The sequence below is a fragment of the Sorex fumeus genome, unplaced genomic scaffold (assembly GCF_029834395.1).
Source record: "Sorex fumeus unplaced genomic scaffold, SorFum_2.1 ptg000043l, whole genome shotgun sequence".
NCBI lineage: Eukaryota > Metazoa > Chordata > Mammalia > Eulipotyphla > Soricidae > Sorex > Sorex fumeus.
Window position 1 is genome coordinate 49,267,150 of NW_026606100.1, and position 143,196 is coordinate 49,410,345.

At 48.7% G+C, this 143,196-nt stretch overlaps 2 protein-coding genes across 2 annotated transcripts; one reads left to right on the top strand and one right to left on the bottom strand.

Moving 5' to 3' along the window:
• Positions 1 to 61,067: 61,067 nt before the first annotated feature.
• Positions 61,068 to 61,635, bottom strand: LOC130029747 (trafficking protein particle complex subunit 2-like). The gene has a single exon (XM_056120780.1). It carries the CDS (start codon positions 61,581 to 61,583, stop codon positions 61,161 to 61,163), a length of 423 nt encoding a protein of 140 aa, XP_055976755.1. The 5' UTR covers positions 61,584 to 61,635; the 3' UTR covers positions 61,068 to 61,160.
• A 4,382-nt stretch (positions 61,636 to 66,017) lies between these two features.
• On the top strand, positions 66,018 to 115,815 carry WDR11 (WD repeat domain 11). The gene is made up of 29 exons (XM_056120400.1): positions 66,018 to 66,199; positions 67,438 to 67,549; positions 75,303 to 75,456; positions 76,728 to 76,901; positions 80,648 to 80,834; positions 84,538 to 84,703; positions 85,123 to 85,237; positions 86,205 to 86,400; positions 87,905 to 88,008; positions 91,274 to 91,450; positions 93,438 to 93,522; positions 94,860 to 94,966; positions 97,572 to 97,647; positions 100,886 to 100,994; positions 103,257 to 103,381; positions 103,793 to 103,940; positions 105,188 to 105,294; positions 105,627 to 105,741; positions 105,946 to 106,117; positions 108,834 to 108,942; positions 110,129 to 110,191; positions 111,050 to 111,115; positions 111,845 to 112,022; positions 112,417 to 112,512; positions 112,810 to 112,975; positions 113,334 to 113,431; positions 114,006 to 114,151; positions 114,331 to 114,410; positions 115,176 to 115,815. Exons 1-29 carry the CDS (start codon positions 66,114 to 66,116, stop codon positions 115,325 to 115,327), a joined length of 3,669 nt encoding a protein of 1,222 aa, XP_055976375.1. The 5' UTR covers positions 66,018 to 66,113; the 3' UTR covers positions 115,328 to 115,815.
• Positions 115,816 to 143,196: the final 27,381 nt, after the last annotated feature.

Sequence of the window (143,196 nt, forward strand, 5' to 3'; positions counted from 1 at the left end):
CATGGGCTTAATTGCCCGAAAGACTGTCTTGTGGTTAGTTGACAAACTCAGAGCCCAAAGACCACGCAAGCCTTGTCTCTGCACCTCCCCATGAGACTCTAGCCTCAGCACATAGCCAGGAGACCCTCTTCTCTTCAGCCGTATCCTGCCTTCCCGTCATCACCAATGGTGTCTTCTCCCCTGGCTCTGCCTACTGTGTCCCAAGTACTAGGCATATCCCAGAATAGAAGCACATACTTCCAAACAGAATCCTCGGCTGCTTCTGACTTCCAGATGGGAGTTTTTAGAGGACAAGGAAACCTGCCTGCATCGTGCTAATGCACATTCACGCCACCTGCCCCAGCTCCCCAAATTTTCCCTTTTCCTATTAATCTTGCCAAACACAGAAGGAGCTGTGCCAAGACTGAAGAGAGTAGGTGGAAAATGTGCAGTGAGGGAAGTGAAGTTGTTTGCCACCGATATCAATCAGAATCTAGGAATGAAGTAAAGTTACAGAATTAATTGAAATAGTCCTCCACCCGAGGGAGAGCTTTGGAGTCTTCTCTGAAGCGCATTAGGCAGGGTGGAGGGGGAGATGTTCTGATTTAGTCCTTACGTTATAATGAAAGCAATTGTTCTACATATGTCATTATTTTTCCATTATCTTGATGCCTCTCTTAATGAAGATTCTCACAGCCCATTCACACAGCTGGAGTGGCAGAGCAGTTAGATTCTCTCCTCCACCCTGTGGATAAAGACTCGGCTTCAGTGCAGATGGACAGATGATCTTCCTCATGCCACCAAGCATCTTGGTAGTGCTTACTTTTGATCAACTGCAGATGTTGGCCTACAGGTACGAAGCCATTTCAACCTCATCCCATATCTCTGGGGTGAAGTTGGTTCCAAAGGTGTTTGCTATGCCTACAGTGACTGACAAAGAACTCTTAGACAGAGGGGTCACTCAGGGGTGCTTGGACAGGGCTCAACCTACTTCATCAAAGTTACCCAAATATTGATGGAGACAGATCATCCCACTTGATCATTGTTTGACCTGTATGTTTTAGAATGGCCAAGTTGGCTGCCTTGCTCCTCTCCCTGACTTCTGAGAGCAGGAAGGGCAAGACTCAGCCAAGTCTTCTGAGAAAAGAAGGGAGCCACGAGACCTACTTCCCCCAAGGTAAGGGAGGGAAGGATGGAACTGGCCAAAGGGTCTTGAGAAGCAGCTAGAGAGAAACAGTGCAGATGGGGGCGGGGGGACAGGATCCTGTGGGTGAAGAAGAATGTATGACATTGTAGGGTGAGACTGCTGAGGACTAGGGTGGTAGATAAGAAAGAAAAACTAAGTGAAGCTACAGAAAGTCTTGGGGCCTTTACCCTTTGGAGCCAGAGAAAATTAAACCCCTGCATGGATTTTGGATCTTGAGCTTTGCAACTTGCAGGAAGCAAAGTCATGGGTTTTGCTTTATGAGTAGAGTGTCTGGGCTGACTGTTTGGTGTTGGTCTACCATAGGCTCTCAGAGGATGGAGACTCCTCTAAGCCACCAGGAAATCCAGGGAAGCTTTCAAATGCCCTGCAGTCCAGCCTCTCCCAGCAGTACAGCTGGTCGAGTTTCTGTTCTTTTGTAATGATCTGTTAAGAGTATCATGGTCAGAGCACACAGCCGTACAGAGAGAAGAAGGACCACATGGAGGGCTGGCTCCACAGCTCCCGGAGAAGACACCAAGTTCAAAATAGAGCCGAGATCACCGGGAAGTCCCAGATGGGGTAGGTGCCGCATCCCGCCTCCCCCAGATGGAACCCCGGTGACCAGAAGCCTCCACAAGCATAGCTCGAGTATGCGGGAACTAGGACTTTTCCTCCAAACCGCGTGGCCACTTATGCGGCCGCACGACATCTCTGTATATACAAAGTGATCCATGGGAAGTAAATCACCCAACGTTTCTCCCTGAAAATCAGAGTTAAGTTTGGAGCACGGCCACAGCCCCAGAAGCACATGGACTTAATGCAGAACCCTAGCTTGGAGCAGAAAAGTGAATGGACTATGCGTTAATCCAGGCCATCATGTCTGCCCAGAGGGGAAAAGGTGTTGCCCCATTCACCCTCTCCTCTCTGGAAAGAAAGATGGCGGCCGCATGGGAGCCTTGTGGACAGCAGGTATGAGCCGGGGGTGCGGGGGCGACTAAAACCTCATGGGAAGGGGTCGTTCTGGTCCGTCCTTCACGCCCTTCCGAGGCCACCAGTTGCCGCCCCACAAGTGGCTCTCCAGCACGGCCACAGCCCCAGAAGCACAAGGACTTAATGCAGAACCCAGCAGCTTGGAGCAGAAAAGTGAACGGACTATGCGTTAATCCAGGCCATCATGTCTGTCCGGAGGGGAAAGGGTGTTGCCCCATTCACCCTCCCCTCTCTGGAAAGAAAGATGGCGGCCACATGGGCGGCTCACACCTTGTGGAGAGCAGGTGTGAGCCGGGGGTGTGGGGGCGACTAAAACCTCATGGGAAAGGGGGCGTTCCAGTCCGTCCTTCACGCCCTACCGAGGCCACCAGTTGCCCCCCACGAGCGGCTCTCCAGCACGGCCACGACTCCAGAGCACAGAAACCAATCTCTTAATTATCTGACTCGCAGTAGAAATACTTCCAGGGTTAATTAGCAAAATAGCAGAAATCCAAAACCAACATTTAATTCTTGAACCCAGCTGTAGAAAGCAAATCACTTCACAATGCTTTCTCAGCATGTCTGATTTGGGGGGAGGGGGTAAACTCTAAATAATAGTGGTGCATCTTTTATTGAAACAATGAATCTAATCAAAGCAGATAGAGTGCCAACTAGAATTCATCTGCCTCGCAGGCATTGGGAGGGGTGGGGGGTGGTGTTTTATTGGGGTTCTTTGTGGTAAAAAATAAGTATTGGTAAAGGGAAAGGTGTTTGATATTTGCACGACTGAGACCTAAACCTGAAAGCTTTGTAACTTTTCCCACAGTGATTCAATAAATAAAAGGTAAAGGTAAAGGCCCTCCCGTTGATCGTCGATTTGCTCGAGCGGGCCCAGTAACGTCTCCATTGGAGACTTTGTTGTTACTGTGCCTGGCATATCGAATACTCTCGGTAGCTTGCCGGGCTCTCCGAGAGGGGCGGAGGAATCGAACTCGGGTCGGCCATGTTGGCCGCGTGTAAGGCGAACGCCCTACCCACTGTGCTATCGCTCCAGCGATTTATTCAATAAATAAATAAATTATTTTAAAAAAAGAAAAAAAAAGAGTATCATGGTCAGATTGCTCTTGCCATGGCATCTCAGAGTCAGGTACTCACCTCTGTGGACCTCCTACTTCCTGAGCCTTGGGTCTCTCCTCTCTCCTAGCGCTAGTGAGGACACTCAGGGCACAGTGGATGTGACTGTGTTCCAGAAAGAACAGATCCCAGGGAATAAGAGAGCCTGAGGCCCTTGTCTACAGTCATCAATTATCCATCCAGTCAGTTCAGTGGTGAAAATGGAGACCCAAGAGGAAACAAGTGATCTGATAGGGTTGGGGTTTAAAAGTCAGTTCTTTTGGATGCTGTGGTTTGCAACAGAGGCATTGAGTGACAATCATGTACAAGCAGGGTGGTATGGGGGGGGGGAAGGGGGGTGGGAGGGATACTGAGATCCGTGGTGGTGGAGAACGGGCACTGTTGGAGGGATAGGTACTCGATCATTGTATAACTGAAACCCAAGCACAAAAATTTGTAAGTCTACAACTGTACCTCATGGTGTTTCACTAATAACAATATAAAAAAAAAGTCAGTTCTGCTGATGTGCTGGCCCAATTCTCTTTAATCGACTTAGGGAATGCATTTTCCAAATGTAGATAGAGAACCTTGGAAACTTCCTACTCTTGCAGTCAAAATCCTTCCATGCATCATCCTTCTTGATGACTACTTTATATCCCCCTGTATTTTATGAATTTGGTTTCCTGGTGAGTAACTGTCATAAGAATTCATAGTCTAAAAAATGTATCAGTAAAAATAGAAGAAGAAGAAAAAGAATTGCAAGGGAAATATCCCAACATAATTACTTAGCAGTGGAGGAATTACAGATGACTTTTCCTTTTTTTCTTTCTTCATACCCAAATTCTCTGGGATGCAGTAGCCCTGTCTTAGAAATTATGAACTACTGTGGCAAAACACAGCTCAGGACAATATACTTACTAGCTTTGTGTATGCTTTTAAGTCTGCCATAGCAACTTCCTCTGCAGCACAGCAATTTCTTCATCTTCAAAGCAAGGCAATTCAGACAGATGCTCCATGGACTTTTCCTGGAACTACCCTCTTCTAGTACGTAAAATTCATGTCAAAGCCCTGAGACTTCATCCCTTCATAAAAGCCATTCCTTTCACAGATGGGTGATTTTCCATGGAAAGGTCACACATTTTCTTAACAACTCCATGCATCTTGTCTCAGTAATAATCAACAAAAGAATGACAGGTGTATGTTTTGGGCTTGAAGAAGACTGGGTAATAGAAGAAAAATTATGGCTTTGCATAGGTGTTATTTTACAGCACATTTATGCCTGGTTTACGGGTAGAAATTGGCACTTTTCAGATGCATTGGCGTCCTTTGAGTCCATCTGCTTTCTAGGTCAGAGATCTGCTGTCTTTTATCAAATACCCAACCAACTTCTCCTTATTCCCAGCCAGCAGCCATCTTTGACTCTGGCTGTGTGACCATTATGTAGATGGAGACACCATATACAGGCACCAAAGTGGGTTTGCAATTTGCACAATTCATAAATATGAAATTACCTTTCACATGCAACAGATTAAAAAATAAATATGAACTGGGGAAAAAGCCTCAAGAATCATGCCATCCCACAGAGAAAACTCAGGGAATTGAGCAGAATACCTCCATTATCTAAAGAGCCACATTCCTGGCCAGCTCCATTTCTATTACCATCACCCAGGAAGAGGCCAGTGCCCATTAATGCAGTGTCCAGAGATTAGACAATAATAACAAGACAGAAATTCACCAAAGGAAGGACCTGGCGTCTTCTTTTAAAATTTAATCTACATAAATAGAACATTCACTTCACACTTGAAGAATTTAAGGGAAATCTGTATTAATCCTTAGAGTGTAGGACTTTTGGTGGGTGGTATGATATATAGTAATTGGAAATGGACAAACTCTGAGTACTTGTCCCCTTTGCTTTCCATGAATTTGTCTGTAAAATGGGCATGTGTTCTGTTCTTTCTTCTTCCATGGATGATTTTTAAATAATTCTATGGGCTGGTTTAGAAAATAGCCAAAGTATTTTCTACATTCTAGGTTATTCTCTACTTCCTTTGAAACATTTGTGGCATCTGGTATGCATGATATCATCAAATCTCCATCCTAAACTGGGCTCCTCGCCTGACAAAGCTACAAGTCCACACCCTAGGGTTCCTCCCCATGGCAATTACTAATGCACTAAAGCATTTAAATTAATAGCAAATCCCAAGTTCTAATCCTCTGATTGAATAAAGGGATAAAGGCATTGGTAATCTACCACCCAGTTATCCTGTTGATAATGTTATTGCTTCTTTGAAAATGAGGCTAATTCTTGAATGTGAATATAACCCGTATTTGGCAGAGAATTTCCCTGCTTGCAGCAATAGCACCACGCTGCATAATTTAATATGCATGGCGCCTATTGGGAGACTGGGGAGAAGGAAATATTGGCTGTTGCGATAGGAGTATTGCAGGGGGCATAAAAATAGTATTGCAATCAAAGCCTAATAAATGACAGTGTCCAATCCCAAGGCTATTATTTTGTCTCCCGCACTCTCCCCGCCCTCCCCCGCCCCCCGCCCCAATCTGGGTCTTCTCTTAGTGGAGCCTAATCCACAAACAGTGAAGCTGAAAATTCCAGAAACTCCCTTCCCAGCTGCTCTTGTTCTACAGGCAGCCGAGGACCAAGCATGATCCTGAGCTATTAGAGGAAATATTTGCAGAGCCTTCTTAGGGGGACTGTCCAGTCTGCAAGACCTTCTGAGAGGGACTGGTCACCCTGAAAGGTGCCTGGGAAAGTGCTCTTGAGTTGTCAGCTCCAAGAAATCATAGAGCCTCTGATTCAGTGTCCAGATGGCTGTGGGTACTGAGCCAGCCCCGTCACCTTCACCCCCCCTCCTCCCCAGTCCACTCCTATTTAGTGTATAAAACAACAGACTCGCCGCTTTGAGGACTGTTCATCATCAGGTTCCAGGAAATCTCTTTCCTGTGATCTGAGGCCACCCTTAAATACTCCTCCTCCTTCTCTAATCTTACTTTTTTCTCTGTCATTTGCCACCTCAGCACACACTTGTGACCAGCCAAGAAGAAGAATCCCTTCCCCAATCACTTCTTCCACCTGAAGATTCCAATAGGTCTCCAGGAAGGGCAAAGGTGGGGATCCTGACCAAGAAAAGGAAGGTCCAGGTCTTCTGGGTGGTTTGTGGCCTTTTACAGCAGTCCTGGAAGCTTGAATTGCTGTGGGCAGCCAAGCCTTGCCTCTGGCAGGAATTGCCCTGAGCTGTGAGCCACAGCAGGGCCCTGCTCTGCTCCTACCTCTCAGGAGATGCTGGCACAGACCCTCAGAGGACCAACTTGGGGAAACAATGCTAGTTCTGTGCCCTGCACTCACTGTCTCCTTCTCCTAATTCACCCTCACATCTGCGTTGGTAAAGGATTTATTTCAGTTTTATTGGCTGTAGAAGGGTTATTTTCTATCGCTGAAAGATCTGAAGGGAGCAAAGACTACAAATCCTGAGCTGATCCAACCCTAGTATCGAACTTCAGGTCCAGCCTACCAGGTGAACATCCACCAGCAGCAAGTGGGCCACCAATGGGTTATTCTCACCTTGAAGGGAAAACTCTTTGAACTATGATCTCTGAGCTTGATGCTCAGATTGTGAATATTAGCGGTCACAAACTTCTAAAGCACTTGGAAGCCTGGCAGACATCTAGTAAATTACAGTTTCTTCAATTCTTTGTGCTTATGAGTATCTACACAGCCCAACATGAAATGGAAATGGGGCCAAAACGGGTCAAATTATATCACGAGCCAAGTCAGTTTCATTAACTTGTCCATCAGTGTTGCTTAGATCAAAGCCTGGCTAAGTTTCCACAGAGCAGTGCCCATATAAGTCAACAACAAGGATGCTAAGAGCCAACATCATTGAATGTGTCAGACACTGATAATTGGTGACTTGTAATCCTCCTGACACTGTGGCAGCTGGTACTTACTCTCTGTGTGACTTCGGGCTTGTTTCTTAATCCTTCCACAGTGGTAAAGGATAAACCAGGGTTCGAACTCCGTTTATCTGACTCCAGGACCTGGGCTTGAGCCCAGACTTCTGTCCTGTTAGTGTTGAGCTGTCCCTGGGAAGCCCTGCTTTCCCGACTCCATGCCCATTCACTCCGTCTCCTGACAAGTGACCTTTAGGAATGACTGGCTGAGACGTTTTGTTGTTTTCCAAGCAAGAAGAGAGACCAAGTACAGACCCATTAAAAGACAGCAAGTTCCTGGGAGCTGAGGTGCCCCGGGGTGCCTGAAAGGAGTGACATATCAAGGCTTCTACCTGGCCTCCTGAGTCTGGCCCCAAGTACCCCACTACTACTCATCTTGGTCCCCTGGCCTCTCGGTGAAGTCAGGTTTGGATTATGTTTGCCAAATAAGATGGGGCCATTTCTCATTAAATTGTCACTGTCACTGTCACTGTCCTCCCGTTGTTCATCGATTTGCTTGAGCAGGCAACAGTAAAGTCTCCATTGGAGACTTTGTTGTTACTGTGTCTGGCATATCAAATACGTCACGGGGAGCTTGCCAGGCTCTACCATGCGGGCGAGATACTCTCGGTAGCTTGCCGGGCTCTCCGAGAGGCGCGGAGGAATCGAACTCGGGTCGGCCATGTTGGCTGCGTGCAAGGCAAACGCCTTACCACTGTGCTATCGCTCCAGCTGAGCATAACGTGATTTACATATAACATAATGAGATGATAGGGCATATCACTGTTCTTGTGAACACAGCAATTTTTCATGGCCATCCTACCACTGGGGAAATTTATGCTCTAAGGTTGAATCTATTGCAAATCAGTTAAGCCACATAAATTAAGTCTATATTGTGAAGGGGTTTTTGTTGTTGCTGTTGTTGTTGCTATTACTCCTCATGATTAGCCATTAATTATGGAATTGAATTCTGGTTAATGGAACATTTAAAATCCAAAGTAGAGACCATCAAAGAAAGGAAGATAAGGTGCTTGATGAAAATAAAGTAAAAGTAAAGTAAAGGCCCTCCCGTTGATCGTCGATTTGCTCGAGCGGGCCCAGTAACGTCTCCATTGGAGACTTTGTTGTTACTGTGTCTGGCATATCGAATACTCTCGGTAGCTTGCTGGGCTCTCCAAGAGGGGCGGAGGAATCGAACTCGGGTCGGCCATGTTGGCCGCTTGTAAGGCGAACGCCCTACCCGCTGTGCTATCACTCCAGCCTATAGTCAATGGAAAATCATTTGCATAAATAAGGCAAAATATTCAAATCCTTAATAGTAGGTACTATTTGGGTTTGCTTAGGTTTAGTTTTTGAAGTTAGCCAAAGGAGACCAGAGAATTTCCAAAATAGCCTTGGAATAAACTTAATCTCTAGATTTTCTAGATCTTAACTTTTTTCTTTTCTTTTCTTTCTTTTTTTTTTTTTTTTTTTTTTTTTGCTTTTTGGGTCACACTCGGCGATGCACAGGCATTACTCCTGGCTCTGCACTCAGGAATTACTCCTGGCAGTGCTCAGAGGACCATACGGGATACTGGGAATCCAACCCGGGTCGGCTTCGTGCAAAGCAAATGCCCGACCCGCTGTGCTATCACTCCAGCCCCAATCTTAATTACTCTTAAGAGCTGTGTGTGTGTGCTCCTGTGTGTGTGTGTGTGCTCATGTGTGTGTGATGATGATGTGTGTTTGTGTTTGTCTGTTGAGGAAACTAAAGTGAATATTCCTTGCTGCTGATATAGTGAAAAATAAGATACATTTAATTTCTTCTGTTTACTGAAGATGTCTATGTAAAATAAACATAGGTCCAAGTACTTAGTTTTTTTTAAAATTTTTAAAATTTTTTTTAAATTTTACTGAATCACCATGAGATATTTACAAGCTTTCATGTTTGGGTTACAATCACACAATGATCAAACACCCATCCCTCCACCAGTGCACATTCCTTACCACCAATATCCCTGGTATACCCCCCCTCTTCCACCCTCCCCCATCTCCATGGCAAATGTGATTCCCCACAATCTCTCTCTACTTTTGGACATTATGGTTTGCAATATAGACACTGAGAGGCCATCATGTTTGGTCCTTTACTTTCTACACACATCTCCCATCTCGACTGATTCTTCCAGCCATCATTTTCTTAGTGATCCCTTCTCTATTCTAGCTGCCTTCTCCCCTTTGCTCATGAGGCAGGCTTCCAGCTATGGAGCAATCTACCTGTACTATGTATCTACTATCTTCAGCTGTCAGCCTCATGTTATTTTGTTTTATACTCCACAAATGAGTGCAGTCCTTCTATGTTTGTCCCTCTCTTTCTGATTCATTTCACTTAGCATGATACTCTCCATATCTATCCATTTATAAGCAAAGTTCATGACTTCATCTCTCCTGACAGCTGCATAGTATTCCATGCAAGTTTAGAAAAAAAAATAAAAGAAACTGCAGACCAAACCTTGATCAGTCAGTAAGTTAACTAAGAATAGGCATCTTTTTAGCAATTAAGCATGATGAGCCAAAATTTATTTATAAAATTTCTGAAGTTGTCAGCAATATAAAAGAAAAAAAAGATTGAGGAGAAAGTAAGGTAAAGAAAAGGCATGTTAAAAACACATGAGCACCTAAAGCCATAAAAAATGCTTTTTTTTTTGCCTTGCCTCTGGGTTGAATACCATCAGCATGACTTTGTTTTATTTAAAACAAAAGATAGGAAAACTCCACTTATTAAGTGAGGGAATGATCAGCTCTAAATCACTAGCAATTATCAGGAGCGCTGTATTTCATTACGTGAGACCAGCTCTGATTCATTTTTCAGCCCATCCATTAGTGAGAGTTATGGCTGGGCATATTAGTGACTGTGTTCGACAAATGATTCATAGTTAAAAACTCATTTCTGCTCTTCGGAAGTACTTTGGAAGTGATGGTTTCATTCGTGCTGAGAGCGAGGATGCTTCAGCCTCTTTGAATGCCTGAGAGAGAGACACATGAGGCCAGGCTGGCACAGCAGACCAGGCCTTCTGTGTGTGGTGGGCACGTGGGTGCTCTCCTCCACGCAGACCAGTCCTGGGTCCCTCTGCTCTGCATGAACTGACTGGGAGTAGAGACCAGGACTGTATCTTTCTCGAATGACCATGACCCTCCAACTGTGTCCGTTGAAGACCCAGTTCCCGGTTCCCAGTCTCATGGCACTTGACTGCATTTGGGGTCTTGAAGGAGGTAATTACAAGAAGGGAGAGTACATAGAGTAAGGCATTTGCTTTGCACGTAGTCAGCCTCACTTCCATTCCCAGAAACAGATGGTCTCCTTGAGCACAGCCAAGAGTGATCCCTGAGCACAGAGACGAGTTTCTGAGTACTGCCAGTAGTGACCCAAACCTGTACCCTCTGCTCCAACCCTCCCCCCCACCCCCAAACACTTACACATAGAGAGAAAAAGTAATTCAGTTAAAATAAGGTAATATAGGAGGCTCTAATCCTGTCTGGGTTTTGGGTTTGGTCTGGTTTTGTTTGGGATCCATATCTACTGGTGCCCAAGGCTTCCTCCTGGCTCAGCGAGCACTCCTGGTGGGGCTCAGGGAACTATATGGGGTTGCCAGGGTTAGAACCTGGCAAGACAAACATCCTACCCATTGTACTATGTAAGACAAGTATATTACCCATTGTACTATGCTCCAGCACCCAAATCCAATCTGATTTGCTATACTTAAAAGAAGAGGTAAGTCCTTGATTTGCACACATGCCCAGGAAAGACCCTGCAACAAGGGCCAGGTGGCTGTTTGCAATTCTCAGGAGAAAACAAACCTGCCACATGGAAGTCCATCTTAGACTTCCAGTCTCCAGAACTACAAGAAAATCCATGGGCACAGTTCTGTGGATTCTTGTGTCTCAACAGAAAAACAACTCATGGGGAAAAGCCCCCACCCACTTGCCTGGCCTCACCCCACCACCATGGCAAGGAGTTCTTGGGAAGTGATAAAACCAACTAGTCCTACAGTTGCTAGGACCCACCTTGTGGACACAGGAACTAAGGCCTTATCAGACCTTTTCCTGGCTCCAGAACAAACTCAGAGAAGGTTGGATCTACCTCCAAGAGAAGCTCCAGCAGGAATAAAGGCCAGGAAGCGTATGTCAAAGAAGAACACCAACTGCTCCTGACTCTTTTCCTTGGAAACCACCCTTGGGGCATGCTGGGAGGAACCCTATAAAAGCCAACTTGAATAAAGGAAGCATGCCCAAGTGCTGCCTGTGCCCCTGTGTTGCTGCTGAGCACATGTGGTGCCTGGGCACATGTTGCCTGCATCTCCTCTCTGTAGACATTTACTTTCATACCTCTGTGTACTGGGGCTCTCTCTCCACTCTGGGAAAGCCTATGTTCTTTCTTGAGCTCCTTATACACACACTCTCTCCCTCCCCACTTCCTCCAAACTTCCAAATAAGACCTGATAGAGTTCACAGTTAGTCTCCTGCTGAAATTCTTAACTGAGAGAGAAAGGCATATAGAACCCAAAAGACATGAGTAATCTAAGACTGGCTTCCCTTTCCCGCAAAGAGCATGGCTCACCACAGACTCTTCTCAGTCCTGGATTTCCCCAGCTGTTCCCCAGTTGGCAGAGGTAGCTAGAGAGAAAGCAACAGATTCCCTTCTCAAGACAGTCACCTCTCTCCACTCCACTTCATGTAAGTCCCCTGGGGATCCCCACTGGCATCACTGCCGTGAGCCAACACCAGAGTAAGATTCCCTTTGAATGATGATACACGTCTCAGTGAGACAAAGACCTCAAAGCTGGATCAACTCCAATGAGGCACACCCACATGAGAGCACAAGAAAACCAGAACTATAGCATCTGACCTCACCTGGGGAGGTCTTAAGAGGGCAGGAAAGCTGGAGTGATAGCACAGCCGGTAGGGCATTTGCCTTGCAGGTGGCTGACCCAGGTTCAATTCCCAGTATCCCATATGGTCCCGTGAGCACCGCCAGGAGTAATTCCTGAGTGCAGAGCCAAGAGTAACCCTTGTGTATCGCCAGGTGTGACCCAAAAAGCCAAAGAGAGAGAGAGAGATAGGGGAGAGAGAGAGAGAGAGAGAGAGAGAGAGAGGAGAGAACAGGAAAACAAAAATGATGCTCAGAACTCAGGGAGTGTCTAACATTTCAGAACACTTATTTTTAGCTTATAGGCTGAATGCTATGATATACATTGTATTTTCTTTCAATGCTAATGATAGCGAGCAGTGGACACTTTCACTGATTGCACCTTCTTAACCCATCTGTACCATCCCCCTCCATGACTTTTCTTTAGGTATTTCCTCAGTTTGAGCCAATACTAAGATTGGAGCAGACTTTGGGGTTCCGGAGCGATAGCACAGAGGTAGGGCGTTCGCCTTACAAGCGGCCAACATGGCCGACCCAAGTTCGATTCCTCCGCCCCTCTCGGAGCTCCCGGCAAGCTACCGAGAGTATCTCGCCCGCACAGCAGAGTCTGGCAAGCTCCCCGTGATGTATTCGATATGCCAAACACAGTAACAACAAAGTCTCCAATGGAGACGTTACTGGGCCCGCTCAAGCAAATCAACGATCAACGGGAGGGCCTTTACCTTTTACCTTTTATTATAATCTCAAGATATCCTTCAGCAAAAATCATCACAAAACGTGGGGGGAAATAGAGTTGTGTTACTAGTAAGACTTTGCCATGATGGGTGCAGAATTGAAAATTATTCTGGGGATTTGCAAGTCAGACCTCTCTTAACAATCCACTGTCTTTCTCATTGGTATTCTCTCTTTCCCTCATTTCCTCCTTCTCTCCATTGAAAGAATGAATTATATGTCCTGTGGGCCTACATAATTTGAGAAAGAAAATTAAATCTAATGTATTCCCAAACCACCACACTCATGTTTATTTACTCAATGCTTAGAGCTTGCTCTTCATATGCTTATTGATTATAACTTCTCCCAGGCAGAAACGGGTAGAAATATTACTGAGAATGAAGGGAAGAAGCAGCCTTTTACCCAGCAGGAAATGCAATAGCTTTAGATACACTTATTGCTCCATTCACCTGTAATATGCCCTTAGTTCTACAAGGACTGAGATAGAATCTAAGTGCTCTTGTCCAACTAGTGGGGTTCCTTGCCAGTGGCTAGTAATTGTTCAGAACTAACCTCATGTCACCATCTGTGCTTATCTCTTTGACTTTTGACCCATCACATCCCCAGCCTTCTGATCTAGTCTTTGTTTCTAAGTAGGACTCTGGACCCCAATAGTACTGCACAGAGACCAAGTGCCCAGAATGTGCCCTTCAATCTCCCCACTCCTCAGATTTGTAGACTGATCATTAACTTACGAGCCAGAAACTCGATGATTTGAAAGTGGGTGATGGTCTGAAATCAAGAGTCAGACTTGAACAAATGAATTTAGAAAGGTGCCATCTCACTGAAGGTGAGTTACCCTCACCCCATTTTCCATACTTCCAGGAACCCCAGCAGCCACACCCACATCCCACTGCCACCACCATGGAAGCTAATCTACCAGTCTTGTTCCAGAGACTCATAAATAAATCTCGAAATAGATCAACTAGCTACAAAATTTCTCATATACTCATTCTCAGCTGAGACTTCTGGGGAGTTCTTGGGAGGGGGTGGACCAGCTCCCACCCTACCAAAGCCCCAGCAACCGCTCCCGTACCCCAAAGCCATCACCATGCCTCTGTTAGGACTGCCCAGTTACTAGAACCCCAATAGGTCCAATCTGGATTTCCTGGAGTGACATCATCAAATTCTACAACTCTGGCATCCCAGTAGGAGCCGCCAGGTTGGATGGGCTATAACATAGAAGCCAAACTAATCTTGATTAACGAAAAATTAACACAGAAACTGTAACTTGCCACAACAGCTTAGTAAACCTCAGACAAGGACTTAATGTCCCCAGTAGCCTCTACTGGGACATTCATGTTCAGCAGTAAGATCTCTGGGACTGTCCCAAACATGCATTTCCCCTTTTTGATCCCATTCCTAAATACATCTCTGAATTTGACAGCAAAGCCAGAGTCTCCCTGAGCTCCTGCGTCTTGGCAACTCTAATATGCTTCCTTAGCATATGGGGGTCACATACAAAAATTTAAAAGTCCTTCTCCTCACTGCAAGCCACTGACTGCTCCATCCAAGAAGAGATGTACGTGAAAGGAAAGATTTGCTCATAGCTGAGAGGTGACTTTCCTTAGGAAGTAGATGATAATCCTCGACTCTGTGAAAGTATGTGTATACATGTCCTAAGAGCCATATTAGGAGTTCAAGGAAAGCAAACAGCAAGTGTGAGTTTGAAGACGAGTCATCTTTTACATTGACTCCTGTGCTGTCCGGGATGACAGTCATTCATCCATTGGCCAATTCAGCATTAGAAATGTAGTAGAACCAAGTATGCAGGACAAGAAATGGGAATATGCACTGCTTTTTAAGTATTTTTGTATTTTAAAAAAGCTACGGAACATGTTCCAATAATATCTGTTTTGTTTTGTTGGAGGGGACATCTAGCTGTGCTCAGGGCTTACTCCTGGCTTAGTGCTCAGGAATCACTTTCAGAAGGCTCAGAGGACCCTATGGGGTGCTGAGGATTGAACTTGGGTCAACCCCACGCAAGGCAAGCGCCCTACCTGCTGTACTATTGCTCCGGTCCCCAATAACTTCTTATAATGGTCATATTTCAAAGTGATAATATTTTAGGTTTATTAGATTATATATAAATGTGTGACAAAATTAATTTCAACTGCTCTTTTAAATATACTTAAAATGTAAAACTTTGGTTGCATTCCATTTCTGTTGGACGACACCAGGGCCTGAACACTCCACTCGTACAGGACACGGTTCCTCAGTTTGAACAGCAGGAATTTCCTCTGTGCCCTTCATCAAATGAAGCTCTTTCTTTATGTGCACAATTTCACTTAATCCTTGCAATCATTCTCTTAGGGCATCTGTTGACCATGCTTTGTAAAGGAGAAAACTGAAGAGCAGAGAAGCCACATAGTTTACCCAAGGTCACACAGATAGTCAGGATGAAGATCAATCTTTTGGCTCAACAGTCTGTACTGTTCTTTCAACTAACAGAAAGTCAGAATGTCCTCATCTCTCAGGAGTTAGTGGGATAGTTCATCTGTTAGCTGAATGCATTAATGCCTTTTTATTTTCTCCTCACCCAAAACATAAAGCAACGTTGTAAGAATAATATAAGAAACTCTCATAAATTTTGCCCAGATACATAAACCATCTATCAGGGGTTAAGGAGGAGAGAGGACTAGAGAGAAGAAAAGACTTTTTACTGAACTGTAAAATCTAGAGATGTTTCCCACAAATATTTTCCTGCATGATTCCTAAGAATAATAGTAAACTCATTTCTCCACAGTCCAGTGATCACGATCAGGAAATTCAGCAATGACCCTGTGTCAGAATCTAACCAGAGTCCTGGGAACCTGCTTTTTATATCTCCTTCTTTTGGGTCAGGATCCAGTTCAAGGTCATTCCTTCTGTCTAATTGTCACCTTTAAGATACATTCACTCCTTAGTGCTCTCTCCTGGTTGACGATGACTTCCTTGGAGAATGCAGGTATGTTATCTTAGCAAATGTTCCTCAGCATCTTTGTCTGGAATCCTCTTGGGATTATATTTGTTCTGCATTTTCAACAGGAATACATACAGTAATGATAAGTAAGAAACTGAATGTAATAAGAATTATGAAATTATAAGGTGAACTAAGAAAATGTAATGGGGGACTGGGCAACAAAAACCTGAACCTTAGGTTAAACAAGAGAAGGGAAGAAGAAGTATTGCTTTTATGACTCCAATTAACTGGGTTAAGGGTCCTCCAGGCCACCAGATTTACAGGAGTGTTCTGGACCTGACAAATTTATGGGTATGCGCAGAGACAGCTCTTGAAGGTGGCACCAAAGGGGCAGGATATATTGCCACTGACTGTTTTCCTTTTGGCGCCTGAAGTCCATACCGTATGGAACAGATGCTTTGATTGTTTGATCTTTTACTAATTATCTCTGTATCTTGTCTCACTGATAAGAAAGTGTGTAGATTGTAGCCCACTTTTAGAGGATAAAAGAGAGACCCTCTCAGCAAACAGGGCTCCAAGTCTCTTTCTCTTCTGACTTGGGGTCCTCAGCAATGAGCTTCTAGTAAAAAGTAAAAAGTAAAGGCCCTCCAGTTGATCATCGATTTGCTCGAGCGGGCCCAGTAACATCTCCATTGGAGACTTTGTTGTTCCTGTGTCTGGCATATCGAATACGTCACGGGGAGCTTGCCAGGCTCTGCCGTGCGGGCAAGATCCTCTCGGTAGCTTGCCGGGCTCTCCGAGAGGGGCAGAGGAATCGAACTCGGGTCGGCCATGTTGGCTGCGTGCAAGGCAAACACCCTACCGCTGTGCTATCGCTCCACTAACCTACCCTGAGCTGTCTCTTTCTCTCTGTTCATTCATGGCTTGCGCCAGCACAACACATACAGCAGATAAATTTGTATATCTCAATTTACTGCTCCTGCTTGGAAATAATCCCTGAACTTTGGCAAAAAAAAAGAAAAAGAAGTTTTTTTTTGTTTTGTTTTGTTTTTAGTGAAACACCATGAGGTACAGTTATAGACTTACAAATTTTTGTGCTTGGGTTTCAGTTATACAATGATAAAAAAGAATTTTATATGTCTTTTTTTTTTTTTGCTCTTTGGGTCACACCCGGCGATGCTCAGGTGTTACTCCTGGCTCATGCACTCAGGAATCACTCCTGGTGGTGCTCGGGGGACCATATGGGATGCTGGGAATCAAACCTGTATTGGCCATGTTGGCTGCTTGCAAGGCAAACGCCCTACCCGCTGTGCTATCGCTCCAGCCCCTATATAAGTCTTTTCAAAAGAACATTTTGATACTTCAAATGGACCCTGATCATCACGATGAAAAATAAGAGTAAACCTAGAGCAAAGTAAAAGTCCAGATGATGTTTATATACAGAGTACACCATCATCATAACTCATTACTCTGATTTCATGTTTTACTGACCGTGTAGGGCCCTCGCCAGGGCCCCTTGGAGGGGAGCGGGTTGAGCTTTCCTCCCCGCCCTGACCAGGGCCCCGGCAGCCGAAGACCTCCAGGACCAGCCACCACCATGCTGAGACCACTCTCCGCACACCTGAAGGTACTGGCAGAGGGACAAAGCCACGTGAGTCCGGGGGCCGAGATCTCGAAGCCTACTCGGATTGGAGTCGAGCATCCTCCACCCAGATCCTCCAAATTCCAGTAGGCGGGGGTCACACCCACCACCTGGCCCCCTGGCGCCGTGTAATCCCATCAGCGGCCAAGACTCAGAGACTATAAAAACCAGCTCCTGGAACCGCGCGGCCTCATTTGCGCGACATCTTATTATGACATCTCATTCCTACTTTGACAAACTGGCAGTCTACCGAATGTAGCCTGCCCATACGGCAGAGTCTGGCAAACTCCCAGTGGCGTACCCAATATGCCAAATACCAGTAACAATGATGGGTCTCATTCTCCTAAAGAGCCTTGAATATAATCTCAGGGCTAGGATGAAGGAGACGTTACTGGGGCCTGCTCGAGGCAATCGACGAATAACAGGGTGATCTGTGATCTGTGATCTGTGTAGGTAACACATATAATTCAGTCTAGCAATTTGAAAACTTAGAATGCACGTATTGGTAATTAGTGGCAAATAGAATGGGCATGTCAGTTCACTGAGCAGCTAAAGATTGTTTAATTCCAAGGCACCTATTGATTCTTGGGGAATAATTGCTTTGTTCTTTATTCTTTTTCTTTTTCTCAGTTCTCAGGGTAAGTACTCAGCATCTCATGCTGCCATGCACACATTCACTGAAAGACAGCAAGACAATGCTTTTATTCCAAGTTGCAGCCAAGAGCCATAATCTCCTATTATTCAAGTGACATTATTATTGAGATTTGGGATGCCAGCAAAATGAACTGTCTCAGTCTCGTATTTCTCAGTTAAGAAATAGCCATCAAAAGGATCCTACTAAGCTGAGCCACTGACAAATTAGGGGAAATTCTATTTTTAATCCATCACTTGCCTCAAGTTGTGAAAGCTAGTATTGGGTCCTCTGGTAACCCAGACATAATACCGCTTAGAAATTCATCCTTCCTCAGAAGCATCTAGCAATATTTATGAATTTTATTCTTAAGTAAGAAAAATATTTCTTCAAAAATAAATATAAAAATGCTCTATAAAGATCCAGCTTAGATAAAAGAAAAAAATAGAATGGAAAAAAGATACATCTTGAAAAAATTGCACATAAAAATGTTTTCATGGCCTCATTTGTACCAAAATCATTTCAAGACAGACTATTAAAGAGCTGAATAGAAACAAATCATAGAAATAACAAGGTCAATTTATCAGGATACCTTACAACTCAAAATGAATATTGTCTTCAAAATCAATATAAAACACATGTAGAAATCAAACATGAGTGACAAAAAAAGTAACAGTATTAGAGAAACTGGTATCATCGGGATTTTAATGCCTCTTTCTCAATAATGAACAGAAGAAAGAGATTTAAAACTCAAATATGGCATTGAATATTTGACCAACACCATCAATAAACTCAACTTATTTGGCCTTTACTAAACAATGTTAGGATAGCATTCCCATTGCAAGAATAGATGAAAGATTCACAAAAAATCATTATGCTAGGTCATAAAGTATGTATTAATAAATTAATAAATTTCTAACTATCAAATACTTAAAAACATTTATTTTTGAGAGGTCACAGAGCTAGCTCAGAGGAGAGAAACACAGGACTTGCATGTGTGAGATGGAATCTATCTCCAGCACCACAAAGCTTTCTCCAGGCCCACCCACTAAGCTCTATTAGGTGTAGTCCTGGTGGAGCTTTAGCACCCAAGGGCCCGAGCAGCCCCACACTTTGGGGATAGCACAGCGGGGAGGATGCTTGCCTTGCTTGAGGCTGACCCAGGTTCAATCCCCGGCACCATATGTGCCCCCTGAGCTCATCCAGGAGTGATGTCAGCATCAGATAAAGGAGTAAGCCCTGAGATACCTGGATGTGGCCCAAAAAACAAACAAAAGAAAAATAAGAAAGAAAAAAGAGGTCAGCTGGACTATCACCAGAAGTGATTGCAGAATCCCTGAGTACCACTTTAGAAACCTTCCCCAGTACTTTGTTTTGTTTTGTTTTGCATTGTCTTCTTGGGAATAGGCTTTTGTTCACTTGCAAATAAGCAAAATTTATAGTCTTTATCATTCAATTAAGTTATAATTCTCTTTTAAATTAATTTTTATTAAAAGCACCAGGGTTTACCAAAGTTGCTCATTATATAGTTGTTTCAAGCATTTAGTGTTCCAACACCCCCCAGTGTGACCTTCCCTCCACCAATATCCCCAGTTTCCCTCTCAATCCCAACCTGCCTTCTTAGGCACATAACAAATTTATTTAAGAAATGGCAAATAGAAAGATCATAAAATAAATCAATAAGAGCCAATTTGTGGGCTGGAGCAATAGCACAGTGGGTAGGGCGTTTGCCTTGCACGCAGCTGACCTAGGTTCGATTCCCAGCATCCCATATGGTCCCCTGAAGCACCACCAGGAGTAAGTCCTGAGTGCATGAACCAGGAGTAACTCCTGTGCATCGCCGGGTGTGACCCAAAAAGCAAAAAAAAAAAAAAAAAAAAAAAGCCAATTTGTGATTACTATATGGTTTTGACCTATGTAAATAAAAAAAAGTTAAAACCATTTAATACAGCACAGAACCCAGGTAATGCAGAACTTTGTGACCTTGGACTCTGGGCTCAATGGGATCCAGGAGCAGAGATCGTCTGACTGTTTCTCCGGCAACCCAAGGGTTACCACCATTAGTCACCTCCTGCCGGTGCCAGATAATCTCATCATTAGGCACCATCCGGATCACACGGCTGCTTCTCCGGAAACGGAGCATAACATGAGGCCCCCATAACAATGCCACCAGACTCCGCGCCAGGCTGCTTCACTTGGGGCACCCGAGAGGGGAGCAGGTGAGAGCCCTCCCCGCCTCAAGGGACCCAGCCCCAGCAGCTGACCTCCAGAACCCAACTGCCGCCATATTCAAGGCCATTCCCCACACACTTGGGCCGAGCCTCACATATGAGTGAACATATTCCTGGACCGCAGGAACGCATCATATAAGACACTCCCTCCCCATTCTCCATAATTACCATACCGTATTTGATGGGGTTCAGAAGTAGGCAGCAAATCATAGAGGGAAATATATATATGTATATATATATACATACAAACATATTTTCAGATATATATACCAAAGCTCACATCACCCAAACTTTAACAACATGTTAGTGATATCCTATAGAATATCTTAATGGCTCCTGCCAAAATAGAACAATCTTCAGCCTGTTTCCTACATGAACACTTTTTTGTAAGCCTGTTCAGCAGTTCTTTATAACAAACAAGACAAAATATATTCTTTTGGTTGTATTTTGGGAGAGGGATTGGAGCTTGGGGCCAAATTTGGTGGTGGGAAGGTGTAATGGTGGTGGGATTGTGTTTGAATATTAAATGTAATCAAATATTGTGAACTAGCTTATAAAAGTAAAAAATTTTAAATAAAAAAATTTTTAAATACATTTAATACAATATTTTTAAAAAACCCTGTTCTCAATAACATATATAAGTTTCCAACTCTGGAATCTAAAGTATATTACATTAAATTTTATTTCATACTTGGGCTGGAGCGATAGCACAGCGGGTAGGGCGTTCGCCTTACAAGCGGCCAACATGGCCGACCCGAGTTTGATTCCTCCGCCCCTCTCAGAGAGCCCGGCAAGCTACCGAGAGTATTCGATATGCCAGACACAGTAACAACAAAGTCTCCAATGGAGACGTTACTGGGCCCGCTCGAGCAAATCGACGATCAACGGGAGGGCCTTTACCTTTACCTTTACCTTTACTTGGAGATCATTATGGTTATAAATCATGTCTCACCTGCCATTAATAACATATTTAAAGCAATTATGTATTAATATATTTTGGAATTTACATGGAGTAGGTAAAGCCTAGATATGTAAGTGATTCCCATACATTTTATACAAATACTGTGGTTTACAAAGCTGTTCATGATGCTTTTGTTGCAGACATTCAATATTCCAACACCAATCCCACCAAGTTGTCTCCAGTTTTCTCAAGCATCCCTTAAGCATCCTCCATAGCAGGCCCACAATAATTTATTTTATGTTGCTTGTTATCAATAATTTTGCTAACAAAATGATCAAAAAAATGTTTGCTTAGAAGAAAATTAGTGTAAATTGTTGTTTCTCACACTGGAGACTTTAAGTTCCCACATGAGAGATTATCTCAGCCATTCTCGGTATCCAGAGAAACTTCTCTAGCTGTTGATCTCTTTTGAGATTTATTAAAGAGTCGCTGGAGCAATGCCAGTGGACGAGCTTACACGGCGGCGGCACCAGAAGTGGTTCCCCTTCCCCGATACTTTGAATCACTTAATTCAGAACTAAGTCTGAAATCAATATCAGATATTTAAAAATGAAAAAACACATGTTTCCAAATTATGTACAGGTCCAGGAAAGAATTATAAGTAATAAAACACTTTGCATCGAAAAAGATAATAAGAACACATTGGATTTGTCAAGTTAATTGAATAAAGGGAAATTCTATCATCCTATCACTCTGTTTATGTACATCAAATTATCCCATGCATTCTTTAATGTTTACAAACATGCAATTGCATTTGCTAATTATATTTCTATAATAGGTGTGTGATGGGGGTACAAAGGTCATAAGATCTGAGAGAGCCTGAGTGCACTACAACACTAATGAAAGAGATTTTGCAGATTTCAATCTCAGGTCTTTGGGTAAATAGAAAATAGAAGTGAATTAAACCCAAAATACAGAGAACAAAGGAAAAAACAAAGATCATAAATGGAAGAAATAGAAGTCAGTCGCAAAGAAGATGATAAGACAATAGCCAATATTTTTAAAAATAATTTTGAAAATAACATTAATAATCTCTTTGTAAGACTGACATTTTTCTTAATCAATCGAGGCTTTATCTGAGAATTTGAACCCTGAAAGTGATAGAGAATCTGAAATTTATTATAGGACTTGGTATATTGTACACTTGAGAATGTCACTTAGTCTGTGGGAAATAATGGAGCCATCAGCCAAAAAGGAGATGGGGGACAGAACATACTCACCCCGTGCCAGGCTGTCTTCACCTGAGCAATTTGGCTCGGAGGGGGTGGGGGCAGGTTGAGTTTCCCTCCCTGTTCCAGCAAAATCCTGGCAGCCAAAAACTTCCATAACCCAACCACACAGCCATGCCCAAGGTTGCTCTCCACAGGATCACATGAGCCTCATGTTTGAGGGAACCTGCAGAAGAACCCAGGTATGTGGGACCCATGACTGAGATCCCCAAGCTGGCTTGGAATGGGACTGGGCCTCCTCCCCCCAGATGCCCCGTTTTCCAGTAACTTGGTAGTCACACCCACAAACTGCCTTTGGTGCCATATAATCTCCTCAACAACCAAGATCCAGAGATTATGAAATAAAGCTCCCAGAAGAGAATGACATAGAAAGTCCTGGGCACACGGCCGCACTTGTGGCATACTCTAGCCCACTGATGTAACAAAATTAGCACACATTTGTTTGGGTTTAACATACATGCTTGTAATCTCTTATCACGATCACGATCACGACCACCCTGTTGTTCGTCGATTGCCTCGAGCAGGTGCCAGTAACGTCTTCTTCGTCCTAGCCCTGAGATTTTTTTTTTTTTAAGTGCCATATTCAAGGCTTTTTCAGGGTTAGGAGAATGAGACCCATCATTGTTACTGGTATTTGGCATATTGGGTATACCACGGGGAGTTTGCCAGACTCTGCCATGTGGGCATGTTACATTTGGTAGCCTGCCAGTTTGACCGAATTAGGAATGAAATGATAAGATGTCGCGCGGCCGTGAATGCGGCCGCGCGCTTCCAGGAACTGAGTGTGATGATCTCTGGATCCTGGCCGTTGTTGGAGTTACACGGCAGTTGGTGGGTGTAACTGTCTAGTTACTGGCAGGTCCAGTCCCAAACTGTACAGGCTTGGAGATCTCAGCCCCGGGTCCCACACACCTGGGTTCCTCTGTCAGTTCTTTTATGCGTGAGGCTCATCCAAGTGTGTGGAGAGTGCTCTCAGCAAGGCCTTGGCTGGGCCTCGGTGGTCTTCAGCTGTTGGGCCCTGGTGGAGACAGTCAGGCATAGGGTAGGAGACTCTGTCTTGTTCTCTCCCAGGAGCTGAGTGTGATGATCTCTGGATCCTGGCCGTTATACTAGGGCTTAAATGGCTCCAGGATGAAATACAACCATCTTCACACACTTTTCTCTTATGGTGGTGGGAAGGTGCACCATGGTGGGATTGGTGTTTGAATATTAAATGTAATGAACTATTGTGAACAACTTTATAAAAATAAAATAAAAAGTTTTTTCATTCATTCATCATCCTGTTATTCGTCGATTGCCTCGAGCAGGCCCCAGTAACGTCTCTTTCATCTTAACCCTGAGATTATATTCAGGGCTCTTTAGGAGAATGAGACCCATCATTGTTACTAGTATTTGGCATATTTGGTACGCCACGGGGAGTTTGCCAGACTCTGCCCTGTGGGCAGGCTACATTCGATAGCCTGCAAGTTTGTCCAAAGTAGGAATGAGATAATAAGATGTCATAAAAAGATGTCCTGATAAGATGTCACGCAGCTGCAAATGCGGCCGCGCGGTTCCGGGAGCTGGATTTTATGGTCTCTGAGTCTTGGCCGCTGATGGGATTACACGGCGCCAGGGGGCCAGGTGGTGGGTGTGACCCCCGCCTACCGGAATTTGGAGGATCTGGGTGGAGGATGCTCAACTTCAATCCGAGTAGGCTTGGAGATCTCGGCCCCGGAACCTGTGTGGCTTTGTCCCTCTGCCAGTACCTTCATGTGTGCGGAGAGTGGTCTCGGCATGGTGGTGGCTGCCCTGGAGGTCTTCCGCTGCCAGAGCCCTGGTGTGGGGCGGGGAGGAAAGCTCAACCCACTCCCCTCCAAGGGACCCCGGCGAGGAACAGCCAGGCGCAGGGGCAGGAGACTGCACTGGTCTCGTTCGGGAGCTGGATTTTATAGTCTCTGAGTCTTGGCCGCTGATGGGATTACACGGCGCCAGGGGGCCAGGTGGTGGGTGTGACCCCCACCTACTGGAATTTGGAGGATCTGGGTGGAGGATGCTCAACTCCAATCCGAGTAGGATTTTTTAATTTAAAAAAATTAAAAAATAAAAAAACACTTGGGGGAAAAAAAGGGAGATGGGGATGTGAAGAGGGAGGAGCTGGGACAAAGGAGGAGGAACCCAGGAATGTGGAGCAAAACCTGGAATCTGCATGAGACCTCCCCCTCCACTAAGCCTATCTGCACCAGCTCCAGGGAGCCCACTGCTCTGGTCATCTTATTGCCCATTAGTTGAAGAAGCTAAAGATGAACCTGGAAGATCTGGAGGACCTGGAGGACTGACTGTAGCTCCCTTCTGTACAGGGAGTCCACTGTGTAGGAGCAGGAGTAGAACTTCCCCTTTCACTGTGTCTACTTCCTGTCTCCCTTGCAAATCTCCTGTAGATTTTTCTTGGTGCCAGCCCTTACTCAGAACCTATCAGAGAAGAAAACTCCAGGAACTGTAGCTTGGTTTGGGTGTACTGGCACAGGACTTGCCCGCTTTGCTGGAGAAAACAAAGAAAAATAAACACAAATATCCAGTATCAGGATTGAAAGTGGAGCTAACCCTGCAGATTTTATGGACATTGGACAAAAACAAGCTTGTTCACTGCTTGTCCTCAGAACTTCCTAGCTGTGTGTGTGCTCCCACAGGGGATGGAGGGTTTCCTTTAAAACAAAGACGGCATCAAGTTATCCATCCATCATTTCCTGGGGGAGTAAAATGTTTCCAGGTGTAAAAGCAATGCTTATACAGTAAATCAATTAGTGCATCAGGATTCACTGTGCGGGAAGAATTCTTCCACACAGCAGAACCAGCATACAGATGGACGTGTTTCATGGGAAAATCATCATTCCTTTGGCCTGCTCAAGGACAAGAAAATTGAAGGTTGAAGTCATTAGCCACTGCACATTAAAGATGGTGAGAAATGGATCTAGCATTTCCAAGATGAAATTGTTATGCCCTTCATGCTTTCAAGCTGCATGTTGCACAGCTATAAAACTCTTTTTGCCCCAGAGTGGGCATCTCTGCACACGGACCAGCTCTTGTGTTTCCCTCTAAAGCCTGCTCATTGCCGTTAGTGGCCAGAAATGCGCACATGCCACATTCCTTACCGCGGAGCACTTTTTGCAAACAATGATCACCAGAAAGGCCTTAAGTTGCTTCTGCATTCTCTGCCCACCTTGAGAAAGCAGAGCCTGTGGAGAGCCTGTGGAGAGCCCCGGCAGGGACCCCTGGTAACAGTATTTACAAAATAGTACCTGTGTGAAACCCAAACCCAGAAGTCAAAGATTCCATCTAGGGCCTTCTACTGGAAACTCTCATTACCCCTTTGCTGCCCCAGAGGAAATGCATCTGGTAGATTAACACAGGAACGTGGTAATATTTTCTCAAGGACTATGCATTTAAAAAAAAAAGAAGAAGAAAGAAAAAAAAAGACTCCTGGAGAAATGAGCCACAGTAAGGATTTTCATGGAAGGATTTCAAGTACCAAGGATGCCAGACTGGGATTCACTTGAGAGGGATTAGGGAAGAATTTACAGAATGGCTGAATTCTTATTCTTATTTTCTCTGTAGGCATCCTTCCCTTCTTGACTTTCATCCCAGTTTAGAGAATCCTGGGGGTGGGAGGAGCAAATTTCTCATAGACAAGTGAGATACAGCTCTTCTGGCTGGGAGCATGAGTGCCCTAGCTCCTGGGCTGACACTTGGTTTTCTTCTTCATTTCTGGCCCCAGATAGAGCCGAGCTGCTAGGGGTCAGTTCACCGTGCCCGTTTGTCCCATTTTGCACGTTGACTTTGACATGGCACTGAGCAAAGATGAGCACTCTACCTTCACAGAGAGTCCTCATCCAGAAAGGATGTTGATTGGGGCCCAGACATGGCATGTGACTGCAAGACGGGTGCTGCACCCAGTGATGTTGGTGGGCCCCGCGGGTGACTTATGTGAAGCAGGGAGGAGAAAGACGGTCACTTTCTCCCCATCTGCCTCTGCCACCCGGGACCCAGGGTTACTGGGTTCTTGTCTCGCCTCACAGAAAAGAATTTCAGGAGTAGACAAGCAGTGAAGTCAATAAATTTTATTTGGCGGGTTTTTGAAGGTGTGGAGAGGGAGATAGTGGGAGACAGAGAGAGAGAGAGAGAGAGAGAGAGAGAGAGAGAGAGAGAGAGAATAATGTGCTCAAGAGAGAACGGGGGTTTCTCCAAGGGCGGAGAGAGAGCCCCTATATACCCACTCTTAGACATGAAAGCATGAAAGTACACATCTCAAGAAGGGAGATACGGGTGACACATATGCTCGGGTACCACATATGCTTGGCCACATGGGCTCAAGCAGCACGTGGGCTCCGGCAGCACATATACACCCTTCCTTTGTTCAAAGTGGGTTTTATAGGGTATCTTCTCGGGATGTCTTGGTCTGGAACGTTCTGAAGTCTTCTCCGGGCTGATTCAGTAAAGTTAATCAGATTAAGCGAGAGGTCCAAGGGTATTCGTGGAATTTCCTTCATGGGTAGCGTTCCAGTCTCCTCAGGGTCCCTTGCTGGTGCCAGGTGAGGGTGTTATCAGGCCTTAGTTCTTGTTTTTCTGCCAGGTTGGCCAGAGCAACTTCAGAGCTATTACTTCCCAGGAAATTTACTGCCATCACCTGGGGAGGGGGCTTTCCCTATCTGCCTGCCTGCCTGCCTGCATCACTAGAATTCATTATACTTTGAAAGCCTGGCAACTTGATTTGACATTGCAGCTTTCTTCAATTAAACCCACATTTTTTAAAAGTCTTATTTCATGTCATCCTAATTGCTTTCAACACTCTTGCCAATTGCCACTAGTACACTGCTCGATTAAAAAAAAAAAGCCATTCAACTAGGAGAAAATTAAAAATGTAAATGCATCTTCCCTCCTTGAGCCGATTCTAAACAGATGGGTGGCAGAGCAGAGGGAGAAATAAAAATCCAGCGAGGCCACACCAAACTTGGGTTTGTGACCTGCGCTGGCCAGCTGGGCCACAACCCGAGCCTTGCCCAGTATAGGCGGCAGGAACAGAGCCGGGCTTTCACTCCAGGCTTCAAGTCTCTGAAGGATCTGCCAGGAGTCCACGAGAACATGTCCCAGCCACCCCGCGGTGGCACAGCCACCAACCACACTCAAAACTCAGGAATCTGGTCAATGGTTGGATCTTATCACAAGTGTGTGTGGGGCTGAGGGTAGGTAAGATAGAGAAGAGACCAGTATGACAACAATAGCTGGGAATGATCACGCTGGATAAGAATTGAGTGTTAAAAGTAGGTAAAGGGATATTCTTGATAACCTTTCAGTATCAATATTGCAAACCATGAAACCACAATGGGCTGAAGCGATAGCACAACGGTAGGGCATTTGCCTTGCGCGCAGCCAGCCTGGCTGAGCCAGGTTAGATTCCTCTGCCCCTCTTGGAGAGCCTGGCCAGCTACCGAGAGTATCTCACCCACGCGGCAAAGCCTGGTAAGCTACCCGTGACGTATTCAATATGCCAAACACAGTAACAACAAGTCTCAGAATGAAGATGTTGGGTCTGGAGCAATAGCACAGTGGGGAGGGCGTTTGCCTTGCACGCGGCCCACCTGGGTTCGATTCCCAGCATCCCATATGGTCCCCCGAGCACCACCAGGAGTGATTCCTGAGTGCAAAGCCAGGAGTAACCTCTGAACATCACTGGGTGTGACCCAAAAAAGCCAAAAATAAAATGGAGATGTTACTGGTCCCGCTCGAGCAAATCGATGAAAAACAGGAGGACAGTGTTCCAGTGCTGTGAAACCACAATACCCAAAAGGAGAGAGTAAGAGAGTGTGAGGTAGGGAAGAGGGGAGAGAGAGAGAGAGAGAGAGAGAGAGAGAGAGAGAGAGAGAGAGAAGAGGGAGAGTGAGAGGGGAGGAGAGAGGAAGAAGAAAGAGGGAGGGGCGAGAGAGAGAGAGAGAGAGAGAGAGAGGAGATAAGAAAAGACCTGCCATAGAGGCAGGCAGGGGGTGGGGGTAGGGATGATGGGAGGGAAACTGGGAACACTAGTGCTGAGAAATGTGCACTGGTGGAGGGATGGGTGTTGGAACACTGTATGACTGAATCCAATCATGAACAGCTTTGTAAGGGTCGATCTCACAGTGATTAAAAAAAAAAACCTAACTCAGGAATCCTGGTGTCTTTTGAAGGACCAGTTAAAATCACGAACTGATATCGGGTGGGCAAATTATTCCCTGATTTTATTTCAATGAAGACAGGAAGCTACTGGGCTGACCATCCCTCCCACAATCTTTCAAAAGACTGAAAAGTGGTGCAGCAGGGAGATGCCTTCCGAAGGAAACTAAGTTAAAACTGTTGCCAGGAAAGGCCTTGGAGAGATGCTGTATTTTTTTTTTTTTTTTTTTTTTTTTTACGCTTGTATTTCTGACCAAGATCTGAGCCCCTTCTAGAGGCTCGAAGGACCTGGGCAGACGGGATGTGCTTGGGACATCCTGCCACCTGCTGGAGCTAGGAGGAGTTGCATGCCTACTGTGTGCCACACTGAGTCCCCCAACCTCCTTCCCCTACCCCCTTCCCTCTTCCCGCCCCCCCCCCCCCCAGGGGTTGGCTTTAAACCAGAAAGGAATTTGAAATGGCATGTCCATTTGATGCTGCTGGAATCCTAGAGGGAAGGTGTTCCTGGCTACTTGGTGGGCCACCGGGTGGACAGTGCAAAACCTTCCAGGTCCCTACCCCAACTCAATCTGGGATTTCAGGGTTTCCTTCATCATTGCAGTCCTGGCCTCCTGCCTGGTATGGAAAGAAATGAAAAACTGCCAGCATGCTAGAGAGGCTTGGTTGATAAATCATTCTCTTGGGGACTGAGTGCCTCAGAGAGAAAACTTTCTTACAAATTTATTTTTATTAAAGCAACATGATGTATAAAGTTGTTCATAATAATTATTTCAAGCTCACAATGTTCCAACAATCCCACCACCAGTGTGATCGTCCCTCCACCAACGTCCCCAGGTTCCCTCCCACCCTCCAGCCTGCCCCCACTTTGGCAGACACATAACAAAGTTATTTCATATTGCTTGTTTATTTATTTTTAATTTTTAAAATTTTTATAAAAGTAGTTCACAATGGGCTGGAGCAATAGCACAGCGGGTAGGGCATTTGCCTTGCATTCAACCAACTCGGCTGACCCAGATTCCATTCCCAACAAGCTGCAGAAGGTATCTCGCCCTCATGGCAAAGCCTGGCAAGCTACCCGTGACGTATTCAATATGCCAAACACAGTAACAAGCGTCACTATGGAGACGTTACTGGGCCCACTCGAGCAAATCAATGAACAACAGGAGGACAGTGACAGTTCATAATAGTACGATCATGATCACGACCATTCTGTTGTTCGTCGATTGCCTCGAGCAGGCCCCAGTAACGTCTCCTTCATCCTAGCCCTGAGATTTTTTTTTTAAAGTGCCATATTCAAGGCTCTTTCAGGGTTAGGAGAATGAGACCCATCATTGTTACTGGTATTTGGCATGTTGGGTATGCCATGGGGAGTTTGCCAGACTTTGCCGTGTGGGCAGGTTACATTCGGTAGCCTGCCAGTTTGTCCAAAGTAGGAATGAGATGATAAGATGTTGCGCGGCCGCAAGTGTGGCCACGCGCTTCTGGGAGCTGAGTGTGATAATCTCTGGATCCTGGCCATTGTTGGGGTTACACAGCAGTTGGTGGGTGTAACTGTCTAGCTACTGGCAGGTCTAGTCCCAAACCGTGCAGGCTTGGCGATCTCAGCCCCGGGTCCCACACACCTGGGTTCCTCTGCCAGTTCTTTTATGCGTGAGGCTCATCCAAGTGTGTGGAGAGTGGTCCCAGCATGGCTTTGGCTGGGGCCCGGAGGCCTTCAGCTGTTGGGCCCTGGTGGGGACAGTCAGGCACAGGGTAGGAGACTCTGCCTTGTTCTCTCCCGGGAGCTGAGTTCATTACAGATAATATTCAAACACCAATCCCACCACTAAGCACCTTCCCACCACAGTAAGAGGTGTGTGAGGGCTGTTATATTTCATTCTGGAGCCATTTAAGCCCAAATATAGAGAATACAAGCAAGTATGTTAGAAACCAAACAAATGTGAGATTCTTTTGATAAGTAAGTGAGATGGAGTATAAGAGGTTGTGCGGCTGCAAATGCAGCTGCACACTCTGTAAAATTCTTCAGCACTCACTTCCGGGAGCTTTAGTTTATAGTCTCTCGGTCTTGGCTGTTGATGAGATTATATGGAACCGGAGGTGGGCGGGGGGGCAGTTCGTAGGTGTGGCTGCCAAGCTACTGGAAAACTGGGGAGTTGGGAGGAGGAGGCCCAACCCCAATTGTAGTTCTCAGTCATGTATTCCTGCATACCTGGGTTTTCCTGCTGATTCGCTCTTGGGTGAGGTTTTATCCCATCTTGGGTGAGGCTCATACCCTCTTGGGTGAGGTCGTCTGAGCATATGGAGAGTGGCCTTGGACATGGCGGTGGTTGGGTTCTGGAGGATTTTGGCTTCTGGGGTTCTGCTCAGGGAGGGGAGGGAAACTCAATCTGACCCCCTTCGAGGTACCCCAGTGAAGACAGCCTGGTGTGGAGTTAGGAGGAGATTCTGCCTATTTCATATTGTTTAGAGTGCAAACATTTTAATGAACAAAGACCTGAGAGGCAATTTAGCATGTAGTGAAAATTTCCTACTAGTATCTGCAGTTCCTTTTCAACTCTGGGGTGCTTGGAGAGAGAAGGCCCAGCTGGAGGAGGTCACCCACTTCTTGCATGTTGGTGGTTCATTTTGCTCCCACATCCAGGCTTATGTGCCCAGGGGAAACTAAGTCTGGTAACATCGTTGGGATACTTTCAGACACCCAAGCCCTTATTCCTTGCAAGATGCACAACATAGGTTCAGTTTAGCTTACTTGAGAGCAGAAATTCCTAAGACTGGGTGACACATTCCTTATATTGTTACCATAAATCAGGATTCAGAGGATGGAACCCTGGATTTTTGCTCTTCCTGTTCATTGCAGTTTTTTTCTATTCACCAAACAATAAAGGATGGTTTCATGGAAAAGCTAATAAGAATATGCATCTATTAGGTAATGCAAACTGTTTGCTTTATGGTAATGACCCAAACTATTTTCGAACAGATCCTTCAAATATATGATTCTTAGGGGAACCAGGGTGATGAAATAGGTAGGGCACTTGCCTTGCATGCAGCTATTAGGGTCCAGAGTCAACTACCCCTCATGAACAGAGAACAGAGCTGATAATACAAATCACATAGTGAGGTTTATTGTTCTAGGTATCTGGGGCCCAAGTACCAACCTGGAGCTGTGGGTTTCAACAAGGACCCCGAGCACTAGGAAAAAAAAGTTCTTATACTTTCATTTTAGCAAGTAGACATTACTCAGCAATTACCTATTATCTATAGAGTACATATTTTCTTTTTGTTGTTGCTGTTGTATTGGCCCATAAGATTCAGCCCACTTCCTGACGTTACATTCCGGAGACCTAATCTCATTCTAGGGATGTAACCTTTGACAAAAGCATCTGGTTTTTCTGCTTTTCTTGTTCCCGGAAGAGGCCTAAGTCACTCGGAGGCCCCAAAGCCTGTCTTGGCTACGTGGGTCCTAACACAACCAACTTAGATTCGATCCCCTGAATTTCATATGGTCCCTTAAGCCCAGCAGGAATGATCCCTGAACACAGAGTCAGGAGTGATCCCCGAGCACAACTGGGATGGTCCCCAAACCAAAACTTAATTAATAAGTTAATTTTTTTAATGCCACAGTTCTTAGATGTGATTCAGGCTGGATGGTGAATAGACTCTAAGGGTGAAGCAGTCCAACCTAGTCAGATATCAGAAACAAATTTTCATTTATTAAATATGAGAGCCCGGCAAGCTACCGAGAGAGAGAGTATCTCGCCCACACGGCAAAGCCTGGCAAGCTCCCCGTGACATATTCGATATGCCAAACACAGTAACAGTAAGTCTCACAATGGAAACATTACTGGACCCGCTTGAGCAAAATCGATGAACAATGGGAGGACAGTGCAATGCAGTGCTCTCTCTCTCTCTCTCTCTCTCTCTCTCTCTATATATATATATATATATATATATATATATATGGACTAGGGCATCTCTAAATATCAGCTTTAAGCTCAGAGCAGCCTTTTGAGTTAAGCAATCTCATCTGACCCATAGACAACTAGACAACTGAGGCTCACTGAAGTTCATATGAAATTTTCTATTCTTTCCAATTCCAGCCTATCTGACCTGCCAGATTTGATCTCTTCCATGTTCCAGACTTCAATTCTGTTTACACACCTGAGTTCCAGCAGACTCACTTTGCTTCCGCAGTCACACAGCTGAGTGTGGCCAGCACTGACCCCTTAGGAGCAACTGGCATTGAAATGAAATCCTCTCCCTGTAACTTCCACACCTAGCACACCTAGAGCCTTCACCTGCCTTTTGAAGTCACATGTCCATTCACATGTCCATTAGCCAATCCTGCAATGATTAGGGAGCTGACCTCCTCTTGGGATAATTCAACACTTCGGGCACACTGGGGGTCCAGTGCCTGCTCCGCCATTGATGGGGGTAGAATCACAATGGATTTCTCCAGTGTCTTATCCACAATCTCATCAGTTAGGTGGGGTGAAGATAAGACCCCCTCTTATTTCAGTATTTATGAGATCACATGCCATCATCTATCAACAGTGCTTGCACATGGAAATGATTGAAATAATCATAATCAGTAAGTAACAGCAAAGCATTCAAATCACCAACTCTTGGGAATGCCAACTGGAGCAGACTTTTTGGAAAACAATATGGATATTCCTCAAAAACACTAGAAATTGAACTTGCATATGATCCAACAATCCCATTTCTTGGAATATACCCTGAGGTCTCAAAAAACACACAGCAAAGCTGTCTGAACTCCTATATTCACAAAAGCCAGAATCTGGAAGCAATTCAGTGCCTGAGAATAGGTGACTGGATAAAGAAACGATGGTACATCTACACAATGGAATACTGCACAGCCACCGGGGAAAATGAAGTTGCGAAATTTGCTTATAAATGTATAGACATGAGAGTATCATATGAGTGGAATGAGTCAGAAGGAGAGGAACAGACATAGAATGATTGCCCTCATTTGTGGGATATTAAAAAAATAAACATCGTATGAGACTAATATCCAAAGATGGAAGACACAGGAGTACAGGGGCCAGAAGACCTGGTCCATGGTTGGAAGCTTGCCACAAGTGGCTGGGGGGAGTGAGAGGGTGGGGAAGGGGGAAGGCAGGAAGGCAGCTAAAATAGAGAAGGGACCACTATGACAATAATAGTTGGAAATGATCACTCTGGACAAGAACTAAGTGCTGAATGAAGATAAAGGGATATACATGATACACATGATAACCTTTCAGTACCTGTATTGCAAACTATAATGTCAAAAAAGAGGAAATAGAGGGAGGAAGGAAGGAAGAGAGGGAGGGAGAGAGAGAGAGGGAGAGAGAGAGAGAGAAAGAGAGAGAGAAGTGTCATGGAGGGAAGGTGGAGGAGAACTGAGTGAGTGGGACATTGGTAGTGGGAAATATACACTGGTGAAGGAACAGGTGTTGAAACATTGTTTGGCTGAAACCCAATGAACAACTCTGTAACTGTATCTCATGGTGATTCAATAAATAAATAATTAAAAACAAAATCACCAACTCATGGCTTCAGGTGACTTAACTCTGATTGTTCTTCCTCTCCATCCGTTCTTGCTGATGTACAGAGAGCAGAATCAAAACACATGCTAGGGGAAAAGGGAGCTCAGATAGAGAAGGGAGCACCAAATAAAAGGTGCTGGGAAGATCCTCCCAGGATGGGAGAAGCATGCTGAAAGTAGACTATAGACCAAACGTGACTGCCACTCAATGCCTCTTTTGCAAACCACAACACCCAAAAGGAGAGAGAGAACAAAAGGGAATGTCCTGCCACAGAGGCAGGGGGGGATTGGGGGCCATGGGGGAGTGGGAGAGATATTGGGACCCGTGGTGGTGGGAAATGGGCACTGGTGGAGGGATGGGTATTTAATCATTATATAATTGAAACCCAAACACAAAAATTTCTAAGTCTACAACTGTATTTCATGGTGTTTTACTAATAAAACAACAACAACAACAACAACAAACTCTAGGTCAGCCTTGAGCTGCTCTTGGGAGAAGTGAATTACCACCTTTATTCTGAGTGCAATGTTTGTGTGAATGTAGCCGGAGGAAGTACTAGTTTGGGGTGGAGCTACATCATGTTGACAATGTATATTGAACTTGGAGTTAATGGAAACCCCCAGGTCTTTTTCATTCTGCACCCTTTGCCCTCCCATGACCTCCTAACTCTGGAGAGCTCCAAAGTTTAAACCTAGAAGGAGGCTTGCTGGGTTGGTAATGATTGCAGCTCAGTGGTAGGTAAATGGGAGCAAGTTTTCATTCATGAATACTTTTGGGAATATCAAAAATTCTTCATGATTGAAAAAGAAATGATGAACTTCAAGATTTTCGGACCTTAACCTACCACATGCAAGGGAGTCAACTACAGTTCACTAAATGGGGGGAGAAATTGACAAATCTCATGAAGATGCAGATGCAAAACTTGAAGATCTGAGTCTCAAAACTTGCCAGTATTAGGGCATCAGATTGCAAAATTGGGGAAGTAAACTGATAAACAGTAATAATAGGTACCACTTAGCAAGCGGTAATATGCCTCCTAAGTGCTTTTTATGTATCTTTCTGCCTCTATTTTTCTGTTTTATGATATTGGAGAGTTGATACCAATATCATAAAAAAAAACACTGTCCTCCCGTTGTTCATCGATTTGCTCAAGCGGGCCAGTAACGTCTCCATTGTGAGACTTCTTGTTACTGTGTTACTGTGTTTGGCATATTGAATACTCTCAGTAGCTTGCCAGGCTCTCCGAGAGGGGCGGAGGAATTGAACCCGGCTTGACCAGGCTGGCTGCACACAAGGCAAACACTCTACTGCTGTGCTATCACTCCAGCCCACCAATATCATAAAATAGAAAAAAGGGAGGCAGGAAAAATGAAACTCCTTGCTCAAGATCAGATGGAAGAGTTAGAAGACTGAGATTAGACCAGATGCAGCTCTAGAGCTCACAAATTTAGACCATATTCTAGAACCTTTTTTCCTCTTCTCTTGCCTCTTTACCCAGAACTCCCCATTCTCCCCATTATGATGAGTGTCTCATTTTTAAGTCTACCCGCCAAAATAGCAGTATTGTCAGCTTTACAGAGTGATCATATTGTTGGCTATCAGACACGATCGCTCTGCAATCAGACACCAACCTGCTTTGTTTTCTTAATTCCCAGTTCTACAGTTTCTAAAGGGAACGTTATTAAAAGAAAACAGGTTCATAGTTAAGACATATCAAACTGTAGCTTGCATTGATTTGGGTAAGACAACCAGCTAAGCACATCCTTAATTACCTAATCCCAGGAGTCATGTTTCAATTAGCTCCGTTTCGGATTCCCTCTCTCCTGGAACACTTCTTAACTGATTTCTATTGATGACAGAAGGATCAATAGATAAATGGACTTCAGTGTAAAGAATAATGCTTCCTTCTGCTGGAAGCTTCAATACCTCAAGAGAATAAAGTCTCTTCTTTGTCCATATCATCAATAACAGTAGTTCTCCAATCAGGGGTAAGTTGGCCCTAAGGCCTAGCTGGAAATGAGTCAAGACATTTTGAGTGTCCTTGGCTAGAATGAAGGATCCCACTGGCATCTAGTGAACAAGAATGTTTCTAAGCATCCTTCTAAATTGTGAGGACTGCCTTCCATAGAGAAAGATTGGCATTAACAGGTCAGTCATGCCACGGCAGGGAGATGCCAATCTATACAATACCAGAAGATAGAAATGGTAATGGAGGAGGGTTATTGACTTCACAAGACAGAACACAACTGATAATGATAGTTCAACTTTGGGGCCTACCATAATATCAAGAATCAGTTTATATGAGTTACTATAGGTCATAATTTAAATCAAAATAGATCTTTAGTAGAGTCTTCAATAGCTATCAGAAAGCTTCCTGGCTCTTTCTTTGTACAAATGGTTGGCTAGTGAGCCTACCATGTTTCTGGGATGTGCATAGCTCTGTTTTCCAGTCTTTTGGAACACTGACAAATACAGCTATTCAGAGATTGCATGGAACATGGAGTCTTGTCATCAAATGACAGTACAGAGACTTGCCTATTAAACCCCAGAGAAACCAGGCAATACTAACTAGTAATGGACTGGTGATATAAACCTAATGCTTCTGTTTGCCCATGTTAGAAATGGAAAGTATGAAAAAAAATCTGAGAATTGAAGGGATTATGTAAAATAAAGACTGTAAGTTAGAAAATTATCTCTTATGGAAGGTTTCATAAGAGATCCATTATTACAAGTGAAATTAGACACCTCAAACAACCATAAGAAATTGCCTAATAATATTTAAATTCTTAATAACAAGCCCTAAAGTAGTTATGTCCCAGTCAATTCAACCCAAGATGTAGTCATATTCTTCTAATAAAGCACAATTATGTGAATTAAATGCTCTTAATAATATCCTAAAATTAGATTATGGTATTACACCTGGAGCTTTCTCTATTACCATCTGAATGGCTTCTCCTTTAGAAGTAGGAATGGTTGAGTGAGTTCTGAAATGAGACTAGAGAGGATGAAATAGATATGGGAAGAAGAAAAATGTATGAAACAATCTTTCAATTAAGTGAAACTAAGTGGAAGAAAAGACACTTGTAGATCAGAATTGGGACCAAGAGTAGCACCCCTGTGTCTTTCTGTCATAGACCTCTTTCCCATGTTTCCAAAGGTGAGCCATGTGACTTTACGGCAAGAACTCTGCAATTAATAAGTTACTAGAGTGTAGGACAAACAACTGAAAAATAAAAATCAGGTGCATTGAGTCATTGAAGATGCCTCTAGATTCAGTGTTATGAAGGGTTCTGCCTATATTTATTTCAAGATACATTATGAATTTGGATCTGGTATCTAGATCATTAATTTATTTTGTGAGACAGGAGGGTTTGAGTTCATTTTTAACATGACTGACCAGCTTTCCCAACACCATTGATGGAAGAGTCTTTCTTTGTTCCACCTCATAGTCTTAGCTTGTTTGTCAAAGATTAGATGTCCTTCCCCGTCATCCCATAAATGACCTTCCCCATCACCCTGTAGATGGTCATTCCCTTTCTTCCCATAGATGGCCTTCTGCATTGCAACATCTGAAATCTACTCCCTTGGGTTTTCATTCTAGCTGTGCTAGATACAAATGAAAGACTTTAAGCATTAGGTTTAAGTCCTTTATGCTTTGGTTTACTCACCTGTAGAGTGGGCTACAGATAGAGTAGAGGGTTAAGGTATTTCTTGCATGCAGTGAACCCCTTTTCAATCCCTAGCACTATGTGGTGCCCTTAACTACCACTGGAGTGACCCTAGCGCTGTAACATGTGGTCCAACATCCCTTTCCTCCTCTGCTAAGAGGGTAAAGTGAAATAGTTCAGAGGTGGCAAGTAGCCTATCACCTCAGAAACATTTGATAAATCTGAGCTTAAATTATAGGAGGACAGAGATTGTTGTTTAGAAGTTGAGATCCTAAGGATAAGAATAGAGACTTTCCACAGCACTGGGCATTGTGGGGGACAAAGCTATGACCCATCTTTCCTGCTCTTCCTCCATCCGATCTGGACACAACCTCTCCTCTCTCCTGGGACTTCTCAGTGGTTCAATGTTACTGACTCCCTCTGCCTCGCATTAGGTGCTAAGACCAGAAAAATGAGGAAGTCCTACTCTTAGAGTTGGAGTGAGCCAGGTAACTCAAGGAAGTTGAGCCAGGGAAGTTGTTTTAAGCACCCCTGGAATAACCGGAGGCCACACACAAAACCCAGGCTGGCCAACAACACTGTCCCCAACTCTCAACTCACCAGAGCTCCTTTGTGCCAGTCACACTCAGCCACACAGTGTCTACCAAAGAAAGAGAACAGCAAACATTTCCCATAGCAGATTGGCCTCCAAACGCACTGAGTATAGAATATTATAAATAAAGCTAAGTGTCTGGGTTCAGATGGACACTGGGGCAGCTGGCACCATGAGGATGGTAGGAATGGTAGGCGGTACATAGTGAATGAGGAAGGAGGAAGCGCCAGGAGCCACCAGCAATGAGCTAGGCAGGGCTGAGCCTCGAGATACCACAGCTGTGAGCCAAGATGGAGAAAAGAAAGCGTGGAATGGCAGTTGATCTGCAAATACGTGGTGTTACGACTTTCCACTAAGTTGGGATGTTATGACTTCCCACAGTGAGAAGTGTCAAAAAAGTTTTCCTGGGGCCGGAGCAATAGCTCAGCGGGTAGGGCATTTGCCTTGCATGCAGCCAACCCGCGTTCAATCTCCGGCATCCCATATGGTCCCCCAAGCACCGCCAGGAGTGATTCCTGAGTGCAAAGCCAGGAGGAACCCCTAAGCATTGCTGGGTGTGACCCAAAAAGAAAAAAAAAGTTTCCCCTCCTTTGCCCCCAAATCTTTCCCTTCCTTGGCTGGGAGTGAGCAGGTGTCAGCAAATCTTTAATAGCAAAATGCCCAAATGGCCAGAGCTACAGTACAGCAGGTAGGACATTTGCCTTGCATGCCACCAACCTGGGTTCAATCCCCGGCATCTGATATGGTCCCTGGAGCACTGCCAGGAGTAATTCCGGAGTGCGGAGGCAGGAGAAAGCCCTGAGCATTGTCAGGTGTGACCCCCAAACAGAAACAAACAGAAAGTAGGTGGAGGTAGAGGCAGGAGGCAGTGGGGGTGCTGGGAGTAGAGCCAGACAGCTCATGAGCAAGAGTTTTTTTTTGGGGGGGGGAGCAATGAAAATGCTCAGGGATTAGGAGTGATGGCTGTGCAACTCTGCTGAAGCCCACACATCTGTCCACGTTCTTGGGGGGAGCGATAGCACAGCGGTAGGGCGTTTGCCTTGCACGCAGCCAACATGGCCGACCCGAGTTCGATTCCTCCGCCCCTCTCGGAGAGCCCGGCAAGCTACCGAGAGGGTCTTGCCCGCACGGCAGAGCCTGGCAAGCTCCCCATGACGTATTCGATATGCCAGACACAGTAACAACAAAGTCTCAATGGAGACGTTACTGGGCCCGCTCGAGCAAATCGATGATCAACGGGAGGGCCTTTACCTTTACCTTACCTTACATCTCCATAAACACAATCAATAGGAAGCTCAATCAATAGAAGCCCAACAGCTGGTCAATGACGCAACATCGTAAGGAGAAACGAAGCTCTCCCCCCCCACCACACACACACACACACACACACACACACACTGTGTCCCTCTCACCTGGCTCTGCTCCTGACCTTTCTCGGAGTCTCTGTGACTCCCCCTGGAGGACCAGATTGTGAAAACCACATGCTCCGTGGTTCCTGGAGACCCCGCCAGAGCCTTGAGCTTCGTCTTGAGTTCCAGTAGCAGTTGGTGATGAAGGAAGAGCCCCTGCAGCTATTTTCAGAGCCAGTCACAAGAGCCAACAGGGTCCTTACAACCCCCCATTGAGCAGGAAGAGGGGGCTGGAGAGACACCCCACCCCGGGACCCACACCCCTGCGTGCATGCCCCAAGATGTCAGCCCAGACACCCCTGGAACATGGATGGGGAGGCTGGTGAGAGCCCCTCTCAGCGCCCCAGTCTGGGTTCTCGCACTGCCGGGGACAGGAACTACCTCTGTTGTTCCATCCTGAAACAGGATTTGGGGTCGCTGGTGTTTTAGTCACCTGCAAACCAAAGGAACTGGCTCCAGCCTGTAGACAGCGGCAGAGGCAGCTGGAAATGGAAACGTGCTCGGAGTGTTTGGGAGTCTCCCAGAAATAGTCTTGCGTCCCACTGGCATCATTGCGTCCCAGGAACTGCAGGAGAAAAGAATATGAGAGAGGCGGCAAGAGAGGACGTGAGTTTCTGTAACAGCCGGGGATTCCCTGAGCTAGGATTTAGCTAAAGCCAGAAGAAAGGACCGTGTTCGCTTACGCACGGCAGTTACTTTCATCTCTTCTAATCATATTCACGCTGAGATGACTTCTCTGCCCGTGACTTTTTTACATACCCATAGGAGAGGCTTTTATGAGAGAGGGTTTGTTTCGATGTCTCTAGGCGCTGGATCCATAACCAGAATGCTTGCTTGGAGGGGAACTAATCCCCATTAGTTCCAGATTATGGCAAAGAACACAGGCATTTGCATGCACTTCCTGAAACAGCATTTGTAAGCAGCTCATCATGGCAGGCAGGGGTGCCTGCTCTGACCCTACCTGCCACCCCACTCACCCCTCCACTCACTCCCCACCCCCTCACACCTTCTGCTCGGCTCCCCTATGCTTCCTGCCCCCAGCTCAGTCCTCCCTGCTCCCTCTGCGATCCAGCCTGCGGGAGACTCACACCCAGTCACACGGCACAACAAGTGTCAGCAAATTTCAGCATGACCCACCATGCATGCCACATTTCCACATGCTTCTTCTTCATTCCCAGAGATTTGCAGAGCCAGTCCCATTCCTCAGAGCAGAGACGCTAGGAAGCCTGGGGAATGGGTGCTGAGTCCCCCTTTTACTGACTCCCCAGATGCTGAGTACCTGGCTATTAAGTCCCTGGATGCTAAATTCCTCAGTGCTGAGTCCCTGAATGCTAAATCCCCAGGTACTGAGCCTCAGATACTGAGTTCCTGGGTGCTGAATCCCTGGGTGCTGAGTCCTGGGTGCTAAGTTCCAAACCAATGCCTCTCTCCCAACATATGAGGATTCCCCACCCCAAATCAGAGGTTTTGGGCACCCCTCGAGCCCCAATCCCCCTTCTTCTTCCTACCTTGTCCCACAGCCCCATGCTCTCCACCTCCGTCCTTCCTGCTCTGTCTATGCTTAGTATCTGCTGGCGCTTAAAGGAAGAAATGTCCTTCCAAGGATTCAGGAATGTCCCGGTGACCAGTCACCATCAGCTCTGAGACTCCCGTACTTCCTTGAGCACTGTAAACTGCCAGACCTGAGATCGTCCTTCTTGCATTGGTCCCACCGTCCCCAACCAGACTGACATTTGTGCTTCACTTAGTCACAGAAGATGAGGCAGGGTCAGGCTCACGGAGCACACTAGCCCCAGTGCAGGATTCAACTGTGTCCCCCAAATTTGTACATTGATGCCTCACTCCCAGACTTCCAATCCCACCTTTTTGGGAAGTGGAGTCACTGCAGATGGAATGAGTAGCTTGTGGCCAGCCTGGGCTGGGTCCCATCTGCTTGGCATCTGTGTGACAGGGGGACACGCTCAGGCAGGGACACACGTGGCCAAGGAAGGAGAGATGGGAGGAGGCAAGAGATGCCCAATAGCTCAGTAGCAGGCCTGCAAGACAGTCCCTCCCTGACCCTCTTTGTCCTACTGACAAAGGAACCAATCCCTCAGCCCGCTGGGCCTGGACCCCAGTGCAGGCTCAGGGAGTGGGGTGGGTGCAAAAGTGGGTTGACCTAAGGTTGGAGTCAATGAAGTACAGGGCAAAAACAAGGCTATCTGGAGGAGTTGCGGGAGTTTGATGCATGCTGGGGAGAAGGTGCCCATGTCCTGCTCCTGAGAGGCTCCCAGGATGGGCCAAGCCAGTGCTGGAGTGCTGGGCAGAGGCTCCTGCCTCCAAGCCCGGGCCATGAGCATCATGACAATGCCCCAGAGGAGCCTTCAATGAATGTGCTGGACTTTACAAAACTGTCCATTGAAGCCTGGAGACAACCCTGAGGAGAGGATAGAAGACCCTTCCCCCATGAACAAGACTGAACCTCCTCCAGCCAAGGGGGTGAGCTCAGAGAAGTCTAAGGATGTTTAGGACAATGAACTCTCAGGTGCACAGGTCTGCAAGAGACCATCATCCCCCTACACATTTGTGATTGCAACAGGACATACTTGCAGCAACTCCTGTGAACCCAGATCCAACCGGCTTCTGGTCTGGCCTGTCCCTCCTCCCAGCCTCCCTTCCTCCATTGGCTATCCAGCCTTATGGGGGACACTGCCTTGACGAGGAAGCAGGAAGAGTCACCCACCAACCCTTGGCCATACTAGAGTCTTCTGGGCCTCCTCAGCTATCCAGCAGACCCCCAAGTCCAGGGTGAGCATCTGGGTGGTCTCTAGCCTCCCATAGAACACAGTGTCCATTAGCTTAGGATTGCCTAGAGCTCACTACACAGTCACATTTGCTGTCAGCAATGTATTACAGTCGGGGAGGGAGAACCCAGGGTCTGTAGCAAGGAAAACCGCCTGACAGACCCTCTGAAATCATCATCTTCCTCTTCTGCTATGGCAAAGAGCAATGTTGCTTCCCTCCAAAGGGGGAGAGAATTTGGGTGGGTAAAATTCACACGTCCCGAAAAGAAAGATGGCAGCTGCACGGGAGCCTTGTGGACAGCAGGTATGAGCCGGGGGTTGGGGGTGACAAAAACCTCATGGGAAAGGGGGCGTTCCGGTCCATTCTTCACACCCCACCGAGGTCACCAGTTGTCCCCCACGAGCGGCTCTCCGGCACGGCCACGACTCCAGAGCACAGAAACCAATCTCTTAATTATCTGACTTTTAGTAGAAATACTTCCAGGGTTAATAAGTAAAATAGCAGAAATCCAAAACCACGTGGCCGCTACTGCGGCCTCGCGACAACATTTAATTCTTAAACCCAGGTGTAGAAAGCAAATTATTTCACAACGCTTTTTCAGCATGTCTGATTTGGGGGGGGGGGTAAAATCTAAATAATAATGGTGCATCTTTTATCGAAACAATGAATCTAGTCAAAGAAGATAGAGTGTTAACTAGAACTCATCTGCCTCACAGGAATTGGGAGGGGTGGGAGGTGGGGTTCTATTGGGGTTCGTGGTAAAAAATAAGTATTGGTAAAAGGAAATGTGTTTGATATTTACATGACTGAGACCTAACCCTGAAAGCTCTGTAACTTTTCCCACAGTGATTCAATAAATAAATTATAAAAAAAATTCACACGTCCCCCAGTTTTAGATTTCCCAGGGGCAGAAGTCTCCCCTGCCCTCAGCAACGACTTTCTCCTCCCATTCTCCGCAGTGAGATCTTCCTCCTGACTGGTCCTTCAGAAGGAAGGGGCAGTGCGTTTCTTCCTTGTAGGACTTCACCCCAACCCCTCTCTTTCAAGTGGGTGCTAGTCCCTGATCTGACTTTTCCTGGCTCGTCTACAACCTCTCTGCTGCCCAAGTCTCTGCTGTTTGTTCTGGAAAACCCATGTGCTTCTCTTGAGATTTGATTCTGAGTTCCGGAGAGAAATTTAGGAAAATAATTCCAGTCAGATTACAGCCCAGCTAGTGTCGGGGTCTAATATTTATGCTTGCTGTGTGTGTTCATTTCCAGATGAGGGGGACTCCCCTCTCTCAAGCCCACCACTACACCTCCCTCCCACCTTGTCCTGGTGAGTTGTGATCAGTGGTGAGATGGTCACAGACAATTGCTACTTCTAATTAAAGCCTGTGAGTAAATCTCTTTTCTAATCAACTGGTGTAGCCAAGGTTACTCTTATAATAAAATGACCCTTTTCTCTCTTCTCTCTAGTTTTGTTCCCTCAAGGGTAAGAAAATGGGGGTGATACACAGACAGCATCCCCACCACTTCTTGGCCACCTCACCTTATCCCCAACTTAGGACACACACCTTGGCCAATGCCCTGTTGTTCATGACAGTGGCTGACATGTTTGTCACACTCAAAGCATTTCCCAGGCTTTGCTTAAAATCTAGTTTCATCAAGGAGTGTATGCTAAGGACATCACCCCACTCTGTCCTGTTCAGTCATTGGGTTGCAATGACCTCAACGCCCAGTTCAAGATCAACCAATTTGCTTTATGGCCCAAAGTCACCAGCTCTCCTGCATCTCCCTTTAGATGTCTCCAGAATGACCAGTGCTTATTTATGCCTGACGGGGCACTGGCCAGGGAAAACAGACCACAGAAGATCCTTGGCTTGCAAGAACACTGGCTGCAGAGCAGAGACACTCTCACCCCTGCCCACCACCCAAAGATGGTGCTTACGACTCTCACATTATTTGGGGATACACAGGGACTCCAGGAAAAGCTCTTGTTAGATTTCTAGAATTACCCTCAGTCATTCACTTCCTCACCACCGAGAGCCTTTCATTCATTGTCAGCGATTTTGGAATGCTCTTGAGCAATCACCCGCTCTTGTTTTTCAGCATAAAATGATGATAAAGCAGTTTTCAGGTTTCTCCCAAACACTGAAGTGGCCATGACTGCAGTCCTTGTCATTGCAGCTAGGTTAGAGCTAGGATTCAGGCCAACCTTTCTCCTAAAGCTCAATTCCTGGTCGTCAAGGTCTCAGCATCCAGAGTCACACAGAAAGGAATGTTACCGAGTGGGAACTAGGACCAATGAGAGCTCGTCAGCCAACATGCCCACACTGCCTCCAGGAGAGAAGTGGCCGGGTTGGATGGTCCTCAAGACCAGAACCTTCCTTCCCCAGTCAGTGCTCAGCCCAGAGAGAGAAGGCAGATCCCAGGCCAGTGCGTGCCCCGTTGCACCCAGTGCTTATTTTCAGGGTCACATTCACCAGCCACAGAGATAGTCAGCTTGAGACATACAAATTGAATTTCAGACTTAACACCCCAATCCCAGCTCATCAGGCAATCCCAAAAGTGCTTGGTTTGATTCAGTGCAACTCATTTCCAAGACATGATTATAAGGTAGAAAGCCGACTATCTGTCAGTTCTGACCCAGGCGACATTATCAGAGGAATTAGCAATTTGGTAGACTGTGAAGGAAGTAAAAGCATATAATTTGGAAGACCTTTCAATAAGGCACTATATGGATAATTTACTACTTTCATCATCACAGGTAGAAATAGAATCTACGGAAATCCAAAAGTCAGTCCTACTCATTATTTGGTCTCCCCCGTGGAATTCAGAGGTAGGTTGGGTATGAGATGGGGGTGCGGCCACTGTTATTGACACTCGACCCAGCAGTGAGGAAGGTTCCATGTCTGCACCCCTGACCTCAAGCCCCTTAAGAGAGACCAGATAGAACAACTTTCCAAACCATGGTCTGTTCCAGCTCTGCTGCCATCAAAGATCCAGGCCATGTGCTGGGTTTGCTTCAGGTCTGCTCAGACAGATGTGGGGGTGGGGGCTGGAGGGGCTTTGGGTTTCAGGGCCACAGAGGAGAACAGTTTCTGTTATTGGCCAGACCTATTTCCTCACTGGGGTGGTGGAGAAAGGGAGGGAGGCACAGTAGGTCCTAGGGCAACCCGGAGAGGTGATCATAGACCTTGTGCTGGGAGGCAGGCAGGAAAACAGATTCTCCACCACTGTGCTGAACACATTCTCAGCAGCGATGTCCTCCCCAACATCTCAGGCACGGAGATTTTGGGTGAGAAATTCCCCATGACCCCCTCCTCCAATCCCTGGAAATCGTGACTCCATTTGGAGTCTATGATTGTTACCGCTTTAGATACTTCAGGTAAATGGAATCATGCAGATTTTGTGTTTCTGTGAACTCAGGAAAGTGGTCGGCTATAGGACCAATATACTATCAGTTGTGTTTCAATTCACCATAGATGGAGTGTTAGAAAAAGAAATTAATCAAATAATTGTATTTAACAAGAGCACCAACAAAAAAAAATTCTCAGGAATAACTGTAACTAAGGAGGTGAAAAACTTGCATAAAACTACAATCACTGCTGGAAGAATTTAAGGGAGACACAGTAATTGAAAAGACATCTTGTTCACGGTCTGGAAGATTGATATGGTTAAAATGCACACAAGACCCAAAGCAATCTACAAGTCCTGTGCAATCCTTATCAATTATGAATTTCTTATGAATTTTTATAGAAAAAATTCTATTTCAATTTTTTACAGAAATGGGAGAAATTCTAAAACTCAGATGGAACCACACAGGACCCTTAAGAGCAAAATCAATCTTGAGAAAACAAAGTTGGAGAAGAATGAAGAACTTTCTGACTTCAAGACTTATTAAGAATCTATAGTATGAAAACAACATAACACTGGCAAAAAGACAGATATATAGATCTTGGGGACACAAAAGACAGGTTGGAAATAAGTCCATTCATTTATGGTCAACTGAACTTCAGCAAGAATGCTAAGAGCACACAGCTGGCAAAGATCAGTCTATTCAATAAATGCTGGTAGGAAAACTAGAAATTTCCTTGTAAAAGAAATGAAATCATCTTAGCGCCATATATGAAAATCAATTCACAATGAATTAAAGATCTAAACATAAGTTTAAAGCATAAAAATCCCAAAAGTACTAAGGGGAAGATTTTTATGACATTGGTGTTATAGCACAAACTATGGCCAATAAGAGCAAAAATATATCCCACAAACGAATACAGTCATTCAATTTCTATCCCTAACAAAAGCAAAACTAGACACAGGGCACCACAACAATTAGAAAGGTTCTGTACAGTAAAGGGAGCCATCAACAAAATTAAAAGTCCACCTCTGAAATGGGGGGAAACATTTATATACTACATATCAGATAGCATTATAGCACTATCCTCCCGTTGTTCATTGATTTGCTCGAGAGGGCACCAGTAACATCTTCATTGTGAGACTTGTTACTGTTTTTGGCATATCAAATACACCACAGGGAGCTTGCCAGGCTCTGCCATGATACGGGATTTAAATATCTAGGATAAATACAAAGAACAGTGTAGGACCTATTACTTTGTATTTATCTGTATACTTTGGAAAGGTATTTTCTAAAGTATGTTTGGAAAAGTTCATGATTTGTACTTGTAAATATACTTTGTATTTATATTTTTTATTTATATGCCTTCAAAAATAAATAGGAAACTACAGCTCAGTAACCTCTTAGCCCCTAAAAACCCAATATTTTAAATGACTAGACTTAAATAGACAAGACCCAAAACAAGTCATTAGCAGTTAGTTTATGGTAAGATGGTCTACATCACTGATGATCAGGGAACTGCAAATCAAATTGCAATGAGAGAATAATTTACACCTCTTAAGCTATTTTATAATTTTTAAAAAAGCAACAGAATGTTGGGTTCTGTCTCTGAATCCATTTTGCCACTCTGTGTCTCTTAATTGGTGAATGTAGAACGTTGACATTGAGAGGCCAGCCACACGTGCTAGGGGGAAAGGAAGCTCAGATAGAGAAGAGAGCACCAAATAAAGGGTGTTGGGAGGATCCTCCCAGGGTGGGAGAAGTATGCTGAAAGTAGACTATAGATCAAACATGATTGCCACTCAATGCCTCTCTTGCAAACCACAGGACCCAAAAGGAGAGAGAGAGAACAAAAGGGAATGCCCTGCCACAGAGGCAGGGTAGGATGGGGGGATGGGGGGTCGGAGGGATGCTGGGACCCGTGGTGGTGGAGGATGGGCGCTGGTGGAGGGATGGGTACTTGATCATTGTATAACTGAAACCCAAGCACAAAAATTTGTAAGTCTATAACTGTGCCTCATTGGTGTTTCACTAATAATTAAAAAAAAGCAACAAATGTCTGTAAGCGAGGGATTCATTACAGAGGAGATGGAACTTTTCAGAAGTGACTGGCCCTTTCCTCTAGCAATTTGGACAATGTTTAGGCAGTGTCAAGAATCCAGAACAATGAAGAGTCTGGACCTGGACAATCAGTGCTGAAAGGCGAGGTTCTCTTGTGCCTCAGCTTCCCTAGGAGGTTGAGTCTGTGCCAGCAGACTCTGGAGGCTTCTGGCTGAGAGCCACAGAGCCATCCCTACTTCCTGTCAGCAATGCCTTTCAGCACAGAAGGTGCCCCCTGCCTCCTGTCAGGAAGCAGGAAGCTCTCAGCATTTCTCAAAATTTTTCCAGAAAAATATTGTTTCCCAGGTAACAACTTTTCTCTTGCTCTCTTTCAGCTAGTTCCCCACAAATTAATGATGACTATAAAAGAAGGAGCTTCTCAAGGTGAGGGAATGCGGGCTAACTCTGCCTGTGGAGATGTCTGAGGAGAAATCAAGAAAAGGGTCTACAGGACATCCTCTGAGGTACTCGGGGCTGGTCAAACAAGTTGTGCCCAAAGGAAAGGTGATAGGAACAGGTACCGCCTGCAGCGAAGCCTGAGGCCTCTGGAGTGGGCAAGGACTTTGCCATTAGCTGTCCCTGACAGCAAACAGGTTTGCTCATTGGCGCCTGACCAGGAGGCCTCCGGTCACTGCTGGCACCAATATGTCACATTCAGCTCTGATGGCCCAGTTCAGTGTCTGCCCAGAGCAGGCTTTCCCTTGGACAGAAGGTGGTCACCACCAGCATGAGGAGAAACATACTTTTGATCCTATTCTACAGGAGACAGGGGAGCACCCCAAATTTCCAGTAAAATGTTTGTCTTGTTTCATTAGTCAGAGCGTATCCTGTCACTTTGTGACCCAAATAGGTGGGTAGAGGAAAGGGCCTCACTTGGACCAATCAGGGCCAAGCTTAAAGTCTAGGGTGGCAAACTCGCCTCTCCTGAGGCAGGTAGGTCATTTGGGAGGGAAGATGCTTCAGAATTAAATTGGTCTCTTGCAGGCAAGACCTTGGGGAAATCTATGGCTGAGAGGGTATAGATTTAACTAATGTTTTGTTTTGTGTGTATGTGTGTGTGTGTGTGTGTGTGTGTGTGTGTGTGTATTGAGGGCGTATATTGGGCCATTCCTGATGGTGCTCAGGATTTTCTCCTGGCTCTGTGCTCAGGAATCATTCCTGGTGGGGCTCAGAGGACCATAGGTGGTGCCAGGGATCAAACCAGGGTCAGTCATGTGCAAAGCAAGTGGATTAACTGCCTATACTATCTCTTTGGCGTTTACCTACTACTGATGAGATTAAAGTCTAAACCGCATGTTTCCTTCTGAGGTTGCTTCTTCAAATCAAGTGCTCTTTTCAGGGACAGAGTGATAGTACAGCGGGGAGGGCTTTTGCCTTGCATGTGGCTGATCCAAGTTCAATCCCCAGCATCCCATATGGTCCCCCAAACACCGCCAGGAGTAATTCCTGAGTGCAGAGTCAGGAGTAATACCTGAGCATCGTTGGGTGGGACCCCAAAAAAAAAAAACTCTTTTCAATTCCTCAGCTCCCACCTCTGTAACTATTATGGATGGGATGTCTGGGCCCCTCTTGAGCTTAAAACCCTCAAGTCTCAATGACTCAGGTCTCAAGGCCTAAAGAAGTGAAGTCATCATGAATAGACAGTGCATTGACCAGAAGAGACGATAGAGGGGCAGCCCCTCTGTCCCTCGTACTCAGAACTACAAGCAACAAGTATTTGTTGGCAAAGCCATATAGCCCATGCTTGATAGAGCAGCATGGATTAAAACAAGATACCTCTTTTCATAATGAGCAGTGGGGGGTGGGGGGAACTTCATCAGGACAGGCAAGGTGAGCAGACTGTTCTGCTGTGCAGAGCTCACTGGTCTCCTGCTAGACATGGCCAAGTCCTGTCTGGCCACATCTGAACCAAGGATGCTGATGAGAGAGCAATGCTTCTCATTCTGTGGCCTTGCTTTAAACAAAGATCTGTGGGCCCCAATGAGGGGTTTGGACACCACATCTCCAGGAGACCCAGGATCCTGGATGCAACCTACCCAAGATGAGATTGGAGGCAGGTCAACCCTGGGTCCCCCTGGGAAGCAATAGCCAGGACCATCATAGGTATCTTCACAGGTCCTGGCTTAGACTCCGAGGTGAGAATTGTTCTGACAATGATCAACTAAAAAGTGTTCCAATCAGGGAGTGGGTTATAGGCACAGGAAGAAAAGGAAGTCAATGTAGGGTGTGGTGTCAGCTGAGCCTCAGGAATCTGACCTTTGGCTTGATTTTATGGGAGCTCTGGTCAGACAGAGAAGATTGTGTGTGAGTATGCCTGCAGTAGTAGAGAAGAAGGGGCTGGAACATTCTTGCTCCACCCAAACTGTATAACCTTTGGGCTTTGGTTCAGGGCAAATTACAGGATGTTGACTGCTGGGATTGGACACTCTTCTGTGGAGCTGTAGTCCGGGAAACAGTGGAGGTTCTGAGAGGATATGGGCAGGACCTCAACCATTATAGCACACAGCCAGCAAGCACTACTGCAGGCATACTCACAATATTTTGTTTTTACAAAGTTATTGATACTTGAATTTTAGGGATATAATATTTTAGCATCAACCCCACCACCAGGGCCAACTTCCTCCAACAGTGTTCCCATCCTCCTTCCCCAATGCAACTCCCATCCTACCCCCGTCCGTTAACTTGACAGGTACATTACAAAGTTTCAGTGGTTGCAGCTTAGATTTCATGTTTTCAGTGTTGTTGAGCCTGTGTCTTGGATATACAGCAAGCCCACTCACTCATATCACCAGTATAACTAACTGAAGCCCTAATGTCAATCACCCATTACTTCCTGTTCTCTTCTACACCCTGCCCCGGCCTTGATTTCCTTCCTTTTCTGTCCTTCTCCTCTCTAAACACTGAGGTCAAGGGTGATCGAGGCATCACCCCCCACCATTACTATAATACATATCCTTATCCAGTATTCTATGTACCACAGGTAAGTAAGATCATCCTGTATTTGTCTTCTTCTGGCTTACTTTTCCCAACACGATGTCTTCCAGTTCTAACCACATTGCAGAAATCGCATTTTGAAACCCATTTGTGTCTATCCATTAAGATCTTTGGGCAGTCGGGCAGCCCTATTTACTAAAGCTATGACATGTCAGGGGTTGGCTCTTTCTACTCAGAAGATCCATCAGTGTTCGGCATAACCCCACTGTTTTGATGTTGTCATTATTTAAGCTTCACCAGTAGAAAAACCGAGGCATAGAGCCCTCCAGAAAAGTGTGCTGAGGAGGGTGCCCACCCATTATGTGTTTTTGGCCAACACATCGTGCCTATTTTTTCTCTGACTCTATCCAATAACTATGGACGTAGGACTTAGGGAGCCTTGCAGCAAGTGTGCCTCTGGGTTAGGAGAGACAGAGAGCTGCAAGGTAAGAGCATAAGGACAGGAAGAAGTACACGTGGGGACCCAGAGGAGCAGATCACGGGAGAAACTGGTCATGCCTTACTGTCCAGCACCCAGACATTCTCTGCTGGGCATGCCAAGCATTACCATGCTCAGCCATGCACATGCTTCTTTCTGGGACCTTGAACCTGGAAAGAGTGAGGAGAGATTTCCCCACGGTAGTGGTGAGGGGAGTGTCTGGGTGGGGGCAGGGCAGTACTGCGCACAGTCCTGCCACCAGTTCAGCTTCAGTTCCCACCAGCTCTTCTTCAAACCTGGTTTTCCAGCCGGCCCACAGAGTGGAAGAGCCTCCAAACACACTTGCTAATCAGGTTTTGCTTGTAACTCAAGATAATTAATACGGACATAATTAATTAATAAGATAATTAGTACAGACAAGATCTTTGGTCATGGATTATAGATGGTGCTAGATAATGGTGTTGGTCAGTGTCCTCTAAAGCCAAGAATTCATCAGCAAAGAAAGTATTTCCAAGCACTAGTGAGTAGTAGAGACGAGAGTGCCTTTATTTCTTTGATTTATTCTTTCTTTCTTGTCTGTTCAAATATAAAACATTTGCTGGGGCATGAGTTTGCGTTTTTAGATGCTTCCCATTATACTTAGTCTTTCAAGTTAACAATACATGAGCATATATTTTATTTAAAGTACTTTGATGTTTTCTTCTCTGTACTCATTCACATTTTTAATATCCCTTGTATTTTTTCCTCAAAGATTTGCTAGAGAGTAATTTGTGGATTGCTGTCTTCAAGGAAGAATCACTTATTAATTACCCTCTCTTTTTGTCTATTTGATTTCTCTTTGCCTTCATTATACCCCTCTGCGTGGTAGGAGGGATTTATGCTTCTTTCCAAACTAAATAAAATGCTTAATGTGGCTGTTGGTTCAGTGTAATAAATGTCTGTTAAGGTTTTATTATGGGTCAGACAAAGAGTTGGGCAAAGGACATGGGATTAGCAAAGCATGACTACATATGCCCAAGAGTCTCGAGCAGAGGTTTCCAAACTAATTTGGTCTACTGCCCCGTTTCATAAAAACATTTACTCAGCAATACACCCCAGCTAATGGCTTGCCAGGCTACCTACACCCCTCTCTTCTGGGAGTTCAGCTTCTTTCCTTTATGACACATCCCACTGTGAAGTCCTCGGCATCCCAGTTTGGATGTGTGATTTTGCCTCCCTTTTTTTTTAATTTTTGGGTCACACCCGGCAATGCTCAGGGGTTACTCCTGGCTTTGCACTCAGGAATCACTCCTGGCGGTGCTCAGGGGACCATATGGGATGCTGGGAATCGAACCCAGGTCGGCCGCATGCAAGGCAAATGCCCTACCCGCTGTGCTATTGCTCCAGCTCCTGCCACCCTTTTTTATGGGGGGACACACTCTCTTCTTCTCTCTTTCTCTATCTCGCTCCCTTATTCCACATCTTCCTTCAAATTAGTACTCTTCGTCAATAAAAGTATTCTATTTCACTTGCGTAGAGAATAACTTAGTGTCCTCTGAAAAGTCCTTAAGCAAACAAATGGAAAACATCTCCCAATGGCTTGCCAGGCTACTATCACCACCCTCAACCATTCCAACACCCTGGAGGAGGGTGCAGTGTCCTGTTTGGGAAACACTAGGAAGGGGCCTATTCAAAGGTACTTTAACTTGGGACTGGAGTGATAGTTCAGCTGTAGGGTGTTTGATTTGCAAGCAGCAAACTGGGGTTAGATCCCTAGCATCCCATATAGTTCCCTGAGCACTGCCAGGAGTGATTCCTGAATGCAGAGTCAAGAGTAACCATTTACAATTTTATTTACAATTTTGGAGCGATAGCACAGCGGGTAGGGCGTTCGCCTTACAAGCGGCCGACCTGAGTTCGATTCCTCCGCCCCTCTCGGAGAGCCCGGCAAGCTACCGAGAGTATTCGATATGCCAGACACAGTAACAACAAAGTCTCCAATGGAGACGTTACTGGGCCCGCTCGAGCAAATCGACGATCAACGGGAGGGCCTTTACCTTACCTTTACCTTTAAAATTGTATTAATATTATTTGTGGGTAGGCTTTTAGCTACACCCTGCGGTGTGTCGGGGTCACTCCTGGGGGTGCTAAAAATATCACAAGCAGTACTGGGAATGGAACCTGGGTCAGCAGCATGCACGGTAAGTACTTTAGTCGGTTTCATCTCTCCATCCCTGAGAACTGAAAACCACGAGTAGTAGTCACATTTAGATGGAACTGATTCTGACTTATTCTCTTTGCATTTACCAAACTTCAAGTAATAATTTTTAAATGTACCGATTCTGTTCATGAACACACAGTATTGATATTGTAAGGCCACCTAAATAGGAGCTCTTTTATTTTTATTTTTGGGTCACACCTAGCGTTGCACTGGGGTTACTCCTGGCTCATGCACTCAGGAGTTACTCCTGGGGACCATATGGGATGCTGGGAATCAAACCCAGGTCGGCTGCGTGCAAGGTAAATGCCCTACCCGGGGCGCTATTGCTCCAGCCCCAGAAGCTCTTTTTAAAAGGAGAAAAAGAATGACACCAAACAGTGATCTTTAACTTTTGAATCTGAAGATTCTGGCAAGATCAGCTCAAGAAGACACCAAAAGTGTGTTGCGTGGAAGAGAAAGGTAGTGAGGGCAGAAGAAAGTGCCATCCAGGAAGCAGGGTGCAGTCTGGCCTAGCGGGGGCCAAGAGGTTCTCCTGGCTCCCAGTAGTTCTGTCTCTTTGCCCTGAGGCTGGTCTGCTTTCCCTGTGGAATGGACCCTGACTTGGTGCTGCAGGAACCTGTGGGACATTGAGGATGAACTAGCAGGCCAGGAGCTCGGAAATCAGGAGGCCACAATGCGAAAGGGAGCAGATCTGAGCCAGGAGGCCACCCAGAGCCCTCCCCCCAAGCCCCATGGGCTCCAAGGACATGAAAGAATGGTTCACTACCCCCAGGCACGCTCATTTTAGAAGAGAGGCTTTGTTCAGGAATGAACCATTTCCAACCGTTTAAAAATTGATGTTGTGTGATTATAGCGGTGCTGAATCACTGAGGTTCATTGAAGGCATCTACTATCTACTGTCATAGATTAATGAGCCTTAATGCAAATTCTGCAGTAGCAATAAAGCCCGACATGAACAGACTGCCCCATAAAGACTGTTCTTAGGGGCTAGATAAAAAACGAGGCGTAGGGGGGCCCCTCAATCACAGACCCCGTAAATGTCTCTGATAACGGCTCCTCTATTGGAGCTGTGGGTTCTGGCTCCTGGCCTGATCACACCCTCCACGGCCAAAGCATCCAGGGAGCACGCAGCAAGGGAAGGCAACTCTCCAAGAGAAAGACATTTTAATCTCACGGCAGTTTCACCAAATGACAGGTTATGGTGGGAGCTAAAACATTAGTTCGAGAGAGACAGAAATAGAAATTGCTTGTGACTCTCTAAGGCATCAGCTCCGAAATATTCATTTTTAGGTATGGCCCAACTTCTCAATAAAAGGCACCGCTGTACAGCTACCTTTAACAAAATATACCCTCCTACAATTATGCCAGAAACCTAGTTTCCCACCACCCTTGTCAAAAAGTTAACATTGAAACTGGTTTCTGCAGAGAATTCACTTTATAACCACTCTGTTGCCCCAAGGAAGAGTCATGGCCATTTTTCTTCCACACTTTCTCCCTGCCAGGAGAACTGGTGAGGCCCTGCCAGGTGGCCTTTCCTAACGAATGTGATGAGAGGGCCTGGCCATCCGGCTTCATCCACAAATGCGCATTTGTTCATGGGAGGAGCCAGATTCTTAGGAACGGGCTTACTTGGTGACCACAGTCTGGCAGCAGGTCTGAGAACCCAGGCAGCTGGCTCCTGCCTGGACCCGACCCTGGACCTTGAGCAGTGACCCCTGGAACGGCCAGGAGGGGGCAGAAGCCGGGTTTTCCTGAAGGCTTGCAGACCCTGAGCACGCACTTGGAGATACCCACCTGGCTAACCATTACCCATGGCTGACCATTGGACCTTGAGCTCAACAAGATGCAGAGAGACAATGACAGGGACTAGGGGTGAGGGTTCCAGACTAGAGCTCCCCTGAGAGCTTGAGGAAGAGCTCCCTCCTCCTTCCTGTGACTGGCTCATGGTCATCTGTGACCCACACAGAACTGGGTGTGGTGAGAGAGAGTCCTGCAGTCAAAGGATGAAAAGGCATCTGTGGCAAAGCATTTTATTCCACTGAAAATGTGTGTTGGGCCAGAGAGATCATACAGGAGATAAGTCACTTATCTTACATGATGCAGACCCTGTTGAGTTCCTGGCCCCGCCTCTGGTCTCCCCAGGTACTTCCGGGAGTGATCCCTGAGCACAGAGCTGGGAGTAACACCTGAGTACTGCCAACTGTGCCCCCTCCCCCACAGCCTAAATAAATAAATAAAAATTAAATTGTGTATTTCTGCACTTCAAAAAACTTCATAAAATAAAAGACAGATTAACTTAGGAAAAATGTTTGGAAGTGATTATCATATAATTCCTGAGTAGAAGAAGTGAAAAGAAAGAATGGTTACCATAGTCTGAATTATTTATAAAAACCATACATTTTACAAAGAGACATTGAATGACTTAAAAGAAGCCAATCTTTCCAGTGACCTCATGATTAAATTTTTGTATTTGTGATTTTCTGTTCAGTTCTATGTCTTCTAACAATGAGCATTTGTTTTATAATTTAGAAAGTTTGAACAGTGAAAAAAATGATAGCTACCTTCATCCTTCAAGTTGTTTTAGGGAAGTGACTTATTAGAATTACAACCAACTATAAGTATTGTAGCACTGTAGAACTGTCATCCTGTTGTTCATCAATTTTCTCGAGTGGGCACCAGTAACATCTCCATTGTGAGATTTGTTGTTACTGTTTTTGGCATATCGAATACACCACAGGGAGCTTGCCAGGCTCTGCCGTGCAGGCGGGATACTCTTGGTAGCTTGCTGGCCTCTCCAAGAGGGGTGGGGGAATCGAACCCGGGTCAGCCACGTGCAAGGCAAATACCCTACCCTCAGTGCTATTGCTCCTACAAGCATAAGGATATTTATTGTAGCTTTATCTTTGTTATGAAAATTTTAGAAATAACTAAAATGTCAGGCAGAAAAGATCTAGTTAGGGAAGTTACTATAAACTTGCTTTCTTAAGGGCCACCACGCAATCATTCACATGACAACTATGATGACTATACACATTTTATGCTGCATGCTAATCGAAGGTTTAAAGACTAACAGGAAACATGTGAAATGTGTAAAATAGATCTTCATTTGGACCAGAGCTGAGTGTGTACACATGAAAATAATTGCTTTAGCAATAAAGATGATGACATACCTTCCCCTCATAGTAAAGGAGTTCTGTTCTGTGTATTTTGGAAGACAAAAGGAGTTGTCTGGTGCCAACACTTGGCAGAGATCATGGGTCAGACCCTCAATGGGTCTAAGCTGACGTCTGGGCCTCTTGATTCAATTAGTCTATGCTGGAGCTTTGTACGGGCCGGACTGGAGTTCTGAGACCGTCAACTTGAACCATATGTCACTCTCCCGTCCTGGATAGAGACACAAGCGTAACACCAGAGAGCAAAGCAACAGGACAATAGTGGAGTTTATTTTTTAATTGCAACAACCTAAGGATTCTGAGGAAGACTGGAAAATAGTCGGCAATCCTCAAATCTGCAAGATCGTCTCAGTCTATTTCCACTCAAGTTCAAGCTCTCAGAGAATAAGCGATCAATAGAATCTGTCATCATCCTCCCCTCCCCAGCTGCCAGGCAGGCCAAATCATGATCCTGAGCCAAATACAAACCCATTAGCCTCGTCTAATTGATGAAATGCTCTTCCAGGAGCACAGCTAGGACATTGCTTATTTGGATTAATTGAATTTTGATGAAGAAATCCAATAAGAAATCCTCTAGTGTACTTTCCTTTCAAAGCCACCAGTGGTTGAATTGAACCAGCACAGCCTGGCAGAATCTAGTGGCTCCAAGAATGAGTTGCAGTGATGCATCATTCATGTGGGTGACTGGGGAGAGCAGGAGGGCTGGAAAGGGTGGCAGAGAGGTGAAGATGCTTCATGGTTCCTTCATCTTCACAGGCAGGATGTTGTTGCATTGAAGACTCTATTCTTTTTTTTTTTTATTAGTGAAACACCATGAGGTACAGTTGTAGATTTACAATTTTTTGTGCTTGGGTTTCGATTATACAATGATCAAATACCCCTCCCTCCACCAGTGCCCATTTTCCACCACCATGGATAATATCCCTCCCACCTCCATCCCCCCATCCCACCCTGCCTCTGTGGCAGGGCATTCCCTTTTGTTTTCTCTCTCCTTTTGGGTGTTGTGGTCTGCAAAAGAGGCATTGAGTGGCCATCATGTTCGGTACATAGTCTACTTTCAACATGCATCTCCCCTCCTGGGAGGATCCTCTAAACACCCTTTATTTGGTGCTCCCTTCTCTATCTGAGCTGCCCTTTCCCCTAGAATGCCCGGCTGGCCTCTACGCTATGGAATAATCCTCCTGGTGCTGATCTCAGCTATTCTTGGGTATAAATCTCATATTTTGTTACTTTATATCCCCCAGATGAATGCAATCTTTCTATGGAAGACTCAATTCTTATCCCCTAAACCTGCCTAAAATCCTAGAGAAGGATTCCAGAGTCGGAGCAAAATGAGCCATCTGTCTGTCTAGCTGCAAAGCCCTCGCTATGGCCAGCATCACCTCCCACCTCTTCTTGAGTTGAGGGTGCAAGAGAAAGCAGCCCTGGCAACACCCACTCAGAACAAACCCCTCTGAGCACAGCTGTTTTTCTCTGAAGCCCCATCCAGACTGATGAGTCTCAGTGAATTTTCTAAGATCAGGAACTCTTCCCTGAGGGTCGCCCAGGACACGGAGAGCTGTAGAGGGAGATCAGCTACGGGTGCCAATGAGCATCCCCAGCGCCAGATGTGAGAACACCCTCCTGACCACTTGCTTTCTTATCCAGCATGTCTGTATGCGCTGAGTGGAGCGGAGGTTGGGGCTTGGGCACCCGTGTCTGGGGACAGCTGGCTTTTTGGGGAGAGAGCTGAGTCGGTCACTGGGCCAACAAGAACGCACTCACTCTAGAAGGCTCCCTCCCAGCCATGTGGACATGGGCTCCCCTGTGTTGCTTCTCCACACCCCCCACCATCTAAAAAGAACCCTATCTGTTTATAAGCTGTCTGCTGAGGCTTTGTTCTCCTGGTGATTGCCATTCTATGCCACATTCTCATCATCATACTGTGTTTTCTCTTATAGGCTCACTGTTAAGAGATCAACCCGTCCCCCTTCAAGGGGCCTGGAGATGACAGCCAGGCGTGGGGGCAGGAAACCCTGCACTGTTCTCTTCCGGGAGCTGGGTTTTATAGTCTCTGGGGCTTGGCCGTTGATGGAATTACAAGGTGCTAGGGGGCAGTTGGTGAGTGTGACCCCTGCCTACTGGAAGATGGAGGATCTGGCAGAGATCTCCAAGCCTGCTTGGATTGGGGCTGAGCATCCTCCACCTAGATCCTACATCTTCCAGTAGGCAGGTGTGACACCCACCAACTGCCCCCCAGCGTCGTGTAATCCCATCAACGGCCAAGACCAGAGACTATAAAACCCAGCTCCCAGAAGCGGCGCGACATCTTATTATCTCATTCTTACTTTGGACAACCTGGCAGATTACTGAATGTAACCTGCCTACACGGCAGAGTCTGGCAAACTCCCTGTGGAGTACCCAATATGCCAAATACCAGTAACAATGATGGGTCTCATTTTCCTAACCCTGAAAGAACCTTGAGCACTTTTTAAAATCTCAGGGCTAGGACGAAGGAGATGTTACTAGTGCCTGCTCGAGGCCATCAATGAACAACAGGATGACTGTGATCGTGTTAAGAGATCTTTCTTTACATTCAAGACCGTAGAGCTCCAAGGGGTCAAAAGGTTCAGAGTCCATGCTTCTATTTCAGAATAGGGGAATTTTTTTAATTTATTGAAGCACTGTGGGAAAAGTTACAAAGCTTTCAGGTTTAAGTCCAGGTCATGCAACTATCAAACACATTTCCCTTCACCAATACTTATTTTTCACCACCAAGAACCCCAATAAACCCCCCTCCCAACCCTCCCAATGCCTGTGAGGCAGATGAACTCTAGTTAATGCTCTATCTACTTTGATTAGATTCATTGTTTCAACAAAATATATACCATTATAATTTAGAGTTTACACCCAGAAAGAGGGAACTTTTATAGTTTTTTTATCTTGCGCAAACATCTTTATTTAACAAATCAAATCAATAGCAGGGGTAAAAAATTAGGGCAGCGACTACACACAAGGATATGAAAACAAAGTTAGATTTCACAAGCTGTTCAGAGTGGAACAAAATCCTTCCAGTGTGTACATGCACAGGAGCGAAGATAATGCCCGGCGACATCACTTGCCTTTAAAAGGACATTTAGTATGTCACACTAAGTGTCCACACTTTTTACAGTACATACAACAGATGAATTGTTTTGTCCCCTGTGGTGTCTAGCTTAAAAGGCTGAGTGTAATGCTAATGTAATAATGCAAGCTGTATTTCACTGTAATTCTCAAAAGCCTTACAACTTTTTTGTTAATACAGATCTTATGAGGTTTATTTCATCTTTAGTTGACTGGCTATGGAGAAAGAATGTTAAACACATGAAAGAGCAGCCAAAGCGATCATACAGTGAAGGGGCTGTTTGCTCTCTGGTACTCCATATGGTCCTCTGAGACCGCTAGGAGTGATCCCTGAATGCAGAACCAGGTGGAAGCCCTGAGAACCACCAGGTGTAGCTCAAAAAGACAAAAGGAAAAGAAAAGAACATACTAAGATGCTTTGGTTGCAGCCTCCCATCTTACAAAAGCAGGTTCAGGATTCAAGAATGACACTGGCATCACTGTACCCAGAAGTCACCTGGCCACACAAAAAAGCTGCTTACTCTGCATTCCTAGAGACTGCTACTATGTAGGCTGCCGATATATATATTTGGGGGGGGGGGGGTGTTGGGGCACACCCAACAGTGCTCAGGGCTTACCCCTGGCTCTATATCAGGGATCACTCCTAGCGGTGCTTGGGGCACCATATGGGATGCCAAGGACCCAACCTTGGTGGGCCATGTGCAAGGCAAGCTCCCTGTGTGCTGTGCCATATTGCTCAGGCCTCTGTGATACATTTTTTAAATAGCAGCTCTATAGCTAAGCCTGTGTATCTGCCACCAAATCCATTCTCTACTGTGAAAATGTATCTGCCTGCCAAATCTTGACAATGACATTTGTTTCTGGGTCCTTACTACACCAAGCATGAACTACATGAATCTGGAGAGTCACAAACGTATGCTCATTTCTTAACATGAAAGATATTTCATGACTAACAATGAAAAGCTCTTTATAAATAACATTCATTGGCAAACGTAAAACTGTAGATAATCAAAGGAAATGAAATATACTACTTTTAACATACAAAAGAAATTTCATGAAGTTTAAACAAAACTCAGACTACAACAACAAAAAATTTCTTAGAGTGTTTAATCAAATTACTTTAGAATGTGCACACCTTTTAGGTCCACTCTATCGCCAACACTGTTTACTTCTGAATTTTTCAGAATTCAGCTTAGAAGGTGTTTCTTCCCAAGAAACTGAACTTTTCGGTCAAATGCACTTGATCGTATAGGAGAATTGGGTTCGTAAAATGGATTCATAGCAAACTTCATGTATAAGTCATAGACATCAGTAAAGAAGTTCTTTATTCCATCCTCCTGTCTTACATCATGCAGCATGATGAGTCGCATATGACCTGCAGTCACAAAGGCTGAGACAAACCACTCGTTGAACTTGTCAACACTTTTCAAGTACATGTTGTCTGACAGCCACATATTTTCATCCACCAGGTCGAGTGCAGCGTGCGCCATGAACTGGTTCAGATGGCGATGGTCATCTTTGGACTCAGCTTTTCCAGGTGGCAAAAACTCCATTTCAAAAATTGGATTATCATGATGGCCAACAATAACAAAGTAGTAGCTTCCAGACATCCTTTTTGATGTAGCGCTCCTTTCATCCGCAGCACCCGACACGACCACACAATCGGTGCCACTTTTATAGTTTTTTAAAAATAATATGTGCTTTGTGTCTAGAAATATAACTACCTATTACAACTCAACAATGAAAAAACAATCCAATCTCACAATGAGTGACGGATCTGACTAGCCATTCCTCTATAGAAGACACACAATGGCCAGTAAACATATGGAAAGATGCTCAACATCTTGAGGGAATTGGGGGGGAATCATTAACAGAATCTCCAGGGAGCCACTAGCTTTGGGGAAATGCAAATTGAAAGTACAGAGAGAGAACTCCTTCAGACTCTCTACAATAACTGATTTCTTCAAAAGGAACAAGTGTTGATGAAGGTGGAATTTGTACACACTGGTTTAGCTTCTTTGGAAAAGAAGTTCTTCCAGTTCCTAAGAAAATCAAACATAGAGTTAATAGATTCTTTGAATGTTTCCCATTATGAACCCCCTTTGACCCCAGAAATGCAACATGGCTGTGTATTACTAAAAATATCTCAGAGTCATAATGTGGTTGGTTTTGAATTATATTTTAGTTCCTGAGCATTCAGAAACCCTCTACTGTTCCTACTGCTTTCTGCAACCCCCACGTTCAGTTACACAACCCCATATGGAGTCACAACCCACAGTGTAAGAAGCTAGCAGTTCACATAAGACCTAGCAAGTCATCTCTATACATATAACCAAGAGGCATGAAAATGCAAATTCACACACACACAGAAATATATAAAACAAGGTTAGTTATTTGTAAAAGTTGGAAATCAGGAGCAACACCAATGTACATCAGCTACCAGATGGGTGAGTAAAAGGTGATGTTTGTTTTCATCCAAATACTGAAGTATTATTCAGCATCATAAAAGGAATAAAGTACTTTTATACGTTACTGCATGAATAAATAATGAAAATACTGTGCTCGGTGGGAAAAAACAGGTATAAGAGGCTATTCCATTGATATGAACTATCCAGAATAGGCTTATATGGAAACAGACAGCATGATCAGTTCCTCAGGAATGAGGAGAGGGTCAAAATATTGGAGGCTAATAATGAATGACAACTCACAGATGCAGGACTTCGGTTGAAATGATGAAAATATTTAACATTGAAGGTGGCAAATGCAGAACTGAATATACTAACAACCACTAAACCATGTATAATAAAAGGACGAATCTCATGGTCTATGAATTATGCCTCAGTGAATCTGTAGGGTTGTTTTTAATTCACTGTTTGGGAGAGTCTGGAGTTCATTGCCACTCTGCTGTGGATAGGGTTGGGATTTTGAGGGCAATGGGGTACTGTCAATGGTTAAAAGCATGAGTTTTGGCATCACTCTCCCCTGAGTTCCAAAACTGCCTCTACCTTCTTTTTGTCTATAGAGCTTAGGATAAGGATAAAGGCCCTCCCGTTGTTCATCGATTTGCTCGAGTGGGCCCAGTAACATCTCCATTGGAGATTTTGTTGTTACTGTGTTTGGCATATCAAATACATCACGGGTGGCTTGCCAGGCTCTGCCGTGCGGGTGAGATACTCTTGGTAGCTTGCCGGGCTCTCCGAGAGGGGCGGAGGAATCAAACTCGGGTCGGCCATGTTGGCTGCATGCAAGGCAAACGCCCTACCGCTGTGCTATCGCTCCAACCCTGTAAATCTTAATTGTGGCATGCAGAAGATACTTGTGATCATATGGTCCTGTGCCTTGTGACGATTGAATAAAGCTGGTGCATTGGGATGAAGATAAAGTACAATGGGTAAGACTTGCCTTGCACACAGCTGACTTGGGGGGCTGAGCTCTAACACTGTACATGGTCCCCCAAGCACCAACAGAGGTGATCCCTGAACCCAGAGCCAGTAGTAAACCCTGAGCAGCTCCTCCTACAAAATATTGATGTAGATAAAGGTTGATCACAGAACCTGACATCCATGAGTACTGGAAAGTCAGTTGGTTACTGTTTGTTTTTTTTTTTTATCTTAGGCATTTCCATCCATGTCTCAACTTATGTCCCAGTTCTTGTTCTAATGTAACCTGGGCAAGTCTACTTATGAAGTCAGTAATTTAATCAGCTATGTCTTACTTCTAACTTGATTCCTTTCCTCTGTTTCCTCAGTGTGGGAATCATGAATATCACCAATTATACTCTTGTCACCAACAACTTAATAAAAAGAAGAGGAAATTAAGTTCAACTAGTTTGGGAATGCAAGTGACTTATCAGTAGAAATAAATTTGGAGCCCTCTTTACCAGGCTTGGAAATGATGCTGTCAGGCATGGGGCAAGAGACTATTTTTTAGGTACCACAGTAGAGCAGTGGTTCTAGCCTATTACAGGGTTGTCCAGTGTCCAATATTCTGTCTTCCCACATTGGCCATGACAGGTGCTTCGGGGAAGGCCATAAAACCCATTAGCATATTGATTTCCTACTCTTGTACCGGGGGACACATATTACCATCCCAAGCCCAGCTGGTCAGCCATACGTGCCCTGAACATTCAGCATTAATGTTCTCAAGGTAGTTTATATATTTAAACAAATTAATCTTTCTTCCTCTAAGAGGGTTACCTGATGTCCTTCTCCATCTGTGAGCTACAGCATTGGTTCCATATTGTCATATCTGTCCCGATTGACTTTATGCTTATTGTCATTTAAAAGTGTTGCACAATCAACCATTTATAGAGGACCAAACACATGCCAGGAATGGCTGTGAGACATTAGAGAGAAAGGAAAATCGGGATTGGTTTCTTTCTGAGAGCCTGAGGTCTACTAGAGTACATTTCTTCTTCTATATTAAAATTGACCTCCCTCAATAAGTTAAGTTTACCCTTCTTGGGGCTGGTGAGATAGTATAGTGGATTCTCACAGAACACAAAACCAAAATGAAACAAAGGTCTCTCCTCCTAGACATACAAACCCGGTAGGGGATAAATGCTGAAACAATGCTCAAGAATGAAACATTTTATTTATTCATTTTATGATTTTGGAGGTGTGTCACACATGTAGTGCTCAGAGCTTACTTCTGGCTATGCACTCAGGTATCACTCTTGACAGCCTTGGGAGACTGTATAAGGTGCCAGGGATTAAGTCTGGGTTGGCCATGTGCAAGGCAGACACTTCACCCACTGTACTATAGCTCCAGCCCAAGAATGGAAACTTTTAAAGCTCAACCAGACCACAACACAGCAATTGCATTGTCACAAAACCTGCACTTATATTTCACTGGCTAGAATTAAGATTTGGCACCTTGGCTAGGGAAGTTGGGATAGCTATTCATTTAATGAAGTGACAACTTGTCAAGATATAAACCATGGTTGTGCTCCTATGAAAGAGGGGGATGGTGACTTTTAGAAACCTATGAGCAGCTCTAGGGGAATCAAATGCTTTCCTATCTGTGTTTATGAACATCTTTGGTGGCCTCCAAAGCTTCCTTAGGGCACATGTGGGACTTGGGCCCAGATGGTAAAGCTACAAAGTGGGAGGGAACAGGTGTAGTTTCACCTGAGAGAACAGGAAACTCCGACATCCAAATTTGTTCATTGGCTTAACGATAAGTGAATGCTGGAGATGTTACTTAAGAAAAAAAACTGTTTTATAAGAATAATAAAGTGTTTGTAAGTCAGTGCTTTCCAAAAAATAACAAATTAATTAAAAAATTATAAGGCGGCCACAAAAATTGCTTGAAGACAAAAATCACCAATAATCTTTTTCCTTTTTGTTATTCAAGGCATAACATGTATGAAGAGAAACAAAATGCCAAGGAAAGCATATCTGAAAAGAAATCACTGGAGTCAGTCTTTCAAGTGCCAGGTGAAGGGTATAATAAGGCAGTGCTGGGCCCAGAGGTGGCAGAGGAGTGGCATGATGGCAAAAGAGCAAGAGACCATGGCATCATGCAAAGTCAAAGCTACCCTACATCACCCCAGGAGTAGGGTCTTCTTCTGACATCAGTTGTTCCCAAGACCAGAGGAAGAACGTTCCCCACCATTTGAGCTTTATGTCGAAAGGGTTCCTAGCCCTCGTTGGCCCACTCCATTCCATCGCAGTTCACCCCGTTCGTTCCTTTCCCCCTAAAACTCCCTAGCACGCAGGGAAAGGGTCTCGCAACGACCCTGCTGGCTCCAGAGTGCTGCTTTTACCCGGGGCCTTGCCCAAGTTCAGCGGCAGAAAGAGCCCGTCGGGATGTCGAGCTCACCCTCCCACGATCGCAAAGGCGCAGAAAGCACCCGAGGAGGCAGCACCCTCCCCATCACCCCCACCCCACCCCCACCCCGCACCCTCTCCCCCAGCCCACCTGGCCCAGCCCCGGCCAGCTAGGAGGCGGAACCGAGAAGGCGGCGGAACGCAGGCGTCAGGGGCCCCGGGGAGTGGCGGAACCTCGCGCGGCAGCACCCGCTGCACCGGGAACCGGAAGGCGGCGTTGGCGGAGGCGCCGGACTCTGTCCGGACGGACCCCGGGGCCGCCGCCACTTCCTGGTCGCACCTGGGCCGGGGGCCGCGGTCACCGCCGCGATGCTGCCCCACACCGTGAACTTCAAGGTGTCGGCGCGCATCCTCACCGGGGCGCTCAGCGCGCACAACCGGACGGCCGTGGACTGGTGAGGCGGCGGGACGCGCCCCCGGCAGGGCCCCCGGGCATAGCCCCGGGCAGGGTCGCCGGGCACCGCCCCCGGGCACGACCCCCGGCATGGCCGCCGCTCCCGGCCGGCCCGAGTCTGTCCCGATCGGTTCTGGCCCTCGTCCCCCTCCCGGCCCTGGCCCCGGCCCCCTCCCGGCCAGCCGCGTCTCTCCCGCCCGACCCTGCCCACCTCCTTGCCCGCTGGGCCTGTCCCTTCCGGGTCCTCTGTCGTCCCTCGCGGGGGAGACCCCTTGCGAGGCGCCGCTTCGCCCCCAAACCGGTGGTTCCACGTCTGGGAAACAACGTCCCTTTGGCCCCGGGCGGAGCTGGAGGGTTGGGGGGGAGTCAGGGGGGCGGGGCGGGCAATCACCTGGGCACCCTTGGGCCAGCGCTGGACTCTGCTCTGATGGCACCGTGGGAACGGATGCTTTGGAACGCGGGGCCCCAGGCCCCGTCTGTGCAGGTTCGGGATTCCAAGCCGAGTGACCAGGAGGGGCATGCATCCCGAGAGACGAGAGCAGCTGCTCTTCAGTTTTGTTTTCTTTCTTTTGCACCTGTGGACCAGCCCCGCCCGCCCGCCCGCCCGCCCTTGCACACGGATCCATGAATGGGCGCGTAGAAGCCAGGCTGGCAGACCAGTGGTCTCCAACCTTTCTGCATCTGCTGATTGGCCCTGGGTCTCTGGACTGCGGTGCATGTGTGCCTCTATAGTGGACAACCTGTCCTTTGTAAATCCTCATGTCTTTCTGTGTATGTCCTCTGCCTCCACCCCCCTCCCCACCTCCTTTTTTGAATCCTAAAGAAAAACAATTCCAAACCAGCGTTTTAAAACTTAGCTAGACTTTTTATTTAGCAGTGGGATGCTGATTGCACCCGATAATGCCTTATTGGGCTGGCACGATAGCACAACTGGTAGGGTGTTTGCCTTGCACGCGGCTGACCCAGGTTCGATTCCTCCGCCCCTCTCGGAGATCCCGGCAAGCTACCAAGAGTATCTCTCCCTCACGGCAAAGCCTGGCAAGCTACCCGTGACATATTTAATTTGCTAAACACAGTAACAGCAAGTCTCACAATGGAGATGTTATTTGGCCCGCTTGAGCAAATCAATGAACAATGGGAGAACAAGTGACAGTGACAATGCCTTATTGAGGATGTCTTGGCAAATGAGAAGTCTTGCTTTGTTTTATCCTTAAATTTTGATGTTCCTGTTTTTATTAGGGGCTGGCAAGGTTTAATTGCCTATGGATGCCATTCGCTTGTGGTAGTGATTGATTCCAATACTGCCCAGACGCTTCAAGTTTTAGAAAAACATAAAGCTGATGTTGTCAAGGTAAGTCAGAATCCACTTAACCTTTGTCGTATTGTGTATTCTAAAGTTTCAGATGTCACTAAGAGATTCTCACTTAAGTCACATGCTAAATATTGATGAGCTTTTACATGTAGTCATCTATTAACGTTTCTGTGTATATGATGGTATCTGTCCGGGATGAGCTGTTACGAATTAGTTCTTAGGTCATTTAAGCCTAATGGTAATGTACTTCCCAAACCATTCCTAGAGATCTTTTGTTTTGAGCCCGGAGCATGTATTGAGGATATGGAGGAATGGAAAGGAAACGCCCTTCAGTAGCTACTTGAGACTTGCACAGGCTCTGGAGGAGAAAGGTTCCACACGTCTCTTAGTTGTAGGGATCCAGGGGACCACAGACCTCTCAACTTAGAGATTGATGAAGAGAAGTTACCCAAGTGAGAAATGGAGGGTCAGAGGGGCCCAGTAGCAGAAAGGAGAGATTTACAGAAAGGTGTGAAGTGGCCCGAGAGCATGATACTCTGGTAGGAATGATGAAAGATGAGGCAGCCAGAGAGTTCTCCTCTTCTGAAAGGGTATTTTGGTTGTATTTAGGCCACACCTGGTGGTGGCTGAGGGACTCACTCTTGGTGGGCTTGAGGGACTCTTCTGGTGATTGAACCTGGGTTGACAGCAGGCAAAGGCAATTGCTTTACCTGCTGAACTATCTCTTCCATCCCTGGATTTTAGGGCTTTAGGGCAGTGCTCAGGAGTTGGGGCTCCCCTCTTGGATTCTCCGATAACCAGCTGGTGGTTCACTGTAAGGGTCTGATGATACAGTGCTGACTGGGCATCTGGGGCCATCCTGAGTTGCTCCAAGGGTTCCATGGCCCATCAGGAGGTGCTAGAGGAACGTGTGGTGCTGGGATTGAACCTGGGTCCGCTGTATACAGAGCATGGGCCCCAGCCCCTGGGCTGTGTCTGTTGGCCCTGTCCTAACAGGTTTATAAGAGCACAGAGGGACTTAGATTTGTAAATTGGAGGTTGATATGACTGTATGTGCATTTTAGAACTTAACTCTGGCAGCAGTGGAAGGTCTGTTGGAGAAAGACAGGATGGGGCAATGAGGCCATTTCAGGAACTTAATTTTGACAGGAAATTCTATGGGCCTACAAGTATTTAGGAGCTGTATAAGAGGTGAATTTGATGAATTTTAGGGAGAGTTGGAGACCAGAATGACCCCCTGGGTATGAGTAACTAAATGAGTGTCTTGCTGTGATAAAGGTGAGTACGTGTAAACTCTGGATTTAAAGTTTCCTAGGAAACCAGGAGAAATTACAGTGATCTTAAAATTTAGAAGAGGGGTTAGGATTGAAGGTCAAGACTTAGAATTTCGGTCTTGTCTTTAGTAACGACTTCAGTAAGCTACTCATACCATTAAATCCTCCCATTTCAGAGGAACATTCTTCTAGTTTTCGGTACATTCCCAGCACATCCCTCTCTTTGGCCGCCAGTGCTGGTGGTAAAGTGTCAGGGCCTGAAGATACATGATGAGAGCCCTGTGGGGGCAGGAGCACCTGGGCCACCCCGTGGTGCCTGGGAGCCTCCAGGCCACATACAGCAGTGTTGGGGGCTCTCGGGCTGCAACTGGTGGTGCTTGGGGAACCATGTGGTGCTGGGCATGGAGCTGAGGTTGGTCGCATTCTAGGCAGGCATCTTAACTTCTGTCCTGTCTCTCTAGCTTTCGGTGTGTGACATTCGCTGTCCTATCACCACCACCACAATGCCCATGACTCTCACCCACTATTCTTATGTCCCAGGAGAGCTAATTTTTTCTTTGGTATTTTGTGTGCTTTTTAAAAAATTTTCTTGCCATATTACATTGGCTAGGGCCTCTGCTACAATAAATAGCAATAGTAAGAGAATACTCTTGTTTCTGAGCCCAGAGGGAAAAATTCAGTCTTTTTCATGAAGTGTAACATGAAGTCTGGTGTTAAGTATCTTTTTTTTTTTTTTTGAGAAAAATATATTATTTTCCCTTATCCCACAAACTCCACTTCTGGAGTTTTTCACATGCTTATTTTTATTTATTTTTAATGTAGGAGTATTGCTGTTTATTCAGCCATTGATTATGCTGATTGAGTTGGGCTTGAACTCCACATTAACTTTTTAAAGCACTGTCTGTCCTCCCATTGTTCATCGATTTGCTCGAGCAGGCACCAGTAATGTCTCCATTGTGAGACATACAGTTTTGTCATATCAAATATGCCATGGGGAGCTTGCCAGGCTCTGCCATGCGGGCGAGATACTCTTGGTAGCTTGCCAGGCTCTCCGAGAGGGACAGAGGAATAGAACCCGGGTAGACTGCATGCAAGGCAAACGCCCTGCCCAGTGATAGCTGTGCTATCATTCCAGCCCACTTTTTAAAAAAATTTTTTAATTGAATATTCGTGAGATAGACCATTACAAAGCTGTTCATGATTGGGTTTTACTCATACAATGATCCAGTGTACATTTCCCACCACCAAAATCCCCTGTTTTCCTCCCACCATCCTCCAAGCCCCCATTCCCAGTCTTTCTCTATGGGAGGCACTTTCCTTCTTTCTCTCTCTCTCTCTCTCTCTCTCTCTCTCTCTCTCTCTCTCTCTCCTTTCCCTTTTGTGTATTATGGTTTGCAATACAGGTGCTAAGAGGTATTTGTTCAGGGCATTTGGTATTTTTATCAGGACAGTAAGGCTGGAGTAGCTTTTAACTGGGTGGCTACTTTGGGGTATGGATGTGACTGCTGAGGCTTCCAGAAATACAGGGAGGTGGGGCGGGGGGAGGTAGCCCATTCTCACCCAGAAAAGGCCTGGAAATTTCAGTCACATAACCCATATACCCAAATTTTTAGCAGATTTTAGATCCCGAGACAGTAGAGTCAGGCTGGGGGTGTGGTGGCAATATTGGATTGTGGAAGCAAGTGGCTGCCAGGGGCTCGGCTTGGGTGGGCTTCAGGCTGACCCACCACCCTCCAATTTAGCCTGGTCTGTTCAGCCACTTGTGGTCTGAGATTAATTGTGACTTTTGTTCTCTTTCTAGATTTATTTATGGGTCTCTGAAATAGGACCAGTAAATGAGCTTGTATAGCTGAGCTGGAGGTGGTTTGTGGGCGTGGCTCTCACACACCTAACTTGGTAAACTTGGTTCCAAGTTGTTGGGGTCCGGCCAAAGGCACCATCAGGCTGCTGATGCACTCACCCCACAGGTACAGGTTGACCTGCTGGTGGCACCAAACCCCTTTTTTCACATGTTTAGATGTAAGATATAGTCTAGTATTATATTCCCATTGTTTACATGGTTTTCTTTGAACACTTGAGATACATAGTGAGCTCTTGTTTGATTCTTTCAGTTTTTGTTTGTGGAAACTTTTTAGTCCTTCTAATGTTTTTTTCTTGTAATACTATAAAGATAAGACTTCATTTATCTTCCAGCTTGCATACTTTTTAAGTGAAAAATTGGTGTCTTTGTTTTTTTTTTTTGCTTTCTGGGTGACACCCAGCAATGCTCAGAGGTTACTCTTGGCTCTGCATTCAGGAATTACTCCTGGTGGTGCTGGGGGAACCATATGAAATGCCGGGGAATGAACCCATGTGCAAGGCAAATGCCCTACCCGATGTACTGTCACTTCAGCTCCATTGGTGTCTTTGTTTCTCTCTATGCATTGCTTCTTTTCCTTTGGGGCTGCTTCAAAATCTTCTCCTTGATTCTAAATAGTTTGGCTATGTAGCTATATGGTTTTTAAATATATACACTGCTTGAGAGTCATATCAAGGAATTCAAGCAATATAAACAGATAGCTTCTGTAGATTTAAGAGTACACACTCAAATCTACAGATGTGTATCCATATGTGTACAACCAGTTTTTACTGTATAATGCTGTTGGAAATACTGAAATAGTTATTGCTTTTAGGATTATTTCATATATTCAGTCACAAATTTTTTTTTGAGTCCAACTCCTTAACCCTTCACAGTAGGTCACAATACTTTTTGTCAGCAGATCAAACTGTATCCCATCTTATATGTGTTTCTATTAGAAGAAATCTTACTCTGTATGGTTGGTTCATTGGCGTTGAACTATACCTTCAGTTTGATGGAAGGCTCTTCTGTTGCCTGCTTTCCTCTTAAAGCACATCTCTGTTTCCTGCCCTTAGGAACAGCAGACAGCCTTGCATGCAGCAGCTTGCTTAGGGACCACTTTAAATAGTGAAGTTATCTGAAAGAAAAGCAAAACTAGATGCAAAAGTAGCCCACATGGAAGGCGCTTGTTTGCATCATCAGAGCTGAGATGCTGTGTTCTCAGCTGGGAATGCACAATGTGCGGGACTCTGATTTGTCACTGCTCTGCAGAGGTGTCCGAGAATGGCAGTGAAACACTGGAGATACTGATTTTGCAAATAAAATCACAAGTGGATTTTATAATGAGTCGAGTGAATAGACAAATTGAAAAAGCCACAGTAGTTGTTAATGATGAGGATCGGCTTCATCTATAATCTGGAAAATAAATCATAAAGACATGTCTAGAATATGCTCGTATGTCACGTGACGACTGGTGGAGGACAGACCATGGCATGTCCATTGATGGCTTCTGAAGACCAGGAATGTCTATGGCCATAGCATCCTGAACACGCCTGATGTTGTCTGAAGACCAGGAATGCCCTCCCCTCAGTAGGACTGGAGCGATAGCACAGCGGGTAGGGTGTTTGCCTTGCACATGTTCGACCCTGGTTCGATTCCTCCGCCCCTCTTGGAGAGCCTGGCTAGCCACCGAGAGTATCACGCCCGCACAGCAGAGCCTGGCAAGCTTCCTGTGGCGTATTTGATATGCCAAACACAGCAACAAGTCTGACAATGGAGACGTTACTGGGCCTGCTCGAGCAAATCGATGAACAACGGGAGGACAGCGCTACAGTGCATTTTATGCCAAAGGCCTTGAACACCCACCCCGCCCCCTGCACCCTTTTTTTTGGGGGGGGAGGGGCGCTTTGGGACACCCAAACCAAACCAGTGCTCAGGGCTTACTCCTGGGACTGCCCCTGATTTGCCATGTGCAAGGCAACCACCCTCCCTGCAGTGCTGAAGTGCCCATCCCCCTGGACAGCTAGCCCCTTTGCCCATGTTTCTCGTACTGGCATTCTTTCACGTAATCTCATGTTTGCCCATCTAGTCCCCTAAGTGCACAAAATCCATCGCTCTTGCTGCCAGTCAGAAACCACATCAAGTGATGGACCTGGAAATAAACTGATGAAGGGCCGCAGAAGAGGGAGATAATGGATATTGCTCCATCATTCAGCCATGTCCCATCCCACCACATTCACCGTCATGCAGTGCAAGAACACAGTGATGGAAGCAGCTAACGGCCCTACTTCATTGGAAGCGGTGGGACCGACAGATCTCGGCAAGGTCAGTGTCAGATGTGGAGGAGGACTGGGACTAAAGGAAAAGCCTCCCCGTAGCACCTTGGTGCTTGCACCTGAAGCACAGCACCTGTTGGTCGTGATGAAAGCTAAGGCTGGCTCCGGCAGCGTGGTTGAGTTGGCTGCTAGCTGTGGATGGCTCCAACCAGCGGTTTTCGTTGTTTCAGGCCCGTGGACAAAGGGAAGACACTGGTGTGCATGGATCAAAATGAAAGCCAGTGAGGAATCTGCGAATGCCAGGATGAGGGAGGGCAGCTGAAACATCTCTGGAAACACTCAATCCATCGCTTGTAGGGAAAAGTGACTTGGTCTGAACAATTGTGCAGTTTGGACAAAGCCTCCCTATTCTGGAAACAGATGCCTTAGAGGACTCTTTTTTTTTTTTCTTTAGGAGATCAAATTTCATGGCCTTAAAAGACAAACTAACAGTTTTACTGGGGACTGTGTTGCTGGCTAAAAATTAAAAAAACCTCTGTGATCCTGCCCAGGGAAGACCTCAAGGCCTTTGGGCGAGTGCACTTGCAAACTCTGCCCGTCCAGCACGCAGATGTTTCTGAAGTGTCTGTTGTCTTGAAACCACCTTTGGAACTGTATTTGTTGAACTCTGCTTTTGGGCACCAGGCCGTGACTGAGACTTGGGATATGAATAAGGCTTGTTACAAGGCTGCAGGAGCTTTCAATTCCTGGGTCATTGATAAGTTGAAACGAGGTAAAAGGGAGCAGTGACTTGGTCAAGAAAACAAGAAACCTAATCATCAACATGTCACATCACAAATTACGACTTGGTTAAGAAAACAAGAAGCAGAGGAAGAGGGGAGGTCATGACCAAGTTCCTGGGCAGCGGAGGCCTTGGCTCAGCGGTGGAATGTGTTCTAGTCCCAGTGCTGGGGTTAGGTTCAGCCTGATTGATGCTGGCGTTGTGTTTCTGTTTTATTTTTTTATTTCTTTGAGCATGAAAATAAAGTCTTTATTTTCAGTTATTACCCACCAATAAGAGGAAGTTAGGGTCACAGTTTTAGCTCTTGACACAAAAGTAAACAAGGCGGCAAATTCACATCCATCAGATATAACTAATGTACCAACTTTTTAAACTTTAGGCTATCTTGAAAGTTTGCAACATACCAGATATTGCTATGTATTCTCTAGTGACGAGAGGCCAGCAATGGCTGGCTGCAGAACTTGTGAAGCACTTTTAAAAGCAGGTGTTTTCTCTATGTTGCTAGAAACCAGGATGTTTATAAACATGGTACATGTCCAGAAACAAGTCAAGGCACTTGAAAGTCTTGACACACTTATGGGAGCGTGTATGTTGCGATCTCAAGAGGGGTCACTAGTCCATTCACAAGGACTAGACTAATACTTACCTCTGGGTAGTAGATATGTAAATATAAAACTATACTGGACATTAGCACCAGTGCAGATGTGTTTCTAAGTTAGCGGGCCCAGGGATGTAGCGTATGTGGTAGAGCTCGTGACTGGCTTCTGGGAGGGCCTAAGTTCAACCCCTGGCACCAAATCCCCGGGATGTGACCATGTGGACTCCAAAGCACCTCTGGTGGCCCCTCCCCTTAGCAACGCACCTCTGGTGGCCCCTCCCCTTAGCAACGCACCTCTGGTGCCCCTTCCCTTAGCAACGCGCCTCTGGTGGCCCCTCCCCTTAGCAACACGCCTCTGGTGGCCCCTCCCCTTAGCATGCACCTCTGGTGGCCCCTCCCCTTAGCATCGCTGAGTGTGACCCCTATAAAAATTCTGTTCTTGTGTTGCTAGTGTATAAGACACACTTATTTTTTTTAAAAAAAGAATAAACTTAGATATTTAAACTTAGATGTCTTTTCAACTTCATGGAAGACAGGGATTTTAGATGTGGCATGTTAATATTTTTCCCTATCTTTTCCTTCACAAGGTTTTTGCGTATTTGTCCTATTTAAGTTGGATGAAGACCCTACAGAAAAACATTTCCTTCCACGTTTTAGAACATCAGTTGTTGTTAGTTCACAGTTTCTTGATTATTCTACCATACTGTTTTGTGGTCCGATAGTCTGGTAATTTCATCTGGATCTCTCAAAAAATCGAACTCTGCATCATTTCTCATTTTAAATGTAGGACCCTTAGTGTGTTTTAAAAGAAGTTGAGGTCCATTATGTTTGGCGAAAAAAAAGGTGAAAATGTTTAACTTTCTAGAGAGAAGGCAGTTTCCTCGTATTTGCATGTTTCGATTTGTGTGCCGTCAACAGGGAATGTTGTATGGATTCTAATGTCTTTTAGTAAATGTCTTATGAAAGTTACGTTAAGGTGTCTCCAGGGCAAGTATTTACTTGGTTTGATTTTCTTCTTGATACTAGGTTAAATGGGCCAGGGAAAATTACCACCATAACATTGGCTCACCATATTCCTTGCGCTTAGCTTCCGCCGACGTCAGTGGGAAGATCATCGTGTGGGATGTTGTCGCCGGCCTGGCGCAGTGTGAGATCCAGGAGCACGCCAAGCCCATTCAGGGTGAGCACGGTCCACCACTGCGGACTTTCCCCACTCAGCTTAGTTTACTTCTGACTTTTTAAAATTTTTATTTAATTTCGAGTTTTATTGGTGACACTTTCATACATATTTTAATTGAATCGCTTTGAGATAGACCCTTACAAAGCTGTTGATGGTTAGGTTTCAGTCATACAGTGTTCCAACACCAGTTCCTTCATCAGTTTAGATTTCCCAGCACCAGTGTTCCCAGGTTCCTCCCATCACCCCTAGCCTTTCTCTATGGCAGGCACCTCTCTCTCTCTCTCTCTTTCTCTCTCTCTCTCTCTCTCTTTCTCCCTCTCCCTCTCTCCCCCTCTTAATTTCCTCTCTCCTCTCTCTCCTCTCTCATTATAAATTTCATCTCTTCCCAGCTTATTCCACTGTGTTCAACCTGTTTTCCTGAGCCACAGCTAACCTTCCTTTTTCTTATCAGTATACTTTTGAGTAGAATTACTCAAGTCTCAGTTGATTTCTGCCTTGGTTAGGTGAATGTTTTCAGCATCACCCTCCGTCAACTATTGTGAGAAAATTAAGCTTCTGCAGTCTTGTCACCTAAGCTAAATATAAGTAAACATGGCAGATCGCCTTTGAATTGGCCTTCAAGTACTTTCCACTAATTGAGGTGATCATATTTTTTTAAAATTTTCATATCGATGGTTCCTTTACTTGTTTGTTTGTGTTACTGACCGAAACTCAAGATGGTGGTTCTTAGACCCAGTGAGTGGCTGTCATGACTGAGTGGATTTTTCAAATGGGCGTTAATAAAATATTTTAAGCACTTGCTATTTGCGATGACCATTAATAAAATAAGGACTTGCTATTTAGTGACCGACCTAGATTTTTATCCTGTTTATCCTTGTCGGAAATCATGAAACTCTGCAAAGTGCCATTCATTAACTCCATTTAAAAGATCGTGAGAAGCATCTGGGCATTATCAGTCATGGTGAGGATAGTCTTGGACATAAAGTTTTAAAGTGACGATCGGCTCAGAACTCCTTGAGTTTTCTTTAAAAGCATAGATCAGATCTCTTGAAAACGTTGTACGGTTTTAATATCCAGATGTTCAAAGACTCACTTCTCTATAGCATGAGCTGCTTTCTTTGGCCTGGACACACAGGAGTACGCAGCGTGGGGCAGAGTTAGGGTCTGAGTGTTTTATGGGAGACAAGATGTCACTATGAGAGACACACTCGCCGAGTGCTTTGGAAGTGATGGATTTCTGAATTTTGCCCTTCCGCGTGTGGTCCGAGCAGATGTGCAGTGGCTGTGGAATCAGGACGCGTCCCGAGACCTGCTGCTCGCCATCCACCCTCCCAACTATATCGTGCTCTGGAATGCAGACACGGGCACCAAACTCTGGAAGAAGAGCTATGCGGACAACATTCTGTCCTTTTCTTTTGACCCCTTTGACCCTTCGCATTTAACACGTGAGTACTTGTTTCTACAGGAGCTGGTCAGTCACTCTAGTATAGTGGTTCTATATATTTAAGATGACTGTTTAAGTGGATTTGGACTCAGGAAAGGTGAAATACGCCCTTAGATGGAATTCTACCCTTGGGCGGATTTCCTCGAAGGGTGAGATTTTGTCCCGGAAGAAACTCCCCCCCTTAAGGAAGGGCTTTACTTATGTTGATCGTGCAACTATGCCTATGTGTAATTGCTAGCCCCTGTCCTTCACGATTTTCTCTATAACTAACGCTGGGAGACGGAAATGAGGGGCAGCGTGAGACTGGAATGGCAGCGAGATGGAATAAACACCAGCTGATAACCAACCAGTTCCTCCCCACCCCACACCCCCTCCATTCACCGTGGGTGGGGAGGCGGCTCTTGGCCACCAAATGCATGCAATGAACACCCACGCTTTTTTTTTTAATTTTATAAAGTAGTTTACAATATTTGATTACATTTAATATTCAAACACCAATCCCACCACCATTACACCTTCCCACCACCATATTTTGGGTGTTTCCATCCCGAATCTCAAAGCAGAACCAAAATAATATAATATTTCCCTCTAAGGTTGGTTGCCTCCTACTTTAAATCACATCAGATGTGGTGTGGTTCTCTTGGATTGTGGGTAGGGTGTGTCCCGTGAAGTGTTACGTGGCTGCATTCGCAGGTCCCAGGAAAGGTTCACTTGTAGGTGAGACTTGGCCCACACATGTGGAGAGTGGCCCTGAGCATGGCCCTAAGTGGTTGGGTGCTGGAGGTTTTTGGCTGCTGAGGCTGGATCCCTTGGGGCGGGGAGAGGTCTCACCCTGCGGGATCTGGCGGCATGGTTATCAGCCACACTTTTTGAACTCACAGTATAGAATTGCAGTCGACACTGGGTGCAGTATTCACAAGAGACACATACACACGGTGTTTGTCGATGATGTGCGAATGAGCGCAGTACATTTTAGTTGGTGTTGAATTCTAGCCCATAATTACCCAGCCCCTAAACCATAACCCCCATAGCATTCCAAGTATTTTAACGGTTAGAAATTGAAACCCGGAAGCTGCACCTTCTCTGAGCTGTGTTTGTGAATAGAATAAGCTTAGCCGTGGAGAGGGACTGCGTTTTTCTGATGCAGACCTCAGTATGTTTGTTTTTCTAGGAACCTTGTAAAGCTTTACGTAGTATATGCCCTTCCTTCCAAAGAGTTCCTTTGCTCTGTGCCCTGCATTTGAGGGCCGGAAGGCACTTAGGAAGCCCATGGGGATTTTCCGTGCACATTGTTTTTTTTTTGCCAACGTGCTTTTAATCTTTTACTGAGCCACTGATGGTAAAATTAGATTTCTGTTTTTGATACTCTTGTGACTAAATTATTTAGAAAACGTTCTTGAGTTTTCTCTCAGGTGTCTCTGGAGCTATGGCTGTATGTCACACACGTGCTGGGCACCTGGGATATATCTGACCTGAGACAAGGATTCCTTTCTCCAGGGAGGTTGGATCCTGGTGCGAGGGAGTTGGATTGCGAACAAACCCTTGACATCCAAGCTGTGCTGGGTTAGTGTCGTCAGGTGCCCAGGGCCAAGAGGGCTGGAAGAAGCAGAACAGGGCGAAGGGAATGAGAGGGGATTGGCAGGTTGGTAGAAGCAGCAGCCCAAGCCGGGCTCCATGTGGATATTTGATCAAAATTCTGTGGTGGAATTAGCCACGGAGAAGCGCATTTACCTGTTTGTAATGGCTCAGAATTCTCACTTGTATCCAACAATATCCTTTTATCTGTACATGTTCGGGGCCTGCCTAGCACTGTCAGGGGACCCGGCACCCTTGCCTGCTTATTTGGCTCACCAGCTCCGTGCTGGGGCCCTGTGAAGCAGCACTGCTGTCCTGAGGTGCTGGGGCTGGGGCAGGGGACGCCAGGGTCACGGCCACTGATGCTGGGGATCCCAGCGTTATGCCCAGGAATTCTCAGAAGTCCAGGTGGCGCTTACAATCACCTCCTGGTGCTGTTGCAAGGCCCTCCTTCGATGGGCCTCCCAAGCAGTGCTTAGGGAGCCAGGGGTACTCCTGGACATCCTCAGCAGGACAGGTCCGGCTTGGACCCCAAGCGGTGGTGCTGTTTGGGCTCAGAGAACCACGTGGTGCTGGGGATCGAACTCTGCTCCTTGGCCATGCCAGGCACGCGGCCCTGTCCTCAGCTCCCTTCCCGGCCCACCAGCATTTGCCAAGGGGCAAGGCCGACTAGAAGAGGTGGAAGGGACATTCCGCTGAGCACTGGAGTGTGTGCTCTGCACAGACACACGCTTCTGTGTGCTGAGGGCCACAGCAGCTTCTGACGTCATGACGCTCAAGCCGGAAGCGAGTGGCTGGAAGGATCTCGAGTTCTGGGCTCTGGTGTCTGGGTCTGGATGCATCTCTGTCCGTGGTTGGCTGCCAGAAAGCTGAACCCCTTTCTGGCTTCCATCTACCCAGCATCTTCCTGCTGTATCAGCGGGCCGGACTTGTAACTTGAAGACTTGGTGTTCCCTCGGCCTCAAGTAGCCCCATCGGCTGCAGGGGCCCAGGGAGGCAAGTGTCCCATTCCCACCACTGCATTCCTTGGCCCTGGTTTAGGGGTGGACCGTTTTTACAGTCGCAGAAAGGCACCATTTGTATGGCAAACTGTGACGTTGTGTCCTTGAGTGTGTTTCCTGTCTGCTCAGTAAGCCTCTGTTCACATCTGCTGTTACTCTGTAGAAAGAGAAAATGAACCTCTTTCCCCATCCAAAGGCCGATTCTCTGGAAGGAAAGCTGCTGAATTCAGACCGAGGAGCTCAGGAGCACGATGAAGAATCAGTGTCCCCAGACCCTGGGTGTGAGATGCAGACCCTCTTCTCTGGCATTTTCTCCTTTCACATGATTTTTATTTTTTATTTTATTTTATTTTATTATTAGTGAAACACCATGAGGTACAATCATAGACTTACACATTTTTGTGTTTGGGTTTCAGTTATACAATGATCAAGTACCCATCCCTCCACCAGCGCCCATCCTCCACCACCACGGGTCCCAGCATCCCTCCCACCCCCCATCCCCCCATACCACCCTGCCACTGTGGCAGGGCATTCCCCTTTGTTCACTCTCTCCTTTTGGGTCCTGTGGTTTGCAAGAGAGGCATTGAGTGGCAATCATGTTTGATCTATAGTCTACTTTCAGCATACTTCTCCCACCCTGGGAGGATCCTCACAACACCCTTTATTTGGTGCTCTCTTCTCTATCTGCGCTTCCTTTTCCCCTAACACGTGTGGCTGGCCTCCAAGTCATGGAGCAAAATTCCTGGTACTAATCTCGGCCACTCCTTGGTGTTAGTCTCCCATTTTGTTACTTTATCACATGATTTTTATACTCAGGAAAGTCTGTGGGAGCTGAAGCGACAGGCTATCCTAAGGAACGGTTTTTAATGAACGTCCATGCACTGAATTGATTTGCAAGAACAAACATTTGCTCTCTCTGCCAGTAACCTTCTGGTATCGTTTTAATATAAAACATTAATTTCGAGGGCTCAGTTGGGCGGCCTCTGATGAATTGTGATGGTCCACCAGTTTCCCTGCCGCCTGCGGAACATTCCTTACGACTTGCTCAGCAGTGCCAGTATTCTTCCAATATTATTCCGATCGTCATTACCGTGCTCTCAGAATGGTACTGGAGTGAGGCTCTGCTAAACTTGATTAAACTCTGATCAGAGTTCTGCTTCTCCCAATCTAGTCCTGACCAGCGAGGGCATCGTGTTCATCTCGGACTTCTCCCCGTCCAAGCCGCCCGCCGGCCCTGGGAAGAAAGTGTACATCTCCAGCCCACACTCCAGCCCCGCGCACAGCAAGCCACCTGCAGCCACAGGCGCCAAGAAAGCGCTGAATAAAGTCAAGATCTTAATCACACAAGAGAAACCGAGGTAAGGGGCCGGCGTGCCACTCACGGGAGGCGAACGTTACCATCTACTCATTCAAGACATTTTGGGCCATGTTCTAAGATAAGATTTTATTCTTTATCTCAACCTCTCTTGATGCTAATTTTGAGGGGGGGAAAAAAAGTTTTCTTTGATGGCTGTACCCAGTGGTGCTCAGGGCTCACTCCTAGGGAGCCAGATATGGTCCCGGGTTTTGAACCCTGTGCAGGCAGCTGTCTTATCCCCTCTCTCCAGAGACTAGTTTTGAATTTGTTTGACAGAAATGATTTGTTTTGGGGCTGGAGCAATAGCACAGTGGGTAGGGCGTTTGCCTTGCATGCAGCCGACCTAGGTTCGATTCCCAGCATTCCATATGGTCCCCTGAGCACTGCCAGGAGTAATTCCTGAGTGCATGAACCAGGAGTAATTCCTGAGCATCGTTGGGTGTGACCCCAAAAGAAAAAAAAAATGATTTGAGTGTTTTTTTTTTTTTTTCAGTTTCTCTGTCCTTAACTAAGTTCCTTTGTTTTCACTAGTGGGCTCCATGCTGCCTTTCTCCTCCGCCCTCACCCCCCATGGAAATTCCTGAGTTTTACTCATGTAGATATGAGTAGGGGGTTCTAATATGGGGACCATTGAAGTTCTTCAAAAACTGGGGGAATGAAACTGGGTTTTCATTTTAAATACGCTGTCCTCACCCTGCCTGTGGGATCTGTTGGTCCCCTCAGGTACAAGCCTTGCCTGTCAGGGCTCAGGCTTCCGGGAGGGGCTTTCTCGGTGCCTTTCAGAGGATTCTGTAACTTCGCTCAAATCTCACTTTCCCAGACTCTCAATGTAGAGTTTAAAGCATCTCACGAGGTTGTTGAAAGTATTAATAAATCTGGTGACTTGAGTGCTTATCAACATGACTGATACTTGGGAACTGTTCATTTCTTTTTTATTTTGGGTATTGCAACTGCGTAAAACTTTAAATGGCTAATTTACACATTAGAATAAATTCTTTTTTCCCTTAGAGCTGTGACCTGATATTTTTATTGCCTTACCAGTTCAATCTGGTCTTCATCTTTAAAACTCTTCCATTTTCATTATTCATTTATTACCATGCTTCAGGCCCCATGTTTACAGTAGTGCTGATGTCACGGTTTTTGTGTACAGTTACTGCCCCTCACAGCCACCCATGTCTTTGTGTCACTTCTAGTCTGCCCCTTGTCTCCTCCCACTTCTTGCCCTCAGTTCTTGGTAATGAGTTTTATAATACATTTTTTAAAAAAAAACTTTAGTTTATATGCTAAGGTTATTCTCTCTAGTCTAGGTGATTTTTTTGGGAGGGGGCACCCAGACTTGGCAGTGCTCAGGGGATACTCCTGGCTCTGCACTCCGAGAAGGCTCAGGGGGGACCATATTGGGTGCCAGGAATCAAACCTGAGTCAGATGTGAGCAAGGTAAGCGCCCTGCCTGCTGTACTATCGCTCCAGACCCCTAAACTAGCTGATCACCAGAGGAATTTATGATAAGATGCAAATTGCTATATAAGTCCATTCTGAGTATCTATGTAAATAGCATTTTCACATATAAAATCTAAGCCGTTCTAGTTTTTCTCATACTCTTTGTTCAAATAAATTATTCTTCCTTATATATTTTAAGTTGGTGGGTGTAACGCCTAGCTACTGGAAGATGGAGGATCTGGGTAGAGAAGGCCCAGTCCCGATCTGAGCAGGCTTGGAGATCTCAGCCCCGGGTCCGTGCACCTGGGTTCCTCTTCTGGTTCTTTCATGCGTGAAGCTCGTCTGAGTGTGTGGAATATGGTCTTAGCATGGCTATGGCTAGGTTCCGGAGGTCTTCAGCTGCTGGGGCTCTTCTCGGGGCAGGGAGGGAAACTCAGCCCGCCCCCCTCCAAGGGGCCCCGGTGAGGACAGCCAGGCTTGGGGGCAGGAGACTAGGTGGAGGTCCTCTTATTGTCTAGTTTTTGCTCCCAGAGAATCCGGCAGGCTACTGAAAGTATCCTGCCCGCATATATATGCCTGCCTGGGAATACCTGTAAAGGTGATTAGAGGCTGCCCCAAAAGTCTCCATCACTCTTGAAGGCCCAGCAAGCTACTGAGAGTATCCTGTCTGCACAGCAGAGCCTGGCAAGCTACCTGTGGCATACTCCATATGCCAAAAACAATAACAATGATGGTCCTCTGTAGGATAACACTCTTTTGCCCTTCCTCAGGTAGCTTAGGTTTCTCAGGTCACACCCATCTAAGGACACTGAACTTGTAAGCAATGTCCTTTCTGTATGAGCACAGTAAGAGATATAAACTTAGTTTGGATCTTCCTGAGAACATCTCACTGTACATTCCACAGTCCTCAGGCCAGGTTAATCTTCCTAGCTCCAGCAGGGTCCTAGTCTCGTCGTTACTTACTTTTGGATCATGCCAGCATTTGTCCATGATCATGCCCTCAACTTATAGTTGAGTATCGTGGCTCTTTGGCCTGGCCCATTTCGATGCCAGGGTAGCTCACAGCTTGCCCTGGGTCCATTCAGTCCCTCGTCGGGACCCTGCTTTTGGGGTGCTAGGAACTAAGGGCAACTGAGTCAAGAAATCAGATGCCCAGGAGTAAATATGATTCGGAGTCAACCAACTCCCAAGTTACAAAGCATAATATTAACTGTCTTCCTGTGTCCACACAGAAAGGACATTGCTTACAATACAAGTTCAGTGTCCTTAGATGGGTGTGACCTGATAAACCTAAGCTACCTGAGGAAGGATATAAGAGTGTTATCCTACAGTCCTCATTCCCCTGACCCTGAAAGAGCCCCCAATATGCCATCGGGCTACACTAGCACGTGACAGGGACGAATGGAGACATTATTGGTGCCCGCTTGAGCAACTCAATGAACAACGGGATGACAGTGATATATTTTAAGAGAGCCTGCCTTTTTTATTATACTACGTCATACCTAATTATTTTGTCATCCGAATTGTTTTGTAAGGTTAGACTTATGGATGTTCTGTTTTCTCCAATGAACTCTGCTTATGCTGTACTCTTGCTCTAGACCCTAGAGCCAGGCTCTTATGCACTCATGCTCCCCTTTCTTGTTCTCTACGCCGTAAGACCTCTTCTAAAGGTATAACATACAAAGAAAATAGCAGTAATTATGTCTATTCTGTTGAAGTACATTTCAGCATATAGTCTCATCTATCTCATTGACACAAGGAAATGCTGTGACTGCGGACTGGAATGGATCTGGGCTTAAGACAGCAGAGACAGGAGCGAAGGCAGCGTAGAGGGGCCTCTCGGGCCCTGCAGAACCGCCTCTGGCTCCAGTCGCCTGCTTACACCAGTCCTCACCTTGGGTCTCACGGTCCTCACCTTGGCTTACACGGTCCTCACCTTTGGTCTCAATTTCAGCTCTCTCCAATCCTTTTAATTTCAAGACCCAGAAAACAAAAGAAAAACGAAACTGTCTTCCCTGTAATGCTTTTCAGAGTATTAATGTTTGCAGAGTTCCAGAAACACGTCTCTCCCAGCCTGTATAATACTGTCATCATATGGGACTCGGTCTGGTTTTTGTAAAGGATTAACTTTTGAGGGTTCGCCCAGGTTAACCATGTCTTTCTCAAGAACATTTATCAATCAGGACAGTGCGAAAGCCAGTCCTTTGCTCGGTTTCTGACATGAATAGAGCCTTGGAGTCAAGGAAAGGTCTTGTGCATTTCAGTGCCGAGTTCGTCACTCTGAACGATTGCCTGCAGCTGGCCTATCTGCCCTCCAAAAGGAACCACATGCTGCTGCTCTACCCAAGGGAGATCCTGATCCTCGACCTGGAGGTCAACCAGACCGTGGGTGTGATTGCAATAGAACGAACTGGAATTCCGTTTCTGCAGGTACCTCGAGTTTATCTGACACATTCTCCAAGCTTGGTTGGGAGTGGGGGAGGGAGAGAAAAGGCATCTTCTCGTGGACGGAAGGAAGATGCCATGAACACTCATTAATCTTTCATATCCGTTTCAAGAGGAACAGTGTTACTTTATGTCGCTTTGTATTTTTTCCTGTACTTTTGATTGCATTAGTTCATCGTAGAAATTCTCTGACTTGGAGATATATACTAGACTCTTTTCTTTCTTTTTCTTTTTTTTTTCTTTTAGATTATAGTGAAACTTTAAAATATTTTAAATTGGGATTATTTTTGAGTTTTTATTTTCTTGTGTTTTATCCATATCTTCTAGGAATTTGTGAGGTTCCCAGTGCATGCTTTCTTAATTTATTATTAAGTTCTTAAAATTAATACATCATCTATTTCAAGGTAATACCCTGCTTTCAACGTGATGGCATATTTTGCCTACATGAAAATGGTTGTATAACCTTACGTGTTCGAAGATCTTACAGTAATGTTTTCACCTCTTCAAATGACGAACCAGGTCAGTTTGTATCTCACAATAATGTTTACTGCTTTTTCTGGAAAGTTAAAAAGTTCCATGTAGCAAATATCAGACACACAAATCATAGCTGATGAGAATCTCTGCCTTGAGAAAGTAGAGTGTGATTCGCATCTGGCTCTTGAGCCGTTGGATTCATCTCAGTATTGTTAAGGAGAGAGATACTGAGAGTCCTTCTGGCAGTACCCTTGAGCCAATAGATACTTCTTCTGAGTTTATTTTTTAGCACAAGTCCAACATTGTATCACCCTTTATTATTGTATCCCTTTCACTTCTCTGCTGTAGGAGTTTCTGTTATTTTTTTTTTCTTTTTGGGTCACACCTGGCAATGCACAGGGGTTACTCCTGGCTCTGCACTCGGGAGTTACTCCTGGCAGTGCTCAGGGGACCATATGGGATGCTGGGAATCGAACCCGAGTCGGCCGCATGCAAGGCAAACGCCCTACCCACTGTGCTGTCTCTCCAGCCCAGGAGTTTCTGTTTTAAAGTCACATCATTTCCTAAGCATTCAGTTGTCTTGGGGAGTAAAAAAGATTGTTTTGAAATGATGTACCAAGGAAAGGTTGAAAGTGACTGTCCGCACGTAAAGTCGAATTGTTTTGGGGCTTATTATAGGCATTTCTGGGTTATTCTGGTCTCTACCGAACTGTTGGTTTTTAAATCACGTACCACAGTATCCACAGCATCCTCTTACAAAGTTTAAAAAAAAAAAAAAATTGCTCTTCTAAATATTTGAAAACAAGCTCTTGATTATAGTTGCTGTTTCGGCAATTGGGCCTGGTAGACCAACATTAACCTTCTATTATGAAGACAGTAGCAGTCATTGTAGAAGGGAAAGTCAGTCATCCCCATGATCTTCCCTGAAGGGTCAGTGTCCTCTTAGAGGGGGGCTTGTTTAAATCCGAACCGGCAGCAGCCGGCTCAGCCGGTCTCTCTTATGCTGCATAAGACCCAGATCCGGTGCAGGAGCTGACCTATGACCTCCGAAGCCAGTGCGATGCCATCAGGGTGACCAAAACCGTGCGGCCCTTCAGCGCCGTGTGCTGCCCTGTCAACGAGAACACGGCTGCGCTGCTGGTGAGCGACGGCCGTGTCATGATCTGGGAGCTCAGGTCCACCGCCTGGGACCGCGGCTCCCGAAGCTGGTAAGTGCGTCCCTCGGGTTCAACTCTTTTGACGACTTTTATTAAAAAAAATAAAAAAGTAAAGGGGAGCACCTGGCTGGAGCCCGGGCTTGGCGGGGCGCGGAGTAAACGTGACAGGTCATGTGGCCTGACTCGTAATTGGGTTTCTTTCTCTCTTTCTTTCTTTCTTTCTTTCTTTCTTTCTTTCTTTCTTTCTTTCTTTCTAAATCTTCCATTAAACAAGTCCTGTTGAGGTTTGCTGTCCCAGGAGGAGGAAAGGTCGGATTCCTTGTACAGATGAGGACGGAGATGCAGGAGTGACCGGGATCAGGGTCACGTTAAATAAAGGGGCTTAGGAGCCGGGAAAAAAGAAGTAAAAAAAAAAATTAATAAAATATTTCAATTAGAATAAAAATGAAAAGAAAAAATACAAAAAAAAGCAAATAAAAACAATTATGAATAGTGAAAGAAAAGAAGATTTTTGTTAAAAAAAATTGGGGGCTGGAGCAATAGCACAGCGGGTAGGGCGTTTGCCTTGCACATGGCCCGCCCGGGTTCAATTCCCAGCATCCCATAGGGTCCCCCCGAGCATCGCCAGGAGTAATTCCTGAGTGCAGAGCCAGGGGTAACTCCTGAGCATCACCGGGTGAGACCCAAAAAAAACACCAAAAAAAAAAATTTGTTTTGTGAGGAGACATCTCCTGAGTGGTGCTCAGGAGGCCCAGAGTTCCCTGCTGGGCCGGGCACAGTGCAAGGGCCAGAGGCTGTTCTGTGCTGCAGGGCCAGAGATGACCTGGCCCACCCCAAGGGACTGCACTTAGTGATGTTCCAGGGACCGTGTGGTGACAGGAGTGAAACTGGCTGGGTGCCTGGTGTGCACCCTATCCGCCGTGCCGTCTCCCTACCCACCTCGCTTTCTATAAAGTGCTATTGTCATCTGGAAATGACATACTTCGTACCATTAAAAAATTCATCGTTTTTGTTTGGGTGTCATGCCCAGCAGTTTCTGGGCTTACTTATGACTCTGTGCTCAGGGGTCACTCAGGATGAGGCTCAGGCATCTGTATGTGGTGCTGGCGATTCAGCCAGGGTCAGCCACGTACAAGGCAAATGCCCTACCCACTCTACTATCTCTCTGGCCCTGATTGAAAATGAATTTTTTTTTTAGTATAGTTAATCGATGAACAACAGGATGACAGTGATACAGTGATAGTTAAGACTTTAATAAAATTACTAAAGATTATTTATGGGGAACTGAACAGAGGCTGGGTGAGGATGGCCTTGTGTCTGGCCAACGCCTTTTGGTCCCCAGAACCCCACATGATCCCCCGAACCCTGCCAGGAGTGATGTCTGAGCACAGAGCAAGGAGTAAGCCCTGAGCACTGTGTAGGTCCCTCCCCACAAAGGGGGTTGGGGATGGATGAATAAAGTCTCTAACAGTGGTCGTGGGTGTGGAGGGCCCGGCTTGCGTGCTGATGGGTGCAGGTGTCGGTGTGTGAGTCTCCGCCCGCTGTGTCTTGGCAGTAGCTCCGGTGTGTCGCCTTTGTACTCACCCGTGTCCTTCTGCGGGATCCCTGTCGGTGTTCTCCAGAGCAAACTCCCAGACCTGTCCTTGGATAACATGATCGGTAAGCTCTTCCCCACTCACTCTTCAAGACATCAGGAATTCTGTTGGAAGGAGAAAGCCTGGGTCAGTATTTGCGGTTATGGTCAAGTCAGTACTTGAGAAAATGGAAGTGGGGAATCATTCCTTCTGAAAGAAAATACGGAAGTATTACAAGTGCCAGCCGTCGTAGCCTGGTCGTAGCTAGAATTAGAGAAGCGTTCATCCATGAGAGACTTAATAGAAATGAAAGAGACGGCATCAAGGCAGGTAATTAGTGGATGTAGCCGGTGGTTCCATGATTCTCCTGGCTGTCGTACCCACTGGTCTCTGGCTCAGGATTAAATCCTCGCTTCCTTTCTCCCTTTCCTGCTGCCGCTAATTCAGTATTCCAGTGGATTGTTGCTGTGTTTTCATCTCTCAGGCAAGCTTTATGTAACTGTTCTTTGTGGTCACTGATGCTTATTGGCTCCCTTGGGACCATGTTTTTGCTCATCCAATTCCTCTGATAAATCACCACTCCACCAGGGTGGAAAGGTCTCGGACTTAGCTTCGTATTCTTAGCACTCAGCACAGGGCCTTGAACCAGGTGAGCGTCTACCAGCTTGTCTCGAGCCCAGTGCTGGACCCTGACCTCTTGTCCTCGTGCCGCCCAGAGCTCAGGCCAGACCCACCTTCCCGTCCTACCTGGAGGGAAATACTTTTGCCGTATCATACCTGCATATTTAAAGTTTTCTCCATCTTTTTTTTTTTCTTTTTGAGTCACACCTGGCAATGCTCAGGGGTTACTCCTGGCTCTGCACTCAGGAATTACTCCTGGCGGTGCTCAGAGTAATACCTCTGGCGGGAGACCATATGGGATGCTGGGATTTGAACCCGGGTCAGCTGTGTGCAAGGCAAACACCCTATGCACTGTGCTATCGCTCCAGCCTTAATTTTTCTCCCTCTTTCAGACATAAATCCACTTGCAGAATTTTTGTTTGGCAGATGTTAATTTCATCAGTAAAACAATTTTCCAAGTTAATTGACCTTATCAGCAGCTTAGTATAAAATATCAAGTGAAAAGTGTCAATAGATACACACGCACAGAACTAATCAGTAGCACAAATCCCATAGGAACTTGAAATGTCATGCTGCGTAGGTATCTAAGTGAGATAAATTGTGCGCGCGCGCGTGTGTGTGTGTGTGTGTGTGTGTGTGTGTGTGTAGACAAATAGTTATTTTGAAAGATTTACTTAGATGTGTAAGAGGAGCTTGTTTGGAGGTTCTGGAGTGATAGTACAGTGGGTAGGGCATTTGTCTTGCACGTGGCTGACCCGGGTTTGATTCCTTCATCCCTCTCGGAGAGCCCGGCAAGCTACCCAGAGTATCCCGCCTGCATGGCAGAGCCTGGCAAGCTCCCCGTGGCGTATTCGATATGCCAAAAACAGTAACAACAAGTCTCACAATGGAGACATTACTGGTGCCCACTTGAGCAAATCGATGAACAACGGGAGGACAGTGCTACAGTGTAAGAGGAGGGGTGGGGAGAGAGAAAGAGAGAGAGAGAGAGAGAGAGAGGGCTGTTCAAAAGAGAACACAGGCTTCTCTATAGTAGAAAAAAGCAAATGACAGTTTTTTTAAGGGACAAAAGTATACGGATCGCACGGCAATTTATGACAACATAGTTGATTAAAAAGTATCAAATAAAGCTTTGTAAGTTGAAAACATTTTAATTAAAACTTTCAATTACACTTTTCATTTAAAGTTTTCTGTGTCCTTAGTGGTAATTGAAAGCAATTCAGTTCCACTTAGACGCGTGATTTCTGTTCACTCGGTGAAGGCGGCTCTCGCTCGTCCCTGAACTGCCGCCGTCTGCCAGGGAGGGTTGCTGGGAGGCTGCTTGAGGAAGATCAGGGAGGTCACCAGGGCTCCGCGTTTTGCCCATTACTTGTTGGTAAGGAGCTGTAGCCTCTCTCTGAGATCATAAGGGAGATCATATGGGCTCATAATGGATGGCCGTTTTCTGTACATCTCACAGATTGTAAAATAACACTATTGTTAAAACGACCCTAGAGTCTTCAAAGATCGTAGGTACTCACAACTTGGTAATGATTTACCTTTTCCCTTCCACCAGTTCGTGTGTGTATTCATAGATCTGCTCTCCCACCATTTTTTTTTTTGGTCTGGGGGCGTCAGGGGAGGTAAGGGGGTGGGCCACATCCAGCGATGCTCAGGGCTTGCTCAGGAATCACTCCTAACGGCGTTCAGGGGACCGTTTGGGATGCCAAGGGGTGAAGCCAGGTCGGCCGTGTGCAAGGCAATCACCCTCCCCCCTGCACGTCTCCTTCCCCTCCGCGGATTATTTATTGTCTTTTTTTACAACTGAATCCAGTGTTCAGGCAGTGACTGGAAGGGAGGGAGAAAATTAGTATCTCCTTTTAGTGAACAGTCTTGACTTTGTGGGCCTTTGCATATACTTATTTTTCCAGAATAGTTTTACTGGAATCATCTTTTTAGTTTCAACCTTCATAACCTACAGACAAGTGCCGTATCTCAACATAATGCCACTTGAGATAACTATTGAGGTGGACAGTTTCTGTGTTTGATAGGCAATCCATATTTCGTGTTTATACTATCTGAGGCGTTCAATTAGAAAACTTAATTAAATCCGAAAGCATCCAACATAATTACATCGACACACTCAGACTTGTCATTACGAGCTGAAATGAGTTCTCTGAGCCTGGCGCTTGTGACCGCCAGTTTCCCAGGACCCGGTGGAGAGCACCCTCCAGTGTGACGATAGTGACACCCTCTCCCGGGAAGCGCTTCTCTGATCTGACTGCTCAGTGCCCTGGTAGGAGGGAGTCAGGCTTCAGTGGGCCATCCTCGAGAAGAGAGCCCCTCACTGGACAGCCGCACGCCGGAACGTCCCTTCTCTGAGCTGAGACGCCATGTGGTTGGGTCTGAGAGCCGAGTGCAGCATTGCCTTCGACTTTTGGCCCTAAGAGCTCCACATCTCACCTTCCAGACCTCTTTTCTTTTGGAATTTTGAGGAGCACCCGGTGGTGCTCAGGGTTTGCTCCTGGCCCTGTACTCAGGGATCACTCCAGGCGGGGCTTGGGGGACCAGATGGAGTGTCAGGGATTGATTCCTGGTGGACTGCCAAACAAGCATCCTCCCCATAATCGCTCGGACCCTTCAGGGACATTTTTTCAGACCTTGGGCGTGTCTGCGAGAGTTTGTTTGAGTCTTCAGATCAGCATGCTTGTGATTAAGGTAGGTGTATATATGTATTTTTTTTTAATCAGGACAAAGTGCGGTTGCTGGGGAGGACCACCCCAGAAGCCCCCTCTTGCAGGAGGTGCAGCTCAAGTTCCTGCTCACGGGGCTGCTCTCGGGACTGCCCCCGCCACAGTTCGCCATCCGGATGTGCCCACCGCTGACCACCAAGAACATCCAGATGTATCAGCCTCTGCTGGCGGTGGGTGAGTACGAGCCCTGGGTTCTTTCGCCTTCACGCCAGGTCCACGGTACGGGGCACCTTCTCCTCTGCTAGTGACCGGGACAGCCACAGAGGAGGCTTTAGAAGAAGGAGGCGGCTTATGGGAGACTTACAGAGACTTCTTTTGGGGGCCAAAGATAGTTCAGCAAGTAGGGCCCTTGCCATGCACTCGGTGGACCCGGGTTCTATCCCCTGCACCTCAGATCGAACCCCGGGCCCCGCCAGGAGTCATCTGTGAGCACAGAGCCAGGAGGAACCCCTGAACACAGCCGGGTGTGGCCTAGACTGCACCCCCTTTTCATCCACCTGTCTTTTTACTTGTATCACAGTGGAGACTCATCCCTGGTCCCTAGCAGCAGTGCTCCTCCGTCCATCCCTCGCTCTGCCCGGGACATGTCGCCCAGATTTATCTCAATGCAGACACATGCTGACTTTTTCTCTAGAACTATTGATTTCTGTTGAACTTCCTGGATGGATTAAGTTAGAATTTGCTCATTTACATGTACGTTTATTGCGATGTCAGGTTAATAGATGTTGGAGCAATTCTTGAGATAATTTCTCAGTGCCGGGAGGTATGACTATGGAATAGATGATGCATAGGTATAATTCTGTGCTTTTCTATAAGAGGTTTTTTTTTTTTTATCTGAAGCTGGGGCTGGAACAACTTCATCAGGGTTAAGGCACATGCCTTGCTTGGGGCCAGCCCTGGTTTGATGCCCGGTACCGCATGGTCCCAGGAGCACCACTGGGCTGTCCCTGGAGGCCCTTGTGTGGCCTGGTTGTGCTGGCACTGCAGGCGAGAGCAGAGCCCAGCCTTCGGGGGCCCTGCGGAGAGTTGCGGGGAGCCCCAGGTGTCCTGAACCCTGCTGGGCAGATCACACCCCTGCTCAGTCCGAAGCTTGATTTGTCAGTAAGCTGAACGTGGATTCCATCTAGCGTGACTGTCTTGCTTTGGGTGTATTCCGTTGTCCCGTATGACCCCCGGGCCCTTTCATGTCACGTTCAGTGACAAAGTCATTGCCCGATTACACTGTTCACAGTTCTCAGTTCACACCGAGAAACATTCTCAGAACTGAGACGCAGCTTTCCCAGGGCTGCCGAGGCCCTTCTGACTGGGCTTTAGACGTGTTGCCCGAGAACGCGACGGCCTTGGGCGCGATGGTCGCTGCACACCGTCTTGCAGTTCACGGGAGTGATGACTCTCGTGTGCCTCATGCGTTTCCCTGCCTCCTCACTCCCTCACCCGCAGACCGGCTTTCTGCGATCCACACGTTCACTAGAGAAAAGCCCCAATTCAGTGTGTGCAGGTGGTTTGTAAGGACAGAGCAGAGCCTGCACCAGACACGGGCCACTCGCTGCCAGGCTCACAGCTAGTGGCCTCCGTTAACATCTCCTGACTGAAAGGTTGAACAACAGCAAAGTCTGTGGAGAAAATCGGAAAACTCTGGGAGTGAGTTCTGCTCGTTGCCTTTCTGAGGAATAGTCATGATCGGCGTTCCGGCTTCCAACCCCAAAGACCCCCCCCCCCCTTAGAAAAAGGCTTTTGAAATGTGTTTGGGGGCTGCACCCACTGTGCTCAGGACTTAGCCTGACTCTACGTTCCGGGGTCTCTCCTGGCGGGGCTCCGGGGTAGGGGTATGGTGGGGGCGTCTGAGGTGCAGACCTGGGCTAGCCGTGTGCAAGGCCAGCCCCTTCCCCTCTCCGCTGTCTGTCCAGCATGAGTAAGGCGTTGGAGTAGTAGGCGGGAGTCCATCTGTGTCCTTAGCAGTTTCGTCTCAGAGCCATGAAACTCGGGCTTATTTTTCATCGCAGGAAAGACAGAGAAACTCTTGCTTGAAAAATAAACAGACATCATGCACCCCGGCACCCCGAGCCCGGGTCCCTCGGGGATGTGGCGAGCCGTGCAAGGTGTCAGGCCGAGGTCTGTGTCTGTGGGGCCGCCCAGACTGTCTTCTTCCCCGTCTCCGCAGGCACGAGCACCGGCTCTGTGTTGGTGTACCACCTCACCAGCGGGCTGCTGCACAAGGAGCTGAGCGTCCACTCCTGCGAGGTCAGGTGGGTGCGTGCCGGCCGCGTGACCCCGGCCCCGCTGCTGGCCTCTGCCCTGTGAACTCCTGCCACCCAGGAATGCATCCAGATCGGGGCTTGTTCCTGCTCCGGGAGCCGGGGGGTGTGACCTGTGTGCCGTGATCGGGACATCAGGGTGGCTTTGCTTTGCATTCCACTGTGTGATGTTTGGACTATTGGCCGAAACAGAGGGGAGGCCCGTTCTCCTCTGCACACGGCCCACAGTGCTCGGGAGCTTCTCCCCGCCCAGTGCTCGGCCGGCTCTGCAGGGACCCTTCGGCCACACACTCTGAGCAGTTGTGGTTTTCTGAAGGAGAGAGGGTGGCCCTGTCGGCGTCACAGCCCTGACTGCATTGACAGTTTTCGAGCCCTCACTGCTGCCTTATGCTGCAAGATGTGTCTCTTTTTTTTTTTTTTCTTTTTGGGTCACACCCAGCAATGCACAGGGGTCACTCCTGGCTCTGCACTCAGGAATTACTCCTGGCGGTGCTCAGGGGACCATATGGGATGCTGGGAATCTGGGAATCGAACTTGGGTCAGCCGCGTGCAAGGCAAACGCCCTACCTGCTGTGCTATCGCTCCAGCCCAGATGTGTCCTTTTGAAGCCACTTGCAGTGTCCTCAGGGCACTGTGTGGTGCTGGGAACTTTACCCAGGCCTGCGCCGAGCAGCGCCTGTGCCCAGCCTGTTGTGCCAGCTCCCCGGCACCCTGTTCTATGGCACAGCTCCCACGTTACACCGCGCCCTTCCGGGGCCTCCTGACATGCATGGCGTGGTAATGTCCCCTGCAGTGGGCCTTCAGCTCTTGGGGCGCACAACGGGTGTCCATCTCTCCGTCAGCCCTCTGTTGTCTCCTCTCTCCCTGCCTTTCTTCTCTCGCTGCACCTTTCAGCCCAGGCTTTTGTTCGTAGTTTCCTTGGATAGCTCAGGCCCTCCCTGGCGGCCCTTGTGCCGAGGACCGTGCTGTGTGTGGCTCTTCAATGGCCTCCGCCTCTAGGCAGTCAGCACTGCCACCGTTGCCAGGTTACCAAGCAGGTACCGAGGCTTGTCATCCGTGGGAAGGTGACAGAATTTAGGCCGCGTCCTCCAGCCTTTTGTGCCAACACTGAGAGTATGCGCTGCTTCTCCAGCTGAAAACTGAGACGCAGACAGATAAATGTATTGATTAAGCTTTGGACAGTCAGATAAGTGTATTGATTAAGCTTTGGACAGTCAGATAAATGTATTGATTACGCTTTGGTGTGTGCTGAGAATTTGCAACTTGCTGCTGCTTTTTACATAAGAGCATCGAGCAAACGCAGCGTTCGTGTCTAATTTCTTTTGCAGGGGCATCGAGTGGACGAGTCTGACTGGCTTTCTCTCTTTCGCCACTTCAACACCCAACAACATGGGATTAGTGAGAAATGAGCTGCAGCTGGTCCATCTTCCCACAGGTGGGTGTTTGGACCATTAGAAATTGTGGTTTGTTATGAGAGAGACAGAAATGCTGTTTATAAAACACGCGCTGACATTCTTTCACCCTGTGTCTTGCATCATGTGCTTATAGATTCATTTTCTGTTCTGTAATGATTCCCCTAAAAAGGAGCCATTGTCTTTTGCTTGGAGGTTTACTGCAATGCTTGGTGAAATGGGAATGAGTACCTACTGTTAGCCTGATCAGAATTAGAAATAGAAGTTCTGCTTTTAAGTTCCTTGTTATAGGGAACTAAAACACAGATTTAAAATAAGTCTTGGAAGTTAGACATGATTAATTTCTTTAAACATTTTTGACCCCTGTAATAAACTCTTTTTTTTTTTTTTTAAGTAAACAGATTTTATTTAGAGGGTTTTTGAAGGGTGGCGAGTAAGAGAGACAGCAGCGCACTCAAGAGAGAACGTGGGCTTCTCCAATGGCGAAGAGAACCCCTACACATCCCCCAGCATTAGATAGGAAAGCACAAAAGTCCACATCTCGAGGGGAGATGCAGGCGACACATGTGCTCAGACACCACATGTGCTCGGCCACGCAGGTGCAAGCAGCACACGGGCTCAGGCAGCACATGCGCCCTGTAAGAAACTCTTAACAAGTTCAGGATCAGGTTTCTTGGGGGCATGGGGAGAGGACTGATGGGACCACACCCAGTGGTATGGGGGTCTTTCTCAGCACTGCCCCAGGACTCCTTCCATTGGTGCTCAGGGCCAGGCAGAGCCTGGCGCTGAGCCCAGTCGGCTGCAGGTAAGGCAGGTGCCCTCAGCCCCTGTCAGGTCTTTCTGGTCCATTAGTTTAAATTGGCCACTTTTGTAATGTGGTCCCCATGGAGTTACAAAGTTATTCATGATCGGGTTTCAGGAATTAGTTTGGGAACTTAAAAGCTTTATAATAGAAAACATTCTAACAAACAGACTTGTTCGGAATTGTGTAAGACCTACAACCCAGTGAGTTTCCAGATGAGGACCTTGGAAAGAGGACAATAAAGTGAGGGTTTCAAATGACTCTCCAGCACAGACAGTGATTTCAAATCGATTTTTAAAACAAACGTGCCGTAATTTTTACCAATACAGTATCTGTGTGTCTGTGTCCCAGGGATCTAGTAGATGGTTGCTTCCTTATGGAATGCTCTCAGTGATTCTAAGTCCCCCTTGTTCTGCTGGTTGGAATACGCTGTGGCAGCTCAAGGGACCAGCTCCACATCAGCCTAGAGTTTCCCTGTGGCCCTGCCCCCAGCCCTCCTCGCTCTGCTGGGGCCCTCTGGTTACACAGCCCAGGGAGGAGATGTGGTCCTCTGGTATCTCTTACTGAGAAATTGCTCTCTTTTTCAGATTGGCCCATGGTTAGGATAGTTGCGTAACTTGAGTCCCTCACAGATAAATGTTTGGGGAACAGCTATTTAAGTTACAGCTACTGATCCCCAATAGTGGTACTTTGAATCTAAGCAGTGCAGACGTTTACGGAAGAGTCTTCTATGGACGGTTTTCGAACTTGCAGAATCGGGAAAGTCGGTATAGTGAGCAGTGACAGGAATCCCACACAGGGAGTGGGCTCCCGGAGGCATGACCCAGGGCCATCTGTTGTATTGAACATAGGTAAAGGTAAAAGGTAAAGGCCCTCCCGTTGATCGTCGATTTGCTTGAGCAGGCCCAGTAACGTCTCCACTGGAGACTTTGTTGTTACTGTGTCTGGCATATCGAATACTCTCGGTAGCTTGCCGGGCTCTCCGAGAGGGGCGGAGGAATCGAACTCGGGTCGGCCATGTTGGCCGCTTGTAAGGCGAACGCCCTACCCGCTGTGCTATCGCTCCAGCGTATTGAACATGGTTTTTGTTTAATGTAAGTAAAAATCCAGTAAATAAAAGAGACTGAAATACACGAGTTCTGACTGATCTTGCATTGTTTTAATTGTAAAAACACTTACTAGTTTTCTGTTCCTCAGCCAGCGTTAGAGAGACCTTTTGATAGAACATGTCAAAATAACTTGGTTGTGTATTTTTGCCCATGGGACCAGAACTCGTAGACCTGTTTAAAGGGTGTTCCTTATACTAGTTAGTGTTTCTACACATGAGAATGTTTCTATTGCTTTAAATATGCCAGAAGTTTATACATTAGATATTTGCTCTACCAGAACTACGTAAAACTCTAGAGGTTGACATTTTCAGTTGCCTAAAACTTAAGGTGTTTGAAAGAGGCCACAGAAGGAAATACTATAAAAATGAAGATGTCTTTCTCTAAAATCATAAAATTGTTAGTGGTCTGTAGCTTTAATAACTATTGAAAATACTTTTGAATTTGGATTGTTGGGAATAGCTAACATGAAACAAAATGAAGAGTGGACCTGAGCTCATGTCGCAGTCTGTCCCCCTCCTGGGCCCTTTCCCCCCACCCACTTTTCTTCCCGAGGTCCCTTTCTGTGGGTTGGCTCCCTGGTCTCATGCTGGGGGCCAGTGTGGCCCCAGTTAAGAAATGCTGGACTAGAGAGCAGCATTAATCAGAGTACAAAGTAAGCCTTGTTTCCTGTGTGTTCTATGTACTATCTCACATTTTCTTTAATATTTGCAATTAAAGGCAGGAGCATTGCTTTTCGAGGCGAACGAGGCAGTGATGAATCACCCATCGAAATGATTAAAGTATCTCATTTAAAGTAAGTTTCAACTTGAAAATAACTGTAGTCATATCATAATGGACTCCTGAGAGATTTCTTATTTATTTTGGTTTGGGGGTGACACCTGAGGAGATCGAGGCTGTGCCTGCTCTGCTCAGGAGTGACCCTGTTTTATTTTTAATCTAAAAAATATGTATGTTAAAATATATGTGGTACTCAACACCCAAAAGGAGAGAGAAAACAAAAGGGAATGCCCTGCCACAGAGGCAGGGTGGGATGGAGGGGATGGGGGTGGGAGGCATACTGGGATCCGTGGTGTTGGAAAATGGGCACTGGTGGAGGGATGGGTATTTGATCATTGTATAGTCGAAACCCAAGCACAAAAATTTGTAAGTCTACAACAGTACCTCATGGTGTTTCACTAATAAAAATATAAAAATATATATATATATGTGGTATTTTTAGAGATGGCAAATAGTGATCTTTAGCCATTTAGTCAACATATTTTGTTTAGAAAATTAATTTGCCATCACTTGTAATTCTCTACTAACAAGATTAGCTATGTTGATGTAATATGTTGATGTAAAAGCCTGTTTCACTAAGAACATGCTTATTATTTAATGAAATTTTTATGTACTTTGACTTCAGCATGAATTTATTCAGTGAAATCAATCTTTATAATTTAGACTCATTTTAATTCCTGTTATTTTTTATTTCAAGCAAACATGAAGAAAACATTAAAAAGAGAGTGACTAAAAACCTGTCAAAGGATAAAGAAAGGAATTTGCTTTCTAAACTTGTTTTTAAAGTTGTGTTCCTTTTTATAGATCTTCACATTTCCATGTACTTCTTTTTTTTTTTTCTTTTGGCTTGGGTTACACCTGGCAATGCTCAGTGGTTACTCCTGACTCTACACTCAGGAATCACTCCCAGTGATTCTTGGGGGACCATATGGGATGCCAGAGATCAAACAGGTCTGCTGCATGCAAGACAACCACCCTCCCCACTGTAGTATCTCTTCGGCCCCTCCATGTACATCTTAGAATCATATTAGCAGTTTTAATCTTAGTGGGTTTTTTTTTTCTATTTTTCCTTTTTATATTTTTGCATTTTGGATCATACCTAGTGGTGCATTGGAGTTACTCCTGGCTCTGTACTCAGGAATTACTCCTGTTGGTACTCAGGGGACCATATGGGATGCTGGGACTTCAACCCAGGTTGGTCACATGCAAGGCAAAAGCCCTACCCGCTGTGCTATTGATCCAGCCCCCCATCTTAGTAGTTTTACCAAAATGTTTTCTGGGATTTGAGTTGGGATTGCATTGGATCCATCAGTCACGGAGGGGAGAATGTTTCTTAAACATGGTATAGCTCGCCACTGATTTATCACTTTGATTTCTTTTAGTAATATTTTGTCGTTTTCACGATTTTGCCCATTGTCTGTTAATTTCCTTTTTCTTTGATGCTATTATAAGTGATAGATGTTTAAGAACTTTCAGTTGCCAGTTAGTCACTAACTTCTGAAAGATTTCATTTTTTGATGTTGCCCTTACAATCCTTCTAAACTTGATAGTTCCGGCAACATGTTGGTTGATTTCTTAGGCTTTTCCTTGTGGACATTGTTGCTAGTAAACACGCTTCTGTTCAGATGGATCAGTTCTGGGGGGTGTCCACCACTGTCCTCCGGAGTGCTGGACCATCCCTAGCTCTGCTCTGACTGGTGGTGTGGACCTGAGTCTGGTGCTTGGGCCCAGCAATACAGTGTCTACTGGAGGGGGCAGGTGGTTGTGGTGGTGGCGGTGGTGTTCTGTGTGTGTGTGTGTGTGTGTGTGTGTGTGTGTGTGTGTGTGTGTGTCAGCACCTGTGTTTCTTCCAGGGTTTGTCTCCAGGGTTTCTGCCATGTGGTGTTGACTCAGTTGAATCAGTTTTCTGATTTCAGTTTTCTCCGGTGCATGAATCAGTAGAATGGAAACGGACATGTAGATATCTTAGAGACAGCATTTACTCTTTCAGCACTAAGGAAAATACTCATTGTAGAGATTTTGTAGATGCCCTTTATGAGGTTGAAGAAATTTCCAGTTCCCAGTATCTTTTTTTTTTTTTTTTTTTTAGTTTTAAATCAACCTCACTTTCCTGACAAAGTCTGCTTGGTTGTGATGTATTATGATTCGATTCACTAACACTTTTATCTGCTGCTGGATTTTAGTTGTTAATATTTTATTAAAGTCTTTATATCTGTGTTACAAAGGCTATTGCTCTGGGTTTTTTTGTTTGTTTGTTTGTTTTTTAGTGAAACACCATGAGGTACAGTTATAGACTTACAAATTTTTGTGCTTGGGTTTCAGTTATACAATGATCAAGTACCCATCCCTCCACCAGTGCCCATTTTCCACCACCACGGGTCCCAGTATCCCTCCCACCCCCCATCCCCTCATACCACCCTGCCTCTGTGGCAGTGCATTCCTGTTTGTTCTCTCTCTCTCCTTTTGGGTCCTATAGTTTGCAATAGAGGCAATGAGTGGCAATCATGTTTGGTCTATAGTCTACTTTCAGCATGCTTCTCCCATCCTGGGAGGATCCTCCCAACACCCTTTACTTGGTGCTCCCTTCTCTATCTGTATTGCTCTGTTTTAGTGGGAGAAGGAGGCTCAGCCAGTGGGGGCGGTGCTGCTGCTCCCAACTCAGTGCTCAGTGCTCAGGCTCTATGTGGTGCCAGGCATCCGACACAGGGTGCTCAGATGCGAGCACACAGCCCGCTCGCCTTCTGAGCCATCTCTCTGTCCTGTTAGCAGCGTCTTAAAGATAAGGGGGAGGCTGTGCGGGGCTGTGAGGCAGCCCTGGGCGCCTCCCGTTTCCCCAGCTCCCATGTGTGAGCAGCTCACCGCGTTTCTACGTTTCATTTTTACCTTGACCTGGAGACATCCAGAAGGTGGGGGCAGGGTGCTCTCAGCCCATGCCTGACATGGGGTGGGCGGGGCTTTGCTGGCCGTCACCGTGGGGGAGCAGCTTGTGCCTGCCTGCACTCCTGGTGGGATTTGGGTGCGTGTGGCTCTCCGGGGCCACCTCAGAGCTTCGCCTTTTCACAACTGTCAGTCCTGAGGGCTCAGTGGTGCTTTATGTCGGCTGTGTTCAGAGTGTGTCATTTCAGTTCTCTAGCTTAGAGCCATTTCAGTTTTCTGATTTCAGTTTTCTCATTTTCAGTTTCTAAAGTTTGTACTAACTTGAGCATAAAACTTCTTGCCAAAGGGGGCTCACATAGCGATTTTGTTTATTCTAGGCAATATCTGGCCATTGTATTCAAAGATAAACCCTTGGAGTTGTGGGATGTTCGGACTTGCACCATTCTAAGAGAGATGTCCAAGAACTTCCCCGCCATCACTGCCCTGGTAAGTCGGTTTCAGGGTGAAAGAGGCTGCAGGTGCATCTGGCGTTCGCGTTTCTCTTTAGCTGGAATCAAGACCCTTGCAGCATTTATCTGCTTGCTTAAAAATGTATGTAGGGTGGGGCTGGAGCAATAGCACAGCCGGTAGGGCGTTTGCCTTGCATGCAGCCGACCCAGGTTTGATTCCCAGCATCTCATATAGTCCCCCAAGCACTGCCAGGAATGATTCCTGAGTGCAAAGCCAGGAGTAACCCCTGAGCATCTCTGGGTGTGACCCAAGAAGAAAAAAAAACAATAAATATATATATATATTACATATATATGTAAGGGAGAAGATTCAAATAAGGGGCACCAATCGCTCTTATTGGATAGGTTAAAGCTAATGAAGATTTCCTTTAGGTATTTTGAGGAAGACGATAAACACATTCTAAGCCTCTGTGTGAAAGGTTGCAGGCTGCAGTGGGCAGGCCAGCCTCACAGAGCCAGGGTTCGTGTGGGAGGTGCGGTGAAGAGGCCCTACCTGGTGGTCAGTGCAATACCCAAAACCATAGACAGTGATGAAAGTGGGTTGGCATCCACTCGGAGTAGGCAGTGGCCGCCTAAGAGCCTGGTAACAGGTGGGCATTTGGGCACCTCGCGCAGGGTAGAGGGGAGGGACAGACCAGGTAGGGGGCAGTGTCGGAACAGTGCGCTTTGGGGGAAAAGTACTGAATCTCAACTTACATTCAGAGCCAGATCCACAGGCTTCACCTGTAGATGGGGTCCAGGGGGTAGTGCAGTATTTAGGGCACACACCTGGCCTGCGCCCATCCCCGGTCAATCCCAGGCACCACCCGGTCCCCTGAGCATCACAGGGCCTGGCCCTTGAAGGTTTCTGCTCTGCTGACTGGCCTGTGTGTCCCCTCAACGTAGGGCCGTGCACTGAACCACAGGCCCGTTGACCGAGAATTGCCATCGAGGCCCATGGACCCCCTTGAGCTCTTCTTGTCTTCTCCCCCCCACAAAAGGACTTCGATATAAAAATGGAAAGTATAAAATTTGTATAATCGACCATGAAAGAGTAGGGAAGGACATCAGAAACTCAAGCCTGTTACTGAAAAGGCAAAAGAGATTAATTACTTGGAAATCGATGCTCTCTTTCTTGAAGGGCACAACTTTCAGGGCTGACTACAGAAGACGGGTCGTTAAAAGAAAAGTTCCCTGTATCTAAAGCCATTAAGACACCAACTAAGCCCTCACGAGCAGACATGGCCAGACTTTGTTGAACCATTGTACCCTTTCAGAAACTCGCATAACGTAGCTTTTCCACGTGGCCCTGGAAACGTGGTCTCTTTAAGTGAGCTGCAGACAGCGCTCCCCCGGGGCACCCGAGGCTGCTGTCACCATCCCAGATTGTTCTAGCAGCCCCGTGGGAGACGAGCTCTATGGGAATTACAAATAAGGCACAAAAAGACAGGAGCCAGAGGGAAGCTGCACCAAGGGCGTGAACCGTGAGTGGGAGGCTTGACAGGGACAGGCGGGGGAAGGACAGGACGGCCACAGCTCGGCGGGTCCCAGAGGCAGAGGGAGATGACCGCGGGCCTTCCGCGAGAGCAGGCCACCAGGCCACAGTGTCGAGCGTGGGTGTGACGAGAAGTGTGGTCAGGGAGCACCCTCCCCACTCTTAGGTGCTGCCACACAGGCAGTGGGCAGTGCTGCCTGTCGCCACAGTCCCAGGGTCATCCGGCTGCTCTTTGTTCAGAGAACAGAGTGAGTCACACGTGCTCATCTGTGCTGGTGCCCATCCCGTCACACACACGCAGCTGTGTTAGTGCTGAGCCACGTGACCCATACATGCGTGGCTTCCAAAAGAAATGGCACATCCAAGAAGGTCATAGGTGCAATGCCCTCAAGTGAGCAGGTGGGAAGATGAAGAGACAGTAAGACGAGAGGGTTGGGGGGTGGTGGGGGTTCCCGGCTGTTCTCCTTCCGGGGGGTGGGGGAGGGTGAGGGTCAGAGACGTCCCGGCTGTCTTAGCTTTTGCAGAGGGAAGGCGTCGGGAGGCCGCCCTTGGGAGACTCGCCGTGGACTCTCCTGCCTTGGGCCGGTTGAATGTGGAGGCACAGGTGGATTGTGAAGCCCTTTTTTCTTGAGCTCTAATTAGTGTGCAGCCTTTCTCTGTTGAAACACAAGCCTTAGGTGGGGGGTGGGGGTCCCTTGTGGCCTCCGGGTCCCGGTCCCCCGGGAGGAGCCTCCCCCGTCAAGACTGTCTGTCTCTGTCTCACAGGAGTGGTCACCCTCACACAATCTGAAGAGCCTGAGAAAGAAGCAGCTGGCCACGCGGGAGGCCATGGCCCGCCAGACCGTGGTCTCCGACACGGAGCTGAGTGTGGTGGAGTCGTCCGTGATCAGGTGTGTGCGGGCCGTGTGCACTGCTCGCCGGGGGGTTGCTTCCTGCCAGGAGTCAGGCTGCTGGCTCCCATGGCCCTGCATCCCGGGGCATGCAGCGAACGGTCCAGATCGGGCATGCCATCAGCCAGGGTACCACAGGGACGGCGCTGGGGACTCCCGGGGCGCCCCTCAGTCCAGCAAACCCATGGAGGGCACGTTCCTCCTGGGGACTCACCGCCATGTTCTCCTGAGGGTCAGCATGGCCGGATGCGTCCTGGTTACTGTGGTGATTTCCTGTTTCACCACCCCCCTCCCTCCTTCAAACGTGGTCTTGGCTCTCCCATTAAGGCGTCTGTGTTTGGGGTGAGTTAATGAACTCTGGGTGGCATTTCAGGAGAAAGCTTTTTGCATTACTCATTTCCTGTTCCAAAGCTTGCTGCAGGAGGCGGAGAGTAAGTCGGAGCTCAGTCAGAACATCTCTGCCCGCGAGCATTTTGTGTTCACCGATAACGATGGCCAAGTGTACCACCTGACCGTGGAGGGGAACTCGGTGAAGGACAGCGCGCGCATCCCGCCCGACGTGAGTCCCACCCGGCCCCTGGCATCCCTTAGTGCAGCGGGCATAGCGCAAGCTTTGTCCCTGCCCTCCGCAACAGCAACCCCTGAGCACAAAGCCAGGAGTCTCCTCCCAACACACACTCATGCACGCACATACCAGCACTGCCAGGTGTGGTTCCTAAACAAAAAACAAACCAACCAGAAAGAGTTCTCAGAAGATGGTGTTGTTCCATGTCCCGGGAGCTCAGGTTAAATTAGAATGTTGTTTCAGAAAAATTCGATAAATGAACTTTACAACGGGTAGCGTGCTGTCGTTGGTTGAGATTGTTCCAGAGAATGGCTTTGTATTGAAATAATTGGCCAATTTGGGCTTCTTGTCTCGTTTTTATTTTAAGCCATTTTTTATTGCGCCAGTGGGCCTCACAATCCAGTTACTCGTGCTTTTTTGCTCACTCATCCCAGCGCGAGACCCTCCTGGGGCCCCTCGGCTCTGTCTCCACAGCCGCCCACGAGGAACCATTTCCTTTTGATCTGTGGCTCGTGTGTGGCCGCCAGGAGTGATCCTTGAGCTGGGAGTGAGCCTTGAGCACCGCCCAGTGGGGTTACCCCTCTCTCCCAAAAGGAAAGCTTAATTATTAAAGTTCATTTCCAGAAGAGAGTGTTCTTGGTTTTGTTATTTGGCGCCATGCCCTTTGGTGCTCAGGGGCCACCTGCTCTGGGGGTATCTCCGAGCTGTGCTTGGGACCACCAGGCCTCAGAACAAACCCGGGTCTTCCCCATGCAGCACTATGAACCAGGCCCGAAAAACATTCTTAACGAAGCATTCTGTCGTGTAGTCAGGAGAATAGAATTAAGGTCTTGAGTTCCTGTTTATTTTACAGCTTTCTCGGCTGTATTAAGATCTTGCTTTTCAGTCCTTTTCACCTTTTGTTTCTTGACTCCTGCAAGGAGCTTGGTGTTGGACGTTTGAGCCAGTCTTTTGATAGGCAAAAGTTTGATACTTGGAGCTTTTCCTCTTCCTGGATACCTCGGGAGCTAAACACGTGAACTGCAGAATGATTCTTAAGTGAACAGAGAGCATTTCACTTATGTGAGTGGAGCAGTAACCAGTAACCAGCTCTGCTCCGTTGTGTCCGAGCTCAGTGTTTGGTGGCACTTACACGAAAGGAAACCCTTTTACAATTATGTCGTGTTCAACTCCCGGGCCGTTCATCAGGGTGACCTGGTGTTGCCCCCTGCACAGCGTCACGGTCAGGCTTCTCTCCCCAGGGCAGCATGGGCAGTATCACCTGCATCGCGTGGAAGGGTGACACACTCGTTCTCGGGGACGCGGATGGAAATCTCAACTTCTGGGACCTGAAAGGCAGGATGTCCAGGTATGCGGCTCTTCTTCTCCTTTTTTTAAGTGACTGTCGCTTCTTGCTGTGGGTTCTCCAGAGGCTTGCGGAATCCGTGAATGTCGCCCCGTTGGTGCCCGTGCCTGGGGCCCTGGGAAGAAGGGCCTGAGTGGCCGTGGGTCTTCGTGGCCGGGCCAGAGGCCAGGACACTTTTGCAAGTTGGTTCGGGGGTGGCCTCTCCCGTCCAGCGTCACCTCTGTCCCAGAAGGTCAAGTCTCCTGGTGCCAGGCTGTCAGAGGGAAGGAGAGGAGCGTCGTTCCTGTCCTGGGCGCGCTCACGCTGGGGTTTCCCTGTTGTTTCTCTGGCCTCAGAGGGATCCCGACGCAGCGCAGCTGGGTCAGGAAGATCCGTTTCGCTCCTGGCAAAGGAAACCAGAAATTAATCGCCATGTACAACGACGGCGCAGAAGTCTGGGACACCAAGGAGGTAGGGTGCCTCCGGGGTACTCAGAGGTGCTCTGGGTGCGGCTTCCTTCCGGGGGGCGAGGGGACGGGAAAGGAGCTCAGGGACCCTGTAAGGGTGGTCTGCGTGCAGGTGGGTGACCGGGAAGCCAGGCAGCTCCTGTAAGGGCGGTCTGCGTGCGGGCAGGTGCCACTCGGCTTCTGCCTCTGAGGTGCCGGGTCCCCACAGGTGCAGATGGTAAGCAGCCTGAGGAGCGGGCGGAACGTGCCCTACCGCATCCTGGACGTGGACTGGGGGACCTCGGACAAGGTGATCCTGGCCACCGACGACGGCTGCATCCGCGTGCTGGAGATGTCCATGAAGGGCGCCTGCTTCCGGATGGACGAGCAGCAGCTCACGGGTAGGGCCTGCGCGTGCCTGAGATTCCCCGACCCTGGGCCGGGCTGCCATGGACGCCGGTCTCTCGCCCTACCCGCGTCCCTTCTCTCAGCGGCTGGCTTTCGGGAAAGCAGTTTACTTGGGATGCCAGAGTGCCTGGTGGGAACGGGTGCGAGTGTCAGGATTTTGACTCCTGCCTTGTGACTCGCTAAAGGCCGTTCCGAGCACCGGGAGGAGATTGCACCCTGCTCCCCATTTTGTACAGTTATTTATGGACTGGCAGGAAATACCTTCCCGTGAAAGTAGCCCACGTGCGACTTTTAAGAAGAGCGAGGTGCTCGAGGGTCCAGCCGTCCTGAGCAGACCGTGGCCTTGAACGCTGCTCGGGAAATGAGGACAGTGCATTGTTCAGATCCTGTCCAGGACAGAGCGGGTTTCTCGGCCTTTAGACCCTCCGCTCCGGGCTTACCCTTGCTGAGTGTCAGACTGTGAGGAAAGGGTGTTGGGGGTGGAAGTGCTCAGTTGTCACAGTATGAATAGTTGCTTGAACTATGAACACTTCTCAGGGCCTGCTCCTGGCTCTGTGCTCAGGGCTCACTCCTGGCGGGGCTTGGGGGACCCTGTACACTGCTGTGGAGTGAGCTTGGGTTGGCCCTGTGCCAGCAGGTATCTCTCCGGCCTAGGATGCCTCTTTTTTTTTTTTCCCCCCTTTTTGGGTCATATCCAGTGATACTCGGGGGGTTGCTCCTGGCACTGCACTCAGAAATTACTCCTGGCGGTACTTGAGGGACCATATAGGATGCCAGGGACTGAACCCGGGTTGGCCACATGCAAGGCAAATGCCCTCCCCGCAGGACTATTGCTATGGCCCCCAGACTGCGTCTATAAAAAGAGAATAGCACTTCCGGGCTGAGACTGGGTTATGAGCCCGGCTTCAGTGACATTGACGACAGTGTGAAAATTCCTAGGCATGAGAAGAGAGTTCCTCATCTCTTTCCAATGTTGGAAAAGTCCACAAGAAATATTTTATCCATGATTTAACTCTTTTGAGTTTTCTGAAAAGATCAACGAGGCCTCCCGGTAGAAATAAAAATGTGAGCCATGGGGTTGGAGGGGTAGCACAGCAGGGAGGGCGCTCGCCTTGCACGGGACTGACCTGGGTTCGTTCCCCGGCATCCCTTATGGTCCACTGAGCACCGCCAGGAGTAATTCCCAAATGCAGAGTCGGGAGTAATCCCTGAGCATTGCTGGGTGTGGCCCAGAAATCGGAAAAAAAAATGTATGAACCATTTAAATACATTTTTTTTCTCATACCCACATTACAAGGGCAGGAGCGATAGCACAGCAGATAGGGCATTTGCCTTGCACGTGGCCCATCTGGGTTCAATTCCTCCGTCCCTCTCGGGAGAGCCCGGCAAGCTACTGAGGGTATCCTGCCCGCATGGCAGAGCCTGGCAAGCTCCCCATGGTGTATTCGATATGCCAAACACAGTAACAAGTCTCACAATGGAGACATTACTGGTGCCCGCTCGAGCAAATTGATGAACAGCAGGAGGACAGTGACAGTGACAGTGATGAAGTTAATCTTAACCTTTTTTTTCTGCTTACTCTGCCTCTAACTTTTGCACCCAGGAATTACTCTTGCCGGTTCTCCGACCATATGGGATGCCGGGATCGAAGCCAGGTTGGCCACGTGCCAGGCAAACACCCTCCCCGCTGTACTGTCGCTCCACTATATCCGAGTGTTATGGTTTCAAGATACTAAGAGTCGCTCCTGAGAAAATGGCCTTTGTCGTGCTCAGGGTTCTCATCTCCGTGAGGAGCATCTCAGCCCTGGAGCACCTGAGCTGAGGCCCGTCAGACGGAGGAGCACTCGGCCGGTGCTCAGTCGTCAGGGCGCTCACGTCTGAACGCTCCGGGAGCTCAGGCTCCCAGGGACGTGTCCGACCCTGACTCGGGCTTTGTGGGCTGTTGACCTCGTGTGAGCTGCGGGGTCCGAGGGGGGAGCCCGCAGCTCCCAGGGCTGGGCCTGAGTCATGGTTGCGGGTGCGGCTCCTTGGGGCGGTGATGTGGGGCCCGGGTCCTCCTGTTCAGAGATCAGCCCGCTGCCCGCCCTCCCTCCCTCCCTCCTGTCTCACTCCCCTCTCTCCTTCGTCTCTCTCCTTTCTCTCCCTGCTCCCCTCACCCTCTCCTCTCCCTCTTTCCTTTGCCCCCTCTCTGTCTCTCCCCATTCCTCTCTCCTCACACCCTTCCCTCTGCCTTTTCCTTTCCTCGCTTCTCTTTTCTCTTTTCCCTCCTCTCCTCTCCCTCTGTCTCTCGCCTCTTCTCTCTCCCTCTCTCCCTCTCCTCTCTCTTTCTCTCTCCTTTCCCTCCCCTCTGCCCTGCCCCTCCCCCCTCATGCTCGCTTTAGCAGCACACTCACTCACAGGTTGCCCCGAGTGGGACCCAGGAGTGTGGGTCCGAGGCCGCAGCCCCACGGGTTTCCCAGGAAGCAGGTCAGGTGCACATCAGTTTGCATCTTTCAAACATTCCTAAACCCGAGCTTTGTTGTGCCTGTTGCCTGCGGCCTCCCAGGAGAGGACACGTCAGTCTGCCATGGGTGATGCAGGTCCGCAGCAGGGTGTGGCCCAGCCATCTCCTGGCTCACGTTCCTCCAGCCTCGTCTGCACCTACGCGGGGTGCTCCTCGGGGTCCGGTGTTGTGTGACTCAGCCAGGCTGCTCTCTGTCTCTCTGCTAGAGCCCGTGTGGTGCCCCCACCTGCTCGTGCCCCGGGCCTCGCTCGCCTTGAAAGCCTTCCTGCTGCACCAGCCTTGGGATGGGCAGTACACGCTGGACATCACTCAGGTGTAAGTCCTGGCCGGTCACTCTGCCCGGGGTGGGAGTACCGCGTGGCCACAGGCCGAGGCTGGGGGAGGATACAGTGACATAGTCTGCTGCCTGTCCTGCCTGGGCCTTGGGAATGCCACTCTGGTGGGTGCTGGGCAGGCAGCTGTGTGCCAGGGGGCAGGCAGGGTGTGAGAAGAGGGTCGTCGAGTCTCAGGGCATGGGAGGTGGGGGGCCCAGGGTATGGGGGGGCCTAGCCTTCTTCTTTATACAGCAGTAGGACGGTTTCATGTCTCACGAAGCCTCAGTGGCTGATCACTGGGAAACAGTTGCAGATGCTCTTATTAGTGGCAACTAGCCCAACCCACAGGGGCTGCCAGACTTGAGCCTTAAGGAGCCTTAAGGTGCTGGGGAGTCACACGGCCAACCCGGGTTTGGTCCTCAGCACCACTAAGGGTCCCCCAGGAGTGATTCCTGAGTGCAGAACCAGGAGTGAGCCCTGAATACCACCAGGGGTGGCCCCAGCATCCCCCTCCACTGACTTCCCCCCCCCCCCACCCAAAAAAAGCAAAAACCCTCAGACTGATGTGATGATGAGGTATTTCCTGCTCTGGGGAGTTTTCAGTGGGATGAGAAAGGTGCTTCTTACAGGAAGGCCTCCTGGTGTGGCACTTGGGTCTGGAGCACCTGCACAGGGCAGGCAGCTCCTCAGGGCTACTCCTGTCACCAGAGAGAGCCCCGGGACATCTTTCTCCTCCCTCTTTGTTCTGCTGAAATAGAGAAGCAGACCCTGAGGGGTTGGTGGGTCCCTAAGGAGAGGCTGCTCTTCTGGTCTGGAGCCGGATTTGAGGGCGGGACAGGGCTCCCCTGGGTGGTGCGGGGGGGGGGGGGGGGGGCTGGGGCCCCGCTGGGTGGATAGTTCACTGCTGCTCAGGGCTCGGGGGCCAGGGACCACCTGGCCACCCGTGGAGCTGGGGCAAGAACCAAGTTTTGACCGAGACGAGAACAGCTGAGCATTTTGGGAGGAAGAAATGGCGAGTTTAGGGGCTGGGCGTGCGACTCTAGAGCCCGGAGAGGCTGGCCGTTTATTCAGGCCTGTCACCAACATACACGTGTGTGCCTCTGCACACACATGCACACACATGGTAACAGTAGTAAAAAGTCACAGATGAAGAGATAAGACCTTGTTCCAAACCTTTTCTCTTACAGTGATTATCCAGAAAATGATGAAGTCAAGGGTCTCATGCAAGAGCAGCTGAATTCACTGTCTAAGTAAGTGCCGCAGTGGCCCTTGACCCAGAAGCAGGTTCAGGGCTTGGGTCTGGCCGTGCAGGGCAGACGGGCTCGGGGCTGGCCATGCGGGGCTGACGCATTCGGGGCTGGCCGTGCAGGGCTGATGGGCTCCAGGCTGGCCAGTCTTTCTCGTGGAGGTGGGGACATCTCACGTGTGTGCCTTGCATGTGTGCAAGCAATTGTCCTACCCACTGTAGTACGGCTCCGGCCCCAAGATGGAGCACATTTTCACAATCTAGATTCCCTCACACATAATCCAAACGCCTCATAGACACACGGTGACAGGATGCTTCCAGGTCGTTCATTTTTCTCTCTCTCTCTCCGCAAGTCTGTCTCCATGTGTAAATGTAGAATAACGGTTTCCAAGAACATTTCTTCCCCTCTCCACGTTCCACTGTTTGGAACTCCCCACGTTAGCGTCACTGCCTTTCTTCCTTAAATGTGGCACTTGAGGGCTCCTTTCCGAGGTCAGTCTCGTCACATCCCCCCTGAGGCCTGCACTGTTCTGGTTAATTAGCAAAGCCACTCGTGGCTCCAGCCAGCAGTGTTGTTCTAGTTTCGGGGGTGGAAGTTTTCTTAAGCATGGGAGTGAGGCTGCAGCGAGAGCAGACCCCTCACGAGTTGCCTCCTTGTGGGGACTGAGCTCTGCCCCTCTCCCCGAGACCCCTCACCAGCCCAGGGCTCCGGGCCACCTCGTCAGGCAGGCCGTGCCCCACTGGCATATGTAATTTCCAGTGATGCCTGCTGAGGAGTTTTGATGATCGGCAGGTTCATCTCCAGGCTTCCTCGTTTTATGGGAAAGTCGCCTTGCCACTGTCTGGGTTTCTCTCTCCACAGCGACATCAAGAGACTCTTGCTCGACCCGGAATTCACCCTCCTGCAGAGATGCCTGCTTGTTGCAAGGTAACAAGAGGAGAATTCCGCTCAGTTCTCTTTGTAAGGATTTTCCCTTATACCAAACTCCCTTAGAGACACACAGCAGGTGGGCCCTTAGGTGTGCCTTGTCATTATCTGACATTTAGATTTGAGATCTGAGCCTTCTCTGTCAAGAAGACTCACCCTGACAGATGGATTTTTTTTTTCATTTCTTTGAAAGTATCAGCTACACAGAGCTTCGGTACATATTTTTTAAAATCATTTTTTTAATTTTTTAAAAATTTTTATGAATAAATTATTTATTTATTTTGCTTTTTTTGGTCATACCCAGAGATGCTCAGGGGTTCCTCCATGCTCTGCACTCAGGAATTACCCCTGGTGGTGCTCAGGGCACCATATGGGATGCTGGGAATCGAACCCGGGTTGGCCACGTGCAAGGCAAACTCCCTCCCTGCTGTCCTGTCGCTCCGGCCCCCCAAAAGTTTTCTTTAAAAGAAGCCCATGACTTCTGCTCCCTCTCGTCGAGTAAAGTTCGCACGTGAGACTTTCTCCTCTGGTCCCCTAGAGGAGAGTGGCATTGTCCCGTTGCGGCAGAGGGACGTCCTTCCTGCAGGACTGCAGTCCCCCTTAGGCTGAGCAGAGTGGTCATCCCCCGGCCCCCATCCCACCTGGAGAATGCGCAGCTTCCGGGCCCGGCTCTGGCAGGGGCCGCTGGGGCTGCCCGCGCGCTCAGGGGCCTGACCTCCACCTCGGCAGGCTCTACGGTGACGAGTCCGAGCTGCACTTCTGGACCGTGGCTGCCCACTACCTGCACAGCCTGTCACAGGAGAAGGCAGCCAGCACCTCTGAGGCCAAGGAAACCGCCCCCCAGAGCAGAGCGAGTGACCCCCTGGACATCTGCTACGACATCCTCTGTGAAAACGCTTACTTCCAGGTACCCAACCCCGCGCCCCCACCCCAGACTCTCACCCCTGGGGGCCGTGTCCGGCAGGGACTGGCAGGGAGTCGCTTGGGCTCATGTCTTCCTTCCCGGCTCTCTGAGTCGCACGCCTCTGGCGCTGGCTTTGGGATTGCTGTCTGTGTGTCAAAGGGTCCCCTGCTTGCCCCCCTCGCTCCTCGGCCAGGGATGTGTCCGCCCAGATTCTCAGAGCCGACCCCCGGGCTCAGAGTCTTAGGTCGTGCCTGGATTTCTGTAAGGGGATTGATAATCTCAGAGGCCAGAGAACAGTTGATTGAAACGCCTTTTGGAGGCAGTTTTCAGGTGCTCAGGATCTTAGAGAGTTGGACCTCAATTTTCCTTGTTTAATTTTTTTCCTCACCTGCTCCAGAAATTTCAGCTGGAAAGGGTTAATCTCCAGGAAGTGAAACGGTCCACGTATGAGCATACAAGAAAGTGTACTGACCAGCTGCTTCTCCTCGGCCAGGTATGTTTCCCTCTGTGTCCCGGGCTCATGGGTGCCAGCTGGTTCGTGTCCCCGAGTGTCTCTGCTGTCACAGTGTGTGTCTGCCCTTCTGCCCGCTGTCCTTGTGGGACCGCGTGTCTGTCTCTGCCCACTGAGACTGTGTGTCTGTCTGTCCCTGCCTGCTGTCTGTGTGAGATCCTGTGTATGGGGCCCAGTCCGGGTCTGTACCCAGCACTGCACTTCAGAGCGGTTTTGGCCGGCTGGCACCTGTCAGCCTGCATGGGCCGACGCCGCGTTTCGAATGTCTGTTCCCTGCAGACAGACCGGGCGGTGCAGCTGCTGCTGGAGACGAGCGCCGACAACCCCCACTATTACTGCGACTCCCTCAAGGCCTGCCTGGTCACCACCGTGACCTCGTCCGGCCCCTCCCAGAGCACCATCAAGCTGGTGGCCACCAACATGATCGCCAACGGCAAGCTGGCAGGTGAGGCCCCGGGCAGCCCTGGGAAGCTCTGGCCCGGCCGTTTGGCTTGTTGGGACAGTCGTCTTGGGGTTTGCTCCCGGCTCCCAGCTCAGGGTTGCTCCTGATGTTGCTGGGGACCATGCAGTGCCGGGGCTCGAACCCGAGCACGTGCTCCGGCCCCTCAGACAGTGTCTGGAGGGTGGAAGGGCACGGCACTGCCCGCGTCTCTGTGCCTCCTGCCCCGTCGCTGCGGGTGATGGTTCCGGAGTCATCGCCGAGTTGTCCCCGGGGGTCGCGGAGGAGGCCAGGGCTGACCCTGCTCGGGAGCGACCTGTCACATGTCCTGCCCGCCCCTCACTGGCCGGGCTGTGCCTTCCAGAGGGGGTCCAGCTGCTCTGCCTCATCGACAAGGCTGCCGACGCCTGCCGCTACCTGCAGACCTACGGCGAGTGGAGCCGGGCCGCCTGGCTGGCCAAGGTCGGTGCCGCGGGAGGGCCCGGGGGCTTGCTGGTGGGAGCGTTTGGGGCACGGCCATGCTGCTGTGCGAGTCCTCTCTGGCAGCCGTCTGCCTGCAGGTCAGAATGCCATGACACGCCCATTCCCTGGAGAAACGGGTTTGGGTCGGTCCCATTGACTCAAGGCAGCACCTGCTCTGGTGGAGGCACTGCTGGGCCACAGGAGCACGTCCCTGGGGGTCCCGGCCAGGCCACGGGAGCCCACATCCTCGGGGGTCCTGGCCAGGCCATGAGAGCACATCCTTAGGGGTCCTGTCCAGGCCACGGGAGCCCACATCCTCGGGGGTCCCATCCAGGCCACAGGAGCACGGCCTGGGGGTTCCACATCCCCCAGGGTTCCGCCAGGCCACGGGAGCACGTCCCCGGGGGTCCCAGCCAGGCCATGGATGCACATCCTTAGGGGTCCCGGCCAGGCCACGGGAGCCCACATCCCCAGGGCTTCCGGCCAGGCCACAGGAGCCGCCTCCCCTGGGGTCCCAGCCAGCAGTGTGGCCAGAATGCCGCTTCCTTGTGGTGTTCACCCGGCGTCTCCTCAGGTCCGGTTAAACTCTGAAGAGTGTGCCGACGTGCTGAAGAGGTGGGTGGACCACCTCTGCTCCCCGCAAGTCAACCAGAAGTCCAAGGCCCTCCTGGTCCTGCTCTCCCTGGGCTGCTTCTCCAGCGTGGCCGAGATGCTCCACAGGTGCCCCCGAGGTCCCCGGGGTGGGGGTGGGGGGTCGGTGGGGGTCGACGAGGAGCCCTTGTGTTTTCCCAGGGCGCCGCCGGCTGGCCGCCAGAGCTTTGCGTGTGCGGGGGATGGGAGACCCTTTGAGGGGGCTGGGGGATGCTCGCAGCCACCCTCACCGCCCCATCCCTCGGCAGTATGAGGTACCTGGACCGGGCCGCCCTGTTCGTGGAGGCGAGTCTGCAGCACGGCGTGCTCCCGCTCAGCGCCGAGACCCATATCCTTCAGGAGCTGGGGGCGCGGGGCCAGGTGTGCGGGGTGTGGCCGGGGGTCTCTGTTTCGCTCCCCAGTGCCTGCACCCTGGCACAAGCTCCTTGCCAACAACGGATGGACAGTGAGGGGGAGCTCCTTGGTAAGCATGGAGAGTCGTGGGGCCTGGTGTGGGGGCTGAGGAGCCCGGGCACTGTCGCTCAGCGGGTTATCTCGGGGGCTCTGCTCCCAGGGAGGGGCGCGACCTGCTTGCCCAGCTCTGTCCCCCACAGGGACCCTGATGCACTGCCCGGCAGCGTCCCCGCCCAGGGCTTTCTGGAGTCCCATGGTGGCTCTCCCAGGCCGAGTCCTCCCCACCCCCCTCCCGCCCCTCCCTCTTTCCCTCTCTCCCTCCCTCCGTCCCTCCCTCCCTCCCTCCCTCCCTCCCTCCCTCCCTTCCTTTCTCTGCTTGATGCTCTGTCCAGTGTGTGCCAGACTGGCTGGGTCCAGGCTGCATTGCAGGGCACCCAGCAGGGGCTTGTCCACTGCCCGTAGCCCCAGCTCTGCAGAAACGCGGTTATCCGGGTCCTTGTACCTGCCTCTGCCCCAGCCGCTGGCTCTGCTGGCCAGGGCACCTGTTCCCTTCCCCGTCAGTCTGTCGCCAGTGGTGCTCCTTGGTGAGCACGGAGAGTCGGGGGGCCTGGTGCGGGGACAGAGGAGCCCGGCACCTCGCGCGGCCGTGGAGCCTCCTGGGGCTTCTGCTCTCTCCCGTCTCTCCTTAACTGCGGCTCACAGAAGCTCCTGTCCGCCGTCTACGTGGATTACGCCCGGAGTCTGCGGACCCTCGGCTTCCGGCAGGGCGCTCTGCTCTTCGCCTTGAAAGCGGGACCCGCGGGCAGAGACTTGGTGGCCGAGCTGGAATCCCCCAAGCTGGAAGAAGAGTGACCGGGAACAATACCACCGGGGTCGGGGTCGGGCCCCGCGAGTCGCCCTGCTCCTGGGCTGCTGGTCTGGCCCAGTGGTCGGCCCCGCACACGCGAGGCTGCGTCAGATGAGCTGGGACTGGCGGCCTGCCGCGCCCCGGGGTGTCTGGAGGGACCCAGAGTTTGGATCTTTCTGAATTCTCAGGACAGGCGACTGGGCTGCCTTGCCCTGGGCCACGTTAAAAGCTGGTGGCAGCGTCTTGCTCTGCAGCGACAGCGTCTTCCGCCCCATCCTGGATGCACCCGCGGAGTCACGGGCTGTGGCTCTTTCTGGGTCGTTTCAGACTCGGGCACCGAGGGAGTCCCTGAGCATGGTTTGTGGGGGCTCCGGTACTTCTACTTGGTGCTCCCTCCGAGCGACACAGCAGTGGCCTCCCTCTGTCTCTGTGCATTCATTCCCCGACTTTACATTCCTCCCGTACCCGAAGGCAGAGACAACAAGAATGAACGTAACGTCTCAGAAACGGTGAATAAACAGGAAAACCCAAGCAGGTCTCGGTGTCCTGCATTGCTGTCCGGCCCCTCATTGCTGACCAGTCCCCCCCCCCCCCCAGTCTACACTGTTCCCCTGAATCCAGGAGACACGGTGTTGGGGGTTCCAGGACTGCCCGCCTTGGGGCCCCGGTGGGGGCGCTCCAGGCAGAGGGAAGGGAGGAAATGGGCCCCTGTGCCCCCTGACCACCGACTCTCCTGTGGCCTCTGGGCCCTGGAGAAGGACATGGGCTCTGTGGGGAGGAGAGGAGTACCCGGCTCTCTCCTCTCCAATGGAGCTTTGCCAGCAGCCTGCGGAGAAAGTGAGGTCGTGCTGTGGTTGGAGAGAGGTGCCGTGGCCCGACTGCTCTGGGGGGCGCCTTCCTGTGCCGTCTCCCTGCCAGGCCCACCCTGTGGTTTTAGAGGCAGGAGGAGCAACCGGATTTCAGGGTGGCGTGTTCTGAAACGGAGGCCAAGCCCTGGGCCCCCTGCCCCCGGCCTCAGCCCCAGGAGCCACAGACCCACCCGCAGGGTGCAGAGGCCGGAGCTGACAAGAGGAAAGGGGGTGGGTCAATGGGAACCCTGGAGAATAAGATGGAAACAGCCGGTGCCAGGCTGCACAGCACAACGGCTGTAGAAACGCCACCGACTAGTGGATGTGACGTAACGCGGTGAGAAACGGCCGTGATGGGACAGGACAGGGCGGGATCGGGAGATCCTTTGGCCACTCTTGTCAGTGGGGCCGGCTCCGTGGTGGCCTCAGCCGTCGGTCCTCCGCATGCACCTGCACGTCCTTCCAGAGTAGAATCGTCCTTTCTAAATTGCAGTCATGAGGGTGGTCCTGGGGATGGAGCCGTGTTTCGCTCCTGCTGCAAAGGCCTCAGCCTGCTCAGCCCCTTCTCTGGTGCTCCCTCTGGGGGTCTCCAGCAGGGAAGGTGGAGTTGCAGGGGCCCTTCTCTGCCACGAGGAACCTGGGCCTTCCAGCACCCTGACCCCTGCCCTGGGCTGCCCACTTGCGGCCAGCGCCTTTCACCTCTGCCTCCTGGTGCTGCCCCCGAAGACTGGGCACTCCCAAGTGAAGTGATACCCGAATTTAATCCCTTCCCCTGCTGTGTCTTCCATCGGACCCGTGTGTCCTGCCTGCTAGTCAGAGGGTGGAGGCACAGGTCTTCCCTGGAGGGGCCCGTGTTCACCCAGCCACAAGAGGACTCTGCAAGTGTCTGAGGGTGCCTCATTCTGGCAAAGGCTGAAACTGGGTTCAGGCTCCAAGGACCCCTGTGACCCCACAGCCTGAGTCCCCCACCCTCATCCCCAATTATTGATTTTTGTTTGGGGCTATACTAGTCTGTGCCCGGGGATCACTCCTGGCCGTGCTCGGGTGCCAGGAATCAAACCTGGGTCAGTCGTGTGCAAGGCCAGCACCCTGCCTGCTGTAGTGTCTCTGCTCCCCACCCCCCAAATTCTTCGTAGACAAAAAGATCTCCCTTGAGTTCATGTCCTGGTTGAATTTCTGAGCCGTGTGCTCCATGGAGAGCCCCCCCGGTCCAGGCACGGCTGAGCATTGACTGGCCTCCCACCATCTGAATAGGCCTGGGGTGGGGTTCAGGAGGCATCTGGTCAGCTGGCCCCAAAGGCCTGTTTTGGGTGTCGCTGAGCAAGTCCTTGCCTGGTGTATTCTGAGGAATCGCTGTCCCGGCTGCCTCTGCTGCCCTGCACTACATGTAGCAGCCAGCAGAGGGCAGCAGAGGATGGGCGAGCCCCTGGCTGCTCCTGTCGGCTGGGAAACCAGAACTCTCACCAGGACCAGGGCCTTTCGTGGGTTATTCACTGGGTCGGTTCTAAATCGCCCCTATGGCCATTGTGCACGCGGGGAAACAGACCTGGGAGGGTGGCCACAGCCATGGTCACGTTGGTCCCCATCCCCTCCCGGAGCACAGCAGCTAGAGGCTGGGAGCTCCGTGGGACCCGCCTCGCAGGAAGGGCGGACCAGTGGGTAGGGATTGAGCCCCAAGGTCAGGCCCCTCCTTGGACATGGCAGGGTCTCTGGGGCCTGGCCATCTGCTCAGGGACACAGGTGGGCGCTGTCTGGGGGATGGGGGCCAGTCAGAACCCCCCACACCTTCATCTTGCTGCTCCTTCCTGTTCCAAGGTTGCTGACACCTGAGAGTCACCTGGCAGAAACTCAGGGGCTGCAGGACCCTCTGTGCCGTCCACGGGGCACCCTGGGGTCTGCGTGTCCCCACACGCTCAGGCCGGCTATCACTGCCCGGAGGATAGTCAGGAGGTGCTGAACCGGCTGGATACCAGCCTGGGGTCTGGCCAGTCCAGAAAGACTAGGGTGCTGGGGTCAGCGCAGAAGGGCGCTGTGGTTCCTCCCGTTTCAGAGGTCTGGGCAGTCAGGCAGGGCCCAGACATGTGTCCATCTGAGAAAGACGCCTCAGAGGGCAGAGGCCAAGCCCGTTACCTGGCCCATACAGAGGCCACGCCCCTTTCCCACCTGGTGGCTCCTCCCCGCCTTTCTGAAGCCAGGTTGAATTTGGACTGGGAAACAGAAGCAGACATGTTGCGGGCCGGGGAGTGTCAGGGAGGCTCTCAGAGGCTGGTGTGAGACTGGCCAGGATGGAGGGGCATGCATTCCACCTCCCCACCCAAATTCATAGGGCATGGGAGGAAAGGCTGGAACCTCTTGGGTCCAGGAGCCTGGGGCACCCTCTGCCTACTGGCCTGGGCTCAGGGTCAGTGTGGGACGGAGGCCCTGGGCGAGAAGCGGCTGTGTGAGGGGAGAGGCGCCCCCCTGGGGGTGACACGGGTAAGGATGGTCCTTAGACACCCTTTCACAGGAATTGGTTAAGTCAAGACCGTGCATTTTATTTTTATTCTGTTTCGTGTTATAGAGGCTTGGGGGTCCTCACCTGGCAGTGATCAAGGACCGTGTGGGGTGCTGGGGGTCAAACCCGGTCCCATGCAAGGCAAATGTCCTGCCGTCAGTTCTGTGTCTCAGGCCCCAGGACTGTTTTAACCATCCTTCCACCCCATCACCCCATGTTTCTTAATCTTTATTTGACTTTTCTGGGTCACATTAGTCGATGTTCAGGAATTGCTCCTGACCGTATGGGCTGGCAGGGATCGAACCCCGGTCGGTTGCATGCAAAGCAGATGCTCTCCCCGCTGTGCTATGGCTCCATGCCCCCCCTCACTCCCCCCACTCCTTAACACCCCCCCCCACCACCACCTCTCACACAAGCCTCACGCCCAGCAGGACTCAGCCTGCTCATCTGTTTCATCCCTGAGCTCAGTCCTCCGATCCTGTGTGGCCGGGGCTGCTGTTGGCTGGGCAAAGCTGATCCAGTAACGCCCCCCCCTTCCCAGAGTTTTGGGGGACAGTTGCCAGCTCCGGTGACTTCAGGCTCCAGCAGTTGGGACGAGGGCATGGGGCAGTTCAGGGCCACAGGCGCTGCTCACTCCTGCTGCTGGAGGAATCCCCACCGCACCGTGTGTGGCCAGCGCGAGGGTTGAGGCGGGTCACCTCGCGGGCCCCTCCACATCAGGCCATTGGGGGGTCCTGCAAAGCGCCCAGCACCTTCGCCACCCACTCCCCTACACTCTCCTACACTCCCGAGCCACTGTGTGCCTGCGAGGAAGTGGGTAATGGATGAGGCTCCAGGGGAGCCTTGGACCGATGCCCCGTTATCTCCTCAAACCTTGAACAAGTGTTTCATCTTTCCTGCCCAGTGAATGTAGACCCACATCACCCAGGAATACTGGGACTGGTGGAGCAGACCGTGCTTTCTGGCTGTCTCGGCTGGCCGGCTGCTTGGTCCTGCAGAGTATTGGCACACTCAAGAGGGGTCTCAGCCCTTTTCCTGACCCACAAGGCCGCCTGGTCACCCTCCACACACACACACACACACACACACAGACACACACACGGGCCGCCCAAAGGCCAGTGGCCTTGCACTTTCCACCAAGCCCCAGACAACGGGACCGTTCCTTTGCTGTTGCTGTCTCGAGGGCCCCAGGGCCCAGAGCTGCCAAGGCCGCAGCCCCCACAACCGTCCACAGCGTCCTGGGTCTTTGCATCCAAGCGTGGGTCTGGCAGGGACCGGGCTGTGCTGCCTGCCGTGGCCACGAGATGGCGCTGCGCGACCGCTCACGGAGCCCTTCGCACGGCTCGCTAGGGCAGGTCCCCCTGTGGGACTCCAGGCCCAGGACTCAGAATTTGGGGGTGTGTTTTGGGTGGTGTGAGCAGTCGTGAGGCTCTGGTCCAGGGAGCTGCGCTCACAGGCCTGGGTGTAACCCCACAGAGGTTAATGATCAGCCTCCAGTTACCCATCCATTACCCATCAGTTCAGAGGGCTGGAATTCATCCTGCCCAGACGTGGGAACAGCACTGGTTGGGGGTGGGGGTGGAGGGAGGGCTCTCCAGGACGGGGGGGGGGGGGGGGGGAGGAGTGGGAGCCTCCGACCCGCTCCACACGCTGGACAGTGAGTCAGATGGACTTGGCTTCTCATTACACCCCTGCCCTTTGGTCTCCATCCACTTGGCCGCAAAACGGGCCTGAGATGCAATTAGGAGGCATCGGGTCGGGGGACTACCGGGAAGGACTTTCTCAGAAACCTGCAGCCCCGGGTTCCTGCGAGCTCAGATGGGCCACCTCGGTGCTCATCCACAAAGGAAGGGCAGTGTCCACCAGGGCACTCCCCTCGCAGGTGGTGGAGCTGTGAGATCACGGCCCAGCAGATCTCTTCCTGCTGCTCCCTGATGCTTTGAGATGGTGTGTGTGTGTGTGTGTGTGTGTGTGTGTGTGTGTGTGTGTGTGTGTGTGTGAACTCCCCCCCTCCCCCACCCCGCCACGTCTGGGTTTCCTCTAATATGTGAGTATTAAGAGCAGTATTACTGCTTCTATCAGACTCCAGAGGTCTGGGGTGGAGGGTGGGGAGTGCCACTCTTTCTGTTTTCAAAAGAAATTGTAGACAATGGGGTGGTTACTCTGAGAAGAAAACCCTAGACTGTGGAGACACCGATTCCAAGTCCTTTACAAACTTGGAGTGAAGATTCCTGGAAAAAGGGTACTGGGCAGGAACGTTGCTCCAGAGAACCGACTCAGGGGAAGGCTGTGTGATTGGCGGGGCTGGGTCCCCCATCCCTGCCTGCCTGGTCACTGGAGCATGAAGGCCTGAGCCCCACTCAGACTGGAGTGTCCATAATTAAGAGACACATGTCAGGAATGTAAATTCCTGCGGTTCCCAGCCGACAAAAGGGTTCAGTTGGTGCCTTGGGATAATTACAGGCAGAGGGACTCTGAAAAAGCCAGTGTTACTGTTTAAAGTGTTATCAGTTTAATGAACTGCTTATGAAGTGTTAAATGCAGGCGAGTGTAAAGCCAGCATCTGGACGGGGGTTTTACTTGCAGGCTTCAAACTGGGTGCTTGGTGTTTGGATATGCCAATTAATGGTGTAAAGTCGGAATTTCTAATGAGGAAAAGGGAGATTCTTTCATGCTATCTCCCTCAACTGTCTCAGAAGATATCCAACTTACTCAGGCATTCATACACAAACGCCACCACCAAGCCTTGAAAAAAAAAACACTTTTTTTTTTTTTAAATGAAGAAGCAGGAACCTGTCCTGCTGTTACACAATGAAGTGTTTTTTGCTGGAGGAAAGAATGAAGAGTTTGAAATCAACCAGCTACCATCAACACACATTTCCCAGAAGTTGTTCTAGGAAATTTGTCATTTCTACCCATTTCGTCTGGGCCAGAAAACAGACAGTCTACAGGGATATTTACAGCGCTCTCCTCGGAGGAACATTTCCAAGCTGCCCCCTTCAAGTAACGAAACTGGATTTGGAGCAAATGGAAAGATTGTGAAATTGCTTATTTTCTTCCAAAATTTGTATTTTTCTTCCTTATTTCCTGTTAAATCAGTGCCACTCATTAGCAGTCATATTTTTGCATGATACACTCAGCAGAATTTTTGCTCCGGGACTGTATTCCAAATCAAACTCTTCAGTTTCCAGGGAAAGTGTAACAACTAGTTGAAATGGGTCGGAGTTGAACTAACGAGAGGCAGGAGAGGACAAGAGCTGCTTCTTCTCTGGAAGGGCTCAATTGCGTTTCAGCGGCTTCTTACTTGGACGCCGGCGGTCTTGAAAGTCCAGCAAGCACGAAGGTCTCTGCATGGGGAAGGAACTGCAGCCTCCTGGCAGATCCACATCAAGGGCACCGTGGCGGATGGAGGATTTCAGTGAAGGTGTGGATGAGGCCGCCTACAGCCAGCTGTGCTCTACCAGCCTCTTATTTTCAGATGTGGCAGGATTCTAGGAAGGGAGAGGAGGCCGGGCAAAAGGATGGGCTAGAAGGACCCATTTAAAGCCAGAGCCTCATGATCCCGAATGCCCAGCTCTGGCTTCTGTGCTTAAGACTCCCGCCGGCGTGCCGAGAAGACAGGGTTCGTTCTGTTTCTCACCGAGGGCAAAGTTGCCTGAAAGAACAGCCTCAAAGAACACCACTGGTCGCTCTGTCTTCAACCTTGCTCCTTTCTCTCCTCCAAAGCCAAAGGCCAGAGTCACTGTCACTGTCACTGTCCTCCCGTTGTTCATCGATTTGCTCGAGCGGGTCTAGTAATGTCTCCATTGTGAGACTTGTTACTGTGTTTGGCATATCGAGTATGTCACAGGTAGCTTGTCAGGCTTTGCCATGTGGGCGAGATACTCTCGGTATCTTGCCGGGCTCTCTGAGATGGGCGGAGGAATCGAACCCGGGTTGGCCACATGCAAGGCAAACGTCCTACTGCTGTGCTATCGCTCCAGCCCAGAGTATGCAAGGGAAAAATCGAAAGAGAGTTTTCGGCAATCCCATCCCCAGATGGGGAGAACGGCTGAACAGGTGCTTCTCTGAAGAAAATACACAGATGGCCGATGACCCCATGGACAGGTGATTGTTAACCCTGATTCTTGGGGGAAATACAAAGGTAGCTGGGGATGGGATGTCACCTTATTTGAGAGAGAGGTCATTGGTGAGCAGGAGGAGAAATAGATCCCTCATTCCCTGTAGGAGCCTATGTCGAGTGATGCAGCTCCCATGGAAAAGAGTCTGGAAATGACTCAAAATATGAAAAAAAAAAAAAGGATTTCCCTACAATCCAGCAATTCCACTCTTAGGTCTCTAGCCCAAGCTCTGTGTGTACTTCTGCAGCATCATCTAAAGTTGCCAATGTCCAGAACTAGCTCAAAAGCTGTGCCACAGAAGACCGGATAAAGAAGTCCTGCATGGCAAGGACGTGCTCGGACTCTGCTGGGACCATATGGGACAGGACAGAGCTGGATGGGATTGTCCTAAGAGAAATACATCCAAGAGGAAAAGAGTTGCCAAATGATGTCAGGCCCGTGTGAGATATAAGAAGACAAAGCAAGAGGCCAGACTCTGACCGACAAGGACGAACACTGAGACCCTGACCCCAGGACAGGGGCTAGTGAGGCGAGGGGGTGAGCTGGGGGATGCTACAGACAGGGGTGGGAGGGGTACTGGCAATGTGGGCTGGGCATGGGGTGATGGCATTGCATCCTGGAAACATGTGAACACTTACACTCCTGGGGAACCGTTGTCAAATAAAAAATATTTGAAAAAATTATTATTTTTGTGTTTGCTTAGGTTGTTTGGGGTTATACCTGGCAATGCTTAGGGGTCACTTCTGGAGCTGCTATGGGTACTGGGTTTGGTGGGAAATTGATCCAGGATCAGCCATCTGTAGGATAAACACCTTCACCTGTGCAATCTCTCTCTCTCCCTCTCTCCCTCTCTCTCTCCCTCTCTCTCCCTCTCTCTCTCCCTCTCTCTCTCATTCTCTTGCTCTCTTGCATTCTCATTTGCTTGCTCTTGCTCTCACTCTCTCTCTGGCCCAAAAGATCTTTTTTTGTTTGCTTGTTTTTGTTTGGGGACTATGCCCAGTGGTGCTCTGCGCTTACTCCTAGCTCTGAGCTCAGGACTCGCTCCTGGCAGGGCTCAGGGGATCATATGGGGTGCCAGGGATCAAACTCGGGTCAGCCATGTGCACGGCAATTGCCCTACCCACTGGACTATGGCTCTGGTCCCTCAAAACAGTTTGGAAGAGCAAGTTGTAACTCGACTGTTACTCTGAGAAAATGAGGTGCCTGTTCAGGTCAATAGACCCTGAGTTATAGTTTACAGTAGCTGGAATGCTCCTTCCAGAGACATTTTGGTAGCTTGATCCAGCCCAGAATATTTTGAGAAGGAAGTATGTTAAAAGAGTATTACATCGTTGTTTGGGGGGGGGGGAGTAAATGGGAGATGTTATAAAACTTTAATAACCAAATCAAACCGTCAACAGATGAATAAGTGTAACAGAATGTCTCAAACACAACCCCTAATCGAGATAATACAGATAAAAAATTAGTACCTGGGAAAGATGGGTGAGGAAAGGGAGATTAGTCAATAAAAGATGTTGGGCCAACCATGTGGAAAAGATTAAAGTTAATCCGTAGCTCTCCCCATAGACTCAAATAAATTCCACATGCATTTAATAGTTATATGCAAACATAATATAAAAATGGAAGGTAGATAACTTTCAGATCTCGGAAGAAGGTCTCTGTAGATGTGAAAGTTTAGACATCGGTTAAGAAGCAAAAGACTATTTATTGGGTTTGACCTTGAAAACATTGAAACTTCTAGACATCGGGAACCCTGGAACTAGTGTTTATGATAAATGCCACAGACTATCTTAATGATTTGCTTTGTTATTTGTAAAACAACGAGAAAAGCGTAGGTACAACCATGGTGAACTGAACGAGGGGTAAATAGCACAAAACATAAATGTTGAGTGAACTTGGGGGGAATTCACACATCTGACTGAAAATGAAGTTGTCTTGCTCACTTTCCTTTTGCTTTCAGGTTGCTGAAACTCGCCCCTCTTGTTGCTGGAGAAGTTTTCGCTGAAAGACATTTTCTGGAAAACAATCACGTTCATCAAGAGCCTTAACAAAATACCGCATCATTTCATTCAAGATTTAAAGAGATGAAGAAAGACCAATGATGTGATGCCAAGTGGGAAATGTTGGAAGTAAATCCTGTATATAATATATATTTTCTTTTCTTTTCTTTTCCTTCATTTTGTTTGCAGGCCATACCTAGTGGTGCTTAGGAGCTACTCCTGGCTCTTAAGTACATATTTATGAAATTTGGGGGATTTTTTTTTCCGTGGGAGGCCAGGAAGCTGGTCAGAGAGCTGGAGTGCCTGTTCGGCATGGGGGATCCCAAATTCAATTCCAAACAGGTCCCTGAGCTCCACCCATCATAAGCAAAGCTCTGTATGGAACGTGTTCAAGTCCTGAGCACGTGTTCCCCACCCCCCACCCCAGTGAAAAAAAATAGGATTTCAATGGCGTTCATTGGTATTGGTGCGATTTTCATCTTTTCCTTCTATATATCAATTCTCACACCCAATAAAGCACATTCATTTATGGTTGGACATAAGCTTTGGGGATAAGGAAATGTCTCCATCTGATGCCCAGATAGGCGGATGGGTAAGTTGGCAGTTGGGGGAGCTGAGTTTTCCCAGGTGGTGGGGTGGGGACTTGATCTCTCTCTGGATCATGGGCATGTTCTGACTAAGTGGGCCCAGCCCTCCTGCAGCTGCTGAGCAGAAGCTTGTTCTGTGCTTGTCAGATCCTTAGAGCCAGCCGTCCTGCCTCGTTAGGGAGCCGGGGACTTCACAGCCAGACAGTCGAGTGGCCCGCCTCACCCACAACCCTCTGCATAGTTACTTCCTGGAGACTCAGGAACTGGCTCCGATTTTCTATGTCTTGGGAGGAAAGGAACGGTCACAGCTTCCTGTGTATTGGGGGGGCCACACTGGGCCATACTTTGGGGCACGCTTGGCTCTGAGTACAGGGCTACTGTGAAGCCTGGTCAGGGTGCTGGCAAGAGCTTTTCTGTGCCACTTTTTCCAACACTACGTTTCCGTTTCCACCGTGATGGTTTGACTTGGTCATTGTGGGATTATCTATACCATGGGAATAGGCAGACACTGAAATGAGGATTTCTTATTTTCCTTGATACTCAAATAAAAATCTACCAGCACAGCACTAGACATACTAAGAACTACTTCTTTGGGTCAGAGAGATAGCAGAGATAGCACGATGAATGCAGTCAAGCTCAGTTTGAATCTTCAGAACCATGTGTGGTTCTCAAGAGCCGCCAAGGGTCAATCCTGAGCACAGAACCAGGAACAACTCTTGACCACTGCCCCCAACTCCCCCCCCCCAAATAAAAACACCACTCAAAACAATCATTTGGTTATTTTTCACCATTTATTTCTGTGGGACAGCAGATGGAGAACGGATTGCATGGGTGTTGGATCTCAAGCAGTTGGAGTTAATCTGGAGTAAGATGAGGCCTGGGGTGGGGGTGGGGGGGGATTGTGGCTGGCCAGGAAGCACGTGCTGCTGAGTCACGAGTTTTTCTGTAGGAGACTTGGGCTTCCTCCTATCATGGCTGCCCCGAGCTTCAGAGCAGCCCCTGGTGGTTCTGGGCATTGGGCAAAGTTCTACTCACACGGCATGACTGAAGCCCCTCTGTGACCTCCCACTCAAGCCTGGCAGCCTCTCCCCTCCTCATGCCCTTGGCTCCAGGGAGTCCAACGTTGCCCTCATTTCTCTCAGAAGCCTGCCAGCCTCCACCTCTTGATGGACCAGCTGTGAATTTCCTCCCCCCTCAAATAACAGGCAGGAGAGAAGACAGGAGACGCTCTCACTGGGAAATATAATCTGCCATGGAATTAAAAAGAATCAACGCGTTAGGTTGGCCTTGGGCATCTCCAGCACATTTTTCTGAGACTTGGTTGGTGGACAGGGCCACTTTGGCTGGCTTAAGAGTCTATTTGAATGCTGAGCCTAGGCCAGAGGTCTGGAATGTCAACTTGTGTAAACCAGAGGAAATTCTGGTGGAGAAGGATGGGGGTCAGAAACGAAGAGGTAGCCCGGGGGCAGGAGCAGGTGACACATGAGACCTGCCCGGCCTTCCCAGCCCTTCCTAGCTCCTTTCCACTAACGCCTAAACAATCCCCAGTAGGGTTGCCCTTGAACAGTGATGACTTCTGGCCCAAATATTATAGAACTGGCATGTTTCAGCACGGAACTCTGACCTGGCATGTCACATATCGCAATCTTCTTCTGCACCCACCCAGGTATTTACCTGGTCCCTGAGAGGCCCCGTGATGGGGACAAGAAGAAGCTGAGCTCCAGTGAACACGGAGTCTGTCCGGCCTCTCGCAGGAGTGAGCAGCCATGCAACCTCCTTCTTGGTTCAGTTTTCTTTGCTCCCCCACAAAGAAAATAAATTTAATGTACACACACAGGATTTGCACCATGACAAAGGATCCGAGCGAGGTATCCTTCTCCTGAAAAGTGCTCTCACTGAGTTTACTTATTTTTCCTATTTAACTTACCTCTCTTTCTCTGACTTCTCCACCTCTCCTCCCAAGATCGTGTTAAGGATAACCCTCCTTCCCTGCCTTCCCCAGCAGTGTAGGAAGTTTGCTCTTACCGAGCTAGGATGGCTGTATCAATTATTTGAACATCCCCTTTAATTTTTCAAAGCTCTTAATTCTGTAGGAGACCTTCCCACCTTCACCCCCAAGCTCATTGCTGACTCCCCTGTCCTGAATAGTCGTCTGCTCTGGAGAGAGGTTAGCATTTTGTTTTCTTTGCTAAATTTTGGTATGGATGGACAATACAGATGTAGTGTGTACATGTCTAGAGTTATCCGGGATTGCTCAAGTATATCCTTAAGTAAACATTTCAAAGAGGGTATACCAAACAAAACAAACAAAAAAAACCCCAAATCCTTATTTTAAGGGGTGGGGGCCCACCTGGTGGAGCTCAGGGCTTATTCTAGCCCTTTCTGATGAAAGATATATCTTTGTTTGATCCACAGAACTTAATGCTGGTTATAGCTTTAAAGACATAGGACATTGATCCATTTACTTTTTGAATTCATAATGCCCAGTATTAAGTCTGCTGTCTGAAGAAAAGGTTTGCTGTCTATTTTGTCTCTTCTAAGTTATTGTCTCTCTCTTTCCCACCTCTCTCTCTGTCTCTCTCATACTTCCTTATCACTGAAAGAATTTCTTACTTCCTTATTACTGAAAGAATATAAAAAGTAAGTGTGCTGAAATGTGTCAGCATACTTACTTTTTATTTCCAGGTGGAATATACAGCGAAGTAGTAAATTAATTTAAATTAAATGTGGAAAAAAAAGAGAAGCATCGAGAGATAATATGGTGGTTAAGGTGCTTGCCTTGCATGTGGTCAACCTCTGTTTGAGCCCTAGTACAACATATGGTTGCCTGAGCACCACCAGGAGTGATTTCTGAGCACAGAGCTAGGAGTGTGTCCTGAACACAGCTTCCTAGGGGCTCAGAAATCCAACCTCCCCGTAAAAAAGGGGAGTGGAAGGTAGCCTAGGTGTATAATCTTTTTTGTTTTGTTTCTTGTTTTGAATTTTGAACCGTAACTGGCAGTGCTCAGGGCTTGCTCCTGGCTTTGTGCTCAGGGGTCACTCCTGTTGGGGCTCGGAAGACCTTATGGGGTGTTGGGGATTGAACCTGGTTCGGCTGTGTTTAAGGCAAGTGCGTTCCCCAACTGGCCTATCCATTCAGCTCCCGGAGTAGCCAGACTCTCAAGTCTCCTGGGAGAGATGTGTGCTGTATCCAAGCGATTTCCAAGCCCAGGGACTGCAGGGCTGTGAGGGGCTCTGGGAAGTGAGAGGAAAAACAGCAGCTCCAGGAAGGGTTTCATGGGCAAAGTTGCCATGAATGCAAACAGGAAAGCTCTGGGCCTTCCCAGTGATGCTCTCTGGGCAGTGTGTCCCTAACTTTTCCTTCCTGGCCTGTGGCCAAGGGCAGAGGGAAGGAGAGGAAGACAGAGGAAGACAGACTTCTCTCGGAGAGGGTCACGTGGAGGAGGCTGTGCTGTCCCAGGGGTGCAGCCACCCCACACCCAGGGATGCCGGACACGTGGAGGGAAGGCTTGTGTGGTGGTTCTCTCTCTCTCTCTCTCTCTCTCACACACACACACACACACACACACACACACACACAAATACCTTTTATGCCTAGATACCTTGCAGGAAGGGCAGGTAATAAAAGCTCTTTTTGCTCCAGGTTTTAGCCTCTCATATGTATGTCAACACGAACCCAGTACTTCCCAAGGTGTGACCCTGGGGGGTTCTCCAAGCAACTTCTGGAAGATTCGCTAGCTCAAGCGACTCCCTAGAAACACAGATGGTTGTGAAGACGCAGTGCAGGAGGGGGCTTCAAGTTCACACACATGGTCCTGCTTGTGTGAACGGTCTTATTTCGTGCACGATGCGTGAATCAGCATGTCCCACTCGTGGTCCAGGAAAGCAGTCCTCACTCGAAAGGGATCGAATGCGCCCCGAGAATTGTGGCCATAGGCGGTTTTAGCATTGTGCAAACATGACAGTGCCCCTCAAACTCACATAGTCTAGCCCAGTCTTTTTCAACTTCTGATCGTGTCCCAAGTCGACCTTATCTCCCTCCTGTGTCCCTTGCTCCCCAAAACTACAGGTGGGCCCTTTACGCTAATGTTGTGCCTTCTCCACCTCATTTTACCTGATTCTCACTTGGGGTTCTGGCCCCTCTTGGAATATTCTAGGAGCCCAAGAGAGTATGAGGTCCTGGACTGAGAAACTCTGTCCTCACTACACACCAGAGGGTCCGGTCTACAGGGTCCATCACTGCCTTTGACCAAAGTGGTCATGTGGGGTGTGGCTATGTGGAGTTCTGGGGTAGAGAACATTCTGGAAGGATTCTTATTTAAAAGTTAGCATTTGGGACCAGGGTGGGGTAGGGCGGCACTACAGATCAGGGCTATTCTTGGCGCTGCTCAGGGTGTGCTTCTCACTTAGTCTTCTGAGAGCTTACCTTTCTGAAGAGAAATCTTTTCTTTTAGTTGTTGGGCCAAACCCAGGGATGCTCAGGGATTCCTCCTGACTCTGCAAGCAGGGGTTACTCCTGGGGGTGCTCTGAGGACCATATGGGATCCCAAGGAACAGAATGGAGGAGGTTGGAGTGATAGTACAGCAGGTAGGGCGTTTGCCTTACATGCGGCAGACCCGGGTTCGATTCCCAGCATCCCATATGGTCCCCTGAGCACTGCCAGGAGTTATTCCTGAGTGCAGAGCTAGGAGTGACCCCTTGTGCATTGCCGGGTGTGACCCAAAAAGGAAAAAAAAAGGAACGAGCGTGGACCGGCCACGTGTCAGGCAAGTGCCCTAACACCTATACCATCTCTCCGGCCTAGAAACGTTTTATTTCATTGGGAGTGTTGGTGGGTGCTTACTTCATGCCAGGCACTCAGCTAAATTCCTTAGTCTTCTGAGTTTTCCTTTCAAGTCTAGGAAACAACTGCTGTTGACATGTTCGCCCCGACGATCCAGCTAGAAAGAGCCTCCAGATGACGGGCTCTCTGGGCCATTTGGAAGGCGCTCCAGGCAGACCCCTCTGGGAACAGGAGTCTCGGGCTGCGCTCTGGCTAGTACCCACCCTGCAGAAGGTGCTGAGGTCTGGGTCTTCCCTGCCAGGCCAGATTCCTGGGACTGGGCCATGGGGGACCCGGCCAGGATTCAGGCAGGAATTTTGTCTGTCTCCTTCTCAGTCTTTTGAAAAGGAATAGCCAAAGCCACGGGATGAGGCCAGTCTTAGCTGGAGCTTGGACCCCAGAGCAGCTGCTGAATTCCGGGGGCTGTCCTGGGATGGGCTTCCTGGAAGAGTGTGTGGCTTCAGTCTGGAGTCCAGCGCGGTGTGGAAATGAGCGTGGCCGGCGTCTTTCCCTGTGGCAGTTCCCGCCTGCAGTGTGTCCTGGGGAACAATATCGGAGTCCTGAACTTTTTTGATTTTTATTTTTTTATTTATTATTTAAGGGCTGGAGCTATAGCACAGCGAGTGGGGCGCCTTGTACACGGACGAGCTGGATTCGATTTCTCCGCCCATCTCGGAGAGCCCAGCAGCTACCGAGAGTATCTTGCCTGCACAGCAAAGCCTGGCAAGATACCCATGATGTATTTGATATGCCAAAAACAGTAACAAGTCTCACAATTTGTTGTGAGATGTTACTGGTGCCCGCTCAAGAAAATCAATGAACAACAGGAGAACAGTGCTACAGTGCTACAGTACTACTCATTATTATTTTTTGGGGGGGGAGGGACACATCCAGCAATGCTCAGGGGTTGTTCCTGGCTCTACACTCAGGAATTACTCCTGGCGGCGCTCGGAGGACCATATGGGATGCTGGGAATCGAACCCAGGTGAGCTGCATGCAAGGCAAATGCCCTACCCACTGTGCTATGGCTCCAGCCCCCAACCCCCGGACTTTTTTTGACCAATAAAACTGTGAGTCAAGGTGACCTGGGGAACGAAGGTGAGGCTCACTCCGAGGGCCCCTGAGGGCCTCTGGGGAGCCTGGGGGAGCAGCGTGGACACGAGGAGTCAGCCCAGGACTGGGAAGCTGGCCAGGCCTCTCCAAACGTATTTCCAGGAAGTCGCCATCCACACTGGTCTCCCTGCAAAGAACTGGAAATGGGCCCCGATGCTGCCACGTGATCTGAGCAGACCCCCAGGGTCACGGGGGCAATGGACTGTCTTGTGCATGTCAGGCCTGCCCCAACCTGCCCAGCCCCATGCTCCCCGCCTGGCTTCCCTCCTCACACGCTGCAGTGTCAAAGGGCTGCATTCATTCATTCTGACTTGGGGACAGGGGGCAGCGGGGTGGGAGTGAGGTGGCTTGGGGGGACGGGTTCTCTAAATGAAGCTACCAATTCAGGCCCAGACTCAACTTACCCAGGGGGGAAAATAGATAGAAAATCTAGGATCAGCTTTCATTTGAAGAAAGAAAAAAAAATTAGAAGCCTAGAAAAAATTAAAGGCTCAGAAAATATTTTAAAAATAGCACTGCATCACTGTCCTCCCATTGTTCATAGGTTTGCTCGAGAGGGGCCCAGTAACATCTCCATTGTGAGACTTGCTGTTACTGTGTTTGGCATAGCGAATACATCACAGGTGGCTTGCCAGGATTTGCTGTGCGGGTGAGATACTCTTGGTAGCTTGCCGGGTTCTCTGAGAGAGACAGAGGAATTGAACCTGGGTCGGCCGGGTTGGCCATGTGCAAGGCAAATGCCCTATCCAGGGCATTTTATTTATTTTAAAAATAAAAAGAATAAATTTAAAGAAATTTTTAAAAATTTTAAAAATTAATAAGACTTCGGAGAGCCCGGCAAGCTACCGAGAGTATTCGATATGCCAGACACAGTAACAACAAAGTAACAACAAAGTCTCCAATGGAGACGTTACTGGGCCCGCTCGAGCAAATCGACGATCAACGGGATCAACGGGAGGGCCTTTACCTTTTAATAAGACTAAAAGAAAATTTTTTAAAGCCTAGAAAATTGAAGGCCTAGATGGAAGCATTCCCGGGCCTCTCCTCGGGACCAGGGGATGCTGGTTCACGGGGAAACTGTGTGTGCAGAGATTTACCACGAGGAACTGCCAGTTGCCAACTCCACTGGGCTTCATGGGGGATCGCTGTGGGCAGGGGTAGGGAGGGGAGGGGCCTGCCATGCACCAGGCACAAGGGTTGCCCTGACTTGTAGGAAACAATTTTGGCACCCAGAGAGCCCACCCGTGGGGTCTGCTCACACTACGTGCGAACACCAGCCCCGGTTCAGGTGTTTTTGCGGGGAGCCCCCAGCCAGGGAGCCGGGACAGCTTCCGGGAAATCCATTCCAAAGGCCAGGCCAGCTTCTCCATCGGGGGCTAGATGCCCCCTCCTGCCTGCCCCCTCCAGGAGTCCCCGTGCCCCTCAGAGGGGAGAGTGCATTGAGGTGGGCTCCAGGCTGAAGGAGGGCACGGCTTCTTCAGCAGCACCGTCTACTGCTCAGTCTTGGTTTCTGGCCGCCTGTGTCTGCTGGCAGGGGACCCCCGGCTGCCCGGGAGCAGGGAAACAGAACCAGGGCTCTGCCTTGTTCACGAGGTGCCTCGCCACAGTGCACCTGCCCAGAGCCAGAGGTCCAGCCCCCCTGTGCCTCCTGGGGGCCAGGGCATGAGGAGAGCTGCCTGGGCCGGTCCGGGGGGGCGGAGGGGGATGGAGGGTGGAATGTGAGCAGGGAGCATCGTCCACCTGCCAGGTCTGGCCAGGGTCAGCAGCCTGCAGGTGTGTGACTTGGAAGAAAGATGCATGATGTGAGGTTCCCAGCCAGGTGGGAGACTAGAAGGGGGGAGGGCCCGGGATGGGGCTGGGCAGCCCCTGGGCAGTCTGGACCTTCCCGCTCAGTCTCGGGGAACAGGACTGGGGCTCTGGCAGCTTTGAGCAGCCTCTGTCTGGTGACACCCGAGGGATCCCCTCAGAGACAAGTGCACCCACCCCCAAGGTGATTTCTTGGTTCTTGGTTGTGCTGTCACCAAAGTGCTCCCCTCTCTCCCCAAGGGACCCCGCCGCCTCTCTCCCAAGACAGAGTTCAGGCAGAGAGGAGAAGCCACGGGTGGGGTGTGTGTGCACAGGATGGCGCTTGGTACCCGGGGACAGGCCTGCTGTGGGTGAAACCCTGGCTGGCACCTCCAGAAGGGAGAAGCTAACGGGAGAGACATGACACCTCCCAGCTCCTGGTCCCCCGAAACCCAAGGCCTAAGTAAAAGCACATGGAGTGGAGTGTCTGCTGAACAGAAATAGGGCAGCCCAGAGCCAACCGCCGTGCTACACGGATGCTCAAATGAAGTGTGTCTGCAGTGAGGCCGGAGATGCGTTCTGTTTTTTGCTTGTTTATTTGTTTGTTTGTTTGTTTGTTTCTGATCAGCTGAATACCTTTGCACAAGCTACTAAGTATTTAGTATTTTTTTACATAATTTTTAAAAAATTTTTATTAGTGAAACACCATGAGGTACAGTTGTAGACTTACAGATTTTTGTGCTTGGGTTTCAGTTATACAATGATCGAGTACCCATCCCTTCACCAGTGTCCATTCTCCACCACCACGGGTCCCAGTATCCCTCCCACCCCCCATTTCCCCCATCCCACCCTGCCTCAATGGCAGGGCATTCCCTTTTGTTCTCTCTCTCCTTTTGGGTGCTGTGGTTTGCAAAAGAGGCACTGAGTGGCAATCATGTTCGGTCTATAGTCTACTGTATTCAGCAGAGATGCATTATGTTTTATTTCATTCCTTAGGATGGAACCTAGGGCCTCACCCCTACAAGACCTGACTGTCCCAGGACATGAGGGCCACTGTGGGTGTGTTTCAGAGCATAGGATAGAGCTTCCTCCAAGGCAGGGATCCAGGGGCCATAAAACACTTAACAGAGACCTGCCTGCCCTCTGCCTCTGGAAAATCCCAGAAGTGGAAAGACAGGGGGATTCCTCTAGTGCAGAGACCACAGGGAGACCATGTGGACAGGCTTCCTGGACAGTGCCTGCCCTGAGCTGTAGCAGGGGGTAGAGGCCTCCTTGTTGAGGAACTGCTCGACATGTGCTTCAATTTCCACAGATCCGCCTGCTTTGTGCCTTAAAGCTGAAGGGAGTGGGGCCGGAGCGATAGGACAGCAGGGAGGGCATTGGCCTGGCGCATGGCTGGCCTGGGTTCGATCCCCAGCATCCCATAGGGTCCCCCGAGCACAGTCAGGAGTGAGTCCTGAATGCAGAGCCAGGAGGAACCCCTGAGTATCGTTGGGTGTGACCCACAAAGCAAAAAGAAAAAAGAAAAAAGAAAAAGATTAAGGGAAGTATGAGGAGAGGAACCCCCCTGCCTCCCCCCAGTGCTTTCTGTTGACCTCAGAGCAGCATCCCTGGGTCTCCTTGGCTGGACGAAGCCCCTCATGGACCCCAAGCCAGACTGCACTTGGGATCTCACCAGGGGGTGGGACAGGACCTTCCTGGTGACGCCCTTCCCGTGGGAGTGGCTGCTCTCCACATTTGCTCTTGAAGGGGCGCAGATGGCGCAGGGAACCGGACATGAGAATTCGTGTGAGTGAAGGTGGGAAGGCTGCCTGGAAGAGGTGTCTGTGGCTTCCCAGGATAATCAAGTGACCTGAAAAAAAGGCATCAGAGTGAGCACCAGAGTGAGAGCCCAGAGGCTAAAGCACCGGCCTGCACGCGTGAGGCCCCAAGTTTAATCTCCAAAGCGCATGGCCTCTCCCAAGCACGGCTAGACTCGAGCACTGCAATGTGAGCATGCAGAGCTAGACTGAGTCCCCATCGGAGTGCTGCCCCTCACACAGTCTCTGAGCACCATAAGGAGCTCCCTCACCCTCTAGTGAAGGAAGCAGCTGAGAGAGGACAGGCAGGAGACTGGGCGGGGGTGGGGCAGGAGCTCTGGGCCTCCATCCTCATCTCCTCTCTCCCTAACCACAGAGTGAGGCCACAGGGAGCCTGGCCATCCCTCTGGGCGGTGTCCTCTGTGTCCCCCTGGGCCCTGCGTGGGCCACCCTGAGCTGTCCTGTCCCCAGTGGCCCTCGCTGTGGCATTTCTGTCTGAACCCGGCTGCCCCATGGAGGCCTCAGAGGGCTCTGAGCCAGGCCTGGAGCCGGGAGGCAGGGGGTGGGGGTGGGGTGTGTGTGAGTGGGGTGCGGACCGGGATCTGTAGGGGTCTGTGAGATTGCTAGGAGTGCGGGTCCCCCACCCCACTGGGCCTGGCTTCTCTAGCTCAGAGAACCAGGGTCCCGAGAGCTCCTGGACCATGGACGCGTGGAGGGACTCGGGCCACACAGGGCAGAAGCGGGCCCCTCTCTAGGTGCTCCTCTGGCTCTGAGCTCTGGTTCTGGCCGTGCAGGTGGGAGGCAGCCAGCGGGGCGCAGACCTCGGGCGCAGTCACCAAACAAAGAGCAGGAATGCAGGTGAGCTCATGCGTCCCTGCCGCGGGCACCGTCATTCGTGCCGCGGCACGCACGCTGCGTGCGCTCGCCGGGAGGTGCCTGTCCAGGGGGGCACGGCCCGAGCCTGTCAGCACCTCCACTCCCCGGTGACCCGGCTTTTCTTTCCATTTGACCCTGGAGGGGGAGGGAGAGTAAGACCCAGAGATGCAGAGAATAAGCAGGTGTGAGTGTGTGTGTGTGTGTGTGTGTGTGTGTGAGCAATAGTGTGTGTGAGCATGTGTGAGCAGGTGTTTGTGTGAGCATGTGAGTATGTGTGCATGTGTGAGTGTGTGTGTGAGCATGTATGTGCACGTGCGTGAGCACGTGTATCTGCACACATGTGAGCATGTGTTTGTACATGTGCGAACATGTGTGCATGCACATGCGTGTGAGTATGTGTGTGTGCACGTGTGTGTGAATGTGTGTGTGAACATGTGTGTGAGCATGTGTGAGTGTGTGAGTGTGTGCGTGTGTGTGTGTGTGTGTCTCATAAAATGCACATCTCTTCCATGAGGAACTTGCCCCGCAGTCCTCAGCTGATGTGCTGGTCTCTGCAGGAGACCCAGGGCTGTGAGCATTAGAAAATAATACAAAACACACAGGTTTTGAATGAAACAGAAAGATGGAATCTGGTCCTCTAAGAGGGGCAGACTTAGTGGGCAAGGATGCCACCAGCCAGGCTGAACACGAGCTTCCCTGCGGTGAAGGGAGACACAGCCCTTCTGTGGGTCAGTTCAGAGCACTCTGGGCCAGTCCCCGCTTCCGGCTTGGCGAGTGGGGCAGGGGACTCAGAGGCAGGTGCTCAGGCACAGCACAGAGCAGTCGAGTCTCGGAGTTTTAAAGCTCTCCTGGTGAGTTGAGGTGCCGGCAGGGCTCAGGGCCACCAGATAGAGACCCCAGGCTTAAAGGAGAGTTGGGGGGCTTCTTGTCTGCCTTGGGGTCTCCCCATCCATGGGGGAGGGGGAGGATCCTCGCCTCTGCCTCTGTGGGTGCAGCAGGGGTGAGTTTAAGCTCTACCTCTTGCAGATTCCTATCAACCTCGGAGGGTCCAAAAGAGACAGGCTGAAGCTGGCGCATTCCCCTGTGGGGACGTGCTTTCTCCAGCAACACCCAACTCCCGATTTTCCTCCAGGCAATACTTTGCTAAAAAAAATAATAATAAAACTCTGCTCATTCATTAATTGCTTTCTGTGCATCTTTTTCTACTGATAGCAGATCTGATTCCTAGCAGTAACTCACCCACCGCCGGAAGCAACAGAAAGTATTATCTTAATGCCATCTGGTTAGGAGAGCCAGACAGGGGTGGGTGGAGCGCTGGGTCATTGGCAGGGAGGGGCATCAGTTTGCCCTTATCCCACCTAGGGTCCAAAGATCTTGGCCCGGTGGCAGCCTGGCCTGCATCGCTCTTAGATCAGTCCTGAAGCTGGGCCGTTTCTCTTGCCAGCAGCTGACCGGGATTCAATCCCCAGCACCCCATTATGGTCCTCTGAGCACCATAATGAGGAGTGATCCCTGAGCACAGAGCCAGAGTAAGCCCTGAGCACTGTTAGACTCTCTACTAAGACACACAACTGTACATCTATGATCGGTTCTCTGCCTTATGGGGGTGTTTGCTCTCCCCTTCCTGGGGGATGATGGGTTCGGACCCACATATGGAGCAGAGCATTGCTGATCCCTTTTCTGGATTCTCCATTTTGTGGGCCCCCTTGGAGACAGCTGGAGGCCTAGCATGTGTCCCAGCTCTGATTCTGGTACTGTCAAGACTGAAAAGGCTCCCGACGGCCCTGCAGCCTCTCAGGCTACTCTATCCAAGAGTGTCCTGCTCTTTCCGGCATGGAGGCTCACTTCTGAGCATCTCACCTGCTGGGAGATGGGTCTGACCAAAGGACGGGGTGAGGGACACCCTTGGATAAAATCACAGATGTGCAGCCTTGCTGATAACAGTCCAAGAAGGGGAAGCAAGCAAGTGCCCCCACAGATGAACAGATAAATATGGGTAGATCTGTACAAGGGAACACTATTTCTCCTAAGGGGGCTCTAAAATCCTGATTCGTGCTACACGAGAAGACTGGAAAGCATTAAGCTAAATGAAAAGAGACCTCACCAATAGCCAGGTAGGGGAGGAATCTGGTTATGTTGATTCGACAATCTAACCAGAGGATGCATGGATGTGACGGGGGCGGTAGTGGGGCGATGGGGGTCTGGCCCACTGGAGGAAGCCTGTCACATCTATGCCTCTCAGTTCTCTTGGGGGTGGCTGACTTTGCTTGGCCTCTCAAATCTCTGTTTTTCTATAGATGCCAGATATCGGAGCAAGGGAAAATTCTTTCTGTGCAGGGCTCAGAGGAAAAAGTTGGGATTTGTCAAAGTCACTAGATGAAACATTTAGAAAGGTGTGAAGTGGGGAGTAGACATCAAAATATGTCCCCACAGTGAAGGAAATTAAAGACAGAAATTCTAGAGCTCAGATTTCTTCTTAATTGCCGTAAGCCCGACCCAACACAAGGGTCCTGAGTCCTTTCCTCAGCTCAGTCCTGCATGGGCAAACCAATCCTCCGGTCCCTTTGAATCCTCTGAACAGGTTCCCCACCTGTGTCCTCCTCTGTCCTGGAGGCCCTGGTCACAGTCTAGTGGAAATGGGATGGCTACAGAAACTGCTGGTCCTTGTTAGAAATGCCACCTTCCACCCTGCTGACCCAGGGACCGAGATCCTGGTGAATGGTGCAGAGTCTACTTCCCACCCCTCAGCCCCTGACAAAGTAGAGACTCTCAAGGGGGTGCACACAGCCTGGGCAAGGAGTCATGACGTCCTTTGGCTTCCCAGGAGAGATTTGGTCTCTCTGCCCACTTGAAACTCTCACTCAAAGGCAGCCTGAGTTCAAAGGTCAGTCTCCCAGCAAGACAGAAAGGAAGAAGTCACCCCCCTTCTCCCCCTCTGCTTGCGTCTTTGGAGATGTGAAAGGTCACACAAGGGCGTCCCAAGCCACGCGTCTCTTCTCCGTGCCCCCGTCCCCCTCAACAAGGAAATGTTCCTTTCTCTACTGGGTCCACTTACTCCTGGCAGGGAAGAGTGAGCGGACTGTGTGATCTTGAGTTTGCAAGATGGAAGCGTAAGTGGTAGCTTTAGTTCTTCAGAAGTTATTTACCAAGCCCTCCTGCGGCCGGGTTCAAAGGCCCGAGAGAGCCCCAGAAACCCCAAGTCAATATTTGGGGCCCCTCTCCCACTCAGGCGTTCACAAGGCCGTTAGAAAGCCACTTCATTCCGGACACCTTTCATCTCTGAGGACCCCCAAATCCCCTTCCTTATGATGCGGTGCCATGAGAAGACACTTGACTTTCAAAGGCTCAGCTCGTGCCCCTATGGGAGAAAATGTCCCCTTGCTCTGGAAGCACCTTGAATCCCACAGCCTGAGTCAACATTACTCAAGAGCCCCGTGGTCGAAGCTCGGAGGAGACAGTGAGGAGACAAGGACAGAGGGGCACAAAGAGGCCGGGACTGAGCCTCCTCAACCATGCACGCCCTGGAGAAGCAATAACTGTGCAGTGCTCCCTGACACTCCTCCTCTTGAGGGAAGCAGGAAGCAGGAGGGGGCCAGTGTGTGAATCTTCCCTTTCCCCCCGATACATTTTCCCAGGTCTCTGCCATTCTTCCAGTCCCCCTGGGTTACTCACTCACCTCCCACCTCCCTCTAGCCCTCAGATGAGCTGAAAAAAATCAGTCGAACCCTCCACCTTCACTCATCTCTTGACTCCCCTGGGGGCCCCCTGAACTCTGAGATGCTGAGATTCCGCTCTGTTGAGCTGGGGGTGGGAGCATTGTGCTCATAGGGGGTCACCGCAGACTACCTGCATTCAGCTCAGCCAGCCAGGTCCCATAGGAAGAGTCCCCTGATCGCCCTACCTCTGCCGGCCTGTGATCAGGGGACAGTGCCCAGGTGCTGACTCCCCAGGCAATGCTCCTGCCCCCCCCATGGATTTGGGGAGCCATGACTGAGAGGGGGACCTGGCTTGGGAGGCCAAACATCATTGGTTGGTTTCTGGGCTTTGTCCTTACAGGAGGATTTTCAAAAATGGCTCTGTTGAGGCACAGTAAACTTACTCTGCATTTTGTTCACATACTTGTTATCTATGATCCAGAGGTTTCGGGAATGTTCACGGGGCTGTGCAATCACAACTCTAACCAATTTTGGAACATTTCTACTATCCCCAAGAGAGACCCTACACCTGTGTTCTATCACTGTCCAATGCCACTGTTTTCAGTTCTAACAAACTTTATTTCCTGGCTCTGCCTCCCCTTCTTCTGGATATTTCTCTGTATAATGGAATTATACAGTAGGATGCTTTTTGTATCTGGCTTCTGCTCAGGTAGTGTATCATGAATCAGTCCTTCATTCTTTCTCAGGGCTGAGTAATATTCCATTCCACAGCTATACCACATTTCATTTATCCATTTACCTATTGATGGGTATCTGGGCTATTTCCAATTGGTTTTAATATTACAAATAATCACAAGGGCATTAATGAACAGATTTTTGCATGCCAGGCATCCGTGCAAGTAGAATTCTTAGATCATATGGCAGTTCAGTGCAAAACAGTTTGAAGAGTTGCCAGATGGCTTTTATGGGGTCGCACCTGTTTTCATGCCCACTTGTAGTACACGAAAGTGGAAATTTCAGGTTTCTTCACCTCCTTTCCAGGGCTTGTTTGTTTGTTTGTTTAAATAAAATCAAAGCCAGTTGATGGCATAGCTTGTCTTGGGTTTGATCTGATTTTCCAGATCAATAATGTTGGTGAACATCTTCTGGTGTCCTTTCTGGCTATCCGTGTCTTTTCTTTGGAGTTGCTACATAACTTAAGAATGCACTTAATTTTGTGCTTCAGTTTCCCTGCTTGTAAAACAGTCCATTGGAAGGGAATCACGTGGGGTGGTGAGCCAGAGTCCCAGATATGTGGAAGCCCTGAAGTAAGACTGACCTCCTGCATTGACTTAAAGCATCAAATCAGTGAGGCTGGAGCCATGGTGACTCAACATCCTTAGTCAAAGGAACATGCCAAGCCAAGCACAGTGAGATACCCCTCAGTGCATGGTCACTTCTTGGGGATCAAACAAAGGGAAAATAGCAAATGCTGGTGAAAAAGCATATGCATGTCTGATGGAAATGTAGATTGGTATAGTATCATGTAACAATAATTGTATTGCATTGTCTTCATTGCTTATGCATATATTATAGTGAATTAGGATTACACAATTCATGTGTTATGTTGTATTCACAATACATGAATAGCTTTATGTTCAATAGTAAACAGTGTGGTACTTTCTCAGGGTTAAGCCCAGAGTCATCACATAATCCAGTGTTTCTACTATGAGGGTGATACTAAAAAGCATGTAAGAGGGATGTTCAAGTAAAAACTTGCTCACGAATCTTGATAATTCACCTGAATTCATCATTCACAGCAGCCAAAAGGCAGAAACATCTCAAATGTACATCAAAAGAGAGATGGGTAGGTAAGTGGGGCATGCTCGTACAGTGGCATGCTATTTGGCAATAAACAGGAATAAAGTCCTGACATGTGCCATAATATTATGAACCTTAAAAATCTGCCAAGAGAAAGAACCAGACAGAAGTGATTCCATCGAGCCCAATTCCACCTCATAAAGCATTCAGATGGGCAAACCCATGGAGTCAAAAGCAGGTAGTGATTGCCAGAGGCTGGAGACTGGGGGTGGGGTGGGGGAAAGTGAGAAGAGGGCGGACTGCTAGCTGGACACATGGTTTCCTTTTGGGGGGTGAAAGTTCTGGAACTAGAGAGTGAAGCTGGCCACCGGGCACTGCCAATGTTCCGGGTGCTGGCGAATAGAACATTTCACAATGAGTTCAGTGGGGAATGTTTTTCTCTGTGCACAAGAATTCCTTTCTAAAGTACTTTCATGTGCTCCGTGATGGGGCTGAGACCCAGTGCCCAGATCCTGGCCCTTTTCATGGAGATGCCATCCCGGGTCCCAAACCTCCGCTGACTTTACCCATCATGGGAGTAAGTGCTGACCCCTTCCAGAGGCGTCTTCCTGGGGAAACACGTTTTCCAAAAATGCAAGGACCTCCACAAAGGAGGACCAGTCCAGCCAGAGCACAACACGGAGAGCAGGACAGATGGTTGGAGGCACAGATTCCAGAAGCTTCTTGGGGCGGGTTTTCCATGCTGTGCTCAGCATACCTAGTGGCCCTTCCCGGTGACTTTGGTCAGTGGGGTTAGCAGTTCAACGTGAGGCCCCCTGGAGTGAGGCACTGCATGATCCCAAGTTGCTGGAGACTTGGGCGAGTCCTGGCACTTGGGGGACTGCACTCAGGGATGCTCAGGGGACCGCAAGAGAGAGGAAACCAACTGGAATCAGCTGCAACCAGGCGTGTGCTTTGGCCTCTGGACTCTCTCCAGCCACCCAGAATTTTCCTGAGGAGAGTGTCCTTCTCCTTCAGGGCTGGGGCAAGTCACCACAGCCCCTCACTCCAGTCTTCCCAAGGGAAAGACCAATTTGCTCCCCAAGTGGCGTAGGAAGAAGGTTAGGAGGGATCCACTGCCACGTTCAGCTCCCCAGAAACCTTATCTTGTACCCTGAGAGGAGGGGTACACCTTAGCTGGCCAGCTGACCCCCACCCCTAGCCCTAAGGAGCACTCGGACTCCCAGCTGGTTATCCAGAGGGCACCTCATCGCCATCACCTAATCCAGCTGTGGGGAGAGATTTCTCAGCCACCCTCCGTCCTCTCCTCAGACCTCTAGACAGATTCCTCTGAGCCTTAAGTGGAGGGCACATCCCCAAGTGTCTATCCTATGCCTTCTGTCCTTCCCTCCATCTGGCCCCCAATTTACCCCTCATAGTCGGTTGCAACTCTGTACTCAGCACCGGGGCCCGGTCCCTGGTTCCCGCAGCCCCTGTGGGAGAGACCTTATGCGGCACATCTGTGACTCCTGCCAACCCGTTACCAATGCCCAGAGCTCTGGCCAGGAGGGCTGTTCTCCCTCCCACACCCATCCCCATCCCCACAAAGGACACACACACCGGCCAGCTGGGCGATCTCCAGTTTTCTGGAAGGGGGTCGAGCCACCAGCCCAGAGGGGCAGCCGCTTCCTGGACCGTTCAGCTCCAAACCAGGTCAGAGGGAAAATGGGCTGAGCCACAGTGGCGAGTCCAGAATGATTTGGGCTGAGATAGGAGAGCAGAGCAAAGGGAGGCGTGGGTTTACTGTCGGAGGCTTCGAAGAAGCAGAGTCGGGCTCCCATGTGGCTCCCGCCTTTCCCTCTGCACTGCCCCCTTGGGGCTCCCTGGGGTTTCGTTTGGGGAACACCCACCTTCTACCTGACCGTCCCAAAGCCTCCCTCGGGGGTCAGAGCACCTCCTCATGCGGCACTCCCGAAGCAAATGCAGGCGTTCA

Bases quoted from the DNA above. Each gene is read 5' to 3' on its own strand.
- LOC130029747 (XM_056120780.1), bottom strand. From the start codon at position 61,583: ATGTCTGGAAGCTACTACTTTGTTATTGTTGGCCATCATGATAATCCA.
- WDR11 (XM_056120400.1), top strand. From the start codon at position 66,114: ATGCTGCCCCACACCGTGAACTTCAAGGTGTCGGCGCGCATCCTCACC. The intron at 91,451-93,437 runs GTGAGTACGAGC...CCGTCTCCGCAG, and splicing joins TCAGCCTCTGCTGGCGGTGG to GCACGAGCACCGGCTCTGTG. The intron at 110,192-111,049 runs GTAAGTGCCGCA...CTCTCTCCACAG, and splicing joins CAGCTGAATTCACTGTCTAA to CGACATCAAGAGACTCTTGC.